The sequence below is a fragment of the Limanda limanda genome, chromosome 11 (genome assembly GCF_963576545.1).
Source record: "Limanda limanda chromosome 11, fLimLim1.1, whole genome shotgun sequence".
In the NCBI taxonomy this organism is placed as follows: Eukaryota; Metazoa; Chordata; class Actinopteri; order Pleuronectiformes; family Pleuronectidae; genus Limanda; species Limanda limanda.
Window position 1 is genome coordinate 13,123,238 of NC_083646.1, and position 131,759 is coordinate 13,254,996.

General features: G+C 42.8%; 8 protein-coding genes across 11 annotated transcripts; 3 read left to right on the forward strand and 5 right to left on the reverse strand.

Annotated features, from left to right (window-relative positions):
* Nucleotides 1-4,787: 4,787 nt before the first annotated feature.
* Nucleotides 4,788-8,070, reverse strand: ino80c (INO80 complex subunit C). Its single transcript, XM_061081335.1, has 5 exons — nt 7,794-8,070; nt 6,550-6,666; nt 6,344-6,455; nt 5,758-5,825; nt 4,788-5,660 (listed from the first exon to the last, which is right to left on the reverse strand). The coding sequence occupies exons 1-5, from the start codon at nt 7,971-7,973 to the stop codon at nt 5,529-5,531; spliced, it is 609 nt and encodes a 202-aa protein (XP_060937318.1). The 5' UTR covers nt 7,974-8,070; the 3' UTR covers nt 4,788-5,528.
* A 6,133-nt stretch (nt 8,071-14,203) lies between these two features.
* On the forward strand, nt 14,204-51,979 carry galnt1 (UDP-N-acetyl-alpha-D-galactosamine:polypeptide N-acetylgalactosaminyltransferase 1). 2 transcript variants are annotated; one of them, XM_061081575.1, is made up of 14 exons: nt 14,204-14,365; nt 29,360-29,472; nt 36,161-36,300; nt 36,392-36,560; nt 41,987-42,153; nt 43,986-44,113; nt 44,216-44,295; nt 44,684-44,854; nt 47,201-47,318; nt 47,638-47,818; nt 48,344-48,483; nt 48,693-48,791; nt 48,947-49,081; nt 49,960-51,979. In XM_061081575.1, the coding sequence occupies exons 3-14, from the start codon at nt 36,162-36,164 to the stop codon at nt 50,104-50,106; spliced, it is 1,674 nt and encodes a 557-aa protein (XP_060937558.1). In that variant the 5' UTR covers nt 14,204-14,365; nt 29,360-29,472; nt 36,161; the 3' UTR covers nt 50,107-51,979. The 2 variants fall into 2 exon arrangements, with proteins under 2 accessions (XP_060937558.1, XP_060937559.1); XM_061081576.1 differs by lacking the exon at nt 14,204-14,365 and adding an exon at nt 15,345-15,367.
* A 4,554-nt stretch (nt 51,980-56,533) lies between these two features.
* On the reverse strand, nt 56,534-70,610 carry tmem245 (transmembrane protein 245). 3 transcript variants are annotated; one of them, XM_061081331.1, is made up of 18 exons: nt 70,003-70,610; nt 68,360-68,477; nt 67,632-67,727; nt 67,044-67,151; nt 66,393-66,593; nt 66,113-66,282; nt 65,212-65,235; nt 62,716-62,820; nt 62,548-62,630; nt 62,372-62,462; nt 62,165-62,263; nt 61,068-61,199; nt 60,765-60,887; nt 60,314-60,459; nt 60,097-60,197; nt 59,821-59,995; nt 58,322-58,516; nt 56,534-58,232 (listed from the first exon to the last, which is right to left on the reverse strand). In XM_061081331.1, the coding sequence occupies exons 1-18, from the start codon at nt 70,600-70,602 to the stop codon at nt 58,148-58,150; spliced, it is 2,652 nt and encodes an 883-aa protein (XP_060937314.1). In that variant the 5' UTR covers nt 70,603-70,610; the 3' UTR covers nt 56,534-58,147. The 3 variants fall into 3 exon arrangements, with proteins under 3 accessions (XP_060937314.1, XP_060937313.1, XP_060937315.1); XM_061081330.1 differs by having other exon boundaries at nt 66,393-66,596; XM_061081332.1 differs by lacking the exon at nt 65,212-65,235 and having other exon boundaries at nt 66,393-66,596.
* A 2,749-nt stretch (nt 70,611-73,359) lies between these two features.
* LOC133014769 (DOMON domain-containing protein FRRS1L) lies at nt 73,360-75,675 on the reverse strand. Its single transcript, XM_061082035.1, has 5 exons — nt 75,474-75,675; nt 74,883-74,967; nt 74,466-74,604; nt 73,610-73,856; nt 73,360-73,532 (listed from the first exon to the last, which is right to left on the reverse strand). The coding sequence occupies exons 1-5, from the start codon at nt 75,673-75,675 to the stop codon at nt 73,360-73,362; spliced, it is 846 nt and encodes a 281-aa protein (XP_060938018.1).
* An 11,799-nt stretch (nt 75,676-87,474) lies between these two features.
* Nucleotides 87,475-94,138, reverse strand: alg2 (ALG2 alpha-1,3/1,6-mannosyltransferase). Its single transcript, XM_061081533.1, has 5 exons — nt 94,056-94,138; nt 92,988-93,159; nt 92,735-92,872; nt 91,561-91,728; nt 87,475-90,736 (listed from the first exon to the last, which is right to left on the reverse strand). The coding sequence occupies exons 2-5, from the start codon at nt 93,156-93,158 to the stop codon at nt 89,954-89,956; spliced, it is 1,260 nt and encodes a 419-aa protein (XP_060937516.1). The 5' UTR covers nt 93,159; nt 94,056-94,138; the 3' UTR covers nt 87,475-89,953.
* LOC133014545 (phospholipase A and acyltransferase 4-like) lies at nt 87,608-88,966 on the forward strand. Its single transcript, XM_061081812.1, has 4 exons — nt 87,608-87,634; nt 87,997-88,135; nt 88,303-88,604; nt 88,874-88,966. The coding sequence occupies exons 1-4, from the start codon at nt 87,608-87,610 to the stop codon at nt 88,961-88,963; spliced, it is 558 nt and encodes a 185-aa protein (XP_060937795.1). The 3' UTR covers nt 88,964-88,966.
* A 341-nt stretch (nt 94,139-94,479) lies between the features above and the next one.
* sec61b (SEC61 translocon subunit beta) lies at nt 94,480-98,033 on the forward strand. Its single transcript, XM_061080953.1, has 4 exons — nt 94,480-94,616; nt 95,126-95,223; nt 96,283-96,387; nt 97,512-98,033. The coding sequence occupies exons 1-4, from the start codon at nt 94,614-94,616 to the stop codon at nt 97,597-97,599; spliced, it is 294 nt and encodes a 97-aa protein (XP_060936936.1). The 5' UTR covers nt 94,480-94,613; the 3' UTR covers nt 97,600-98,033.
* Nucleotides 98,034-110,555: 12,522 nt separating this feature from the next.
* LOC133014546 (uncharacterized) lies at nt 110,556-111,536 on the reverse strand. The gene is made up of 2 exons (XM_061081813.1): nt 111,058-111,536; nt 110,556-110,765 (listed from the first exon to the last, which is right to left on the reverse strand). Exons 1-2 carry the CDS (start codon nt 111,534-111,536, stop codon nt 110,651-110,653), a joined length of 594 nt encoding a protein of 197 aa, XP_060937796.1. The 3' UTR covers nt 110,556-110,650.
* Between the last annotated feature and the right edge of the window lie 20,223 nt (nt 111,537-131,759).

A 131,759-nucleotide genomic window follows, 5' to 3' on the forward strand; every position in this document is an offset into this window, starting at 1 on the left:
TGGAATCAGACATATTTGCATCCTCCCTGAGAGTTAGCTGGTTAGATTAACTAGGAGCTGGTTGGCTTAGCTTAGCATAAAGACTGGAAATGGGGGAAACGGCTAGCGGGATCTGATTGTAACAAAATCCACATACAGGCAAATTTAAAGCTATGTTATTAATGGTAAATGTTGGTTAAATCATCACAGAAGCTTGGGTTTTTAGGTGTAAGCTTGGGTTTTTAGGTGTAATGAACCAGACTATTTGTCATCTTTCTTGACTGTATTGAAATATTGAAAAGGAGGAGGTTAATGTTCTAATGTATTTATAATAAAATAATTTTAAGTCAATACAGATGAAAATTGAAAACCACATGAAATATTTAGAGTTTAGTTCCACAGCCAGATAAAACCATCGATTTTAAATAGAGATGGACGACATGACTGCTCCCCCAAAAGTGAAGCCAAAGCATCTTGATTGCCCCCTGGTGGCTGGTCTGCAGTATAGGTCATAAGTCCTGCCTCCACTACATGAGAGGATGGGACATGGACCAAACTGAAAGTGGTCAAACGATTTATTTCTCAAAGATGGTTTCTGTCGTTCTTATTTGTTCGAATGCTATTTTTTCCAGCAAGTTTTGTTTTAATTAGTTATATGATGCCATAGAAATAGGGTGATTGACAGCTAAGAGTGAAGTTTGATGGGTCGAGCGCATAGATAGACAGGACCCTGGGGCAAGATGGCAGCGTTTTTATTCATTGTCTTCATTCTGGGATAGTGGGGAGAAGTACATCGTCAATGGATAAAACCAGGATTGCATAAAAAACATAATAAATGAATACAAAGATACAAAAATTCAAATTCTAACAAAAAATGTGTATATTACAGCCTAATACAAATCATGAGACTTATCAAGCCTTCACTATACAACACAGTCATCAACCTTCAGACATTGTACAGAAGACTAATTATCAATGCATACATTGGAAATGATACGTGAGCATCGAACAGTGACGGCATGAGAGATGGAAGGATTGTGGAGCCTGTTACACCAGCCTGTAGCCCAATAAATCTCCACTCAGAGGGGAAAGGCTGTCTATGCTGTTACACTGAATCACAGTAAATGTAGTCTGAACAAATTCTAGCAAAGTGAATTCTAAAGTGGAAGTGGTTCTTGGTACAAGAGATCCATAAACACACTGCAGACGTTAAAATATTTATTTTACTGGCAGAGTCCACAGATGCAATTGGGAGACACGGAGTAAGGGTTCGCCGGGAGGGTCCCTCCCTCATCTCGAGGCGGAGCTGTCCCGGCTGCTGTTATGAAGTTGATTCAGATTATAGCTGCACTCCATCCCATCGCTAACACAGAGGTTATGTGAGGACTCTGGAGAGCTCTTCACCCTCTTGTCACAAATACCTGCACACTGGCTTTTGCTGCAAAAAGTGACTGTGACTGTCGTGACAGTTGGTTTCAGGAAGTTTTTCACACTTCAACTGTGCAAACAGCTCGTCACTGACGGATTCCGCAGGAACATTTGCCTGGAGATGCAAGTCTGTGAGCTCGGGTATAAATCTTTGTGGAAAAAAATCATTCTACATGTGTTTAACTCTGATCCCTGTCTGTGACTTGGTGTTCAGAGTTAAATAGAAGCTAGTGCAGATCTGACAACCACCATAAATATTGTGCCTCAGCTGCTGGAGCAAAATAATTTATGTGGTGAAGAAGCGTCTAACAGATCCAGACTGTTATATCTGTGTTAACGGGCAGTAAAGAAGTTCACTTCTCTAGTTCGGCTGTTCCAATAGGTCAAAAGCATAAATATGAAAGTTCCCCTGCTGGCTCAGCAGGCACTGGAGCTGCTCTATCGATCAGTTTACCAGAGCTGGTGGTGGAGTCCATTTCTCCGACCTGACATTTTGCACTAGCTCTCATTCTTCTCATATATTTTAAGGAGTAAGACATGTCGGATGAGTAATGCAAGACGGCTTCCATCAACAGCTTTTCCCCAACTTGTTGTGAGTGGAACAGCTTCTCCCTGGTTGCGATGGTTCACTGAGCCAAACGTGCATCAAGTGTGACCTGCGTGTCCCCCACATACTTCTGCAAAACTTGAATTTGTCCAATGACACTGGTGGAAAGTAATCCAAGGAAAAACCTGCATGCGCTGCACTGGGAAAGTGAGAAAAGCTCTATAATTACTGTCTGTAGGCATAATACAGCACACCACGCCACCTCCATCATCACCAAAATGTGACAGTGACAAAAACCCGAGGGCAGACAGCACCTAAATGAGCACTGAGATGACATTAGTTCACAGAGTGTGTCTCCCTGGTGGAGCAGAAAGTTGCCCGCAGAAGTTCAGCAAAGTATAAACATGAAAACAAAACCGACAGAGGAGCCACTCGCTGATTGGTGTTCTCACTCTCGGAAAACACATCCTGTGCGGTGCTGCAGGTGCCAAGACTTCCATCAAAGATAGATGAGTCATTTTACTCCCCCCCACAATCAATTTCTTAATGACGGTTATTATATGGTTGAGCTGTAGAGTAGCTAAATTACTTGCATCCATTTCCATGCCCACTTTAGAATTAGTAATGATTGTCATCAGCCTGCTTGAATCAGTGTGCTCATGGTTTTTTTATATTGTATCATGAATTTGACTGTCAGTGTGCACCGTCACTTTTGTGAATGTGTGTTTGTTCGGCTTCACTGCAACAGTAGCACTCATATTAATATTAATGCTGTCAATTATATTAATCGTCTGTGTTCTCTTGACTTGTTATGGCAGCCTTGTACTAGCTGGCAGTGTTTATCAAACAGCAGTAATGTGAGGACGGCAGTCAGACCTGTGACGGAGCAGATACAGACTCTCCTGCCTCAGTACAGGTGGATACAGCCTCGGCTTTGTTCAGAGATGGACTCGCATCTGTGATGTTACTGATTCACAGCAGGACACCGAACTCTCAGGGAGGTTGGATATCGGTGTGAGCAGAACTCTGGCGCACCCAGGTGGCAGTGAAATGTAACTGCAGAGACAGATGGAGCAGCAGGACGTGTGGGCTGCAGGTTTTCACTGCTCTTATGTGACTCTGTACGAACCCTAAACAAACAGATAAACTCACTTCTCTTTCTCTTTATTTTTCTCATTGCAGAGATTTCCAAAAAACTGTGCAAGCACCTACACATGCACGCACGCACACACAGACACACTACACTGGATGGTGTGCTTGTGTAGCAGAAAGCCCCGGCGCCGTTCATTAATCACTATGTTGAGGTTTTGATGCCACAGCAGGAATGGAAATTCTGCTGTGACTCTCATAGATATACTATACTGCCTCCATCAGCTTCACCAGAGTCCAGAGCTGAGAGAAGTTATATTCAGGCGTGAGTAAGAGAGGCCATTTGCACAAACGAGAATATTTGTGGAACTTGCCGCCCAGTGCAACAGTGTCAATCCGGAGGTCATATAAGGAATAACATGTATCAGGCCAAATGTAAACTATTAACAGCATTGTGCTAACACTGACACATCCTTTATCATCCTTTATTAATACCAATCACAGCTGTTCTACTGCTTGTATTTCAATTAACATCTCGCTCCAGTAGCTTCTTTGTTCCTCAAAATTACATATTTAAGAGGTTTGTTTTGAGAAACGTTCCCTGTGGTCTTCAAATGGCTGAAATGCAACTCTCCAAATACCTGTGAATATGTTTATATAACCCAGACCCTGCTCCCCAGCCCCCTCACAGCACCACCTGCAGTTGTGGAGCCTTTTCCAGCCACTCAGACCCGCCCACAAGATGACAGGATAGGTTTCTTAGGTTTGTGACATCACAAAACGTGACTGTTTGAGGGCCTGGTCAAACACACGTGAATATTTCATTGCGAATAAAACATCTGCTTCCTCTGGCGAAGCAAATCAGTGTGGCTTAGCTGTGGGTTCAACTTTGGTGAACTTTGACCTGAGATATTTGCTTTGCATTCACGTTAGTGTGACTGTGCACTTGAGGTGAAAATAGAAAGGCATGTTTAACATGTTTATAAACTTGATTTTCCCACGAGGGAGCCTCTAAAGATCAGAGGGATTGGTGCCAACACAGACTTTTGGGCAACGTGTATTCACAAAATATCAAGAATGAATGGAGCAATAGTGATTTGATTGATAAGTCTGTCTTACCATCTCAACAGGTAAGGACTCACAGCTCAGCACTTAGAGCAGTGGATTTTAAAAGGTTGCACACTTGTCGATCCCTCAGGAGACATGCAGGTGCCTTTATTCTCAGCATTTGCATAATAGGGACCATTCACATACGAAAGACATTGGGCCTCATTCATCAAATTTGTGAAAAATAGCATTAAATATACCATGGAAAGGATCCTGGACGCCTGCCACCAGTGATTAATGAGACGTCCTCACTCTACCAGTTGGAGAGCAAATCATACATCAAATACAGCAGTGGAATTAAAAACCATGTGGAACCAATTTTACATTAACATACACATGTAAAATTAGGCCTGCTTGGTGTATCTTATAAAAGGAGACCGGCTACATTTGCATAGCTTGCAAAATAGACAGGCTGCTGCATTAAACAGAAGGTCCAAGATAACGCTGAGCACCGTAGCAGATGTGGATGTCTTCGGTTAAGACTTTCATTATCAAGAGAAGTGTTTTATATCAGTATTCAACATGTGTGATTACAAAATGTCATAGAATCAAAATAGGAAGCGGAGAAGACATGTTAAGACAGAACTTTTTTCAGTTTTGATCTGGAAAAGAAACATAAAAAGGAAAAGAAACATACTGAAAAATCAAGTTGTCTTTAATATGAAACTTTATATACAAAAAATAAACTGAAATGAAAAAAAGGACAATGACTCTTCTCCAAACCAATCAGATTAATTTCCACTGAGAGTAGTCACATTGTTTGTGAAAGGGAGAAAACTCACCTACACCACTGGAAGCAGATATTCTAACACAAGGGGAAAACAGCATCCTCAAAAGTGACTTGTGAGGATGCTGAGTACCTGAGAAACAACAGTCTGCTCCACTATGAATGAGACGGTCCCAAACATGCTGCAGGGTTTGTAGAATCACTTAATTAAAAATATCCTGAACAGCGAGAAATACATATGAACAAATATGCAAAGGAATTGCCTACTGCTGTGTTTTCAATTAACTTAAAAAATAAGAATTAACTTTCTGTCCCTTTAAGGTTTTGTCCAGTTCACTGGACATTTTCTGATCGAGGGACATTATTACTTCCAGCAACAACCAACACTCAATTAGTTTTTTTCTTAATTGAAAAAAATCCACATTTGTTGTATGTGTTTTGTCACACAGAAACAATTATGACTCAAGCTGCTTTTCTCACGACAGCAGAGCAGATTTTGTTCAACTTGTGACTGTGAGACACTTTCCAGTGGATCTCTCAGAAGAGGGTTTCCCCTCTGTGAGCTCTCAGAGTCTGCCGGCCTCCCTGACAGCTGCCTCAAATGACAGAGTTCAGCTCTGGTTGGATTCGGGTTCAGGGCTCACTCTGCCGTCAGGGTACGATGCACGCTGCCTTTCGAAGGGCCAGGTAGCCTGTGACGGTGTCAGTGGGGAGGAGGCGGATGTACGAGAACTCCTCACAGGATGTGAAGCGTAGTTTTGTCTGTGGGTCTGCGTAGTTTGCCTAAGGAAAGACGTGACCTTTCAGTGTGTTGTTTATACACGACTTGGCTCAAATAATAATGCTCATTCTTAAATCACAGTTTTACCACTATACTCACAGGGAGTCCAGAGATGTCAGAGTACTTTTTGGCTGGCTTCAAGGAGGGAGGGGCATCTATGTTATAGTCTGTAAGTACAAAAGGATAATCCATTGAAATACTCTGTGTACAGACAAAAACACAATTATGAGCCAAGTCTCATATTTAAAAGTCCAGTATCTAGGATTTAAGAGTCAATTGGCAGAAATTGAATATAATTCTCATAATTAAGCTTTCAAGTGTCTAATCACCTGACACTGAGTATAATTGTTTTTTTTCACTGCCTTAGAATGAGCCCATTATGTCTACATTAGGAGCAGATTCTTCAATAGTTGTCAACCATGTAGCCCAGAACAACTGGCACTAGAGAGGGCCTTTCATGTTTTTATGTTAACTGTAATGTTAAAGCAGAGAGGGGACGCATGGGGTTGGTCGCAATATGCATGTTTACCACTAGATGCCACTCAAATCCAATACACAGAACCCGCAACTGACCAAAAGATGAATTTAAATCGAAATTTTAAAACAATCTTTAAAAAAAATGTCAACTTTGAAATTCTACCATACTATATAAACAACATGTAGAAGCTAAGATATAATCACTCACAGCTGGGATCATCGAGCTTCCAGGGTAAAGTCCGCTCTAAAGCCAGAATCTGTTTGAGATTCTTCCAGGTCCGATTCTTTTTGCCTGCTGCTGCTCCACCAATCCCCGAGTGCTGCCAAGATAGAGACAGAGAACAAGAGAACATAAACTGACTGAGAAGAAATAGAAGCAGGTAAACCTACACCAAGATGGACGTAGACACTGACCGTGAACGAGGGGTCTTTGAATGGAGGAGGCTTTACAGTGGGCTCCGTGGTCGGTGTCGGACCGCTGTCGACTGATGCCGCTGCCTTCACCTCCGCCACCGTCTCTACTACGGTTATCTGATGAAACATGAGACAGCAGCTCCTCACACATTTGATCTGACACTGCTCTTGATACATGTGTTTTGAAGGTAAACAAAGCCAGAGCTTGGCTGCACACAGTGTAACCTGAAACCTACAGATTCAATTAAATGTATATTGTATTACATGAATGGTGCTTTACAGTCACATTTTGGGATAAGAGAAGGTTATTTATAAGCATTTCAATATTGTTGTTTTACAGACGTGTGCAAAGCTCTTATCATAATTTACAAGAAAAATTTAAAAAAACAAGCACTAATGCAACAATTTTCACGTGCAAAAAAACAAGGTATTGCAGAGAATGCATCCAAAGTTAAGCTTCTCAATAGTAATACTGATGAAACAGACATGAAGCCTCTGAAACCCTGAATTAGACTCAGAAGTGTCTGGAGTCAGTGGGTGGTCGGCACTGTCCTAACTCTCCTTAGGGACCTGTCTACAAATTATCAAGTAATTATGACTCCCACAAAATATCTAAAAGATATAGAAAAGTCATATAGACATTTTTTTTGTTTGTATGTGCCTATCCTGGAATCTGGTTTAGATGTCTGCTAAATGTGTTTAATGTAAATGGTGTGTACTGTTGAGCCTTGTTTTTAAATATGTACTTTGTGTTTTCAAAGGTGTGTATTGTTGAGCTCAGTCAGAAGGAGAATTCTGACTCTTGTTTCTTGCCATATAAACAGGTCAACTATTGTTATAGCACACATTTAGGTTTCCAAACCATGCAACAATAAGTGCAATATAAGTGTTGAAACAAGTTTATATTTTGTCAATTGTTATGTAATACTCAATAGTTACACTGCAGTACACCATACTACAATAGTTATAGACTTATCACATTTTCCTTTTAGTATTACCCTCTCTGTATAGATTTCTGCAAACATTACAAATTGAAATATTACTTGACAAATTAAACAGATTTTAATTAAGTGAAATAAAATAAATGTCAAACTGACCCACAATTTAAAAGTGAGAACTATTGACTTATTGTTCCTTCTCTGATCTGCCTCGATGGTAACTACGACGTGTTTTAGAGGATAACACGAACATAATAAGGTTTAGTCTTTCCTCGGTTGTTTATTTGATGGTTGTGTGAGTTGTACCGGGGTCGGTGCGGTCGGTGTCACTATCAGCGGGGCTTTCTTCTTCTTGCTGCCGCTCCCGGGGGCCAGCGGAGCGGCAGAGACCGCCGGGCTGCCTGGACGTTTCTTCCCCCGGAGAGCGGCCGAGGAGGCGGCGGCTGCCGGCGGGGCTCTGACGGTTATGGGGATCTGAGAAGCCATATGTACCGATAACACATCAACACTGTGGATCTCCTCAACGTGAATCCAGTTTTCTCACTAAAACCCCTCAGACTTCAGCGTCCACCATCCGGATGTAAACAATACTTCAACCGGATGTGCAATCATTTCACTTCCGGATAAGAGAGCGTCAAAAATAATATTTTTAAAATTCTAAATCATCTCCATTATATTTTGATTATATTGATTTACAAAAATAAGCAAAAAAAACTAAAAATAATTTTAGTGCACTCATAAATGTATAATAGGACTATAATTTGTATATTATATATCTACATATAATATATGTATATATATATACAGCATCCTATTTTACATTTATAATATATATCATATATATGTATTCATATCATACTCCTATCATACATTTATGACTGCACTAAAACTCTTTTTAGATTTTTTTTTGTAAATCAACATCCGAGAAATTGTATTTTATAGTTGGTACTTTCAAGGGTTGAGCAATCCTGGTTATTAAATTTTTTTCAGGAAAATGAATTGGCTTTTTGTTATTATACATTTTTTTTGTTTTTAATTTACTTTAAAAAAAATTGTATTTACCTAGTGCGCAGAAGCGGACTGCGCATCTCCTGCGTATATATTATTGGGGTATAGTTATACTTTTTTGGTTTATGGCACGTTTCGGCCATTGAAAATGCATGGAAAGACAAATTAAGGGAACAATATTGTCCTTCGACCATCAGGTGTATAGTCTCTAATAAACATGTCAGTGATGTAATTCAATAACACTGTTATATGTTGCATACAACACACTTTCAGGGACACCAGATATTTTACTTAATTTCCTGGGAACCTAAACTAACCCTCACTGTCCTCTCTAAAGCAAGTGCAACCTGCAGGCTCAGGCATGTCAGTGGAGTGTTACTGCCACCTCGTGCTTCAGGAGAGGTTCTGCACCCAGTGACCTATGCAAACTACAAAAAGGAGGATCATATAATTGATAAACACTCAGTAAAGATAATTTCTTTTTTAGTTCCTCGTGGGACTTCGATGATAAAGCTGCTTCACAATACAGGATGGACCTTTTCTTCATACTCAGCAGTTGATTGTATCTTATTTCTGTATCCTACTGCCTTTCATTGATCTCCTTTATTAATTATGATCTAAAAAATTTTTTTCATGTAGCCAATTTCCTTTTTGACTCTTGTTCTTCTAATTTATGTTCCTCTTTATAGTTTTTATCCTAAATATACACTAAATATCACAATTAGGCCTGGGATTAATTGAAATTAAATTAAATTAAAAGAAAAAGTATTTTTCCAATCTCACCCATGGGATACAACACTTTTTCCAATAATTGATAATAAAAATTATAAAAATATGCTTCTTCTCAAAGAATCTGAAGTTCTATTTCATGATGGAGTTTCGCTCCCTGAAAACATTTCTGTCTGTGGCAGCACTATGACAGCCGTGTGGCCCCCTCAGTAGATCAGAAAGACATCGAGATGTTGAAGTGCAGAAGAGCTTCTTCAGATGACCTGCATTGTGATCCAGGAGCACGTCAGGTGTTTTAAATAATACATGTATTCTCCATTCAGAGTGCAATGATATTGGCGCATCATCCAACGGCTTGAAACCTGTTACTCTAAAGATTATAGGTCCAGTCTTGATTTAATTTGCACACATTTAAGATGTGAAGTATTTCTTCTGAATCTGAAAGTTGCTGTAGTCAAAAGAGGGAGAAGTTTGCTAGTTCTTAGTTTGTTATCCAGTAAGAGAAATCCCTTGATCCCTGCAGCCCCACAAATTGTGACATCCTGCAGCAGAACACTGTATGGCCAAATATTTACTGTTTAAATACAGTTATAACAGCAACTGAACTTGCTCGGACCTTGTGTGAATCAATGGATGTGAAAAAGCATCCCTGACAGGAATCTATAAAGTAGTTCAGGTGAAGTTGAACACGCTCTCCTGTCAGCGCACTGCAGGCTGAAGTGGCCTCCGGTTATCCGCTCTTTGATTAGAGTAGAATCCCAGGCCTTGGGAGGTACATGGTAATTCTCTTGTCTCTCAGTCACAGTGTTTCGCACAAACACCTTAAAGGAGAGCGCGCCTCTAGCATATCCATCAATCTGCACCGGCCCACCAGGGAGGGCCCTGTCAGCATCCACACATCTCCACACAACAAAGATGTACCACATTCAAATTCAACACGGTGCCCTCTGAGCTGCTCCTGCTGCTCCTGCTGCTGTGGAGACCTTGGTGAACCGAGGATGCCGGTGTTTTGTGTGTGTTTGAGAGCCACACGCACGCAGTCACTTTACAGCATCTTTACTGTCCTTGTCATGTCTGATAGTGACTAGAGGACCACACTTGCTGGGGGAAATGCTGATTCAGAGGAAGGTCTCTCCAAACGTCTCATTTATATTTCAGCACTGGCATACTGCCGCTTCCAGCTCCATGAATAAAGTATATCTAGAGACTGTGTGCGAGCTCAATTGCAAACAGATATGAATGTTTTATGGGTGAAGTTAAACTATGATCGGTAACTGTGAGGCACCGGACACGCACACCACCTTCCTTATGAACACATCCTCTACTGTACGAGGCCGACAGCCGGCTGGAACCAGTGACATCAAAGTAAGATATTTTCAACCACCTGTACTGCAGCTTATAGTCTAAACACATCTGACTGCTACAAACAGCTCATCTGTCAAACAAGGGGAAGCTGCTCTCAGCTGTCTGCCTTTCCACCATGAAGTGGATTTTCAACCTGACACACACATAGGGGTGTCATTTAAAAGTACATTATGTAAGCCAGTTGGTGGAGTCCTCTGCTCTAATGACTCTGGGGTAGGAGTCAAACCGAACATGTAAGCCCGGCACAGCCCCCAGCAACACTTTATTGATATTTGTCAGCAAACCATCGATTGGTGTTGGATATGTGTCAATGTTTGTGATGGGAATGGATATCTCACGTGTGCGGGTGCATGCATGTGCAAGGCCTAGTGTGAGGACCTTTTGAATTGATAGAAAGATTACTTGAATATATATAAGTGTGTGTGTGGTAAGAGAGAGATGCATGTGAGGGCTTTTGACATGTCAGTTGTAGTAGTCAAAGCATTTGCAAACTTTATACGTCAAATCAGAAAGAAAATCTATAGACAGATAACTGAGCGAACCTGGTGTCATTCACTTTAGCCTTACGCCACTGTTAAACAAATTTGTACAGTGATGCCTTGCTCAAGGGTGAATCAGTGGTGTATTGGCCTCCCTAAACTACCACTCAAAGTCCCAGGCCTGCTTCTCTATTCTACCAGCATGTTGCACAAAGGATATGGACTATTTATTTAAAAAGAATAACAGGGAGCAAACTGCTTTATCAAATCCAATCCTTCACAGCTTTAAAGTGGATTTGGTGCAGCTACAGTGGATTTTCTCCTCCAACGGTATAATTACAGATCGTAAGTAGAAAAAGTAATACATAAAAAAAGAAAGCCAAGGTTGTGAAAGCCTTTTGCAGATATATAATGACTAATACAAGAAGACAAGCTTGTCAGGGGAGAATGCAAATAGGCTGTGTGTGTATCACATATTTAATCTTTCACTGTGCTGTTTCTTGCTTCCTGAATACATTCAGCCTGACCTGACCTAGAAGTGCAGCTGTATTGCTATTCACATCTCATCAAGTCGGCACAGTGTGGTTGTTGTCTGTGCAGGTAGAACGTTGAGTCATAAAAATGATACACGGCTCCTGGCTGAATTCCTTATGTGCAACAGGAGTTTGGCAGTGACGCTGACACCAGCCAATTTGCATGTGCTTCTCTGAGAGAGTGGACGGACGCCGTATCGTGCACATCACATTTTGGCCTCAGTGAATCTTTCTCAGAGTTGCCCCCTGGACTGCACTGCCAATCAGAAACATAATTTACCTTCCCTGTGAATGAGTAGTCAATAAATTAGTATCAAGTGAAGAAAATGAACTCACTGAGTCGGGCAGCTACGCTCTGCCTGGCAGTGGCAATAGCCTGAGCACTCCCAAGTGCTTCTCTTATTCTGGTAATAAATCGTGATGAAAAAAAGGTTATGCCCGCAGTGAAGACATTTAAACACTCCCCTGATGGAACAGGTAATAGTGAGCAATACTGTTGACATCTTGTTTATAGCCTCTTGTAACCGAGTCTCCCATTTGCCGTAAACAGTTTGCCTTTTGCTCGTGGTAGACAATTTTCTTTGCCACTCTCGTTCTCTACTTTTTTGTCTTTTTCCTCTCTGTTTTTAGCATTATATGACAAGTCCTTAAGTGGATCTGAGGTCATTCAGGATGGATGGTATGTTTGAAAGTGGTGGCTAATAAAAACAGGCACAAGTTATGGCCCTCTGTCAAACTGACCTAACCAGTTTATTGAGCATGGCACAGGTATATTTCACAGTAAATTAAACTCGGCGAGGATCAGCCGTTTTTCCTCTTTGACAGATAACAAGCAAACGTTTTGTTTTTAAATAACGTTTTGCAGGTAACTGTCTCATCATTTGGAATTGCATCAATTGACCTGATAAGCATCTGGGAAAACAAAGCAGCTTGAATGAATACAGTCTGATAAGTTCAGGAAACAGATTGCTGGATCACTAATAATAGAAAAAGAGGACAGGGATGTTGAATACAGGAGCCAGATTTCATATCCTGTTTTTGAAGGCAGTGAAATACTCTAAACTTGAGTCTGAATGCCTTCAAACTTAAAAAAAAGAAGCCTTTATTTGCATGGCTTGCTCAAAAACAGAGGCATGCAAACAATTAAGTGTGATACCACTTGATAAAAGCGACAGCAGTACTAGAGGGCAAGTTTTTATGACGATTGGCCTCAATAATGTCTGCGTTTTTTATTATTTAATTATTTTGTGAGTTGAAATTCTGGTTTTCTGCAGGAAGAGCAGTCACTTCCCTGAGGTTCAAAATGTTGCTGTTTGGTTAAACCAGGATAAGGGTTTTTCCCATGGAGTTACTCACTAAAACCTCACACCTCTGATGGTACGGATCTTGACTTTGATATAAATGGATGAGTATATCATTATTTCTGTTGATACTCCCTCCATCTCTATCATACAGTTTATTTTGTGTAAAAACTTGACACACCTCCCCATTCATATTGGACACTGTCTTTTCTCATGGATGTTGTAAATAATTATGTCATTTTATTAACGTGACATCTATTGATCTCTAGCTTGCGGCTTTCTGTAGTTTGTGTGTTTTTGGTAGTTTTTCCTCACTCTTGCTGAGGGTTAAGGGCGGATGATGACATACCAAATTGACAAATTGTGAATATGGGCTATACTAAATACATTTGGACTGATAATTGATTGGTCTTAAATGAAAACACTGCTCTGTTACCGATGGAGTTTAACAACATAAGCTTTTCCCCTTTCATTTTGAACAGCTTATTCTACATAATCTTCTCTAAGCTAAAGTACAGAGGGTGCTTATTAATATTCCTGTCTTGTGAATGTGAGGCAGCAGCAGCGTCCCTGAGGGTTAATATACTGCTGCAGTGTAAAAGATTTACCCTCTGGTGAATTATAATGTGTGATGTATAATTATCGTTCTAATGCAAAGACTGTCTGACTGTTTGCCCTTTGACTTTGATGAATTCTTCTTTATTATGACTCAGTCCTCGGTCTGATTCGAGTTAAATTACGAGGCCATATTAATAATAATAATGTACCTATGCAGTTAATCTCTACAAGGCTGCATTATTCTAATTTATAGGGCTTTAATGTCAAATCCATGCATTTATTATTCAGTATTTCGTATATATATATATTGAGATCTGTGGCTCCTCCCTTAGTCATTTGGTCCAAACCTCTGGTCCAGACTAATTCCTGCACAGTGCACACATTTGAATGCAGCTGTGGCACTTCTTTGGTCAAACAGGATGGGATCTGTGGTAGTATTTCTTCCGGGTTGGTGGAGAGGGAGGGATGAGCGGTGATGCTGCCCGGGTTCTCTCCTCTCCTCCTCTCCCTCAGTGGGTGAGACCGACCCAGGCAGAGGTAGCACGTCCGTCCGTAGAGAGGGGGAGCTCGCACCGCATAGCGCCGCCGTCTGAACCCGCACTCACAGCCTCGCTTCCCTCCCCAATGGATGTCTCCCCGGCCGCCGACTTTTTAACACGGTGGTCGCCTTCACCCTGAGAAACACCCCGGCTATTCCCCCCCCCCCCCCCCACCGCCCGAGGTTTGTCTCGTCGACGCGGGGAGAGAGAGGACCACACAGCTCCCTCCTCCCTCCACCATCACCGTTAGCCGGCTAAGCTAGCTAGCCCAGCTAACTTAGCTGCGAGACTTTGTAACGGCGGCTGCTTTTCCTGCCCCGTCGTCTCTTCTCTTCGGAGGCGGACCGAGGAGCCCCGTCACCCCGGGTAAGCGAGCAAAGCTGGTGCGGGTTGCCATTGTGTTGTCGTTGTGTTCTTTTTGTCGCCACCCGCCGCGGGCTTGTTTCTGGCCGGCGGAGCGGGGAGGTTGTCTAGCGGCAGCGGAGCGGGCTCTTGTTGACAGAAGCAGCCAAGCAACCGAGATGTGATGCGACTCACCGCTAAAACACACAAATGGTCACTTTACGTGCTCGGTAATGGGTCAACATGGGTTATATATATAGTCCATGGTCAACACCAGCTCCTCCGCACAGGGTCAGAAACGTGCTTTCAGAAATAAAACACACATCTCATCGATAGCGAGGCTCACAAATACTTTTACACTCAGGAAAATGTCGATGTGTGGAGAATGGGGCCACTGCCAGAAGAATATGATCTCACACTTGCCGCATATGCCTGCAGCCAGTTTCCCTGACAGTTCAAATGGCGTGTGCATGTGCGTGTGCGTGTGTGTGGAGACAGTTATCACACACAGCCTGCATCCGTGCACGGTATCATGCAGCAGCAAATGCTTTAAATGGACCGTCGTGGTGGACGTGCACAGTGGAGGGACGCTCTTCCTCCTCTGTGTGTGTCACCTGGACATTTCAGAGCTCCAGTGTTGCATCACAGCCTGGAAAGATGAGCTGTGCATTCGGAATTTAACCCCTGCACGCTGCTGGTTGTGTCCCCTGTGTCCTAATAGAGGTCAGGTGATTCTGCTTAGCATGATGCCTGTGAAGACTCCCAGTCATCCACATCCTGGTTTTCACAGAAAAGTGGAATCATGTGAATCTGGACTAGATACTTGCAGGCGTTATCCACGATGAGAGGACTTGGATTTGCCTTTATACAAATAGAGAGAGAAAAAGCAAGGGACCTCAATCGATCTGTTCCCTTTGCTTTTTGGGCTTCAGATTTAGAGGCACCTCCTCTTCCTCCCATGTTAAACTGAGGGTAATCACATTTCCTGTAATTCAGTCACCTGGTTGAAGCATGTGCAGGATAACGGTGTGTGAGTATCTGTGTGTGAGTCTATCTGTGTGTGAGTCTATCTGTGTGTGAGTCTATCTGTGTGTGAGTCTATCTGTGTGTGAGGATATGTGTGTGAGCAGACGAGACTCACTGAGTGAGTGACAGAGGAGAGAATGCATGAGCGAGTGAGCATTAACAATGCTGTAATTATCTGGCGAGATAAGAAAATGGATTCACTATCAATCCTGCGAGAAGCAGCAGCTGTGGAGCAGAGCAGATGAAGAAGTGGGATTGACAGAGAACCGCTTAAATTAATCTGTCATGTTCCTCAAAGGGGGAGAAAAGGGAAGCATGTTTTATTAATCCCTGGTGAGTGTGTGTGTGCTGTTGATTGTGAACGTGCAGATGGAGAATATGCTGCGTCGCTGGAGGGAAGCTGCTGTACCTTTTTGCTACCTGTAGCATCGGCTCCTGGTGCCTGAACATGAACGGTTTCCTGGGTTGTTGTAAGTGTCATGTTTCGGACTTCGCCTGAGAGCTGTGTATCTGAACTCAGTGCTGTGCTAGGGTTTGAATGTCTCGAACCGAAAGGAAATGAATCATGTTCCTCATTTCAAGGCCGTGGAGGCTGCGTGATGCGTTTCCTGCCCTGTGTGTGTTAACTGTGTGTTCAGGCCTCAGCAGATGTGCCTGCTTTTGTGTACGTGTCCTATTTCTTTTTGTCACGGCTTATTACCGATTTTTTTGCAAATAGGGAACATTTTGGCCTTGTGAGGATCATTATATCAGAGATTAGTATTTGGATTATGATCAAATCCGATGAATGTCATTTGAAGTGAATGGCATCAACCATATCCATCAACATGTATGAAATAGAAATGTGGGTAGTGTAGGTGCATCCCTGTGGCTTTAGCTTATATGGAAGTAATGAGCCGTATGCTTCCTCTATGTAATGGTAATACAGGTGGTTAATGGTAATGGAATGTTTTGGAATATTTTTTGTTTGATCTTTTCTAAAATCCCAGTCAAATGTGTGCAAATGCAACCTAGATGCTTTACCGTTACATGTTTTTAATTGTGATCATAAATTAGATATGTCCCCAGCCCCATAATTAATTTTCACATCTGTAAAAATGAAAGTGAAAATATCCACTGCATGTGTGTATTAGTATTTGTGCTTGTCTGTGTTTGTCATTGAGGGTGGCTGCAGTGCATGTATTGCTCTCCGAGCTGGTCGGGAACAATAGCTCTATTCTGGCCCATGTCTCCGGAGAGAGGCAGCAGCGTTCGGCGTTCCCGGCACTCTGTGTGCCAGCGAGGCTTGGTTTGGGATTGGGTTTCCACAGCCACCTGGAGCTCAGAGCACAGGAATGCCATTGTTCCTCCTTCCAGACTATGGCCGGATCAGATACACATGCAAACACACACATCATGCACACAAACAGGCGCATGCATAAACACACGATTAGTGCACAATATGCATGAGGAGCTTATACCCGCTTTCCTGACCCTAAAAAGTTCAGTCACCCTGTTTTGCTATGTTGTCACTGCTTACGTAAATAGACAGTGTAGCATCAGGTTGGTGCACCCTCAGGCGATATCCTTGTCCGAGTTGTTTGGTTTTTCTTTTTAGCTTCAAAGCACAGTAAATAGCTGAATTTACTGTAGTTCCACGCTTTGTTATGTTGTTCATCTCAGCTGATGATCAGCAACCTGCCTGAGCGTTAACAAGCATGTGAAGGGAGTGAGAAGTTGTCATAACTGCTGAGACAAATTGGTCAATTAATCAGTTAATTCACTGACGGAAAAATAATTAACTGCAAATTTGAGAAGCACTTAATCATTTTAGTGCTTTGTAAAGCAAATTCGGCAAACTGAGTTTAGGTTGTAGGTCAGACAAAACAAGCAATTGGACAATGTCACCTTGGACTCTAGCATTCAATTAACTTATTAATCAAAAAATCATTAATTGATAATAAAACTATCTGTTTTCAAAGCACAATCAACCAAACATGAAGACCTGTGACCTCAAATGTCATTTTAAACTCTGTGAAATGGATGCATATTACTCTACTATACACTAGAGAGAGATTACACCTCTGCCATATCTGTTCATGCCAGTGAAATAACAGTTTGACTTTGTTCACTCCGGTGTTTGTCTTTTTAATGAAATCTGCCTTTCACACGGAAGCAAAGATCAGACTTAGTACAGTGTTTCACCTCTGCAAGATGTGAGATAGAGTGAGGGAGCGATAGGGAAAGAGAAGAGACAGAAAGGTCAATTTTACTAGCTAGCAGTTAAAAGTTAGATAGATTTTTATGACCTATTGACATTCACTGCAACTGCTGCTGTACGACACATGCGCACCACCAGATTCCCCCGACTGCATACTGGGATAAATCCAGATGAGCTGCTGCATTAGACCCCCCCCCTCAACACATACACACACACACACCCACATACATCTATACACACAGAGGCACACAGCACCCTCTACCCTGGCAGAAATACTGGACTTATCTGCTTTGCATCAATTTGTGTTGATATCTGGACTGTTAGACTTTGTTGGACTCAAACCATTGACTCTATATTACTTTTATTTATTGGCCTCATTTATAATTAATTGAAATTTAAAAAAGCTTGGGTTTGTTGCAGCCTAGTTTTATCGTAGATCTAACAGATAATAACTCCGGATGTTGTAGCAATTTTAGCAGGATCAGATAGCTGTGACCTAAATGGTTGATCTTCAGACAAAGTGAGAGAATCAGAAAACAGAGAGAGATGAAAGAGAGGGGGAGATAGCAAAAGCAGTATTTAGAAGTTTTCCCCCTCTCAGAGTCTTAGTCATTTAGGGTTTGTAGTCAAGCAGTTCCAGTTGTTAGTGTGTTTGTGTTTGTGTGTTTGTGTGTGTGTGTGTGTGTGTGTGTGTGTGTGTGTGTGTGTGTGTGTGTGTGTGTGTGTGTGTGTGTGTGTGTGTGTGTGTGTGTGTGTGTGTGTGTGTGTGTGTGTGTGTGTGTGTGTGTGTGTGTGTGTGTGTGTGTGCATGCATGTGTGTTTCTTCTTGCTTTCCAACGGGTCACATTAGGGATAGAGTTGCATAGAAGTGGGTCAGTCAGTGCCACCAGGGAGTCTTGCCAGCTCCCTGCTCCCTCCAGGGCTGGAAGCAACCAAAGGCCAACACAAACACATAAACCTGGGCTGTGTGCATATTTTCAGTATATTTGTATAGATTGTTTGTGAGTATTTACTATTCCTGTGTGTGCTTATACACAGGTGATGTGTAAAGAGTATGATTTTCTCTTTTGTGGTCTGTCATTTATTGATACAATATGTTTACTTAACTGTACTTTGACTCCTCGTAAACAGATTTACTGGAAACCGATATACTGTAAATCTAAAGGAATAAGAGCCACATTTCTCAGGATGTTTAGACTGCTCACAGTGCCTCTACAGATGATTCAGAGCCTCTAGCCCCCAATGTGTCTCAGCTGGATATACAGAGTGTTTCTGCTCACTGAATGATAAGGAAATCAGATTTAGCAACAGTATTCAGCAACAGTCGGGTCAGGGTTGTGCTAATAAATGATCATCCTGGTGATCGACGATAGTCAGAGCTACCCCCGATACCCCAATGTCCAAACAATAATGTATTAAAGTATTATTATGCAGTGTAGCATCAGATCAGTATTACATTTAATTTATCCCGCTATAGTCTCACATATGCATCTCCTTGATATATCCAACATTTGCTGGTTATATGTAACAGTAATCCAGTGATACACATGTACACACACACACACACACACACACACACACACACACACACACACACACACACACACACACACACACACACACACACACACACACACACACACACACACACACACACACACACACTGAACTCTGACTGCACTGGTTGTTGTGTGTAGGTTTCCTGCTGTTAGGCTACTGAAATGGAGCAGGGATCACAGACACTCAGAAGGGACATGTTGTGTTCTTTCTTCTTTGCCTGCCTGCTCTTCAGGTTTTGTGCCTGGAGATCAAACCTTTGGCCCCCATTGTGAGAGAGAGAGAGAGATCAACACTATTGGGATAAATTTAGAATGATTTCTTCGGAATTGTTGTTCAACCACATCTGATTGTTTGTAATTGTTTTGACCCTTGAAGGGGAGGTGGTAAGCTGATCATCCCAGAGAGGGGGAGGACACAGTGTTGTTTTACTTGACCAGTGACCCAATGAATTGCTTTGAGGATGACCAATTAATTGGGATCGGGGGAGCCAATGGCCCGTCACGTGGTGATCACTGGTTGTGTGGTCGGGTCCATTCATGAAGTAAAAGCAATGTCATTATGGTGTACCTTAAAAAAATCATATTTAAATTCAAGTTAACTTAAGGACAGTATGTGCATGGTTTTTACTCCTGACAATTGAAACTGTTCAAGACTTATTAAAATGGCTCTAATGGCTTTAATTTGTCTTGCCATGATAACAAGCAAATCCCATTCCCAACAATTATTTTACACCTGGACAGGTCAATACAAGTTTCTTAGCTTGAACAAAACCCAATTAGATCTGAAATTTGAACTGACTTGAAATTGCATGTCTATAAGTATTTGGTGTACTTGACTCCAAGCTATTGTAATACATGGTTTACTTCATAAACAGATGCTCTAAGAGTCACCTTGAACACCTGAATACAGCTCCCCTAGTATCATTGTGTAACTCTATACAGTGTTAAGCTTCACTCCAACGATTATCTGTGCTGCTCATGCATCACTATGTTGCTCACAGCATCTGTCTGTGTCTGAGATATGACCCGACAGGAAAAGACATAGTTTCCATGGTGACAGCCGTGCTCCTTGCCCACCCCACCCCCTCCCAACCACCATAGGAGGAAGTGGAATATGTCCAATTTCTGCTGACTCATGGAGAAACAATTGTGTGACACACACTTAAACACAGATGTTTCTCCTCACTCTGGCCTGATTGTTTTTGTGGTCTTTTTTAATGTGTTCCACTCTGTTTGTTTGTGAGCGTACGCTGGCTTCTCCATCCAGCTGCTGCACCTGTTTGTTTTGTGAAAATTTAATGTCATGGGAATTTTCTTTGCTGCTGGTTTCTAAAGAAGAATACTTTATGCAGTTCCTTTCAGTTAAAGGCAGGATACTTCAACACTACTATATTTTAGCTTTAAAAGGCGTCATGACTGCTATGTTTACACCTGTCGTCCACACGAGTTTGGAAACTCTACTGGTCCCATTTTAGATTAAAAGTCTGCATTTGCTTCATGATTGGTACTTATAGTTGCAACTGTCACGACTTTGTATGAAGCCAACTGCAGAGAAGAGAACCTGCTTCCAGTGAATGCTCTAGTAATATTATTATTATAGTAATGTTTTCTTTTAGGATAGATGGGAAAAGTTACTGATTCAGTCCTTGTGTGGACAGAGATCGTTTTCGAATGCAGCTCTAAAACAAAAACGTATTGTTATGAATGTAGTCTCAACCTTACTCTTCTGGAGCAGCAGGCAGTGTTGGTTTATTACTTTCATTTTTGCGTGTAAGGTGATTGTGGCTTGTCAAGTGAAGTGGTCAAGTGGTCAAGAAAAGTTGCTGAGAAAAAGAAGTCAGTTATCCTCATGTTCCAAATAAAAAACACCTTTCCAACACAATAACTTTTGTTTAAATATATTTCAGAATAGAGCCTTTATACATTTACCTTTTAAACTCCTTAGAAATTGTGTGTGTTCGTGTCATCTCTATTTAACAATCAATGTGCACAACTAGTCTTCTAAAGTTTGAGATATATTTATATATATTGTCACAATCAATAGTGTTTATTTTCAGCTCTCTCCCCTCTGTGTTATTTACACCAGTGAATACATTCCGTTGCTCTGGCAGATGTGTGATGTGTTACAGAGCAACCCATCTGCCCCAGGCTCAGCCCGAGTGCTGAAGGTGCAGCAGACACACACTCGTCCACCTCTGGCTCTTATCTGCAACCAGGCAGCTTCTCTGAGTGTCTGAGCATGTTTCTGCTTCTTTGTTTGTGTGACTCCTTGAGTGCAGTTGTTAGTCCCCAGTCACACTGATAAACATATCAAGGATTACTACTAGCTGATGGACTGCAGAACAACAGACCCCATTGTGTGTGTGTGTGTGTGTGTGTGTGTGTGTGTGTGTGTGTGTGTGTGTGTGTGTGTGTGTGTGTGTGTGTGTGTGTGTGTGTGTGTGTGTGTGTGTGTGTGTGTGTGTGTGTGTGTGTGTGTGTGTGCGTGTGCTAAGCCATTAGAAATTGCATTTCTATGAGCCACAAATGTCAGGTGCACTGGGTTTATGGAATGAGTGTGTGTGTTGTATGTGCTGCAGTGTAATCTACCAGAATTTGGAATGTGGGTCAGTGTGGCTGCAGCTCTGCAGGGAGAGACAACATCAGGATACTGACCTCTGTACTTACTGTAGGTGGACTTAAAAAAGACTTCACAACAATGCAAAAGGAAACGGGCCAGCCTGTGCTTTGGTTATTTTAGTCATGCATACCTTTTTGTCGGCACGCTTAGATAGATGTGGTCAACATATCAAACAAGGGCATCTCAAACAGTGTGGACCTTGTTTTATTACAATATGATATTTGGAGCCACGGTGATAGAAATAGAGACGGAAAAAATGTGTGACTTCTCAATAAAGCTAGATTGGAAAGAGGATGGCCAGATTAGTCATGAGGGTGGCTCATAGTGGATTTCACCTACAGTCATTAAGATTAAGTTATTGCTGAACATTTGTTTTTGTGTGTGTGTATGAAGGCTATCAACGTTTTTGACGGAGCCGCTTAAATTAAATATTGACCGTGTTAGCTTTGTTAGAATGTGTGTGTGAGTGTATGTATGCATGTATGTGGGTGTGCTTGTCATTGCATCATTAAATTTTACATTGTTGTGTGTGTGTAAGTTGAGTCGTATGTGTATATTTAGATTTGCCCGGTGATTGATTGGGCATTTTGCGGCAGCCAATAGGCTATTGAGTGTCCATTATTTTGATATATGATCCCACAGACCAAACCACTTGTTCTGGACCAGAAGTGTTAAATAACAGGTTTAATGAGGAGCGAGGCTGCTAACACGCAGGTTACATGATGCTGCTGACCGTCTCGGGAAGGACAGCTGGATAGAGCAGATGTCTTGATTTGTTGGGAAAGCATTTTTATGGCACTGTGTTAGCAGTGAAAAGAAAAGTGTCTCTCTCCTGTGAAAGGAGGCTGAAGCAGTGGATACTTTACTCTCCTGCAGTGACTCAGCACACTTAGGTTTCCAGGTATATGATTATGGGTTCTCTAGATGTTTCCTTCTCATGAATTAGACCGTTTTATCTCTGGAGACGATTGAAGGTGTGTTACATTAATGGCTCTCTTAAGTCTTCCACTGCATTACATAGTAGTTGCGTATATCAGGTTGCAAGAAAGACACAATGATGAAATTCTTGCAATTACTTGAAAACAGGAAAGTGACAAACTCGTGTATATGAAATGGCCTGCATCTAGAAAACCTGCAATTCATAGCTTTCTCTACATTATGAGTATTTTACATTTCTTAGTAAGGCAGGGATTACCAAACATTACCAGACATACACATATAGTTAAGCTTGTTGTTAACTGTAGTTCATTAGTTCAAAACCTGTCTGTTTAGAATGGGCTCTTTAACAGAAAGCTGTTAAGCAAAGAAGCCAAAACTTGAGAATCAGTTGTCAAGCTGGGAACATGCTGTTGTGAATGTGTTGATATTGTGAACGACATCGTCCCTTATGATGATGAGTCCCAGCCGCCTCAACAGTATGTGAAGTGTGGAGCTGATAAGATGAACAGTTCTTGAGATATGTGACCCACAGACAGACAGGCAGACAGACAGGGATTTCTGGAATCTCCAATATAGTGTTTCAATACACCCGTGTCTTTAAGAGGCAGTGGTTATGGACCAACTCAAAAACAATATGCAAAAAAGATCAAATTGAAAGAATCCTGGCATCTCTTTCAGGATCTGGAATGCTCCCAACAAGCTCCATTTAACAAATGCATTTTTTTGCCACTGCCTTGCAGCTTTTTACAACGAAAATCAAACTGCATAACAATTTCTCAGAAAAGCTACTGCATAGTTAGTGAATTCTTGCTGCAGGGGTCACAGAAGAACAGTGTAAAATAATTTTTGAACTGATTGAGGACCAGGTAAGTGATGAATCGCAGTAAAAAGGAAACGCTGCATAAACACTGTATACATGTTGGAAAGTTTCCAGCTGCTAATGAATACACAGTCACATTCCGTCCACAAGTCCAATTTTACTCCAAGAGATAAACCTCTGTCTTTAAAATGCCAATATAATCACTGTTGGCTGTAAATGTTAACAAGCTCTTCTTTTATTCACATAAGAAATGTTTTCCCCTCTTCAGCAGATTGTTTTTAATCTATAAAACATAATGCAGTCGCTTGTCACAGTTGGTTTTATTGACTGAAAAAAGCTGTGGTTTTTCCCTGTAGTAATGCTACAGTGAAGAAGTTCTTCTTCTTCTTCTTCTTCTTCTTCTTCTTCTTCTTCTTCTTCTTCTTCTTCTTCTTCTTCTTCTTCTTCTTCTTCTTCTTCTTCTTCTTCTTCTTCTTCTTCTTCTTCTTCTTCTTCTTCTTCTTCTTCTTCTTCTTCTTCTTCTTCTTATCATTATCATCTCTTTTAAGCTGTGGTCTTTAATCAATGTCATTGTTTTCATTTTACTCCTCTTTCATCTTGTTTTCTTCTATTAACTTTTTGAATGAGTTCTTAAGATGGTTTCTAGAAATAGTCTCCTCTGTAATTTACAATCCTTTGTTCTGTGTGTATTTTAAAGCTGCGTTTTGTTAAGGGCTCCATGGAAAATTAACCTCACAGTCGTTAATGTTATTGCTGTGCGTGCAGCTTAAAACGGCCTCAGTTGTAAACGCAGAACGTGTTGAATCTACATTTTTGCCGCTTTACCACAAGAGAAGGAGATTACATGCTGAGTAGAATTGCTAGGAAGTCTGCCCTGGATTGGGAATGTTGCCGAGAGCGTTTGAGCACACAGCTGGGGGCATGCACGCACTTCAGCTTTATCCTGTTAACACTGCTGCTGGCCAGAGCAGGGACAGCAGGGAGATACAGAATCAAGAACCAAACTGTAACTCTCCAAATGACACCAGGACACATGGGCATAGATGGGACAGTTTTGAGCTTTATCTTTTCTGTGTCAGGACGCAGAACAGGGAAGGTAGTGAGAATGTGTGTCTCCGTGTGTCTATTGTCATCACTATCATTCCGTTAACGTTGGTCAAGCGGCCTGCTCTTCTGTTTCCTGTCCTCCACAGTCTCCATAAACAGGAAGCCAATCTCTCTTTTTCTCTCTGTGACTCTCCTTTTATCTGTCCTTCTCTGCCTGTTCTTTGGTCCCCCTGTCTTCCTCTTCCTACCCTGCCTCCCTCTGTGAGTACATACAATATATCTGGAAAGTGACAGGCTCCCAGAGCACGGCCTTATTGTGGAAAGCAAAACAGGCTGTTGTGGAAAGCTGTTTCATCCCTGATAAGTGTGACATCAGTGATGTCTCGGGAGATTTTGGACCGGCTGCTTCTTACCTATTCTCTCCTTGCTATTCCTGGCATTCCTGTTTTTCCTCCCTGGGCTTCCCCCTGGAAAGCTGTCAGAAATGGTGAACTATGCCTGCTGTTGCCTGTGACACTGTTATTGTCATCTTCTGTTGCCTTTCCTCTAGTCTCTATTTAGCCTGAATTTAGAGTTTGTTGCGTGCTTGAGGTGCTCCAGGCCCCTCCGGGCCTTCCTTTCCCACACCATTGGAGACATGAGTTCTTTGACAGAGCAGGAGATCGAATGGATAAAAGGTGGAGGGGAGGTGCAGTGAGCACCGATTTGGCACAGCACTGTTTGTTGTTGCTCAGGCCAAAGATGTCATCTTGGAGTCCTTCTGGTACGACATACGCTACAAACAGAGTCACATAACACAAACAGAAACATTGGCTAGGAACCAAAACACACACACACCACACACATGCTCATAGAAAGCTATCATGTGGTAAGAAAAGATACCTTTTTTCCTGTCTTTCCTAATTTTGGCTCTCTAGTTTCTTTCCTTGGCGGTCTTGAGAGAGAGTGTGGAACAGTTTGGTTTAATGCTTGGCAATGGCTGGTTGGTCACAGTGTGTTCACTCTGAGCTTGGGGAATTCTAAAGGACTGATTTGACTGTCTGTTAGTTTTAGCTCAGCCCACACCACTTTCTAAATTGTCCAGAACAAAGGTTGTTTGAGAGCTCCTCAACCTTGTTTGGCTCTGGTCCTGCGTTGAAGCCTCAGAGTCATGTGGGTGCAGAATCGCTCGAACCACACGATCGATGTGTTAAGTGATTTCTACTTGCCGAAATAGGACTTGTGCTTGCTAGCAGAAATATCTCCAGTTGTCTATCCATGAGCTCATCCTCCCCTCTTCATTTGTTAGTCTGGCTCTATCCTTGGTCTTATTTATGACAGGAATTACCTTGACTCAGACCGAATGGAAAGAAGCCTGTGTGGGAGACCAGAGAGTGAGACTTGGTGAAGTAATAACAGGGAGTGTTCATTAGGGTCACAGATTCAGGCAAGAGCAGGGTGGAATGGTTAGGACCCAGCCTTTTGGCTGCCGAGCTGCATTCTCTGTGTTCATTCTCAGCTGGTCACAGCTGGAACAAAGAGAGGGAGGGAGGGATGACAAAGACCTTTCAAAGGAGAAAACTCTCTCCTTTCTCTCAATACTAATATTCCTTTCTGTCAAAACAGTAGAGATGTTCAGATAATATTTTTCCCTTCCCAGTAGTGACTCTGTTTCCCGGACTTCGCATATCGGCCCATACCGAATACCAATTTGAGTCAAATTCACATGTCCAAAGTGCACTGATTTCTTGACTGTACTTCCTTGGGCGCCCAGCAACACACACACATTTCAAGTAGATAGAATTAATGTTTTTGAGACAGGACAATCAAATACCCTGTACATACTATAATACAGACAAATTCCTCACATTATAGTAACTGCCTCACTGCATAGCACTGTGTTTCCCTGTGAGTGTGGATGTTCACACAGACTTTAAAAAATGTTATGCATCAGCACAAGTTGAGTTTTACCATGTCCTGCCTTTAGAGATTTTTTTTTAAATAAGCTTTACTTCTGCAGATGAATGGAGCAGCACAGCAAACTATATTTAAAGTGGATGAGTCATGTCTTGCTAATATTTGATCCCCTTAAGAAGGTTGGAATTGGCTCAGATACCTGATTCTTACAGAGAATGGGTGTTTTGGGATTGAAGACGAGACGACTATTTTATAATAGATGTTAGCAGCTCTCGCATCAACACAGATCCTCTCAGAGCAGATTAATATCTCTGCTCTTTGGAAGCTTGTGTCAGTGTAGTGTTGGTCTGTGTCATATCATGTTCACGGGCACAGCTCACTGTCTGGACAGGTCCACCGCTGCTCACTTGCTCTGCATTACACACCTGACTAAGTGTCTATCTGTAACCCTCACCGCTGAGACCTCTCATCTGGTACATGAAGCGAGTACATCTTTGTGTTGAAGGCCGGTTTACTTGAGTGTGTGAAATCAGGTTCGTCTTAGGGCAGCAGTGGCTATTGTAGCACGTTTTAGTGTTTTTAAAAGTATGAGGCCAGGGTTTTACATTTTTACAAGAAAACACTTAATGGCGATGTTTAGGAAAAGCTGAGGTAGCTGCACATGTTGGAAAACCTCCCGATTTTGCTGCACTGCTGGACAAGAGCCCGGCTTAACACAGGCAGTCTCTCGTGATAACATTTTCTAATTCAAATTTTACTTCAATAGCCTAATAATTCAGTTCCGTATTCTTAAACCATGAAGTTCATTGTTTAGTCTCTCATGCTCCTTGTTGCTGCTCTCTGTCTTTTCCTCCTGATCATACAGCACTCGCGCATGGACTAGAGCATGAAATGGGCAGAGGAAGAGGTTTGCTCTGCCGACAGCGACAGAGATGGGTTGTTATTTGCACTGCAGTGTTGTGTGTGGTTCTGTAGATTTATTTTGTGATTGTCAGGGGAAGCTGTCGAGTATTTATAGAAGCTCTTGCTCCTCCTGCCTCCAATTTGCAGATGGATTACATTCCACTCAAACATTGTGGAGTTGTGCGAAAGATGCAGGTTCAGAAAAGGGGGAAGTGAAGAGAGATGGTTTACAATATCATGTATTCACATGCAAACAGGCAGACAGAGAGCAAGTAAACCAGGGAGGAGATGAGGAATGATTAGGAATGATGACTCACTGAGGAGGAGACAGACAGACAGACACCTTTGGTGGCCAGGACCTTTCACATATTCAAGCAAACCTGCACTGCAGTACAGCCTCCTTACAGTCAGTAATGCATGAGTGTGTGGGCTGGCAGAAAGAGATTTATGGTATGGCTCCTCTTGTAATACAAACTATTAAAACACACACACACACACACACACACACACACACACACACACACACACACACACACACACACACACACACACACACACACACCTACACCTGTATAGTGGCTAGAAATATGAAGTCCCAGTGGAGCAGAATGATGACTTGGCTTTAAAGTAGGCCAAGGACCAGATTGAAGGACAGACACTCACACACACAATCACACTCAAACACACTCACACACTCTCACACTAACACACACACACACACACACACACACTGAGTCATATTCACTCTCATCTTCATTCTCTGCGGATTTTTCAAAAATAGCAGATTAATCCAGTGAAATGAACAGTTCTGAGAATCCGTCAGTTGTCCGTCCCCATTTTCCCTCCCCCTTCATCCCTCTTGTCTTTTCTCTCCCTCTCTTTTTATGCTGCTCCAAGGCTGGCAGAGCGCTTTAGGCTATGTTTAACCTCTGGGTGGGTGTGGAAGGAGGGAGCACGATGGATTTATAACACAATACCCAGAGATGCAGAGTTATGCCAACAATTTTGTAGATGACTGACAGCATTTGAAAGTCTAACCCTTTACAGACATATTTGATGATGCACTTCCACTTATACCGGGAAGCGTTGGTGCTGCTGGAAAAATGCCTGGTGACATTGTGACTCTGATTGTGTGATTATGTGAGAGAGATGAGTGTTATTATTGTGCGTGCAGAGTCAGGAAGTGTGTTTGAGGTCGTTGAGTGACAGTCTCGCTCTTGCCTTCCTGTGGTTGCAATGTGGTTTTGCTTCCCCAAGGTGCAATCAGAATGCCTGCTGTCTCTTTTCCAGGCTTATTGGAAAAAAACACAGTCCCCACTCCTCGTTCTGTAGCTGGAATGTATAAGCGGTAAAATAAAATGGAAAACATAAATTAATTACAGTACTCAAGATTTTCATTTAATTATTGTCCTGCAACACCAAATTACACAATCATATTACCCACATGGTCCCTCAAAAAACAAAACAGCATTCATGAGATTTCCGATGACCTTATATATAAATTTTTTTCAGGAGGAATGTAAACAATGATGAATTGTCTGGCCAGAAAATATTAACATTAAATACACTCTCTATCCACCATTAAGTGCAGCAGCTCGATGCTAGATATCATGGTCTCCAATCTCCTGTTGCTGCGTGAGCCAACCTAATTTTCCTGCTATGGGACATCAGTAGGAAAGTAAGCTGGATAGAGGAGCAGCCTCTATTTCAAAATTTCAAATTGACTTACCCTCACTCTTATTCTGGCTCTCTTCCCTTTCTTTCTGGGCCGATCACTACACCTGTACTGATTTTTGAAGATGATGAGTGTAGTTCTGTCATAAGAACGTCTGTAGTAATTAATAATAGCAATTCAGGCTGCTACTGGCTGCTATCTTCTTGCCCCACTGTCACCATGGTAACAATTCCTAACTGATATCACACTTTCAGATCACATCAAAGTTTTTACTTATCTTTGCAACTGCTCAGATGTTTACAGTTGGTCTGTGTCTTATCTTGTCTCTTCAAGGAGCATGTTTGAGTGAGGAGCAAAGGAGGAAGTGGGATCTCTGAAGCTCCGCCCCCTCTGCTGGTGGAGCACCCTGCACATCTGACCAGAGACCCCTTTAGTCACTCGGAGAGGTATGTATGCAGGGAGGCTGGGGCTTTATGAAATGAACAACAGAACAATGATCTGACTCAGTTGTCCCTCTCATGCTTCACTATCAGTAGCTCATTGATGCATCACTTCCAGCTAATGTGCAAAATCCAGTCAGAGGTTGAGCTGAGGTAATATGATGCTTCAGCAGTTTGTTGAATCAAAGAAATATCTCCCGAGGACATTGTAGCAAATCAACTTCTTGATGAGATGTCAAGCTTGCACCGGCTTGTCTTTGTGCAGTCAGGCATTAAAGATTACTCAATAAGTGCAGTTGTGCGACTGTGTTAATCAAGCATGTTCTTTAAGATTTCCTAACTTCCTAAAGGTATGTGGGGGAAGAGATTTGTGCAGTTCATTGGTGAGAGAAGATGAAACAACACTGCCAGGGCATGAAGTTTGATAACCACCACTGCAAAACATGATTCCTTATGGGAAGTGGGGCAGTTACTGTAACAGAAAGAGTTGTATAACTGAAAATAAGTTCTGTAAATGATAAAAATAAATCGCCAGATTTGTCAGTCCATTGAGATTTGTGAATTTGTAGACAAATCTGTGAACACGCACAAAGATATTAATCTGCTGAAAAATCCTAAGTCCTCCATTCTGTAGATTTGCATGGTTGAGATCAATTCATGGCTGTTTGAGAGGGTGAATTAAATATGAGAGAAAAAGTGGGATTATGAATTGTTAAAAGAGCAATTACAGCACACTTGCATCACACAGACCTAACAAAATGGGGGGCTGAGGTTTGAATGTTATTATGTCTGATATAATTTATTTATTTGTATACATGTGATGTGTGCTCTTTGGTGTAGCGTAGCCAGACAGCTGTGCTGTGTCCGTCTGTCAGGGGAACACCCTCTGTGACAGTGATATTTATTGATTTTGGCCGAAAATGCCCTAGTGATTGGAGATTGAAGTGTTTAATTCCACTTTGTGCCTGTGCCAAGCTTTGCATTGGTAATCAATTCTGGCTGGGACTTTTACGCTGCCATAGGCAATTCTACCTGTGTTGTTGTTTCCTTTTTTATTCTCAGTTTTTTAACTTTCTCTCTCTTTCTGACTAAAAAGGATATTACTTTTTGCAGCAAAAGGGAGCACAAATGTATTTTTAGTCAATACCAGAGTTTTGAAACAATTACCAATATCAGACTTAAAGGGTTAAAATTTATGATATATAATCAACCAAAGATCATCTTATTTTATACATGAAAACCCTTTTAAATGCATCACTTACATGTTTATATACATATCAGTTATTTAGTAAAAATTCTGCCTGTAACACTTCAAATAGAATTTTGACAAAACTATCAATTGAAGATATATCTGTAAACCTCACCTTACAGTTAGAGGAAATGTTACATTAATAATCACCACCCACTTACAGACCCTGAACATGTTTTGATGACTTTGTTCACCGTATTTGATCAGGTAATATCCGATTTTGACACAGTCAAAGAATAATAAACTGTCTACAACCTTGTTGTACTTCAGTTTTTAAATCCTTACACACTGAGGAGCAGCTCTTTTAATAACAGTCATAACACTGGGTGGCTGTGGACGAGGTTGTGCCTGTATCTGGTTTTAAAGTCGTTCTACAGAATTCACTGACTTCAGCAGCAGAGCTGAAAGTATATTACAGCCGACAGAAACATGTCCGTCACTCTTTTCAGTTTCCTTTACAGTTAGTTGTTTGTAGTGAGAACATTTTGCGACATATCCTGTGTTGCTTTCTTCACAATCACAGCTTAGAAGGAAGAAAAAGGGAGTAACATTGACTTGACGAAAAATGATAAACCATCGGGGTGAGCCACCAAGAATTTGGTGGCTCACCACCTTGGTTTGTGAGCAATTTATGAAACTCATAATGAACAACTCTCCCAAGTTTCATTGAAAGTGTTTCTATATTAATTGTTTTATACCTCATGGAGTTGTAATAACTTTAGTAATGTTTGCAGAGCTGATCTTTTTTTCATGCAAAAATACACACCTGTGCTGTTAAACACTGTGGGAAACATTGGATGTTTATATTTATATTCTGTATATTTTATGAACATGTATGCATACAGAATATATATATATATATATATATATATATATATATATATATATATGTGCATATATTCACACTCTGCCTCGCGCTATGAATAATAGTAGCTCTTCCTCTGTTTTTCTCGTCTCGCTCTTCTTCCTCTATGGGACCAGTCTATGTTTTGCTGTCAAGGTTATGACCTGGAAATTAAGTGATCTCAGCCATTTATGCCAGGAGCGGCTGTGTACCTCAGCTACTCCACAGAGAGCAATGGAGATGGGATGTCAGGCCACGCTGTTCTGTTTCACTCCTAATATTAGCCTGAGCGTTGTCCTGCTCTAGTTGAGGAAGGTATTTTTCGACTGTGGAGAAAATCACCCTCCTATCAGTGTTGTCTTGAAAACTGTTAAGCTTATCAAGCTTATCAAGCATATCGTGACCCAATGACACTCCACACACTTGAATAGCATCATCTCTTCTTTTCCCAACTGAGGATGCATCACTCAAAAATGAACATAAATATTTACATTTTTTTTTTTGAAGGAGAAAGTAGTTAAAATGAAAACCATCTTGTTTTGTAGAGTAAAGAAAAAACGCTGCTACACAGAGAGTAAACAAATAAATAAACTATCTTAGTTTATTACATGAATTAGCAGCGCAAACTTTCTCTGGATTAATGACACACAAATGAGTCCCCCTCTCATTGGCTCTCTCTCATATAAATACAATGTCCCTCTCCTCTTTAATTTTATTTTATAGATATGAACATAACGTCCCCAGAAGGGAGGCTCCTCGCCCCCAGTCATAAATTGTGAAGCTCCGGATCCTCACGCTCTCACAGAGTTTTCCAAGTGGTTTGTGAGAAACCCTGGTTGTGCAATCTCTAAAGGAGGATTAAGACTGTGGAGAAGAGGAGAGGAGGGGATATGAAGAGGGACACAGAGAAGGATGTGAAGGGGGAAATTGTGTTCTTGTAGGGAAGTAGTGATGGCAACCGCTCTTGAAAGGAGACGACATCACCAGGAGACGAGCAGGGGAGTGGGGGTGGGGTGGTGTGGAGAGAAAGAGCAAGATGCCCGGGATGGAGATATAAAAGAAAGATGGAGGGAACGTGATATGTTAATGGATTAGGGAGAGAGCGTTGAGATGCAGGGATGGAGAACTGTGTCTGTTTTATGTCATAGGGAGCCAGGCTGTTTAAAAGAGACTTCAAAGAGACTAGCGCCCAACATAAACTAAACCGACACACACACTCGCAAGGGCCCGAGGCGGCCGTGAGCACAGAGGAGACCTGAGGTGTCCTCTGCCATGCCTGATTAGAAATATAGTGAGCAGTGAGGAATGGCTGAAAGACAGGAATCGAAAAGTGTGTGCGTATGTGTGTGTCTAGTCTATGTATATCCGTATCTTCTCTGCCGCTGCTCGGAGCGCGGCTGTCTAATTCTTTTACATTTGCTGTGATCAAATACCATTCAGGGAAACCAGTTGACATCCCTCTGACAGTATTTTGAAACAACTTTGTGAGCAAGATGATATGTGTGCATTTCTTTCTGACAGAGCGCTTCCTTGTCTGTGTAGCTCCGTGTCTCAGTGCGCTGTTATATGTTTGGCATATGTGCCTAGCTCTGTCTGCAGCAGGAACAGTGAAAAGGGAGAGATATACAAGCTTTTTGCTGGTTTATTGGATTGTGTCGTGTTACTGTGTAGAGGTCAGACGAGGGTGGTACAATCCTGCAGTGGTCAGAGAAACAGAGAGGAGATTGGAGCGCAAGGGCGGGATATCAGGCATCCCACTGGCCCTGGAATTTCAAGAATTTTGGAGAAGAGTGATCCAAACGGCGAGATGAGAATTTGATGAATTCGTAGAGGATATCCAGGAGGATCTCTGAATTTACCTTACAGGAATATACAGGAATGGGTTTTGTGTTGTGTTTATGTGGTTTTATATTGGGTTTCAGCTGTTTCTGAATTCATCAAAGTAAGTAGATGTATTAAACAACTAGAGGGGGGAGCTTTGAAGACAAACCGTAACACAGACTACAGCATGGCAAGAAAGACGTTTTATCTCATTCAGCCATTACCCATGTGCTCCTTCTACACACACTGCAGTTGGAGTAACACCTGTGTGTGCGAACATAAGCACAGTCGGTGGTGTGAACATGCTGTGATGGTAACACTCAAGATGAAGACATCGGAACAGAACCAAGCAAGCCATTTTCCTGTCCTCACACAAACCCACAGACACTTGTACACACACCGTTATGAATATATAGGTGTCGTTATGAATATGTAGGTGTTAGTGCAGCTAACCTTTAGTAGTCTAGTGATTAATGTTACTAGAACGCAAATAATAACTTTACTATGAGGGGAAAAGAGTAAATTTGAGAAAAACATGATTATAACCCAACAATATTTCAGTTACTGCAGTATTCTACAAATATGGTAATTATTTAGACAGAGCGGGGGCTTATTGGGAGGGGGGGGCTCTTAAACAGACAGTATTTCAGACAGAGGCTGAAAAGAGCAGCTGTAGCGATGGACAGTTTGTGAACAGTGATGTGTTTCCTGAACCTTAAAGCATGTTAATTTAAGTAACAACCCAAATTAACAATGTGAACCGGAATATGAGCATAGCATGTGTCAGGTATGTGTCTTATTTTCATCCACAGTTTCCCTTAACTTATTTTTGCCCACATATTCTTAACGGGGACTAATAATGTATTAAAATCATATAAAGTTGTCAATTTCTTGTATGTTTTAGTGTATTTAAGATTGTTTAGGATATACTGCCCATGAGGGTGAGGGCCAGCAAAGCTAGGTGCTTATACACTTTAAAACGCCACTCTCAAGTGATCTGGCAAACATTGTTTTCCATGTAGATGCCAGTTCACTAAGAATGTTGTAATTTAAATGTCACGTTCTAAATTTGATTCAATCCGCTGCTCACTGAGTGCCAGGGTGGGGATTTTTAATATGTATGCACATGCATACACCCTTGTTGCTCAACGCTGCAGTTAAATTTATGTGATTAAATTATTTTCTTCTCCAGGGTATAAGAGTTCATATTATCACATTGATAAACTAGTGGTTTCTCTGCACCAGTTTCTCTATGTCAGCCTCAGGGGAAGATTTTTCCAAGGTTACAAAACTCAAACTGCATGACAAGCTTGAGTAGAGCAATGAAAGTATCCAGTTGGGATCAGCTTTGCATTTGCATCAGGATATTTTTATGGAAACCGCAGCAGTTGTTGAGACAGTGTGATGATATTGCTATTGGCTGGTTTCTGGCAGCGTTCACCTCTTATCACAAGTAGTTATTATAAGTAGCATGATAAGTCTATTAGTACTTATTTTATTGGGTATGTCTGACGAGGTAGTGTAACTGCATCAACATGTCGGTTGATGAGGATTTCGTGCTGTGCTGCAGAGTGGATACAGTCCATAGCTTTCACTTGGTAGCACTGTAAACTACTGCTTTGTCAGGACATTGAAACTATTTGGCTCTGCAGGCACAAAAGTCCTTAGAAAGGACAAACTTACAGAGAGCAGACAGATCTTCACTTTTCTGCTGTACCAGGCACATTATGCTACCAGAATCCTATCAGGTGGAATTTAGAAACGCTGCTCTGCAGTTCTCCATCCTCCGTGGCTGCTAAGTAAAGCTAAACTAAGCTAAGCTAGCTATGCACAAGCACCTTTTTTGCCTCCCAGGGGCCATGAGAGAAATCACTGTGGCCAAATAAATGTTCTCCCTTCTGCTGCTGCAACCTGAGGGATCATTGAGGCAAAGATTCAGCTAAAGAGAGGAGAGATGGCGCTGGAGGAGAGAGGGAAAGGGGAGCAGAGGAATTTTAATGTGGCTGTGTCTGTCTCTCGCTGCCTGCCAAAAGAAAAAGCAATTACTATCACAGCTCCTCTCTCTGCTGTGTGTGTTTGTGTGTGCGTGTGCGTGTGTGTGTGTGTGTGCGTTTGAGCTTACCTGCGGGGGGTGGGGGTGTGTGTTTGTGACTGCACTTTGGCACATAGGGATTTGTATGTTAAATGTGCAAAGGGTAGTTTGGCTTGTACACTACAGGGTATTTGATAACTCTAATGCAGTCTGTTTCTGCCTTGTATCTTCACATGACAATTGAAAGCAACTATCAAGCAATGCTTTGATACAATAAAACAATCAGTCCAAAACCCAAATGTCAGTACTCAATGTGCTTTAAATGATGTCAGACACTAACCTTATTGAGTAACTCTTACAAACACCCTAATAGATTTACTCTTTTCTTCTGGAGGGATGCTAGATGGAAATGCAGCAATGCAAAGTGTCCATTTTGTGTCTCCCTACTCAGTGTGGAGGTGACCGTTTGGAGAAGTGCTGATAAACAGCTGACAGATAAGAGCCAAGAGTCAGGCAGACAGGCAGGGGGAAGGACAGATGGAGGTGTTGTGAAGATACTCAGGCACAGAGCTTTGGGACGAGCGGAGGTAGAGGCAGGACGGGGGGGGTGTATGAAAAGAAACAGAGAGTGATCTCTGCAGGGCTTTTTGGAAAAGGCTGTGATTGTGTGCGCAGCTCAGTTCTAGCCATCACTTCTCACCTAAGCCAGAGCTCTAATGTTTTTGTCATCCTCTCATTACATTTTTAGGATGCGGAGGTTTGCCTACTGTAAGGTGGTTTTGGCCACCTCTCTGGTGTGGGTGATGCTGGACATGTTCATTCTGCTCTACTTCAGCGAGTGCAACAAGTGCGACGACAAGAAGGAGAGGGGACTGCCTGGGAGAGACCGTGAGTGAATACTAACGCACACACACACACACACAAACACACACATCCAGCATCTTCTCTATTCAAATCTGTCTGTGTGCATCTATTATAGACACTCTCACCAGGCCGCGAGATGGGCCCGGTGAAGGTGGGAAGCCTGTGGTAATCCCTAAGGACAACCAGGAGAAGATGAAGGAGATGTTTAAGATTAACCAGTTCAACCTCATGGCCTCGGAGATGATTGCCCTCAATCGCTCACTGCCTGACGTCCGCCTGGAAGGGTGAGCAGCCTCCCCGCAGCTCATCATCTGCTCTATCACTTTCTCTTGCTTTTCAAATTAGGTTCTCCTAAAAATGGATTTCAGTAGCACTGATGGTTGAGATACTCTCTCCAGTTGTAATTTGTCCTGCCGCAGTTTCATAATGAACCAGATTTTTTTCACGTCTCATTATAACATAAGAGATCTCAAACTTGGTGTTTTTCTCTCTTGCTGCATTGTATAACTGTGTGGAGTTTGCATGTCATCTTCTTTTTGATTGTCATCTCAAAATGATGGCTCGCTTAGACAGACTGCCGTTCGTTTACCACTGTATATTGTGGTACGATATTTGTGGTAGTGTGTCCCTTAAGAGTTGCCGTATGGCTTCTGTAAGGCAGGGGTTGATGGTGGCGTCCTCCTTGTGACACGTGTTTGGATAAATGAAAGAAGTCGTCGCTGCTTTTCATGAGATCACATCTCTATACTCTATGTTCTGTTTATTATTTAATTACTAAACATGCCAATTTTAGCGAAGCCAAGACTCGGTTAAATCACTGGTTAGTGATCGCAGGGACCAGCTGTGTAAACAATGTTTGCCAAGACTAACTGAGTAAGTGTTGCCAGTTCCTGTGGAGATGGTTGGTCATGTTGTCCCTGTGACCAGCAGGCCAATCACAACTAGGTAGAGTGAGAGGCTTCTTATCGAATAATGTTATACTGTTCGCTCATGGGGGAGCAGCTCCAGTTGGTCGACTCTGTGGACTCACTGAGCTCAAGCAAACGGCTCAACCAGAGGATTTTGACGTAAAGCTTTGATCCCATAAAATCCATCGGCTGTTTTAGGAAACAACCTGAATATGAAAGGAATGTAATTATTTAAATCAGTTGGTAAACATGGTAACCCGGCTTCCTCAGGGATTTTCCCCAACTGTCAAAATGCATTATATGCTGTATCCTTGTGTCCTCCAGTTGTTTATTTAAGTCGCCATTGTGTAGAAAGTGAGATTCCCCTGTCTATAATTATAATGCAGGTTTAGGTGGGTGGTATATACATACTGTATATAAATGCTGTCAAAGTATCAAAAACACTCAATTCACAGAGGAATAAACCAGCTGTCAGATGTTTTGGATTTTAATGTCACACACAGTCACAAAACAGCAATTCTGTCGTCGAGCGAGCAGACTACATAAGAGAAAAATTTTGAGGAAACTGTATAATCGTGGAATGTCAGGAAGCCGATTTATCACTGCACAGCCGTCCCAAGGAGAAGTATTAGAGACCAGTGGCAAAGGTGCATTATTATTGAAATATCAGAGCTTTTTACTCATCTGAGAGAAGTGTGACATGAGAAACTATGATGAGATGCTTTTGACTTTTTAGGTTAAATTCACAGATATATTTCCATATGGATGAATCTGTATCAAAAGCAACCGGAAATTATAAAACATGGGGCATTTTTAAGTGAATTTAAGAATGAGCGTGAACCCATAGTAGGATTAGAACATAAACACATTAGACGTGTGTTTCCACAACTGTCTAATGATTGATTTACCTGCTGGTAGGTTTGACTTCAAGTCAATAGATCTAGATTCATTCAATTAAAAAAATGTAAAAAGACAGTGTGACAAGCCACTTCAAAGTTATTTTTTTTTTCTCCTGGTCTAAACCAAATGAGACAAACTGAAGTGGAAACCCTCATCCTCTTCATATTGACTGTTCTGAGTGTCAATATTTTGTTTTGCTGTGACAGACTTAAAACCTGCTCAGGATTAGTGTATATTATGGAATTGGGACTCAACAAGCTGGTACATTTATATATGGTGACCTCATGCTGCAGTAGTGACAATGCCGCCTTTCTGCCTGCGCATCACATCAAAATGTATTTTTCTCCATAACCAACAGCCCATTTGTTCACCCAGAAGTTTCAACAGGAAATACATGACATTAAGGAAGTAATGACACCATATGAGACACTGGGGATAACGGCACACACATTGCCCAAGTTAACTGCCCCACAGTTTTATGAAGATGTAAAGAAAATCAAAACCATATTCAACATTTAATTTAAAGGATAGTAATGAGATATTATTATTTTACTTGAGTATTAGTTTTTGTGTAATTCCGAGGTCCTTCTTGTCTATAATGAGGATTTTCTTTTTAGTTTAATGTGTGTCAGTAGCAGTGGCTGTAGGTTGTTAAGTCTTCAGACAGGGAGGCAGACAGGGCAACAGACAGACATGCATCTGCCCAGCAGCCTGTAAGATATGTCAAGGTTAGCTTGAGCAGGTGGAAACCAGCTCAGCCTTCCGTTCCCCTTTGCTCCTTTTTTCACTTCACTAGCAGAACATGCACAGATCAGTAATGAAGGTTTTCAGTGAGACGGACGGAAAGACTGACTGACAGAAGCAAGACTGACAGGCAGGAGCACATGCACACCAGACCGGCAGGAGAGAAAGAGGACATTGATCCGTGAAATGGGTTTTAGTCTTTGAGCGAGGGTTGATTACTAGGTGTGTTTTCACTCTGCCTTCTCTCTGTCTATGTGCTTTTCCAATTAGGAGATAAGGCCTAGTCAATATCAAGCAAGGGAATGTCCCTGTGTGTGTGTAGGTACGCGCACATGTGTGCATGTGTGTTTATTTGTGTGCCTGTGTGTGTGGATCGGCAGGCTTTTAGAGAAACTCCCAACAAATTCATCATAGTAAAGCAGTTCACCATTAGCTGAAACTTACTAATGGTTTGTTTTCATTATTTAAAGCAGTGCAGCGATGAGAGGACTGGTCGTTCTGACATTACTGTCAAGTGTGTGTGTGTGGGGGCGGGCTCTGTGGAATATGAAAACCTTTTCCATGATCACATCTTCTTAGTTTTCTTTCCTGACTGAGAAAACATATATGTACGTGTAATGTTTGTGTGTGTGTAATGTTGTTTGACTGACACTGCTTTAAAAACAACCAGTCCGCCCACCCCTCCTAACTCTCCTCCCAATCCAGTGGCTGGAGACACAGCCTGTAGCTCATTACTCTGCTTAGCTGTTGCCAAATGTAGCCGCACCACCCCAGTCTGTTTAAATACCCAGAATTCACGACACACACCGACACAAGCGTGCGTGTGTCAACACGTTGATTTGGTTGAAACACATCATTCTTGTTTCCCCATCAGCTTCGCAGCAAAGATCCAGCGAGTCTTGTTAGTCATTGAGACAGAGGGGAGAGACATAATTACCTGACGTCCATAAAATTGGGTGTTGCTGTTTTTACAGTGATTCATCCCGTGCGCTCGTCAACTTCCCCTCCTTCTAGAGGTTATGAGCCTGCATGCCGCTGCCTGAGAATGACTGTGTGTGTTATTTAACATGCTCCAGAGGCGGCTGCATGATGGACTATCTTCTTGACCTCCTCTCCCCTGTCGCCTTCAGACACTCAGGGAGGGAGGGAGCTGTGGGACGGAGAAAGAGAGAGATCATGTTCCATTCCGCTATTGTGAGTTGAGTCTGTCAGAGGGAGGAAGTCACAGGCTACACTCAGTTTTGTCATCAGCAGATAGCAGTTTGAGCTGCTCACTGAGGTTCTTTGAGAAAACACTTTCACTGAAAGGCAGGGAAATGTCAGACAGCTCTCATGGAGGTATCGTGTCAGGCAGCAGTGTTTCTTCAACCCCAGCATTGTCTCCGTATCTGTATCTGGGCGCTCTCTTTTTTTGAATTGGATGGTAACATTAACATTCTTGTGGATTTCATTGTGTCCGTCTTTTGTGCCATCTGTTGTGCAAATCAATCCATCTGTAATATCTCTAATACTATTAATGATGGAGAAAGGCTTTCAAAGCTTTTTCTCAGACAATTAATTGTTCATTTGGATTAGTGAGATGATTATGAAAGACTCACATGCCACGAGGAAAGGTGGCTATGATGTGACAAACTCCTTAAAGCCTTTGCAAAATGTCAAGGGCAAAGTGACACAGCGGTTATTTAGTCTTTATACAGTATATTATTCCAGTGTATTATGTAAATCTACACTAATCACTGCAGAATCTACTAAAGTCTGAATAACTCTAAATTGAAATCATCTGAAATGTATTCAGTGTGTGTAGGTCACTGGCTCTTGACCTTATTCTGAACAAGACGTAACTCTGATGACTGTATTTACGTGGGATGTTAATATATTATTCCATTGATATTCCCATTTACATTTTACAGATCATAGTCTCATGAGTTATGTCATACTGTCATACTATTTGTTTAAACTCAAACCCGGGGCATGGTTCGTCAAGCAGTTTGTAAGTGTTGTATGTCGATGTCACAAAATGCTGCAAAAACTTAAATATGATATAATGAGATTAAGATGAACACATGACTACATTGAATAACTAAGGGTTTCAAATACTCTATATCTTGATTTTATTATTGCTTATTATAACCTTATTCAGTGTAAAGTCATCTGAAAATACTGTTTACATAACAGTGTCTTGTTCTCAAATGATGCAAACTAGTTAGTATGATCATTTAAAACGTACTCATTCTCTAACCTGTTCTCCTCCGTGAGACCTTTGCATCCCTCTCTGTCTCTCAGTTAGAGTTTGGTGTGTGTGCTCCACTGCTTCATGACAATGACTCACAATCTCATTAGCATCTCTAATCAACTGTCATCGCACTGACCCACTGTTTCTGTGCGAGTCTCTGTCTAAATTTGGAGATACATGCTCAGCTGCTCACTCGTCACTCACCCTCAGTTGTCTTGTCTGTTTGCAGTCGATAAAAATGTGTCTTTTCACAATTGTAATTAACGCGACAGTTACGCTTCTTCTAATGAATGCAGTTGAGTTGATGTTCAAGTCCCTGTTGTTCAGCTCTCTGCTGTGGAGACTCACTTGAGCTGCAGCTCTGCCTGTAGCAGTCTCTTACAATCACACAGAGGCTTGATTGTGATGTCTTTACCAGAGTGTTTTTCCTCTTCTTCTCCTCTGTTGGCTCAGGTCTGTCTGGGTTCCGACAACTTCACTTATTGCACATGTGGTTGATGCAATTCACAAATATCCTCTTGTTGTTCTTTGTTATATTTTGTCAGTATTGCAATAATATATAGCTACATTACTTTTATTTGTATTGGTCTATATTGAAAAGCTTTCAGTATAGCCAGACTGATATATCAATTGGCCGAAATCAAAGATGTATAGTAATGGCTTTTATACTTGCAGATATGAGGTGATATGTAAAATTTTATTTTAAAGAATAAACAATGCAGATCCTTTTTATATGTATTAATTTATAATCAAGTGTAATTACTTTTCTTCGTCAAAAAGGGTTAGGAATCATTTCAATTTTTTTCCAGTCATAGCATATTTCCCAAGTATAGGTATCGGCATTGACCCCCTCCCCCCCTGAAATCCATTTCAGTCAGGGTCTAGATTTCAGGTTTTTCCTCATTAAACGTGTTCTTGTTTGTAGGTGCAAGAACAAGTTATATCCCGATAATCTTCCACGTACCAGCGTGGTGATTGTATTTCACAATGAGGCGTGGAGCACGCTGCTGCGAACCGTCCACTCCGTCATCGACCGCTCTCCGCACACACTGCTAGAGGAGATTGTCCTGGTGGACGATGCCAGTGAGAGGGGTATGTACACACACAAACACACACACACACACACACACACACACACACACACACACACACACACACACACACACACACACACACACACACACACACACACACACACACACAAACACACATAATTCCTTCAGTGCCTCTTGTTTGAGGCTTAACCTATTTTTTTAGAGAACTACTATATGATTTGACTTTGTGTATGAGTGAGTGTGTGTGTGTGTGTGTATGTGTGTATGCAAGTCTGTGTGCTTGTGCCCATCAGCCAGTCAGCATATACTGTATGTGCTGTGTGAGCCACTCTATCCTGTGCAATGCTTATAATCCCTGTTTGGGGGAGATTAGGTCTTTAATTTGCCAGCCGCAAGGATTACACTCTGTTATTACCCTCAATCCCCCCCCAGCCGCCACCACACAGCACCATTACACCCAATGGGACCTCAGGTTTGATGGTAGTGTAGGCGTGTAGGGAGGAGAGCTCTCTGCACGTAGATGGGATCTTGGCATACAAGCTGAGGCACCTGCACAAAAACACAACCACACATTTACGTTTGATCTGTGCTTGTACACAATAGGTTGGAGGGGGTGTTTGTAATCCAGCCTCTGCTGTTTGTTTCTATCTGTCTTGTGTGCAGGGTTTGTGTATTCAGGGTTTTTTGCTGGGTTTCTTGGGTGGAAGGGATATGCATTGTTGCATCATTATGGACTATCTTCATTGCAATATTCATAACTAGATTGGTACACATACCTCTGCTAAGACCCAGCAGTCCCCTTATGTAACAACATCAAAATTTACTAGATCCAGATTTTTTATTGGCTATTTACCAAGTTACACACACTCATAATTATCAGTTCCCTTAACCTGCCTTACTTCCCATCAAGATCCATGAATTATTCTCAGAGAAATTAATGAAAATGTTGAATAACGTCCTATCTCTCAATGTAAAAAAATCCTGGACCCCGGATCTGGATCCACACCAAAATTTAATGGGTTCTTCTCTGACCCATACTGCAACCAAGTTTCCTGGTAATCAGTTGCGTAATCCTGCTAACTAACAGACAAACAAACACTGATGGAAACATAATAAATATGCTCACTGACAAAGTGAACAACATGTCCTGTGGTCTGTCACATTTTTGTGAGTGATCACACTGTGGCCCATACAAAACAACATTGATAAAATAAGACTCATAGTTAATGGATTAGTTCTGCAGTTTCCTCATCCAGCCATAACCATCAGACAATGAAACAGCGTTTGGCCGCTGACCAAAATCATTGTTCGGCTGGACGTCTATAGACAGGTCAATGTCCAGAGGCTACTGAGTGACTGCAGCTTGTCGATTCCTCTCGTGCTCATTTTGAAAGAATCGCTGTAGACCATATACTGTTTGTAAAGCTGGACAGCGTGCGTCCACTTCCTCCCACACTATCCAGAAATGAAATCAAAATATCCGGTATAAGAATGCAGCCATCTTGCACATTTGGATTCTGAGTCTGTGCTTAGCAACAGTGAGATGGAGCCACGCTAGTGAGTTCACAAACACTCACAAGTCTTACAACGTTAATGCTACAAAAGACTCAAAATGCAACACTGAAACTTGCTTGCATTCAAAAGTATTATCTGTTGTAATGAATGAAGTGTAACTGTTGAGTCCTGAAATAATTAAGTAAAAAATACACTATCTCATATTAGGACCAATATGCCCTCCAGAGGAGAGGAGAACGCTCAGCATTGTTCTGTCTGTTCATTTGATGTAGGATCTTTGCCTAAGATATATAATATATGTGTTTCTGAAAACTTTGCTATTCATTCATATACGTGTTAATTTGTATGTTTCAGATTTCCTCAAGCGACCATTGGAACAGTATGTCAGAAGACTTGAAGTCCCTGTCAGAGTGGTGAGGATGGATCAGCGCTCTGGACTTATCCGTGCTCGTCTCAAAGGAGCGTCCCTCTCCACTGGCCAGGTGTGTGCATGCACAAACATGACATCCACTACCCAGGGACCTGTTCTCCATATGGTGTGTGCACTGCTGGGTTTGTCTGACGCCTTCTCTCCATGTGTCTAGGTTATAACCTTTCTGGATGCTCATTGTGAATGCACCTTGGGGTGGCTGGAGCCTCTGCTCGCCCGTATCAAGCAAGACAAGTAAGACACACACAAACACACGGGAGATCTACACACCACTGGCAAGCATTAAAACAAAATCAATAAACTATTGTTGAGCCTGTAGGGGGCTTGTCGGTGTGTTTATTTGATGCTTAATTACTTGTTGTCCGATTACTGCTTCCTTCAAGCTGGTGCTCAAAAACACACACACACAAAACATAAGGTTTGAGAAGGTGTGATGGCTGAAGGTTACATCACAGCACATATTGTTGTTGTAGTAGATTTGGTCCCGGAGGTGCCACACCTTGTAGATGACCACTTAGTCGTAATTGATGACCACTCAACAGGCGGAAGCAGTTGTGTTTGCGTGTGGGTGGGGTCTGGGTTGTGTGTGTTTGTATGTCTGATGTGTTTCTGTTTGCTGTAGGAGAACGGTGGTGTGTCCCATCATCGACGTGATCAGCGACGACACGTTCGAGTACATGGCCGGTTCCGACATGACGTACGGAGGCTTCAACTGGAAGCTCAACTTCCGCTGGTACCCTGTGCCCCAGAGAGAGATGGACCGCCGCAAAGGAGACCGCACACTGCCTGTCAGGTTGGTGACACAGTTGGACGAGCCGCCCAGTGACACATAGGGGTTTTACTTGCAGTATATGCGTGTCCTCCAGCTGAAGGGCAGCTGTTGAACCAGCCCTCTGACCTCTGCTGGGTCGAGCAAAAAGAGAATTTGGCTGCAGGGATGAGGCCTGAATCATGTCAGTGTCATAACCATGCACACATGATCGTACTCATTTGATGTCATTAAGCTATTTGAAATAACATCTGCTTGTAAGTTCAGCGTCGCTGACAGGCATTCACCATTAACGTGCGCAGCAGAATCGTACTTCACCATTACATTTTCATCAGAATGATAAAGTGCTCTGAGGACAAGATGACTGACAAAATACAGTGAACTTTCCTCTGTTGTTCGAGTCAAGATGATTAAGTGAGATTTTGTGTAATTCTTTTCCATGCACCATTTCTCATGGTCAGGCATTTATAAGTAAAACCAAGAGTTTATTTCTGCTTGTCTATCATCTCTTCTTCCTGCCCTTGTTTCTAAAAACGCTTAGCGCTAATATTCAAGGTCACACACATAATACATCTTATGTAACACGCTTCACGGCCCTGCCTGACCAAATTTTTTCCTAAGGATGACTTGTGGGCAGCCTTAAAAACTAAAAGTTTGTTGTTTTGGTTGAAGAAATTAAGAAGTATTTTACACTTAAGACACAATTTACATAAACACTGTCCTGTCGGGCAGCAGTTCCATGTTACTGGGAAACACTTACAAGCTATTGCACATTAACAACAGAGACTTCAGAGGGAAGCACATCCTGTTTGCTTTCAATCATGCACCAATATAGTTAATATAACATCTTATAATGTGCCACTGGTAAATCAGTAGACTACACTGGTGTTATTTCAACTTGTCAAATTTGTGTTACTTATTAATTTTGCTGTTAAAAACGTATTAAAGGGACTGTTCTTCATTGGGAAGTGCATAGGAAGCTACAGAACTGTCACACACTGAGAGGCCTCGAAGAGTGATGGTGCAGGAGGAAACTTCAACAGCTCAACTGGTTATTATGGACTCGTCTACCTTGTAATTTGTAGAACTGTGGAAAAGTGTGAGGTCACTTTGAAAGACTCTCCTCATGGCATGACAGAAAAACACAACTACCCAAGGTCTAAGGAAAATCCCCCAAACATATTAATTGACCTTGTGACCCTCTTCAGACCTGGTATCAGCATCTGTTTCCTGTGATCCTATCACAAGTACGTCACACCTGGCTTTAAAGTGTGTCTCTACACGTGTCTCCAGTGAACAGGGATCCCGTTTCTCTTCCCTAGTCTATATGCAAATAAACACAGAAATCAATTCTGTTCACAGAGACCAAATGATCGGGTCTGAGTACGTCTGAGGTGTGTTCACACCTGTACTTAAAGAGATGTCCACTTGCCATCAGATCGATACCAGTTTAAATTTGGCCTTTGTCAGCTACAAACCTGAGAGAACTTACCAGAAGCATCACCTGGGAACAGAAAGACCTGGATCCGCTCGTTTCTCCAGATCCGCTCCAAAAATTGAATCAGTTCCTTCTTGGGTCAAACGGCTTTGAAAACAAAACATCATTAGCAAATGTAAAAAACACATGCAAGTCTACCATAAAGAAGAACTATATCTTTATGGATATCTTCTGTCCCTTTCTTTATTTGATGTAACAGAGTTTGTGCTTATTTAAATTTCACAGTCTGCTTTTTAAGCTATAAACTGTGTTTTAAGAGCTAAAAGCTTCCTGTTTATATAGATGTCTTTAATTAGAGATTGTTACTGTGACACGACATATCATTGGTCCACTGTAAATGCTTTTTTTGCTTTATTATTATTACGTGCTTCAGTTGTGTCAAAAGAGTGATTTAATTAGAAGTTGAGTTCAAGCTTTGATATGTTACGGTGCAAAGAAAATATTTTATTTTTCTCCACTTCTCCATTTCTTATTATTTCTGACTTTCCGCTAAATACTGCAAACAAACCCCGACCTCGCTTGCTCTCAGGATGTGTTTCATCTGTGTCTTTGTTTGTATGCACGGTATCATGTTGATATGTGAACTTAGTTGTTAAATGAAAGTAAAGTCAGGCAGCAGGGAAAACAAAACAAATCGGTTTACGAGGCAGAGATAAAAGAAGGACATAAACACTGACACGGCCATCACAACCACAGAGCAGAAGAGGACTAAATGGGGAAAAAGCAAAGAGCAGGGCGTGTGAGCGGCGAAATTTAAAACTCCGATGGGATCTGTTGGTACAGTGTGACCTTTAGAAAACAAGCCACATGTGAATTAAGTGGCACTGACTCACCTCAATCTTGGTTTACACTGCTCTCCTGTGTCTCCTCAGGACTCCCACCATGGCAGGCGGCTTGTTCTCCATAGACCGGGACTATTTCCAGGAGATCGGCACGTATGACGCAGGCATGGACATCTGGGGTGGAGAGAACCTGGAAATCTCTTTCAGAGTGAGTGAACACACCCGCAGCCAATGGACATGACGGTATTCTTCCATTCACTGGCAGGCGTCCAGGAGTGTCTGCTCAGAGTCCCAAACACACACATTACACTTTAGTTTGACTGCTCGCTGACTTAATTGTTGACTCGACTAATTCTTTGTCAGGCGTCATCCTGACTGGCTCTCAGTCAGTCTTATTCAGGCTGTCACAACACGGACACGACCAATCTGTGTCTTCCATCTCCCAGCAGAGCTCACTGATCAGCCCATTCAGTGATCAGGCCTCTCAGTGTGCGTTCAGTAAACTATACGTGTGTTGTGCTTCACAGATCTGGCAGTGCGGTGGGACTCTAGAAATTGTCACATGCTCTCATGTGGGTCACGTGTTCCGAAAGGCGACGCCCTACACGTTTCCCGGGGGAACGGGACAGATCATCAACAAAAACAACCGGCGCCTGGCAGAAGTGTGGATGGATGAATTTAAAAACTTCTTCTATATCATCTCCCCTGGTGAGTTGGGCTGTGTGTGTGTGTTGGTGTGTTGTGTGTGTATGTGCTCATGTGTGGAGGTTAATCTCTGTGGCAGGTGTGATCTATCCATTAACCCAGTGACAGTGTGATATTGCCGTTGCGACCCAGCAGTGCAGGACAGGGGGCGGCGAGTAATTTCACGCTACGAAGCAGCTATTAACTCGCACAATCACTCACTCACACATACAGAATACAGAATATTTTTAGATGCGTTAGTAACACTCTCACAAACTCGGTTTAACGCATCTGTTGTGTAAATAGGCTGGTTTAGGGTTAGGGTGTTTTCCCTGAATCTAGGTTTTCATTGGAATCATAAGTCATGAAATCACTTTGTTAAGTAGCGCAGCCGCTTCTGCAAAAGATATTGTGATTTTGTGTGTCACATAATAATGTGGCCTTTACCAAGGACACTCTTTAGATAAGCCTTAAATGGAAACATGTATTTAATAGCCATTAAACAACAAACTAGGACCTGACCTTTGTGTTTGTTGTGTGTCCGTCCAGGTGTGACCAAAGTGGACTACGGTGACATCACATCTCGCAGTGCTCTGAGACAAAAGCTCCAATGTAAACCATTCAGCTGGTACCTGGAGAACGTCTACCCCGACTCCCAGATCCCCAGACACTACTACTCCCTGGGAGAGGTACACACGCACACACACACACACACACACACACACACACACACACACACACAACACACACATACACTCGAGACCTTTTCATTTATTGTAATACAGACAGTTATAGATTGATCTTCGACAAGTCTGAAATCCAATAGAAAAGTATATGAATAACTGTGAATTACATGTTTTAGTTCAGGTTACTCACTGTGGTTGTGTATTTGGTTCAGATCCGAAACGTGGAGACCAACCAGTGCCTGGACAACATGGCCCGCAAGGAGAACGAGAAGGTCGGCATTTTCAACTGCCACGGCATGGGAGGCAACCAGGTAAAGAAAACAACACAAAGAAACAACAACTGACACAAAATAAGAACTGAACCAATGTTTATGTTAACAGTAAAGTCAGTCCAGGAAATAATCATGAAAGAGAAGTGCTTGTGAAACTGATTTGTATTAAAAGCTGTAATCTGTTGAATATGCAGGTGTTTTCCTACACGGCCAATAAGGAGATCAGGACTGACGACTTGTGTTTAGATGTGTCCAAGCTCAACGGACCCGTCATGATGCTTAAGTGTCACCACCTCAAAGGCAACCAGCTCTGGGAGTACGACCCTGCGGTGAGTGGAAGGAAACAAGAAAATGTGCATGGAATGCATGTTGGGAAATGATGATAAATGATGTGGATTGACTGGTGTAGTAAATCTACGTGTACACAGATGGTTTCCATGCAGGTCTTAGAAGTTAAAGAAAAATACATTCAATTATCACCAGAAAAAGTTGTTTATTCCCAAGACTCGTCATTTAGGTTTTTCTGTTCAAAATTAGTAGAAATAAAATGACGTTTACACAGAAAATAAATGAACTACGCTGGGTGAGGAGGCAGAGGCTGCTGGTGGAGCTGCTGGTGGAGCTGCTGGGTTCATCTGGTTGTGCATTTTATCTTCTGTGTTGCTTCTCATTAGCATTGTATTGACGGCTAGCGGGACACATTAACTCAGTTCGATGATCTTGTCTGCAACACGCCCACCATCGAGCATGAACACAAAGCAACTAAGTAACAAGGTCGTCTTGCAATTGGATCAGAAAATCCCTGATATTTGTAACAGTTTGTAATTGTTATTTATATTAAACAAAAAGGAATACTAATGGATTCCCTGTTTTTAACTGTCTCTAATGAGCCCTGTGTATTCCCAGTACACAAACTTTATGACAACACATATTTCAGACCAGCTGTCAGTTCAGTCAGTATTTATCGTCTTCACTTAGAGGGTAATATATTCTCGGTGACACATTACCCAGCCCAACCACAGCACGTCTCACACTGAGAGCCAAAACCAAATGGTGTCAAAAAACACAGCCGGGAAAAAAATACATGGGAATTCTGATAGAAAATAAGAGTAAGATCCTTGTGTATTTTTAGATTGTAGATTTCTATGAATGCTTGTGTGATGTGCTTCCCCTCTCACACACGTGCTCTGTGTTTCCTTCTGTGCAGAAGCTGACTCTGATCCACGTCAACAGTAACCAGTGTCTGGACAAGGCCAGCGAGGAGGACAGCCAGGTGCCCAGCGTCAAAGACTGCACACACACACGCTCCCAACAGTGGCTGCTCCGCAACGTCACACTACCAGAGGTCTTCTGACCACAAACACACAACCCACAGCAGCCCGGAATAAGCGACGAGGGGAATGGACGTGTTTATTAAAGCGTGGGCACCGGTAGAGGAAAGACTTCCCACGAGGGGACGCTGGAGGGGAGGAGGACGGATTAGATGGTACTACCTCTGCCAGAGATCAGAGGGAGGAGTGTGTTCGACCCTCCTCCAAACGGGGAAGAGAGGAAAAAGACTCCTTTTACGTTTTTATTTTGTTGATTTTTTTTAAAAAGAGATTTTAACCAGAGAGACTCACTATGGGACTGCCTGGTGGAGTGGAGGCTCTGCACCCACGGCTTCCCTGGACACAGCAGTCCACCCCTCAACTCATCACTTACGGTTTACTGACTGCCTCTTATGAGCGAGTGTATGCACTTAGATGTGTGTCTGCCTGCACAGGTGTGTGTTCTCTGAGATGAATGTATGCTTTCGAGAATTCCTGAATTCCTTGTTCATTACTTTTCTTTTTCTTTTTTAATTTAACTTTGTATTGGATTTTTGAAAATGAACTCTGGTGAACTCATATGAAGAAGAGTGCATGTGGACGTGAGCGTGCGTGTGTATGTGTGAGACTGTCGTGTGCAAGTGTCAGAGCCCCTCCTACAGACCTGCAGCAGTGTATGTCTCCCTCTCGTGTTACTCCTCGGCATTTCATCCTAAAGACTGACGCCTCCTCGCTGAGGGATTTTCTGAGGAACTGCAAATTTAAAAAAAGGAAAACAAAAAAAAAAGGACAAACACGAGGACCCTACGTCTGCCACCTGCAGCGATCTAGTGATATAGAAAAAAAGATGTTTGTGATATCTTGAGATTTCTATGTCCCGTTTTTACATGGCTGTGTCTGTTTCGACGGTCAGAGCAGTAACCCTAGTCTGTCTGTCCGTCTCTGTTGTCTTTAACAGTGTTGAACATAGAGCTACCAGGCACATACACACAGAGGACTCTGCATACCTAACTGATGTTCACTGCCTAATGTAGAGTGAAACATAGGAAACTCTCCCATAAGGCACTAGTCTCACACACACACACACACAGTAAACATATAGGAAAAAAGGCTTCAATAGCCTGAAACTATAATCCATTTTGGCATATCTTCTTCTCAATGACCTCTTGTAAAAAAAAAACTACACTCCAAGGGCTTCTTCCCTCCAGCGGAGTGTGGATGGCTGCGTCAGTGCGGGTTTCATAACTAATCAGTCCATCAGCTCCCTGTTCTCCAGGACAAGCCGCTCTCAGAGTCCTCACTGCTGAACGACCAAGAGCCCGTAGCATAGGCTGACAGCAGATCAGCGTGCTTCTGTCGTACAAAAAGCTTGCTTCACAGAGCCGAGCCTCGGTTCTCTCCTGAGGACATATCTACCGTAGGAAATGAAGCCTGGGACGCAGCGAGAGTATCAACACACGTCGCTAAAACTTAATCAGGGACAGAATAATAACATTGTAGAGAGCCGAACGGAGTGAAAGTGTTTAACTGTGGATCACAAAGAGCACAGCGGCAGCAGCAGCAGCAGATGACACATATCTTAATCCATAACTACATATCTCTCTTTACAAGCTCACCCGCAGTATTCCACTGTTCATATCTCTGTGAGGAGCCAAACAGGCTCCACAGTTTCATCAGTGCATCGTGTTTTCTTTAAACTTCCATCTGTATCGCTCCTGTGAGTCAGAGCAGGAGACTTCTTAAAGGTTTTAACCATTTCAGCTTCCTCCAGTGGAGGAAGAGTTTACACACCGGACACGTCACTGGTTCATCTTTGTTGTGGACACGGTCGTGAGGAGGGTGTCGACAGATTTCTTTTTTTCTTTCATGTCAAAGCGAGTGAAGATGTGAACGGTTTCTGATTGTGACACCGGGGGGGAGGGGGTGTATCAGATGTTCTGATTTTCAGGGGTCGGGGGGGGGGATTTGCAGCTGACTGACATGTCCAGGCTTCCACACTGAGCTGATCCAAATGTAGAAAATAAAGGTGAAAAAGTTTACAGTACGATACGAGTAGCATGTTGATTTCTCCCATTGTCTGTTCACATGTTGATAAAACACAGAAACAAACACAGGTCCCCGAACATCACTCTCATGAAGGGACATGAACATGTTAACAAAACATTTAGTTCAGTTCCATTTTAATTTAAGCTTTAGTCTAATATTTAGTACAATATCAACTCCATTCTGCTAATACTCTTTCTTTCATAACCGGTGTATGATTGAGTACGGGCTCGGGCCTGTTAGTGCTTCAATGTAGCCCTAGTTTAATTTGACATTTAAGCTTGATAATCTAATATATATATATATATATATTGACACGGCTGATGAGTAGATGTGTTTCATATTTATTCTAAACTTTAAAGTCAGGTTGGTGGCTTTTTTAAGAATTCTGTTAAAAAAGCCAAGACGAAGAGCCGTCCTCAGGATCCTGAACTGTGACCAGTGCTGCATGTTGAGAGGGAAAAGCAAATGAATCTGTTTTATCTTCTCAGTGAGAATCACATCACAGCAGCGGAGGTGAGTCTGAGCACAAACCAGAAGTGTTCTCTGCCTCTTTAATCCTTCACTCGGAGCAGTGTGCAGGTAACGGAGTCGGGGCGGCGGCGGAATGACCACATGTTTTGTAGAGCGTGGATTATTCCAACTCCTCCGCTTGATCTGTTGAATAATTCATTTGTCGGAATTAGGCCCGACGAGAGCCATCAGGAGGACACATTAGACAACAGTGCTTTGCATGCAGATTCCGTAATGTTACATTTTGATGTATTTGTTTTCAGAAAGCGTCTCCTGTCCAGTAAATGAGGTTTTATACTTACACAGCTGCAGACGACCAGTGAATCCAGCTGAAATAATACAAAAAAGAAGACGTATCAGACTCTGTGTTGCTGAGATGATGGGATGTTAATATGCAGAGTGTGAACCTCATCCTCTTCCTCTCTCTGGTCCTGAGTGAAGATGAATCTGCTGTGTGGATTCTGAGAAAGTCTCCTTCAGGGGCGGCTCCTGGTACAAGAGACATAGGCGGTTGCCTAGGGTGAAAAATGCCAAGAGGGCGGCATAAGAGACTGAATTATCATGACGTGACACATGCAATGTATTGTTTTTTTATATTTAATTACTTTAAATTGACATAGTGTAATATATTTTGCAATTAATAGGTGATTGAAATCCTGCCAATTTTAAGAGTTCAGTCATGCTGTTGGGTGTCGGAGGTCGGCCATGGCGAGTTGACTGGCATATGCCGTTCAACTTGAGGCCGCTGGTTGCACAAAAAGAGAAAAACAAACCTTGACAACAACAACCTCACAACAGTTCCTCATAGCAGCATGATGCATACAAAGAGAAGTATAAAAACCTACTCATTTTGCGGCATAGTAGGGACATTTGCTGATGTCACCATCCGTGGCTCCGTGGACAGGCAAGCCAGCATCTAAAACATCCTCCTGGATCGGCTCCCTGTGTGAACAGGCACGCTGTGGTGACAGACTGCGGTTAGAGTCAAAGATAAATCAAAAAAAGATTCCATTATCAGGTACACAATTCAGAAAGCACTGCAAAGTAGAGGAGGAGAAGAAAGAACAATATAGAGGTAAGAATCACCCCGATTGTGGACATCATTAATGTTTATTTTTGTCAACATGACATGATATGCTATCAGTACAGCAGATTTCAGACTCTTTATATTTTTTGTTATATATTTTTATTGTTTTTTATAGCTTACAATTTTGTCTGCATGTGTGTGCATCTGTATACAGTCCAAAAGTTATTGTGGATGCATGACAGTTTGCGTGTGTATGTTGGGGGGCGCCAATTTGAAATCTCGCCTTGGGTGCCAACATTGCCAGGGCCGGCCCTGGTCTCCTTCAAGGAGATGCCTCCCTCCGAGTGGAATGAATGACTCTGCCGTTAAGGAGATTTAAAGCTGTGTGATTTCAGGAAGACTTCACTCTGGTTTATGTGCTGCAGACTTCACAAGAATCATGTGGAGCTTTTGATATGAAGAAATGGATCAAAGCCCAATTGGGCCGCGGCCCCGAGGGGAAACTCCGAGAAGAGACAGAATTCCGAAGCGTGTTCAGAGGAACAAAGTGAATTCATCTACTCATGAATGTGTCCGTCAAATTGATTTGTTTTACTGTCATATTGATCTCTTCTGTGGAATCAACTTCATATTTTTAATTTGCCAGACACATTAATCTAAACTCCTCTTTGATTCGTTGGAGGCGGCCTTTTGTTGTTACTCTAAACACATTCATGTTTTCTCTTAGCGACTGAGGGAATAAATTGTGAATTCTGTCATATATAGATTATAAGAATACTCAGTTACTTTATCTTATGAGTTTTAGCTGATTATCTACTATTGACCATATTATAGTGTGAGACTAAGACTAAAATGGGATTTTATTAGTTTAATCCAATAAATAACCAATAAATAATTTACTGATTTATTACTATTTTGAGAAAAGGTTTATTTTAACATTATTAATTTAATACTTATCTGTCAGACTGGTTCCTCTCTTACACTGATCTGTACTTTTAGAAACCAAACTGCTCATTTGACCTTCAGCCTCCATGTGGTGCAAACACCTTAAACTCTGCGGCCCTCCTCATGTAATTATGACTTCCATTTCTCATAATTGTGAACTAATGTCTCATCATTACATGACAAAGATCTTGTTAGTTTATGGTAATTATTAATCATCACTGCATGAGAGGCAGAGGTGTTGTCGCGCCTCCTTTATTTCCTCCTTTGTTTCGAACTGACAAGTCTTCGCAAATATCTCTTTATATTTTTTAGAAAATGAATTGTGCTGCTGTTTTCTCATACTAACAAGATCCTTTTAGTAATTATGATGAAAACAACAACATCCTTTTCCTTTGTGATTGTGACGCACGTGTGGAATGTGTAATTTAAAATTATCAGTGTGTAAATTTATGGGAAAGTACAGTTTTAGGTCAGAGGATCATATTTTTTGGGCTTCTTTAAAAAGTACAAATACACGCTCCAGACGTATTTCAATATAAAGGCCAATTCTAGGAGGAAGAAAACAACAATTAACTCATAGGCAAGACATTAAGGCTACATTTACTAATATATGTCCACACAGACGTTTTAGACTTTATATTTGTATATCAGTAACCTTACTGGAACAGTCTGCATGATGGCCTCAGTGGCTTTAAATCTGTTGATATTTTCAAATAAATCAAATAGGTGTTTTACCTGATTGCCGTTTTATCGTGATTGTCGTAACCTGCTAATTATATTCAACTTTATTATTTTCAATGGGCGTGGCAAAATGGCTCAACGTTGGCTCAAATGCATGTGCTTGGGCCTGCTTTGCAGACCTAGACATTTTAGTGTTTTTTTTATTTATAATTCGTTTTTTTGTTTTTAATTTAATTTATTTTGTTTTATTTTATTTACCTCCTGCGCAGAAGTGAACTGCGCAGGATTCATTTAATTTACTTTAATTTAACTTAATTTAATTTTCATTTACTTTTCTTTTATTGTTTCATTAGTTATTTATTCACATCTTGTCCTTCCTGTGGTGGGATGCTGTGTGGACTGTCTGTTCGTTGACTGAAGAGGAAACAGGAAGCCTGGTTCCAGCAGCAGGAGTCTCACAGTGGATTTCCATGGATCTGATGTTTATTCTGTCCATCTGTCCTGAGCCTCGCTGACACATTGACAATCTGTAAAGTCTTCACAGAACAGACGACACCATCTGAGTCAGCTCACACAAACACAGTGGGAGCCTGGAACTTTCATTCATGCAGGGAAACGAAGAGCCTGATTCACATTCACACAGTTCAACATTGTTGCTTCTATGAGCTGCTCATATAGCCTCAGTCTGCGATGCAGGCCGCTGAGCTGTTTCTCTGTAGGGGTTGATATTCAAATTCAACCATTTTCTTTCCTTCAGGCAGAACTGATGCAATGATCTCAGATAAACTTTTATTAGTTTGGTGGAAAAACCAACCAGTCAACGTTTGGTTGATTTTTTTCCTCGTTTTGTTTTCCCTTTATGACATTGAGCAAACTCTCAAATCTGCAGTTAAACCTGTTTAGTGTTTGCATGAACTCACTGACGTTGCAACCAAGATAAAAACGTTTTTTTGTTGAGAACTGAACTGAAAAATAGTCAATAAATTGATCAATAAAAATGAATTTGCATCTTTGATAATCTGTTATAGCTCTACTCTAAATATCTGAATTGATATAATAAAATGTTAATATTTTTTACTTGAGGTAGACAATTTATATATCACTGTAAATTCAATATTTTAGAAGTCTGGTTTTTGAAAATGTCTCCTAAGAAATTGAAATGAGCCTTTTTCAACATTTACTAAATTGTTATCAACCAAACATTTTAATTATTGTAGTTAATTAAATTAATCGAAAAAAGAATGAAAATGCTACAAAGCCACTGCAGATAAAATGAAAGTGTTTATTGGGTCAGTGCATATCCAGTAATTATAAATCACAGCAACGGCACCAAATGAAACCAACAGTATGAACCCCCCCACTGTCGGGTAAATAACACAGCAGCCATGACCCATGTGTCACATTACATTCGTTTAATAAAGCTTCAAGTGATGTAAACTACGTCACGCTCTCCGCTCACATCAGACCTCGGACTACAGGTGACGTGTGAGGTGGAGGAGAACAGGAGAACAGGAGAAATGACTAGGGGGGGGACTGAGGGATGGGAGGTGTGGGAGGTTTGACCTACAAATGACATCATGGCATGGGGATAGGAAGTCACAGTCATAGCAAACCTTAAAAAGTGCTGAAGAAAACTCTCAAACATCAACATCCTCAGTGTAAACATCATTCTATACTGACTGATCAGCTGAGTGTGTGGAAAATGGGAGTTTGTTCCCATGTAGTGTGTGAGAAAGTGTTAGGGCCACGTCGGAAAAAAAATCTGAGATTTCCAGGAATAAAGTCGCAATTTTACAAGAATAAAGTTGTTATTTATTAAAGAGGAAATGTTTGGTCAACTGAGAGTTAATCATTGGATTAATATGCGAGAAACTCAGATGTTTCATAGTTTCACTTTAAAATTGTTTTAAGACTTTGGATCCAGAGGAAGTGAAACTGCTTATTTCCTAAAAAGGTTCCCATTCTTTATTGTCATAAAATTACTACTTTTTCTCATAATTCTATGAAATTATTCTGGTAATATTATATTAATGTATTCTCAAATACTGTAGTGTTTTCTTTAACGTGGCCCTAATACTCCGATGTATATGTGCACTCAGTCTAAAAAAACGCAACCTTAAGCTTGGAATAAATTGCTGAACTTGGGTCGTCTAACCTGAACCGCTGAGGAAAACATCATCAGTCTAAACCTGTAACCGTTAGAGGAACATCGCAGTCACCTGTGCGATGTTTTAACCGTCCAGATACTTTTAACAGTGTAACAAAGCCTGGTCCAGGAGGGTTTGTTAAAGCAGAGTTTGAGTGAGTGTTGCAGACTCACAGCTTCTTTCACTAAGACATCGAACGCTCATCAACTCGTTCTCTGGAGCGAGGGATGAGGTCGGCGTGATGAGAAGGGTTCATGACCCGCCTTCCCTTCAAACTCTCCTTGACCCTCCATGAGGACAGAGGTAGGGAGAACAGAAGCTGCACGACCACGCGCTGCAGCTGCAAACAGAACCGGCCACACGCGGTGGAACCAGGGGCCTCGGAGATTAAATAAATCATCTTCAAATTCATTAACTACATGAAATCTCACGCCATTTCTCAATATTAGAAAATAAATTTAGGCACTAAGTCCTGAAGATGACGTGATTTGCATCAACGTCATCTCCACCATTCGTCGGTCCATGTTTGGGATCAGGTGTTCGCTCACATTAGTTATTTAAGGGTTTTAAGTGAGAGCGGCACACACAGAGACTGGTCTGAGGAGCAGACGACATCATGGGAGATCAACCATTACACCGCCATCTCTTCTTCAGTCGGGGCTGACGCCTGTAGAGCCGGGCAGCTTAGGGAAGAGCTTCAGGGTGGGGGCAGCACTTCCCCCTGAGGAATCAGCCAATCGGCGTTCCGCAGGGACACGCCTTCTTACTCTCACGGGTCGCCTTCAGGATGGATGGCGTGGATTCATTGAACATCCTGAAAGTTACAAGCAAGAGGACAGTGACGTCACGAAGATCTAATCAGCTTTCTTTTAGTGTCTCAGGTATTTCAGGTGCTGTGTTTACCTGAGGGGGGGCAGAGGCCACGCCCCCTGCAGCGGCGTGGTCACCGCAGAGCTGGGGCTCATCAACATGGCGCTGTAGATGTTGGCGGCCACCACCAGGATGCAGAGGAGGATGGGCCCGATGATGGCGCCCTCCAGACCCAGGTAGTACGCCCCACCTGCCACCGCCAGACCTGTCAGATACGGATGTCCACCCCTGAGACACGGAGGAAAAGAGATGGTGGAAACGGCTCATTAAAGGTTTGATCCAGATGTTTTTTCTAATTCATCTGGATTTAATAGTGACAGAGCGTGTGTTGATTAATAAATGTCTCTGTGATCATTCCTAGTGTCCACTGGCTGTGAAGTGAGTCTTAAGTGTCAGTATTATCAGGTCTGTGATAGTGGTGGGGGAAAAAATCTATTCTGTTCAGTATCGCAATATTTTGCGCCCGCAATTATATTGATACTGTAGTACAAAGTATTGCAATAAAAAAAAAAAAATTATTCATAATTCATTAAATATTTATTTACAATTATATATGTAACAGCCCCTGGCTGGCAAAGCATGACGAGGAGAGTTTCAGAGTTTAAAAGATACCTAGTGTGTATGCGGAAAGGATGTTCTCCACTGCAGGAGATATAGTAACGGCCCAGAGGAGCACTTTAACATCTGAGCATGTTGACCAACTCCTTTTTCTGAAAAAAAATGCCAATATTCCCAAATGAATTTAACATTTTGGGTCATGACCTTGCAGGTCTCAATTTGATTGAAGCTCTAGGTTACTCTTATTTATATGATTATTCTCAGGTTTATGTTACTCTATTATGCCTGCTTGATGTGACTGTATTGTATTGTATTTAAATAATTGTAAGTTATGTGCTGGGAGCTAAGCGTTCATGTGAGAGGTCTCCTATTCAGAAAATAATTACAAAGGTCCTGTGTTCTGAATGTTCAAGGACAAAGTTTATGCACTACCCTTTCTTAGTTTTTGCACTTCAGTTAATGTGTAGAAGACAATGTTATTCACAGAATTAAATGTGACATTTGAAGTGAGTTGAGCAGTCTTATTTTCCTCATTTTTTGTAATGCCTTTGAATAATATGGGGGACATGAATCGCAATATATCGCAGAATCGAATCGCAATACTTGCAGTATCGCAATATATCGCAGAATTGCAATACTATTGAATCGTGGCCCAAATATCGCAATACTATTGAATCGTCACATTTTTGCCAATTCCCACCCCTAGTCTGTGTGGTTTCCATGAGCTGCATCTCCACAAGCCAACAGTGTATGAAAGTGGCTGAGGAAAAAGGAGACCCTGTTTATAGATTTCACTAACAGAGTTTCCTCTTGTAGCTGTGTCAGGATACTGGTCTCTGATGTAACAACAGTTACAGGGATGCTGAACTTTGTCGGCTAAATGTTGCAATGCTCTAAGTGGAGGCTCCAATAACACTCACACAAGCTGGTAACAACGGTGTCACACACACACACAGACACAGACACACACATACCCGGAGATATCGGAGTAGATTGCTGTATCTACAAAGTATGTGGGGAGCAGATGGCAGATCAGCAGCAGCACGGCCTTGACGCCTTCGCCCTGCACCAGCCACAAGTCGCACACCGCCGGCACCGCCGCCCAGTACGTCCCCAGGAATGGCATCGCACCCAGGGTGGCGGCCAGAGCTTCAGGGCGGGAGAGAAGGGATTCAGAGAGGGGGGGGAAATAGTTGGCTTACAGCTTAGCAGGAAGACATGTGGTGCAAACAATGAACAAGCTGACTCACCAGAAGGAATAAAGACGATGTTGATGCCAAAGATGGTGTGAGTGAGCCACGTGTAGAGGCCGTAGAAGCCGGCCATTTTCAAAGAGGCATCAAACACTCCTCTTCATCCCAAACACAAACACACGACACAGGTCAAACATAATGCTTGAGATATATATTAATAGATTCTGTATCGTTTGCCAAACAACACTTAAGATGATTGTGTGCATGTGACTACCTGATGGCCTCTTCCACAGACTGGCCAATGATATTCGAGGAGGGTCCGGGCTGGGAGAGAGGGGTCAGGCTGATCACCCATTTGACTGGTTTGTAATATTCACCACTGGAGCTCAGCAGGTAGAAGAGAGTGGTGAGGAAGATCACCTGCATACACACAGGAAACAACACAAACATGACGCAATAGAACAAACAGGCAAAAAGAAACAAGTTGACTGCAAACAAAATGCAAAAATGGAAAGCTGCCTGAAAACATCAGTTGTAATAACCTGCTATTCTTCTGCAACACCTCTAAAGAGACAGCTAATGTGAACAGTTTTCCTCCAACTGGAACTTCTGGTTTCACTGGTGTCACCGCACCAGGTAAACAGGGATGAGCGCGGAAATGTTAAATAATGTTCCCAGTGAACCAATGAGAATTTGAATAGTCTACAGCAGTCAGTGTTTCGTACCAGACTCAGGGCAAAGTTGAGCAGAGCCGTGCCGCTGTGGAACAAGACGGTGAAGAGGGTGGTTGTCGTGGAGATGAGGAGACCAAGGTTCCTGCTCATCACCACCCACAGAGACTCCAGGATCTGCGGAGCAACAAGGCAACACGCCATCGTCAGGAAGAATGTACCAACTCAAAAATATCACTTTGGATGCGAGGTAAACAAAGAGTGTAGCAGCCACTTGGACTGTAGCCCTTTGCAAAAGTTTATTCAAATGTGCATGCAAATCCTCGACCTCATACAGAAGATCACAGCCGTACTTACCGACAGCAGAGTCTCAATGTTCTCCTGCAGGAACGAGGCAACGTCCTTCCAGTCCATCAGCTCCATTAACCAGCTGTTCTGTCTGTGAATCATCTTATTAATACCTCGGGGGCGTCCAGTCTGGGTCACGTTCTGGAAAGTGTTTGGGAATATTTAATTACTGCAGTGAATTTAAAGTAGTGGTGGGGGAAAAAATCGATTCTGTTCAGTATCGCGATATTTTGCGCCCGCGATACTATCCATACTGTAGCACAGAGTATTGCAATTTTTTTTTTAATTTTTTTACAATTATATATGTAACAGCCCCTGGCTTGCAAAGCATGACGAGGAGAGTTTCAGAGTTTAAAAGATACCTGAGCATTCCAGGCACCATAGTCTGCTGAAAGGATGTTCTCCTCTGCAGGAGATATAGTAATGGCCTAGAGGAGCACTTTAACATCTGAGCATGTTGACCAACTCCTTTTTCTGAACAAAAAGGCCAATATTCCCAAATGAATTTAACATTTTGTGTCATGACCTTGCAGCCAACTGGACTGGACTCTAGTAGTACACATTTGTTTATTTTTCTCAATTTGATTGAAGCTCTAGGTTACTCTTATTTATATGATTATTCTCAGGTTTATGTTAATCTATTATGTCTGCTTTATGTTACTGTATTGTATTTAAATAATTGTAAGTTATGTGCTGGGAGCTCAGCGTTCATGTGAGAGGTCTCCTATTCAGAAAATAATTACAAAGGTCCTGTGTCCTGAATGTTCAAGGACAAAGTTTTTGCATTACCCTTTCTTAGTTTTTGCACTTCAGTTAATGTGTAGAAGACAATGTTGTTCACAGAATTAAATGTGACATTTGAAGTGAGTTGAGCAGTCTTATTTTCCTCATTTTTTGTAATGCCTTTGAATAATATGGGGGACATGAATCGCAATATATCGCAGAATCGAATCGCAATACTTGCAGTATCGCAGAATCGCAATACTATTGAATCTTGGCCCAAATATCGCAATACTATTGAATCGTCATATTTTTGCCAATTCCCACCCCTAATTAAAAGATCATTTTTCTTTACATCGTCGACACCTCCACCGTCTGAATATTACCTTCACAAACCAGGAGTGGTACAATCGGTCCCAAAGCTCCAGAACCTGTTTCTCGATCACCGCTGTGTGGTTCACTTTGTCTCCCAACATCTTATGAAGCTGCACGCAGGAAAAAAAACAAAGAGTTATTGCACAGTTGGCTCTCAACATATTTCTATTAACATGTTCCTCATTTCTAAATTGAGATAAAACAGGGATTATCCAAACCTTCAGTGTTATCCACTCTCTCCCGTGTTGATGCACGTTAGTAGCAGCTGAATTCAAAGCCTTGTGGACCACACGGGCCTCTGGAAGCCAACTACAGGAGAACAGAGGAATGAAAAATGATCAGCCTGAGAGAAATTATGTTTCCAAATGTTAAAAAGACATGAAGAAAGTCCTACTTGGCCCATTCCGGATGGTTGGAAACAGTCTCGTTGATGAGGTTACCGGTTACGTCGATGATGTGAACGCTCTCATGATGTACCTAAGAAAAAAATAAAGTTTCTTTGTCATTGTGGACCATGTCACCCAGAGTAAAACAAAGTCATTCCTCAGAACAAAAGTAATACCATAGCTGTAAGCAGGAGACCCATGAGCAGCGTCCCTGTGACAAGGATGAAGATGATGAAGATGCTGATGATTTTATCCAGAGATCGCTCCAGGCCCACGATCATCTGCACAGAGAGGAGGGAGGAGACACAAAGACAGGGAGAAAGAAAGAAGAGGAGGGGAGAAAGAGGAGAGGTGGTGGAGGAGACGCAAAGTCAGTGCTGCTCTGAAGGAGTTGAAAACATACAGTGATCAGACACATGGAGAAACCTGCGTCCTTTTCCATGTGAAGAGGCCATTTTGGATCTAAACGCTACTCCCTTCAGCCCTGAGGACAAGAGGGAAGTTGACTGAGTGGAGCAACAGTCAGGATCTCTGCACACACACATTCACACGTTTCTGCACATCAGCACGGAAACATGCCGGAGATACACCCGGGCCGTGGGCTGCTGTTGGTTTGAGTGTATTTTATTTTGAAAGTGTTGTGATAACATCCACGAATTCTTTGTGTTTGTATTCTGTTTTGAGTTGTTGTTCTCAACTCAGGTTTCTCGATGCTCCAAAACTGTATCGATGGCGAAGTTACTGGAGTTATTCTGTTAGTGGGCGACTTCTCATCAGACTGGGCCCTGATGGTTTGTGACGCGACATGTCAGTAAAAAGTTCCACTGAGCTGCAGCTGCACGATGAGAATCAAACCTAAAGCTTAGAATAATGTCATCTCATGAGTGAAGTTCGTTTCACCATCTGTAGGAATGTAGCTTTACTTCAATGAGAACCATTATACTGGACTCACCGACTGACTTCAATTAAAGGAGCAAAAACATGGAAACATCCCATAAACATAACTTTAATTTGAAAAATTTAATGGAGACAATTAAGCAAGTGAATTTTAATTTAAGTAGTAATCGTGGTCTGATTTGGAAAAGTTCTTACAATCACCGCTGTTTAAGGCAACATGAGAGATCACTAATTAATGGGAGGACGACAAAATAAAAATAACAAACTATTTATTAACTTTCCTCTGAAATCCAGGACACGTGAACAGACTGACCAGTGCACGTTGTGAGTCCCTCTTTGTCGGTTCCCTAAACCTACATCATTTTATTCTATAAAGAAACCTGAGGACACGTTAAGTCATCTCCGCCCGTGGCTGCTTTAATTTTGTGCTGAACCCACAACACTCAGCTTGTACATGTGAGAAGGTCAAATGCCTGAATTAACCGCACAGCCATGGAACACTGATGTTCTTCTATGACACCATATCATGACAACTTTCTACCACGTCCAACCCGAGTTCAAAATCTAAATATAACTGAACCTTTTCAGCATCAGACTAACATTCGTCTATATTACTCTTTAGGTTCATATCCTGAAAAGACCAAAACCAACCAATGTGATGATAAATAATTTACTCATGTTGTCGAACCCACTAGTGGAGTAAATGTTTAAAAACCAGCTTGACACTGTGACAAAAGATGGATCGAAAGAATAAATAAATAAATAAACTACAGAGCCTGTGTTCATGGTTATGAAGTAACATATAACCCCGGATGTGTTTTTAATAGTTTTACACAACAATATTAAGGCTCAGTTACACAAAATGGTTAATAGTGAGAAAAAATATGGTTTTAGTCTTATCAGGAGATTTGTTGCTTATGAGAAAAATTGAATATTTCTGCCTTAACGTTAAAGCTCATTCTTTGTCCCTGGAAGCAGACACAGAGACTTTGCACAGACTCTTTACACGCACTGTTCATCAGAACAGGCTCTCCATGTTTCCATGAACAATGGAGAGAGTAAAAAGGTGTTCATGCCGCTCCACTGCCTGGTATTCTGTTACTAATATCTTGTGTCCTGTCTTTAGTGATGTCTGATGTTGCTAGGAGGTTTCAGAGACTAAGAAACCCATTGTACTGTGTGCCAGACTATTCCCTGCACACATGACTCAATAAAATGACCTGAATTTAGATTCGGGCCCCAGATGGCATGACCACAAAGATTAGTGAAGCTTGGCCTGATTATTTAGCACGGGGTTTCCATCAATTTGTCCAAAAGGGTAACCATATCTTTCCGAGGGTGTTTTTCTGGGACACCAGTGTTCCTCTGCATCTCCATTTAAAAACTTGGACTTCAAATCTTTAGCTCGGGCTACGTCAGCCTCCTCTACATGCAGCTCAGACACACTCAAGCCAATCCTGCCAGTTAGATTAAAGCATGGAAGGTACAGACGGGGCAGAGGGACCATCAGCCCCCCCGGCTGTAGCTTCACAAACAAACAAAAGCAAGAAGCAGGGGAAGCAGCAACACAGATATATAGACAGGATGAGAGGTTGATGACAGTGAATGGGTAAAGCGCCAGTCGAAGCTACTACAATGTGTGTTCACGCCTCCACACACACCCACTCACACTGGATACGCAGTGGCTATTTTTTTTTTCTATCCCGTCTCTCACTTCAAACACTCTTTCTGTCAGTCTCTCTTTCTGTCAACACGCTGCCCCTCAGAATCATTACCTGCTTGTTAAGCCAATGCCAGAGCTTGGGAGGAGACAAAGAGACATTGGGAAGATTATTATTGGAAAAAACAGGAAGATCTGTGCAGTAAGTCATCACATGTACCCGTGCAACAAGAACACCACTTCGGTTTGGGCTCAGGCAGTGAGGGATCAAGAGAGTGGCAGGCGGGATTTATCTACTGACCATACAGTGAGTGTGAGATACAGAATAACTGTGATTACAAACAACTACATCCCAGAACAGTGAGAACAGAGACTACAAATGTAGTCAGTGTGGTCCTGAGCTATGCTTCACGCTGAGATCCAATTCTAGTCCAGAGTTGCTGAGAAATAATCAGTTTAGTGTGGACCCAGAAAAAGGGGAGGATCCACACCTATCTCATCAAAGATTTCCAGTGGAGGAATTTGTGGTTCATTATGGAAAGTAATTGGTATATTTATATACCAATTACTTGGATATCTTGGATCTCTTGGTTTTAAATGCAGTGTAATAAAGGGACAGTTGGGCCTTGGAGGAGGAATGCACTCTACTGAGAGCCATTCAAGTTGATTAATACTACCCAATCTTCACCAGCTACTCAGAAACTGGTTCTGTCTGCACTGTGGTGCTGGTGCATTTATCAGAGCTTTATCTGTGGAAACAGCTGTAAGATGGTGCGGAGAGAAATGACGCTGAGGAGAGCAGTGAGTCCAAATAACAAAGACAAGGACCTGAAAACCAGAGCTATTAACGAAAAAGATTCTAAAAATGCACGTGAGCTGAGGGGAACTGAAGAGGCCGGTGACAGTGTTACCTGGAACCCTCCGTGTGCCGTTAAGAGGACGAGTGAAATCATAGATGGAGGAAATAGGAGCAGCAGCTGAACCCCAGCCACCTGTAGATCAGTCTGAGGCGTTACCTTCGTGTCAATGCGGAGCAGGAACTGGGCGAGGCCTTTGACTGGTCCCGGCAGCAGGGCCTCCTCCCGCTCACGTCCGAACTTCTCCACCACCTTCCACCACGAGGCAAGAGTCCGCTCTGCAAAGCCCTTGAGGCCAAAGTGGACGACCAGCTTCTTCAGCACCCACACTGCAGAATCAATGCAACACGAGCTTCAGTATGATTCACACGGAAGCATGTCAAAGAATGTGGTTTGTATACATATATGTATTGTGTGTGTGTGTGTGTGTGTGTGTTACCAGCCACAGGGATAGGCAGCAGTTTTAGGATCCAGAGGTTGAGCCAGATCTGAACCAGAACTATGGCCCAGCCCAGTAGAATGAAGTAGATATCGCTTTTTTTGTGGGAGCTTTTCTCTCTCTGGAAAAGGCCAGCTGGTAATGAGCGGGGGCCCCTGGGGAACCCCGGGGTGGGGGGCTGGGGGGCCACAGATTGCACACCTTCTTGGGTGAGATGAGAGGGGGGGCATATAAGAGCAAGAGAAAAAAAGAACTAAGCAACGAGGTGGATGTTGGTTAGTTGTAGGTGTTAACCACCAACACTAGTGGTGCAACCGAAGCAGAAGTGCTTTGAGCTGCATTTCCTGGAATAGGTTTCTAGAGGTTGACTGTGGAGAATAAGTAAAGATTCTGTTTCTCCACTAAATTACACAGTAAATACATTGTTTTCAAAATTAAGTTATGGCTTCATTAATGAATACTTCAGTACATTAAAACGATATATACACACTCTCCCACTCTGCTTTATCTATCACCACTATTACTCCATATCAGGGTAGTTTTAGAGAACCTAAAGCTGAGAAGTTTGGAACCACTGCTGTTTAAATTTAAAATCTCCGGAACTGCTCGAACAGAGACACATTCAGAAGTGATGGACAGAAATGATCTTACCTGTGACAGAGTTTTCACCGGGCTCAGTTTTGGGTTGAAGGTTGCTACAGGAGATCGCCATGTAGAAGGTGTTAGCAGCAAATGACAACACCTGGCCCGACAGCTCACCTGAGCAGAGGGAGAGAGACGGAGAGCAACAGTAACTCACACAGGAAGAGGCTGCAAGAGACAATACATTCTAAATATTGTCATTACAGGAGGTTCACTTTTCTACTGTGGAGTAAGAAGCAGATGACTAGGGAGCCGGTGGTTTTTGATCTGTCATTTATACGCTTATTCCACCCATTCGTGTTTGGAAGAAATAGTTTTGAGAGATGTGCATATTTGTGCTCTTGCTGAGACTTGCATAAGACGGCTGACACCACTCTCATATCTGTGGAGTCAATATGAAATTACAGCCAGCAGACAGTTAGCTTAGCATAAAGACTGGAAACAGGGAAAGGGTTAGCGTGACTCTATCCAAATTTAATTAAACCAACCAGCAACTCTTTTCCTATAATAAAAACATTTACCTGAATGTATGGCTCTTCGTGTGTGTGTTTGTGCGTTTGTGCATGTGTGTGTGTGTCTGTGTGTATAAATTGTTACCTCTGCCAGGGACAGGTGGTTTCTCTTGGGAGCCTACGATGAGCATTACGACCACCACCACAAACATGGGCACTCTCCACGAGCCGGTGAGAGACACTGAAAACAGAAGAAATGTTGAGAAAGTCTCCTCGGTATGGTGGAGAAACTTGATGTTCTTGAACTGCTTTAAGTTTCACGTACAGTACTGGTTATAACTGTGTTACAAACGTATACATTTGCTGGTTTGTCTTATTGGACCAAATGAAGCATTTTTCCAAACACTCTCTGCCATAACATGTGGGCTCAAATAGGAAACAAACTTTATTGAGATAGTATCGATCATTTTAACAAACAGTCCTGTGCTTGTTCTTTCCTTGAGTACAACGTCTTCTCAATAGCTCCCAGTCACTTTTAACATTTAATGCCCACGGGTCGACACGCCTTGTATGTGCTAAAAATACTTGACTTCCTCATCTTACTATGTTACTCTGCCTGTGCTGTGTATGTTGAACTTGTGGACCTGTAGAGACAGCTTCCTTATCTCAGCTAGAAAAAAACAACCCTGCTCACATGTGAAAGAACACACTGTTTCTCTGCAGCTTGCTCTGAGCTAACTGCTGCACTCAGGCAGGCACAAATATTGAAGTAATCCTCCCAGGGGGGGAAAGACAGAGTTTGCATTAAAGTGTGAAATGAAAACGAACACGTCTGAGCAGGCTCTGCAGGCTTCCTCTCTTCTCTAAACTCACCAATGTAGAAGAGCAGGATGGCCCAGACAGGAAGAGCCAGGACCCTCAGGTAGTGCTCGGTCCGAGGACTCCACTTGAAGCAAACCGTGGAAAAGTAGCCAAGCACCACAGTGCACACCTGGGACACAGGAGAAAACAACAGACAATCGTGGTGTGTTGCTGAACAGATATGTTGCTTTCAGAATCCATGACTCCAAGCAACATTTAATTACAGGCTAAGACTCTGAGGTGTAACTATAGTTTGGAATTCAAGTTATTTTTAAGCAAAAAGGCAACAGTTCATGTCAGAACAGAGCATTTTTCTTAGTTTTAAGTTATGAGATTTTTTCTCAGAGATGTGCAAGAGCTTGTTTTGTCCAAGAAACTATTTTTTTTTTTTTTTTACAATGTTCTGGCATTTTACAACCAATGTATCAAATAATCAAGAAACTGCAAATGAATCATCCTGACAGGTTTAGTCTAATATAATGAATAAGAATACAACTCGGGGGTGTAGCGATTATAAAACAAAGATCTTATGACCTCACAAATGTAACAAACTAACCATAACACTATACCACATGTAAATCACAAATGTATATCCCTAGTTTAAGTCAGGACAAGCTGTATATTTTGAAAATGTGACACATTACTCCTGATTTAGTGTCTCCCAACAGAAAAGTTGAAATTGAGTCTGAACTGTAGATTTGTAGAATCCTTTGCTGGTAGTTTCAACCCTGAAACTTCTTCAGGGATAAAAGAGCTCCCTCTGAGAAGCTTTATGCCAGAGTTTGGTTTTAAAATGACAACACTATGATACTAAAAAAAGTTTGATAGGAGAGTTTTCTTTTAATTTACCTAATTTAACGTGACTTTGCATCATGACTTATTCTATCAATATCAAGAAAATGTTCCCATAATACTGTCAACTAGATTGACAATACATTTGACTGTATCAAGGTTTTAAAAGTGTGTGCAAGAGCGGTTCAGTCAGAGCTGACCTCACCCATCCAGCACCACCCTGACACAGACTGTCCTCACTGGGTCTGTCCAGTTGTGTCTGTCCACTTGTGTTTGTCAACTTGTGTCTGTACAGTTGTGTCTGTCCACTTGTGTCTGTCCACTTGTGTTTGTCAACTTGTGTCTGTACAGTTGTGTCTGTACAGTTGTGTATGTCCACTTGTGTCAGTCCACTTGTGTCTGTCCACTTGTGTCTGTCCACTTGTGTCTGTCCACTTGTGTCTGTCCACTTGTGTCTGTCCACTTGTGTCTGTCCACTTGTGTCTGTCCACTTGTGTCTGTACAGTTGTGTCAGTCCACTTGTGTCTGTCCACTTGTGTCTGTCCACTTGTGTCTGTACAGTTGTGTATGTCCACTTGTGTCAGTCCACTTGTGTCTGTCCACTTGTGTCTGTACAGTTGTGTCTGTCCACTTGTGTCTCTCCAGTTGTGTCTGTCCACTTGTGTTTGTCAACTTCTGTCAGTCCACTTGTGTCTGTACAGTTGTGTATGTCCACTTGTGTCAGTCCACTTGTGTCTGTACAGTTGTGTATGTCCACTTGTGTCTGTACAGTTGTGTATGTCCACTTGTGTCAGTCCAGTTGTGTATGTCCAGTTGTGTATGTCCAGTTGTGTATGTCCAGTTGTGTCTGTCCACTCACTCACCCACACAGTGTGGAAGCAGTCCAGCGCGGCCCCGATGATCCCACACACGTGCCCGAGGATCACCTGCATCCCGATGACGCTCCAGAACAGGTAGAGGAAGTAGAGCAGCGGCGCCCCGGCTCCGATCACCAGCAGCACCGTGAGCCGCTCCAGCACCAGCCGGCCCATCGCCTCCACCCCGTAGTTCACGCACCACACCGGGACCAGCAGGGTTCCCAGCACCACGGGGGTCCCGCTGTCCTGCAGGCCGCTGAGCCAGGAGCGGCCGAGCCGGGCCAGGGAGTGCTTGAAGGGGTGGAGGAAGGTGCCGCAGAGCACGGCCCACAGCAGCGGGCGGAGGAAGGCCTCCAGGATGAAGTAGACCAGCACCGCGGCGCCGCAGCAGATAGCCACGAAGATCATGGCCCCCGTGTTGTAGAAGGCCTGCTTGATGTTCTTGTCGAACTTCAGGGAGGACGGGTGGCTCAGCAGCTGGCTCACCATCCCGACGGCTGGCTGGAAGCTCTCGGAGAAAGAAACGAAGTGAGTCCGCCCGGGGTGCGAGCTCTCCGGGGGAGAGGCGGCGGCTGGGTCCGGTGCCGACTCGTCCTCGTCTGCCATGTTAACGACCCCGCCTCGGTGGGTCCGTGCGGGCGACGTGCCGCGGGAGGGGGCAAAACATGTGACGTAACAGTGACGCTGCGCAGGGACAACGGGCTGCAGACAACATGGCCGACCTCAACAGGAGAAACAGGAAACCACGGCACTTCTGCAGCGGAAGTGGCTCTTCTCCTGTTTTATTCCTACAGGATTTTGTTATATTTGTTAAAGAGATAGTTCACCGAAAAATGAAAATTCACTCATTATCTACTCACAACAATATAGCGGTGGGTGAAGTGTTTGAGTCCATAAAACACTTTTGGAGTTTCAGAGCTGCAGCTAAATCCAATAAAATTCAAGTAAATGGTTTTTCAAATTTAAAAAAACTACACACAAAACATAAAATGTCTCCATAGTGCTCCTGAGGCATCATCCAAGTGTCCGTTAGCCCCAATCTTCAAATTGGACTCAAAACAAGGTCATTTATACTTTGTTTTTACCCTAAATGTTTGCTGTTATCCTCCTGAAGGCCGATTTATACTCGGCTTTTTACGCAGAAAAATTGGCTGACGCACGCAAGCCGCAACACGCCCTCCGCAAGTACGCGAGGGGCGTGTTGCGGCTTGCATGCGTCAGCCAATTTTTCTAACTATACGACAAAGCGACGCGAGCCTCACGCAGCCCGCAAGGCTTGTGATTGGTCTGCTTACTACATCCCGTCCGGAGTCGCATTTCCGGTTTCATGCCCGGAAACTGCGTAAACCACGGAAGATTTAGAAGAACGAATATGGACCAAAATAGAAGAGCACTTGGCAGAAAAGATCCGAAACCATGTCCACTAGTATAACCCGTCACTAACCGGCGGATTTGTCCGCCAGAAAAAGGCTCTGAGCAGCCGCCGTGGCGATGTCAATAAACGTGTGCCACAAACGAAGAAGAGCCGACTTCAACAAAAAACATTACTCCGCCTAGTGGTCTGGCGGTGAATTGCGTTGCAACACGCGCAACTGTGGGGGAACTATAAACCAAAACGAGTCCGTAGAAGCTGCGTGCGTGCGTGCGTGCGTAAAAAACTACTATAATTCGGCCTTAATAGACAACATTTATGCTAAAATCATGGAGTCAAATTTGAATGTCGGGGCTTCCACACACTATGATGACACCACAGGAGAAGTATGGAGGCATTTCATGTTTGTGTCTGTTGTTTTTTTACGTTTAAGGAAGTGGTCATCATTTACTTCAACTGTATTGGATTTGGCTGCAACGCTGTTTCCCCCCTGAAACTCCAAAAGAGTTTTGTGGACTCAAACACTTCTCCCACCTCCCCATCAGCATAGTGGTGAGGAGATAATGAGGGAATTTATATTTTTTGGGTGAATCCCTTTAAATTATATCATCAAAATAAACAAACACGGTCCTTGTTTTTACTTTCACTCATGTGTTTAACATAAATTAAATGTGTAACTTTAAATCAATTATGTGTATTTTTTCTCTTTCATGCTTTGGTGGCTCATTGTTTAAGCTGTAAAAAAACAAAACAATGTGAGACAATATATCTTCAATACAATCAGACCAATTAGAAACATATATTCACATAATATAGAAGCTCATGCTTACAGATCTTATTTGACACATTTAAGTTATGAGCTATAGTCACTGGTCATAAATCTGGAAGACTTTTTTCCATACCTGATTTCCAACTAAATTCAAAATTACTAAGACTAATATCATCAAAATATTGGGCACATGACCTCAGTTGTAATTCTATTAAAATATATCATTTTTTTCACTGTTTGACCCATTTTTCAGCCGGCAGTTCCAACACAGCAATATCTGTATTTTTTTTATAATGTTATTTTACATTCTTAATTTTGTAACAATAATAAACAAATATAGCAGATTGTTTCATTAAGAGGCATCTCAACATATTCAGTCATTTTATTACAGATCAAAAGGCTACAGTAACAGGGGGAAATAAGTCCATGTCCAAGCAAAATGTTCTTAGATCCTCAGTTTGCTCCTGTTCAGTGATGTTGTTGCTCACCTTGGAGATAGTAACCAAACTCGTGTAGCAGTCTCTCTCTGTTTGTGCGACACAGTCACAGTGCAACAGCCCTGATAATCAAACAGCCACTGTTGAGGTAAAGGTGGGGGAAAAGTTCTTAAAGGGAAATTATAAGTCAAGATGAGTCAAACGAAAATAATTGTTTAAAAGTTCATGAAAATATTTTTTTATTGTAAACGCATACAGTAGGCAGAACTTGGATATTTAAACTCTTATTTTCATTTTAAACATGAGTGAGGGGACAGGACAGGTTTGTATATCAGCTGTGAGTTGGTTGGTTTCTTTTGTCCTTAGGCAGACTCACACTGTCTTATTCTTCTCATCACCAGTGAACATTGGCTTTTTGAAATTATTCCTAGATTTCCCAGTACATGCTGTATTTTTGAATACTTGTGAATGTGTACCCATTGTACTTTTTTAACACTTGGTAGTTACGATAAATACTTAAAGTAGTTGACCTATTTAAACAAAAAAACTACTCTGTTATCAGACCTCTTGTAGTGACCCCAGTACATAACACTTATACAATATAGGTTTAATAATTTGTCTGGATCCTCTGGGTGAGTTCAGAGTAATGGATATACAGTATATTCTCTATGTGTTTAAAATGTCTAACACTTTGTGCAAAGTGCACACTTGAATGTGGCATCTAAAAAATGTCGACTTGTTTTTATTGCTGCTTCATCTCCTCTTCTGTGGTCTGCTGTGCTTCATTATGGTGTCCCCATCAGTAGGTAGAAGGTGAGAGCTACGATGAGCAGTAAGCAGAGGGGAGAGTTGAAGGTCTGGTACGCTGTGGAAGGCATGAAGATGTCCTCGTACTTATAGATACTGATCATGTGGTCGCTGACGGGCGGGCTGTCGATGTCATGCCTCGTGATGGAACCTATCGGGAAAGGTAAGACAGTGTAAGATGACAAACAAACATAAAAAGGTTTGACTTTAAGCTGATGCTTGACTCACCTTGAATGGCGGGACCCCATGCGAACAGGTAATACCACGACAGGTGTAAGTCCACCAGTGTCTCCTCTCTGGGGACATACAGCGGCCGTTTGAAACGGCAGGTCACCCGATTGCTATCGAAAACTCCCTCCTCATCTCTGGCCGGGTTCCTCTTGATCTCCTTCGCCCACTGGCCGACGTTATAGAAGTGATGAATCCGCACACGACCGTTGTCATCATGGACGCAGCCCATGACATCGTCTCCACCCTGAGGATAAAGAAAGGAATTAACAAGGTTGGATGACCTTTACCGCAAAATGTTTCCTCACCATATTAACTAAACACTAACAATGGTCACTTGACTGGTTGTCAAACTCATCTTTAACGGATTTTTAATTTTTACAAATATATTCTATGGTGTTAAACATGAACTCAAAGCAGTTCAGCCCATGATTATATTTTCATGTGAATAATTGTATTTTAGAGGGAAAAACTAAATGATATTAGAGGAAATACAGTCAGAAAACTCAAAATATTGAAAATGAATGGAGACATTTGCTTAAATATGTGCCTTCCTTTAAATGTCTTATCATACAATATATACACAGCTTCTCATTATGGAAACTTTTGGAATAAAAGCCCACATTCTTACTCTTCCTGTTGTTAGTATTTGAACTGACTGTAAGATATTAAAAAGTTGCATAATTCTCAACATGTCCATGTTTGATTAGGGATTATTGATTGTACATTTCAAAGAACCTTGTCTGACAGCATCTAAGGTCAATTATGTGAAGCAAACACAACAAAATGTGTATTAGCCCGACCTAGAGACAGGAATAACAGGAACAGCAGTCAGAGAGGTTGTGTGGCTGCTCACCATTTTCTTGTCAGAGGAAAAACCCACGGCCACCCAGCCGTCTGTGTCTGCACTCATTTCATACTCCACGTCTGTGCCAATGCGACGGTAGCTCAGAAAGTAGTCACACGATTCTGCATCACACCCTGGCTTCCCATACCTGGACAAAGACAAAGACAGACAGTTGTTATCTCACTCACATTGAAATATCACACAGTCAAACATTTGGCTCACAATATTCAGAATATCCATGTAGAACCAAAGTAAAGCTCTATTCAGGTTTTAGAGAACAAGCACAGTGGAAAGTTTCCATGTTTAGCAGCAGATCTCTGAAGTCAGGCCACAGAATGTAGTATAAAGCAGTTCTGGGAAATACAGCTGCAAAAGAGCTCTGTGTCCAGAATGAAGGAGCTGGTAAAAGATGTTTCTGTCTCTGACCTGATGCAGCCTTTGGTGACTCCACAGTCAACGACTTTGATCTTGGCAAAGGGATCCACTGGTGGAGCGGTGGGGAACGGATAACCTGCAAAATCAGCAACAAAAACACATCTGATGCCTGTTTTCAAATAGGTAAGCTAGAAGAAGACTATCAGTACAGATGTTTTGGCTTCACTTCTTCAATGTGCTATTTGAGGGTTAAGACTTGGTTTTAGGGTTAGCAGGGTAAGCAGCTAGGGAATTTCATTTTATATTGTCAATGAGTGTCCTCACTGAATACAAACGTGTGTTTGTGTGTGTGTGTGGTTGAGAGAGGGAGAGAGAGAGAGAGAGAGAGAGAGAGAGAGAGAGAGAGAGGTGTGTACGAACAGCAGGGAGCTGGCCTCGGTGCTGAAAGGCTGAAAGGCCTCTTACACAGGAGACAGGTCGAATCCAAGACATGAGAAAAAGAGCACATGTTAATTTTCTTCTTGTATTCTCTGTTGATTTCTCTCTATCCTGTGTTATCGACATTGGTCCGCATGTAAATGACATGTAAACAAATACCCCATTGGCTGGGAGTCATCAGTAAACTGAAATGTAACTACTCACCGTCATCGGACAGATATCTGGACTCCAGGAAATCGGAGGCAAAGGTGCTGTACGAGTCCTTGTGCTCCTGGTGCCCCGGCTCTCCGTGCTCCCCGAGGCCGGCCCTGAGAGCTCCCTCGTCGGTGGGGCTCGGTGCGACCCCCCACCATCCGCCCTGGATCAGCAGCACCAGCAGCTGCACGAGCCTCCGCAGGAAAACCATGGCCAATGATCTAAATATGAAACAGCCACATGCAACTACTGAACCGAGCTGATATCAAACCAGATCCTCATTTCTGTTTCCATCCCTGTTTCTCCGCAGGTCTCCATCGCAGCTTCACTGAAATCATCTCCGCATCATAATTGGCTGCTCGGCTGTTTATTCTCGCGGATGTAGGGGGGGTTCAACGTGTGATTATCAGGCTAATCCAGCCCCTAATTACCCAGACTGTTAACCTAACCATCTAATTCGGATACACGACTATAATCTTTTTTTAAATCTGAGTCTAGCTGCTGCTCCTGCTCGGTAATCTGAGATATTAGTCGGTGGAAGTATTGGCTGGATGAATGGTTTCGCCCGGTTTCTCCCTCCTCAGTCAGTCACAGTAACGACCAATGAGGAGCCGAGACGTGCTGATATAAGGATCGATCAATTGGGGATTATGGTTTATAAACGCTGCTGATAAAAAGGAATTTTTTAAACAATTGCCACATAATCTCTCACAGATTTGAACACTTGGGTGTGATGATGTAAAACAAAACCAATAACTTGCTGAAATAACCTGATTGACTGAATTTGGATAGACTAAAAACCAATATATATATTTATATTTAGTTGAAATAAAATTATTGCCAGGGACACAGCCAGGATTTGAGTCCCTGTTACACTAAGAATTCAAAATGCAAACAACTATAATTATGGATTAGCAATTGGATGTTCAGGTTTTGTTTTATTAACTGCATTTCTGTAAATGTTATTTTATAATATTAAGGTTTAAGTGGTTTTCTTTCCCACACTGTCAGGCTTGAATTTCTGCTGGAGCATTCTTTTATTTATCTTTGTGGATAAAGTTGATACATTTAAATTTGTGGGATCTAAGTCAACAAATGGAATAGGCATGTTTTATTAATGTTGGACTCCCCAAAATAAAAACAGACATTCTGAAGTGGTAATAAATCTGGCAAATGTTTTTCACAACAAATAATTTGTGTATTTTTGTGCTGAACCTAATGTAGATTCTGTTTTAAAATTTACAAAGGTTTGTGCAGCCCTATAAGAACTCCCTGAACACATTATTAATTTAATACTGTGCAGCTTTGCTTTAATTTGTGATTAAATGTCCCCACCAGTCGTGTCCCAGATGCTTTTAGAACACTGCAGCACATGTGTTCCTGAAGTACTGGTGAATTTTTAATCCCTAAGTAGATATATATATAATTCTGTACATGATTTAAATTAATAAAAATGCATTGTTTCAAATGACAACTGGGGACTCAACTCGTAACTAATCATTATCTGACTATCCCTGCTTACATCCTGCAACTGCCTGTACACAGTCCTGCCACTGGATGGTGATATAACTCCACAGTTTCAACTTCATATCCAGATCTGCCTGGGAAGGCTCTTCCCAGACCAGCTACCTGTCTCACTTTTATTCTATTATATCCCAGGAAACACCCAAACTCTTGACACAGTGTAGTAACTGTCACTTTATTTGTCAGTTGACAGTTTCAACAAAAAAATTCACAAGAGCTACCTTTATATTTTTGAGGATTTCAGTCACCTCAGTGTTTATTTAGGAATAACACTCTGCCCCTTACAGACTTATTAAAGCCTTTGACTCACCAGAGAGAAAACAACAGAACGCTTCAAAGAAATTTTAAATTTCATAATGATGGCAGTGATGAATGTAATACATTATATTGAACAGGTTTACAACATATTCAATGTATTAGCACACATTTATTTATTAGTTTAATTTAATTGCAGACTAACAGCAGACTTTGGTTAAGTTAATACAAAATTTAAATATATATAAAAAAACATAGTTTATAAAAACTCTATAACTGGTTACTTTCATATTTTTTAGTTTGGTCAGTTATGTGCAGCTTCATATTTTTACCAGGTTCAGAAGTTGAAGAGGTGATAAATAAAGCAGGGAACGTTGCTGTTGGCATCTGTGTCCTGTAGGTGATGCTGGTGTTTCACTGTGTGAAGGAAACTTATATTGAGTGACAATAAAGATGAACTAAAATACATATCTCACATTAACACACATACTCAAACACAAAGCTTGTAAATAGTTTTAAAAAACAAAACAGGAAATCTGATGATAACCAGCAAGTAATTTTGAGGACAAAATAATGACACCTTTATAATTATAAACCTTGAGTTGTCCTGCATGCTCTAACACGCCTGTGTGCGTGTTAAGCTCACGTTGGAAAGCATGCAGTTCTAAAGAACAACCCCTCATGCATTTAAAATGTGTGTGTTTTTTCTATCATGTCTGTGCACATACGTGTTTGCACATACAAGAGTGTGTGACCTTTAACCCCCCCTCAATTCATACCACTCCTCTCTGCAGACACAAATCAACCTGATCAATCGCTCCTCTTATTCTCAATCCGCCCAATTATCCCTCGTTTATCCTCGTATTATTTCCACTTCCACTCCAGCCCTCTCGATCCCTCTCTCTCCCCTTCCCAATTACCATTCCATGTAGGGAGCAATGCTTGCTGGGTAATGAGGGACTCTGGGCGTACCAATCTTATCTTAATAGCCTTAAAGGGCCTAACACAAACACCCAGTCGGTTTCGCACACTCACACCGTCCGCACACATCCGTCCACGCGTGTCCTGCCATAGAGAGAGAGACAGGAGGAGACGGAGAGCGAGAATGAGACAGGAGAGAGGAAAGGGGATGGTGGGAGAGGAGCAGTGAGGAGAGGGTGAGGCTCGCCTTGGGGTGGGGGGTATGGGGGTTTGAGGGAGGGAGGGGGGTTAGTCTGGTAAATGTCAGTGGTGTGTCTCCTGGGCCTGAGAGACGAGTTAGTGACAGGAGAACAATGGCCGCTGGATCCATTCAGAAACACAGCTGCTATGAGTGCATGCCTGGATCTGTCGTCTGCTTAGCCATCAACCAGCAGTTGCAAAGGTGGAGCACACACACACACACACACACACACACACACACACACACACACACACACACACACACACACACACACACACACAAACACTAATAGGAAAAATGCATACCTGCAACACAGCCAGCCATACACAATTGTGCATCCGGACAGGCTAGGCAAGGTAAGCGCAGGATGCTGGGAATCAGTAGTGATGTGGAAGGCGTAGTCAGTAGGTAACAGCCCCTCCAGACTCATGTGGCCAATTGAACATACATGGAAGTTGTGCTCACTCATATCTGCCTCTGCTACCTGCTTAAACAATAAAGGTAAGGATTTCCTATAATGTCGTTACTATTTACAAATCCAATGAGGGGGACCAAAACCAACAGTGACATGATCTGACAACGTTTTTAGTCCGAAAATGATTAAGAGCATTGATTACATATTTAAGAGTGACACATTTAGGTAGGAAGATGTTATGACCTCATTGCTGTTCGATGGAATGGTGGAGAATGAGCCAAGGAAGCACAAGTTAATGTTTGGAGTGAAGGAATGTTCTTTTTTCCCTTTTTTTCAAAAGAGATCATGTGAGTGCTAATATCTATGAACAGGTGACATTTGGTTCAGACCTGGATAATGAGCTGGATGGATCTGATTTCAATACGTTTGCAATTTGTGATCAAGTGGCCAATCAGCCTTTTTGATTGCCCTTCTAGTTGATACTGTTTATTGTTGACAATAATAATAACCAAAATCTGCCTACTCTTTTATATATATTTGTACTTCACTTAAAAATATTTAACAGCTCCTTATCTCTCCTGTTCCACTCAGTGGCTCATGTATTACAGTGTATCTGTAGCAGAGGTATCATTTGATCCCTTCAGAGAGCTGCAGCAGTAAACTCCCCGTGGCTTCTTTTTTTTTTATTCTGGCATCTAAACTCTACGTTGGAAACCTCCCACCTCATTCTCTGCTGGACAGTAGAGCAGATCACTTATCGACTCAGCCCCACTCATAGCGTCAAGCTATTACCTCTGTCTCTAACTCTCCCACTCGCGCAAACAGTCATAAAGCAGGTCCGTGATCTCGCTGCAGGCCCCTCCACCCCCAGGGCCTCATTTAGGAGATGTCAGAAATCACTTTACTCACAGACGAAAGTAAGAACTATTGACATGTTCTACTGGCTGCAGAGCGAGTGCACCTCCGCCCCTTCCCCTCCCTTGCTTCCCACTCACAGACTAAAAAGACACACACTATTATTATACTTATTTCGTAATTTTCTGTGACTGTGGGAAATGAACAAAAGCATGTCTGTCTTTGTCATATTTGCATACCTGGTTTGGTTTGTGCAGTTTGTCTGTTGGGGTCTCTGTGTGTACCAAAGGCTGAGAGGTTCCATTGTGCTAATGAAATGTTTGCAATAGAGATCAGAAGGCACAGATGAGACATCGATCAGCACTCATTAAACACCCCAAACTGGGATCACACACACAAACACAGGGACACACATTCAAATGCACACACTCAGCTACATGCACAGGTACAGCTGACAAACAGAAATATGTATTTAAGCTCGGGAATGTATTTGATCTCATTCCAGCTTTGCACACAGTGGCATCCGTCCCCTGCCGTGGGAATGACTCTCAAAGCTCGTATTGACAGCTGACTTATAATGCTTGTTGTCAGTAGACTTATCCATTAAGCTGTGACACCGCTCTCTCTCTCTCTGTCTCCATATAGACACGCCGACTGGTCAGGGCCTTAAGCAGTGATTATGGTGTTGGGCAGTGGGAGCTAGGGGCTGCACCGTCATTAGTCTGGTTAATCAGAGCCTTGCTCCAGGTTAAGCTGCGCAGCCTCAAGAGACAGGCTGATGAGCTGAGAACCGTGCCCAGCCTACAGTTCTCGGGTCTGGGCTCCAGCGGCTCCCCTGGCCCCAGCCTGCTCCAGCCAGTAATCTATAACTCTCCCCTGGAGCATGGCATGGAGGCTCAGCCTCCTGGACAACACTGACACACGATGCATGATAATGAGACACACAGAATGACTCACTGTCACACACACACCTGTTCGCACATAGCCACACTTCCCACTGATGCAGAGTTAGCAGTCATCACTGACTTTTTCTGCTCGTCTTCCAAGAGTATTATGCTCAATAAGACTCCAAAAACAAGCGAGTCCCTGTGAGTCGCAGTGACCTTGACTTAATGACCGTTCTCGTTCAACATCTAAATGCTTAACTACTCCTGTCCATGGAGCCCGATAACAGCCAGCTCAGCAGAATGAGTGTATAATGACCACAGGGACCAGTGGAACCATCCAGACACACACACCCATACACAAACAAATTCCGAGGGGGATACAAGGGGCCTCAGCTCAGCAGGGACCCTCCAGAGATGTGTATCTGAACCAGGCCTACCATTGGCCAGCCTTCTCTAACCCAGCATCCCCTGTGAGCTCATTAGCCCCAATCATAACCACTTCTCTATGTCTACTCTACACACTCCATCCATCGCAAACCTGCCACACACAAATTACACCCTCCATCAGGATCGGATGGATAGCGTGTGTCTGTGACCGTAGGAGTGCATGTGTGTTTAAAGGACAAGGAAGGTCGGAGAGCCCTGTGAGCCCTGTGAGCCCCCCCGACATTTCCCAGTGGACTTTGCAGACCCTAGTGGAGCAGAGTGGAGTGTGCAGGAGGCGGCAGGAGAGGAGACAACTGGAGGTGAAAAGTCGGCAGAAGGAGGTTAAGAGCTGTGTTTTCAGGTGATGGAGTGGACGACCAGGTTTTCAGGCCCCTGCACTGCTCTTTTGTTCCGTGTGACCCATATGGGCGGAGAGGGAGAGGGGGGAGGAGCGGGAGGCAGAGAGAGATGAAGAAAGAGGCTTTTCATTTAAAAAATGAGTGCATGCTGCAGACACTGGACGGACCCCAGAGAACCACTGAATGGGATGAGACAACAAAGAGCCCCATCATCAGTTTAGTGAATGGATCTGTCCATCCATCCCTTTTATCTCCCTCCGCTTGTTGTTTTTTTCACCGTCTCCTCCTCTCTTAATCAGCCTCTCATTGTGCCATTAGCTGAACCTGTAGTCTTAATCAGAGGCTTGGCACAGTCATCATCGCTATCCGCTGCCCTTCTCACCCGCCCACACACGCGTGCACACACGCTAAATAAACACATTTTAATGTGACACCAATCATGTTATCTACTCAATGAGCCCCCGTCCTTCTCCCCCCCCTTCATGTAGCCCACAACCCAAACGCAACACATGGGACGCCCGTCTCTCCCGTCCGTCAGTCAGCGCCAACACTGATGGTCTTAATATGTGTGTGTCTGTGTGTGTGTGAGTGTGGTCTTGGCAAGTATCCCAAGGGGAGGGAGAATTACTTCAACGCAGTAACCTGAATCACCACCTATCTAAAATCTTTGCATAAATACTGTAAACACACACACACACACACACATATTTAGACCATCAGTGTGTTGTGTTGTCGCTGACGGACAGGAGAGACGGGCGTCACACTTTTTCTCTCTCTCATTTAGTTTCTCTCTCTCTCTCTCTCTCTCTCTCTCTCTCTCTCTCTCTCTCTCATGCATGTCAGCGAGTGTGTATTGATAATGTCCATTAGCATATTTATGATCATTGCCAGCCTCGTATTGTTTGCTCGCTCCATTAATCTTCATCTGGTGCCTCTCGACTGACAGCTCAATCTAACAGGGCATCACTGGGCACTGGGCGCACAGACACACACACACACACACACAAACACACACACACACACACACACACACACACACACACACACACACACACAAACAAGAATGCATAGTACATGAAGTACATAAAGCGTGTTTGCATCAACAATCAAGCGGCATTGTCCCACATGTGCACACACACACACGTGTTCAGGCAGTCAGCTTGATTGACATCACCCCTGTGAGTGTAATCACCGGAGGTTATCCAACCCAGCTGTGCAGGGGTCTGCTCAGCTTCTCCTGCACAGCGCTGCGGTGTCGTACCCGCAGGCGAGTGTGAGCTCCCTCTGGGCCAGAGGTGGGTGATGGTGCCCCAGGATCAGTGTGTACCAGCCTCACTCTGTACATCTGCCTTCTTACACACACACACAAGAACAGCCCTAAAATGTTATGTATCTTGAGCCCAGCCCCCTTGTCATTAAAGACCCCATAAGCAAATACAATTTAATATGCAGCAGGTAAAAGTACTGCAGAAACACACACAGGGAGTAACTGTGGTGTGTGTGTATCAATTAGGACGTGATGACAACATGTATTTGTGCATATAGACAAGTGAGCACTCCTGTAATGTTCGCACAAATGTTAATGTGTTTGTTTAAAGCCAGTGTGAGTGACTCACAGCTGATTACTGGATGAATGAGTGCTGGAAGCTGGCCAAGTTCAATGGGAGGTCTGTTCTCCTGTTGCCTCTTCCTCCTGCTTCCCTCTCCTCCCTCCTCCTCCCTCCTCCTCCTCCTCCTCCTCCTGCAACACCCTGCTGCTCCAGGAAGAGCAACCAGGGAGCCAGGATATCTGTGTGTGTTTGTGTGTTCAAAGTAACGCTTGTCACACAGAGATGAGCGTTGTGTCATCCAAACCGGGTTTGGAAAGTAGGAGACACAGTTTGTCCCTGTCTAAGTAAAGAAGAAACGTTTGTTGAGTCTGTAGGGTCTGTACACAATCATAAATCATAAACTGACATTTTTAGATTTAGTTTGGGATGGGTTATTACCCAATAACCTAAAGCTTGCATATGAACTAACAAAAATTATGACTGTGAGGTTAAAATACAGACTTTTGAACGACCCAAATGTCACTTACCTCTCCCATGGAGCACAACAACAGAGAGGGAAGCGGTGAGGGGGGAGACACACCTTCATCAGGAGGGGTCTTGCAAAAAGTGGTCACAGGAGTACAGAAACCTTCTCAGACATTCCACATATTTTCTATGGAGGCCTAAACCTGTCAAATAATAACTGATTTTGTGTAATAATAACATTAGATATTATAATTGCATATTGGACTCTGTTACACATATTGCTGCTGTTTAATTGGCCTTGTTACACTAGCCTGACAAGTCGTTATAGTCATTCAGGAGAGCAAGGTCATCTCTGTGGAGGTTGGAGTTGGAGGGTTGAGATCGGAGGCTCCACACGTCCCTGCTGTTGTCCGCGCTTTATCTGTACCAGCAGTTTTTTGCCAGATCATATTTTTTCCCATCTAGTGTCCATCCAACTGGCTGTGCTACATAGAAAAAGATTTGTACCAGGTCTGATGTGGTTTTAAACATCGCCCCAGACATCATGTTCATTATTAAGGAGGGTTGGGGGTACGCTGGGAAGTGGATTTACAATCCTACACCAACGTGCCAGATTTGTGCTTTCTCCTGTTAATGCTAATGCAACCAGATGTTTTTGCTGCAAATGAGAGCAGCAGTAAAGCATCTTGGCCAGGTAACTTTGACAGAATCCAATAATGTGTGTCGTCTGAACATTAAACATCCGAGGCAAATTGATTAATGGAAACTTAGGTGATTATTTAATCTCATCAATAAGTTACGTATTCTTTCATCGGAGCAGAGTGCAACCTCCTACTTTCAATTTTATTTACCGTTATCATGTATTGTTTCTTATCTGATTGCACCCGATCAACGCTGCTGGACATTTTCTCATAACTTAACAAGACTTTTTATTGATAAACCCAGTGTGATTTAAATGACGTCTGCTGAGTGAAATCTATGGTCTCGTTTATCTTTAAGCTATAAGATGGTTTGAACCAGAAAACACGTAGAGTAGGAAGAGTCGTAATACTTCTCTTTCCTGCGCCATAAAGCTATTTTTATAGAGGCTATCTATAATATTCCACTATCAGAGATTATACAAGTTTTATTGTGATCTCCCACAAGAGATGAGTTTTATGCAGCTTTAGTAAATCATTCCTTCTCTCTGTGAAACCAGCTCCAACGACTGTTTTGCCTGTGTGAGGGTGAGAGTTGTGCAGTGTTAACATTTATGAGGTGTAAGCTCATATATTTGAATAGTTTATGGAAGCAGTAAAGTGAGAAATACATAATTTGCTAACATGTACCATGTAAAACTGCTCTTAAAGATGGGCTGTGAATACAAATGCAGATTTCGTATTGTTTGAGCATATTCTACCGTTCATGAGCAGGAAAGCTCTTTCTCCTCCATGTTCTCTCCATCACAGTACAGAATATAGACTGTATTTATCATACAACTGCATATTGTTCCTCATTTGATTATTTGTGTACTACTGCTACACAACAGATTCTTCTAAATCTGTCTTTGCAATATTCATACTACATATTTATTATATATTTTGTTTATATACACTTTATATTTATTTATTTATTGAGTGTGTTCTCTATTAATAACTTCCTTCTTATTTTTATTTTAACCAATCAAGTAACTGGTCTATCAATGGAAATCAGAGGGCAATAAGAATTTTATCGTACAGAGACAATAAAGGTTTGAATCTTGAATCTCAAATGAAATATTATACTGTGTAAAAATACAAAATAAAATGTGGTTGTAATGTTTTTTATACATTGAAGCCCTGGAATAACACCCAAATTTGTATTCTTTTTTCTATTTTTAGAAGATAGGTTGATAGTTTATCATAAAAAGCAAATGGGCTGATGAATGTAATTAATTTTTTGGGACAAATTATCAGTAACCTCTTAGTATATTAGAGTAATTAAAATGTTTTACTATATTTATTTATTTGAATGTTTGTGTTTTCTTGCCCTCCAGCTTCTGCTGGTAAATGTTATTGAAAAATGTTTGAGAGGAATGGTTTATTCCTGTTTGGAAGAATAATCTCACAAATAGATAAATAAATGCTTATATGTATAAAAGTATTTATATTCTATGTAAACAGTCTTACATCTTCATCACCCAGTTCAATACATTTAAACCAGTATAAAAAAAGACTATAACACCATCCATTTCTTGTGTTTACATTTCATGTACATTTCTGTTTTCAGGGCAATGAGTCCATGACCTGGTTACCGTTACAGCAGAGTTCAGATTGATGTATTAACGCCGTGTTCCTCTCATCATCAGCTCCATTTAGCCCATGATTAACTCCCAATCACAAGTAGTGATTAAAAGTGCGAGTAAAAATATTCCATACATATTTAATATTCCACTAACAAGGGAACCAGCTCCCAAACTGCCAACAAAATAGATATACACCCATAACACACACACACACACACACACACTCCCACATACATCTCCGCTCTCCTCGCCTGAAAACACACACCTAAACATTCCAAGGCTATCTCCCCCCACACCCCTGTGCTGGCTACGTGGAATTAGAAAACCAACCCTGCGGTCTCATTAATTAATTAAACACCATGTGCCAGTGGCACCTGGGTACCGGTTATCACTGCCACTCAGACACACCGTGATCTCAATAACCACCACACCACAGGGCACGGAGAGGGAGAGAGAGGGTGGAGGGTGGAGGGGCTGGAAGGAGACACAACTTTGAGGTAAAGAGAGAAGAGACTTCACACATCATCCGTCTGGGCAGTTAGTAAAGTGGGACACATTCACATGGAGCTAATACTGATGAGTGTTTACTGCTGTGTTTTTGTGTTTGTGCGTCTCTGCCCCCCCTTCACAATTTCCTCGGGGCCTTTTTATCATTTGGCTGAGCAGGGACCCTAAATCACTGCAGGAAAGCCCCCCTCATCATCGACTCTTAATGTGTCTGCATGTGGAACACACACACAAACACACACACACACACAGATCTGCTTTTATTCTTGCTCTGTTAGCATTTTATATTCTTAAAATTTTCTATAAATAAGAAGCGTGGTTAATATCGGAGTTTCCATTCTTTAATCTTACTTTACAGCGTAACACTGTAATGTGTACCATGGATAGGACTTTCATTTTCTTGTCTAATTTGCGTTCAGTGTCATATTTTTAAAATTTATCCGACAGTGTTTCACAAAGGTTTCAAATAAAAAAATAAAAGCTCAGTTATAACTGCCAACCACAAATACCCGTGTAATTCATAATACGAATTAGAAAATTAAACTAACTGGGTTCTTAATTTTAAAACAAAGGCATTTTCCTGGGAAGGAAACAATTAATTTGGCTCAGTTCTACTTCATGAACTGCAATAACTCACTTACATATTGTCTTCAAACATGTTTTATGCAAAAACCTATCAAACAGTTTTATTCTATGTCTTAAGTTGTGTTCAGAGGTTTGTTCCTTACTTTTTTACGGGCAGATTAAGCTGTTTCATAAAAACTACTTTAAAGTAGCTGTCAAGTATTTTACTCTCAATCTTGTGTCGGGATAAATAGATCAGTAATTAATCGATGTCCATTATTGAGTTTGCCGATCGGTAACAGATCAAACAACCAACAACAGAGCAAATGTCACAGCTGTAAATAAACAGAACTGAGATTTTCTAGCCTGAACAGATACTGAATATTAAAAATTCAAAAAAATATCAATAACACATAGATATATAAATTGACAAATCTCTGTGATGTTCCAAACACTAGACCTGACTATCTATTTGAAATCAAACCAAGGCCATCTGCTCTAATTGGACCTATTGGGAGAAATAATTTGAAGCTCTGAAAAACAAGTGGCGTTACTGTCGGTTCCTTTGCATTTCAGCTTTTGGAATTGACTCTGAAGAAATGTCTGAATCAATATGAGATGTGGGAATTGAAAAGTCTGAGCAGGTGAGCTACAGTTTTTAAACAAACTGAGCCAAATGGCAGATAAAAACACATTTCAGAAAACTTGATTTGTCTGAGTGTCAGTTTGAGATAAATAGGTTAAGTATTAATCAGAAACATTCACAGTCAAGGCCATCAGTGACTAATAAAGGCATTTTAATCATTACACAACCTGGCCACAGTGTCCTCACAATCTGAAAATGCACTTGAGTCAGTTTGGTCTTTTGACTTCGGCAGACAGAAACAATAGATGCGCTGGGAAACTGGAACATGTTTTCCAAAAAGACATGGCGACAGGTGAGTGTTAATTAATACATCTAGTCTAATTTATATTATTAGTCCAGTGGTACCTCCCTACATTCCTGAAATGTGTTTATTTATGTGTAATTATGTTATTACAAACATGATATTATATATGCAAGAATATACCTTTATTACATACTGAGTCTATCTATTATAAGACCTATATTAATTATGCAGCTTTGCATTGTTTGCTGAATATTGTCCCCGTCAGAGAGTTCTTCAAAAGACACTAAAATAAAGAGATTTATTTCATTTTCCTGATTGTCATCATTAGTAGCATTTTATTCTCATTTGAATCCAACACGTAAAAAATAAATAAAAAGTGCCTAAAAAACAGTGAACTGCTCTGACGTCAGCCTGTTTCTCTTCAGGTGGATCAGAGTGTGTCCACGGCCGATTTCGGGGACTTGATTGAGTTTGTGAACCCACTGCTGGGTTTGTCTCTTTGGGGGGTTTACGTTGGTGAAGGCTGGGTTATCCATTTTGGAGTGGGAGGTAAGAAATTCAAATGTGACATTGTTTTTAAACTGTTATTTCTTCAGTAGATATTTTCTATGCCATTCACTCCAATTAAATTAACTTTTTTTTTAAATGGTATTCTGCCAACTTAAAAACACCAGGTTTATAAACCGACGGTCCTCCTTTTCATTTTTCCCTTCAAGACGAGAACATGACACAAAAAGCCTGCCGCAGCTTCCTTCAGCAGATGGTTTCAAAGTCGAGCGCTGACCGTGTTCTGAAGAAGACCAGAGTCTGCACGCAGCGCGTTGCAGATATCAAACTGCCTCCAGGAACTCGAATCAGCGTCAACAACAACAAACACAACCTGGTTCCGTCAACACAGGAGATGATGAGGCATCGCTCTGACACTTTTCTGCTGCAGGAGTTCAAATACGACCTGATGAACTTCAACAGTGAGCATTTCGCCACATTCCTCCGGTACGGCCACGCTGTGTGCAACCAGGTGAGTTCAGTGACGTGGAAATATTACTTTTGCAACCAGTCAAACTGGAATTCTTTGAAGAGCTGCAATGATTAAAAGACTTAAAAAAAAACTAAATCAAATGTTATAACGGTGTAACTCTTTGGTTAACTGATTAATCATCACTGTATTTTTTCAATTAAAAATAAACGGACATTTGACAGTTCCAGTTTTTCAAATCTGAGAATTTTCTGTATTTCATGAAAATAATCATTGGGTGCATCCTAATTTAATTATTTTTACTTTTTTAGATTCCCTTTAAGACCAAGAATGAGGCGCATGTGGACACAACTCAAACTCTGCAAATGATAATGCAGCAAAGGATGGAGACAAAAACTTGAGATATGTGCATCTGCCGCATCAACTTTGTTCATGAGCCAAATAAAATTTTTTAAATCCTTCACTGCTACTTTGAGAATGTTTCATTGAACAGCCAGAGGAACAAATGAATCTGTGCGCTGCATTAACAATGTTTCTGTCTCTATGCTCGACCGCAAAATCCTTAGCAAACTCTATTGAAGGCCAAAAAAACTTACCAACAAAGCAAAGCCCATAAAAGTCACAAAACTATTTGTCCTCTTGTTTATTAAGACTTCAGGAATGTCAATAAGAGCATTTCTATACAGTAGGAGGGCTGAGGAGGCCAGCGCGCAGACACAATGACCTTCTGCTATTCTCCTTGTTGATAATGACCCAGACACAGGCACACCGCCCATCAGCCAGACCTCTAATAAAGCCAGACACACTCTGTCATTTTCTAATAACATCCACACTGCAGCAGGAGTCATGGACAGGCCAGCATCTAGTGAATGCAAGAGGGGAACTAGGCTCTGGGTGGACAGGAAGTAGCGGAAAGCATCCTGTTTATCGATCTGGGACTGTGTGCTGCCTGATGGCACATTGCTGTAACTGCATTCCTCTTCTTCATCAGCATCCCCCAAACACACAAAGACAAAGGCTACTGTAGAAAGGCAAGAAACAACATACACAGTGCAAAAACATTTCAGTCTAACAATCAATCCTCTTGGTACACTCATTTGCTAGGCTCTTGGTTGCCACGCGGCTACACATACACAGTTATACTCACACACACACACACGTAAACACACTTTCAGGGGTGGTATTTTTCCAGAGATACGGTTGGTAAACCTTGTTACTCTTTTCTTAATTAGTATAGAGATTCCATCCTTCTTTCCCTCGCAGCAACCCCTCCAAGGGAATGCTGATTAATTGTCCTCTAATACCCCCTCACCTCCCTGCACATATACACATACATTCTCTGTTAGAAAACATCCGTTTCAACTCAGACGACTCCTGTGGTCCGAGGTGCACTATAGCGCTGGTTCTCTCCTGCGTCTCCTCCGACCTTCACCTCCCTGGCTCAGCCTGAGAATGTACCCATACAGCTGGTCAGAGAAGGCCTGCAGAGAGAACTTATCTTGCACCCTCCTCCTCCCAGCTTGTCCCATGGCCCTGCGGAGCTGCGGCTCCCTGACGAGCTTCTCCATGGCCTGAGAGAAGGCTTCGGCGGTGGGCTCGCACAAGAAGCCCGTCTCCCCGTCTGCCACACTCTCCAGGGGACCCCCAGAGTTCACGGCGATAACAGGGCAGCAGCAGTACATGGCCTCCACGGGCACGATCCCAAAATGCTCTCTGCTCGGCGTGTAGAGCACGGCGGCGCTGCCCCGGAGCAGTGCCACCTTCAGGGAATCAGAGGGGGAACGCAGGAAAGTGACACAGTCCTTTAAGTGGAGCTGCTCTGCCAGCTCTTTCAGCTCAGTGTAATGTTGAACATTCTCAGTAACTCGCTCATCGTAGCCGCCCGCGACCACCAGGTGAACGGTTGCTCTCTGGCTTGGAGCGAGGCTGCTCCACAGGAAGGCCAGAGCCTCCAGAGCCAGGCCTAGATTCTTCTTTCTCTCGTATCTGTTCAGAGAGAGGAACAGGCAGGTGGTGGCCGCGGGGAACAGCCCCTCCAGGCCCTGTACTTCATCGGAGGGCAGGTCAAAGGTACGTGTGTTGAGGGAAGGATAGAGGATGTCTGGCTGGACGTTGCTCAGACTACGAAAGGTCTCTCTGAAGATGCCTGCAGTGAACTTGCTGTTTACCAGAATCTAAGAGAAAATACAGAGAGATTAGTTCATAAGGATTGCACATATATCACAGGTCTCCCTATAAGTTGGATAGCAGCCTGAGGTCTGTGATTGGCTGTAAGTCTAGACTCAAATTGAAATGTCATTTAATTTCTATCAGGGCCATGATTTTTTAAACAGCCTGCCTGTGGAGATCAAGCTGTATCAAACTTTAAATAATCACCTTGATGTATTCAATAGTACATCTTGTAATTTTATACAAGAGTGCAGGGAAGTCAGGGAAGTAATTCTGAGAAGATCAAATATTGTCTTTTTTAAAATAATTTGTGTGTATTTCTGGCCAATTAATCAAAAGTGTGTATGAACTGCAGCAACCAGAGTTAATAAAGTTAGACAAAAATCAAAGACATAATTTTGAAACAATCAAACAGTCAAACCAAAGTCGATTTTTTTTCCCAGAAGGCAATTTGCTTTTGAAATATTTTGTATATTGATTATATATTGATGGTTATCTTCACTGTATTGCCTGATCCATGACATGTCCAGAAATATATATAAAAATATATACAGTTCATTAAATACACATCCTGCTACAGTCAAAAATCAGAGATCAAATTTCAAACAAATTTGAAAAAACAGTCTTATTCTTATATTTTTAACCTGTTCTAATGTTTTGATATATTGTATTTGTTTGCTTTTGCTTAACTGCTTGATAAACATTCCTTATCACCTTTTTAAAAGAGGATTTTCATGCATCTGAATGATATTTAAAACAGTCTTGTCCTGTAACCACACCCTCACATTGTCTTGTATGAGCCTGCCTCCCAACCTCAGCCATTACGTACCATGTCAGCCATTCCCGTGGTGCGTTCCTCCAGCCAGTCGATGGGAGCCCGGTAAAGCTTCTTTAGAAATGACCTCCTCGGGGTCAGCAGCAGGTCGGGGAAGTGACAGTAAAACAAAACCTTCTTCCTGTGACGGGAAAGTCTCAACACTGGGATGCACACCGACACCTGAGGTGGAATGAAAGTTGATAATATCAAAAATAGTGTTTTCCCAGAAATTAATTTTGTTTTGTCTCCATATTTAGAAAACAACATTATTGTTGTATTCAGTAATTTTTTGAATACAACTATAATGTAATTTACTACATATGGAGACAGAAGAGAAATACAAATGTAAAATGATTGCTTAACATTTTTTATCTAGTATATTGTCAATGACAAAATACACAATGTAAACGCTAAACAACACAAGAGAGAATTTTTTTTTTTTTTTATGAACAGACTTAACATAACTCACCAAAGAACAGACAAAAACAGACAAAAAACAATAAACACAAAAACCAACACAACACTTAAAATCCCTATTCGCGTGACATGTTTTGGCTAATTTGACCTTCTTAGAGAGTGATGGCTATCCAGCCGATCTGTATACAATAGGTTGTCTTTGTATTTACTGTATGTTTAAGAGGGTGGTGCCTTTAGGTATTTGATGTAAAATGCTTAACATATATATCTCCAGTATATTGTCAATAACAAAATACACAATGTAAAAGCTAAACAATACAAGAGAGAATTTTTTTTTTTTTTATGAACAGACTTAACATAACTCCCCAAAGAACAGACAAAAACAGACAAAAACAATAAACACAAAAACCAACACAACACTTAAAATCCCTATTTGCGTGACGTGTTTTGGCTAATTTTACCTTCTTAGAGAGTGATGGCTATCTAGCCGATCTGTATACAATAGGTTGTCTTTGTATTTACTGTGTGTTTAAGAGGGTGGTGCCTTTAGGTGTTTTATGTTAAATCCAAAACAGTTAAAAAAAACAAGCAAGGGAGTGTCCACTTCAGGACAGGGTGTAGTAAGAAGGCGAGACACTAAGAGACAGACCCGGGTGCAACACAAAGGAAGCTCCTGTCTGAGCAGCAGAGTCAGTTGGGAGAGAAGTGTCAGAAGAACTCAATAAGTGAAAATCAAACACATAGATAGATGCTGTTTGTCTAAACTCACCTGATCACAGAAGATGACATCATACTCCACCCCACTGAGGAAGACCAGGTAGAAGGCTACATAGATCATCCTCAGGTAGGCACATAGGGCATGGAGGTAACCAAACACACTGGTGGGAAGCCAGTCACCCACACACACCTGTTAGAGGAGGAGCAGAAACAAGGAAATCATAGGCAACCGTTTCTGTGTTTTATATTTGCCATTGTTGTGAATCTTTGAGGGAGACGATTAGGCAGCAGGCGTGTTTACGCACCACAGGCAGGTCCCGGTCCAGGGTTTCAGAGAAGCAGTGTGTTGGATCATAATGGGCCGTCCAGATCTGAACTCTACATCCTTTAGTCTTCAGGGCGACAGCTGCATCCACCACCAGTCGCTCTGCTCCCCCGATACCCAGGTCGGGATGGAGGAACACAACCCGCACCATCCTGCACAACGGATCAAATCAATACATTATCCAAAAAATACTATGCTGGTTGAGGGACAAGGTTTGAAATTCATGTGGAGTGACAGATAAGCAGATATGAGAATCAGCAGGAGGCGCAGTGTGATTAATTAAATAAAAACGTATAGCGCTGTTGGTACTTAAAGGTTCACAGTGTGAAATTTAGGTGACAAACTGAATATTAAATAATCTCAGTGATGATTTCACTAGTGTGTTTTATTTAAATTGTATAAATTGTTTTCTTTACTCTAGAGTGAGCCCTTTAAATTTAAATACTTTATATTTACATCAGGAGCGGGTCATGTTTTTAACGGTAGCCCAGACTGGACACACATAACACCCTTGGTGTTTTATGACAGTTGAAGGCTACCACAGGTTCGCTCTCATGTTTGGAGAGGGGGGTCTTCCGCTGACACATGACACTTCACCACTAACTTCTACACATTGATGCACCAAGAGACATGTGAAGACAGACAACTTTCTGAGCTGCACTGATGGAAAACTTAGAGATGGAGAGATTTTGCGTATTTTCTGTAACTTTTACATTTGACAACACTTCACGTCAGGGCTGTTAATGAGATAGTAAACATCCATCTACTGTCTGCTAACCCCGTGACCAACATCTCCCATAGAACTGTGCCACGCACCACCCAGAGGAGAAGCTCTGGCACTGAACTACAGGTCAATACACACATGAGACTTTAGATTAGGTTTGATCATATGTAACACACGTATCTTTGCACATAGATAAGATCATGGATAGCAACTAGCCTGTAGCTAATGGAAGTATAACAGCTTTTAGATGAACAACTTGCTGGACAGTTGACTTGACTAATTATAAACGACCACAACAACATTACAATATAAACACACGTTTACCTTCGCTTCTACCTTGTCCAAGCTTCGAAACTGTGCTGACGTTTATCTACTGCTCGCAGCAGTCACTACTACCGGCTTGAAACTGTGTCGGTCAGGCGCCATGTTGGATCAAATCAGCCCTTGAGTTCAGGCTACCTGTGCTTCCCGTTAGAACCACAATGGCGTCCTTTTCCTCGACTTAACGGGGACACGTCTCCTTTAAAGTCAGAGCGGGTCACTCGTTTGCCTTTGAATTAAAGTCAAAGTAAATGTCTATATTTAATAAAAAATGATAAATATATTTCTTTAAAGTCAATTTAGTGGCCTTCTCATGAAGAAACGCCCTGAAGTCATTGTCTGTATCTTTATTTTTCGTGTTGGAAGCGGTCAGCCCGCTCAGGCTTCTGTTCGGTCAGCCCCGCTGGTCCCGTGTTTCGCAGTCGTGTCCTTTTCTGACGATCGTCATCGCTGTGGACTCTCTTCTTAAGTTTTCACCCGTCAACTCTCAGACTGCGGCTCAACTGACCTGGACATCGGCTGGAAGAAGGACTCGGAACTCATCTTCATCACTAAATCAAAATGGTACGACTCTCGCCTCACATCAGACTATCACCTCCGTCACAGCTCAACTGTTTCCCCGCAGTCATTCGGACCCGAAACAGCGTTTTGCTACCCGTTAGCTTGATAGCTAACGTTAGCTCAACAATTGTAGACGTGGCTAATTCCCCTACATCTTAAACAGTCACAACACACACATGTTCCTCTAGTGCAGCTCTCAGTTTACCACCGTAACATGTGTGTGTGTGTGTGATCACATGTGGTGGGGACTGTGAGTTAACTCCAGATGATGAAACCAAGGAATAGTGTGGACTCTCAGTCAGGGCCCTTTGCTATCAGTCTCTAACATGATATATTGTACAGTTGTCAATCAAATGTGAATTAGATATCCATGAGCCATTAAAGTGTCTTTAAGCTACAGGTTCGATTTCACATTCTGTGTTTACATGTGTGTGTTAGTGCCAGATATCTGGTGTAACTGAGTTGTATCTGATTCATGTGATTTATAAATCTGGTGATTCTCTCTCCTGCAGCCTGGACCAGCAGTAAGTGCAACCAATGTGGGGGCTTCGAGCCGCTCCCCCAGCAAGACGGTGGCCCCCCGCGCCGCAGGCTCCACAGTCCGACAGAGGTATAAACACACGTACACTTATTATCTGACCTCCACACTTATGCCTGTTAACGCTGCAGTCATCCACACACACACAGATATGCAGTGGGTAAACTTTCCACCACACAAATGTATGACAAATTAATCAAAAATAGTTCCTCACAGTCCATGAGAGGTCTACAGATGGTCAGAGAAATCTGTAAAGTGTCTGAATCTGACCATATTTCCTATGATCCATATATGCTCCGGTGGAGGGTTTTGGACATATCAGCCACCACTGTTCTTCAAGCATCACAATCACCTAGGGAATCTATTATTTCAGTAGAGTTCTTAGAGACACCTATAGCTGCTTTGCACTTATACTTTCTTCTTTTGTAACCCTCATATAACTGTGTATTACACCTCACTGACCGTCACTGTACAGTTAACGCTATTAATGGCCACTTCACGTCAAACATTGATGCATCACTTGTGTCTAGGCCTGAAAACACTCTCCATAATTATTTTCCACCCTGCTGATGTCATCGTACTGTAAAGAGTGATTGATACATTTCAGATAGTACGGCTGCCCTCTGTAGATTGGAGCAGCAGATAGATGTTGTGCTGCGGGACTTAATCAGTGTGTAATCAGGGGCTCAATGTTAACCTCCCTCATTATTTCCCTCTACAATCACCATCTTCATTACCTCATTAACCTCAGTTTAATCTCATCACAGAGTGGAGTACCCATGAATCACCCCAATATTTCATCACTAACTACTGTAGTTGGAGTGAGTCTCTGAATACAGTTCAAATGGCAAACAGGTTGTTTTTTTCTAAATGACTCGCTCAGAATGAATGGTCTCGTGATTCCTATTAGTTTCTCTAGAGGATTGATTTTAAAAGAGTAAAAAAAGAGGAGGAATTTTAAGATGTTTTGGCTTCTAGTCTTATTGTCTTGTTATTATTTCATAAGGAAATATAAAATGTATTGTCCTTTGAAGCCCTTAATATTTATTTTATCGATGTCTGTGTTACCATGGTTACTTTACTGCATCAACATATTGTTGACGTGTTGTGTTATATCTGTCTGTTCAATAGGAAAGCTACCAGCAGTGGTGCACGCAGCGGTGCCAGGACCACAGGATCGGCAGGCACTGGTGGCATGTGGCGCTTCTACACAGAAGACTCACCCGGCCTCAAAGTGTAAGTGCAGTTGATAAAAATGGTTGCTGGTACACACACACACACACACACACACACACACACACACACACACACACACACACACACATAGACTTCACAACTTTCACATGCAAAAATTTAGCCTTTGATATTTTGACACGTTTCCCACCAATATCCTCTCTAATTCTCAGGATGTCTGATACGATACATGCGCCATCATTAATGTTGTTTATGTTCATCCGGTTTAATGGCAGGTAATTGGTAAGACGTGCCGCCGTTGTAAAACAACTCATTTCCGCGCTTTGGATCCGCTTCATTTTAAGTGTGCATCCACATACACGCAATTATGTTTGTGTAGGAAGAGCACATATTCCTCTCGCCCTCATAAACTTTTATTCCGCTGCATCCTCGTCCCGAATATTAGAGAAGGCATCCTGTCTCGTGGCCGGGTTGATCGATGGTGCCGCGGTGGTTATCGAGTGCGTCTCTCCAGCAGTCGAACGAGGGCAGACTCTCCATACAGTGCTGCGTATCGAGTGCATGTTTGTTTCTGCGTTAGACGCCAGCCTCAAAGCTTCATTAAAGGATCCACTCTGAAAGGTCAACTCAATTACAGCCTTCTGACAGGGGACAGGATTGGGCGGGGAGGGGGGTGCGGAGGAAATGGTTGGCATGGAAATGCTGCTACTTAGCGATGTGCCCCCTCTACTACCAGCTCCCCACCCCTCCCCCCAGCTCACTCCCACCCTCCTTGAGAGATGAGAGTCCCTCCATGTTTCCCGAAGCTCATCAATAAAATCCGCCACTCCACCGAGACTCTCCCTCTGGTCGGGGGTCACCGCAAATTATGGGATTTTCGGTGTCTTGTGTTTGCTGTGAAAAAGGAGGAAAGTGAGGGTCAAGCTCCCAGATTCTCACATTTGTATAAGTACAGAGGGAAAGCGGAGGGTCGAGGCCTGTTTTCGTGATCCGAGTGTGTGTTTGTGTGTATATATTTATAATGATTCTGGTTGTTCTTTAAAAAGCTGCGTAGTTATTGTTGTCCCCACTTCCAACAGTCGTGCTTTCCCCAAGGGAGAATACAAATGTGCATGTGTGTGTGTTTGTCAATCTGGGTGTTAATCAGTGTCTCTTTGTTGTGACAGTGGCCCGGTGCCAGTGCTGGTGATGAGTCTGCTCTTCATCGCTTCAGTCTTCATGCTGCACATCTGGGGGAAGTACACCCGCTCTTAAACTCCACCTGATGACCTCTGACCCTGCGATTGGCTTCTTAACACATTGGAACTGGACCAAACAAGAAATGAACAACAACTTTACGCCCATAGTTCCCCTCCTCATCATCTTTGCAACACACAGACACACAAAATGGATTAATATGCAACTGTTAGATCTGATGTTGGTAATCACCTTGTTTTTTTGTGTCCACCTGTGTTTTAAACATCTGATCACATAACTGGGGGTAAACATTCTAGCCCGCCTCAACATTCTGACGTCTGTGTGTTTGTGTCTGTGGCTTTCTGTCCAAGCAGCAGCAGATCTGCTGCATGAAGGTTCATGGCCGTGCTCAAAGACACTACTCTGTTCAGGCCCACAGCAAACATTTCTCTTGATAGCCTGACTTGAATTTTTGTTAACCTGCATTTGTACAATAAAAAAAGGAAAACAAATCTGTGTGTCTAAATTTGACTTTTCTGTGAACCTTGATTTAACATTAAGTCGAGTGTTGTCTTTAGAGAAAAAACTTTTCTTGGAAAATTCTTGAAAAGTTCTTCAGTTGCAGGTGAGGCAGTGATCTTGCTTTAAACTTTCAGTGAACTATTGTGCTATTTCCAAAGGGCACTTCCACTTAGGATGAACCCTAAATTGCCCCTGAAGCCCCGGCTGACATTGTATAAATGGTGTGTGATAGAAAAAGCACTGGATATTGAAGCTCTGTGAATGGGTGAATTTGAATCGTACTAAAAACGTTAAGTCGGTAAGGAGAAGCATTTACCAGTCCATTTACCATTTGCAACCTTTTGTTTAAACAAAATTTGCATAGAACATGTCACTGCTTCAAGACGCATCAGGAATTTTGGAGAGTTGAATTTCAGAATCATCAACTGCTCAGACAGTCGCTTTAAACAAACTACTTGCAAGTCATCTCACTGAAGATCTTGGCAGGGCCTCACTTATTTATCCCATCAATCTTGTTCATTTGTTCAACCTAAACTGGCACCGACTTGTATACCCGTGTAATCTACCTTAATTGTCATACTAAACATGTCATCCTAGTGCTCTGCCTGTCTGCCTTTACACGACTACACATCTCACAAACTTTACAGGCAGGAAAGCCCAGACTTGTCTCTGAACCTGCTGCTTTTTAAGTGAAGAATGACTGGATGAGAGTTTTAACCTCCCAGTAAACCTGCTTCAATGGAGGTTCAAAGACAGTGGTCTCCAGTACTGTACGCTCCAGAGTATGACAATCAAAGACCAGTTAAATTAGTCTTTGAAAAGTAGTAACGTAAGTCTCCATAATGCCTGAGGACGAAGAGGAAGGAAGACATGCTAGTGTCTGATTGCGTGACAAGTTTAAATGTCAAGTATATTATCTTTTTCTCTTATCTAGCCGACGGTCCATGGAAATCTTCAGCCAGAACAATCAGATGATGTTAGAAAGCATGTATGTGCACATATCCAACACACAATAATAATTTTTTAAAATATTCTCTGAAACACATTCCATCAAGACGAAGTTATAGTGCGCTGCTAGAGGAATATTATTCAGAGTTTTCTTGTTAATCTAAAGCGGATTTGAATATTGTGAGTATTTGTGAGTCCTGCTTTCATTATGAGTTTTGCTCTGGTGTCTTTCTTTCTTCTCCTGAGGGGGGCGCTGCAGACTATTCTCTGACCATCACTGGCTGCGCTCAGGATCGGTCTCATGCTCATGTTCCCTGTGGTGATTCCTTACCTAGTCGTATGCTATGGGACTGAACATTTTTCTAAAACCACACTCGCCACCACAACACGATCATGTGATTGAGTTATGTGATAATCGTGTGCTTCTCATCTGGAGAAAATTATTTATTGACGAAAAACACTAGAGATAATAGAGCTGAGCAGAACAAAATCAAGGGATGACAAAAAGCTTTAAACGTTCACTTCAAGTTAAAATGTGTGTTGACTTTAGAAGAACAATTCAAAACATGATGTTCTGTGTAGTGACGGCTGCTGAGAGCTGGATGTTGTGGAGTTATAGAGGCAGGTCAGGCCCAACCTGCATCACCAGGTATCTGTTTTGAATAGGAAACCACCAGCAGGCACGGAGTGTGAGTGTGTGTGTGTGCGTGTGTGTGTGTGTGTGTGTGTGTGTGTGTGTGTGTGTGTGTGTGTGTGTGTGTGTGTGTGTGTGTGTGTGTGTGTGCGTGCGTGCGTGCGTGCGTACATGAGAGAGCAAGAGGAAGATCTTGTGCGTTAAACATAGCATTCAGATCTTGTTCATTAATTTATTCTGTTGCTATGGCTCTGCTTTCCCACTGGCTTCCAGTGTTCGTGGCAGACTCAGGCGCTACTGCCACATCACTCTCCCTCTTGTCCCTGTCCTACCTACACACACACACACACACACACACACAGACACACACACATACACTCTGAGACCCTCACAAACTTCATGACCCAATTCACGGTGGCACAACACGGCACCGAGCCAGAATAATTCAACATAAGAATTAAATATGAAGGAGCCGTGGCGACACTGTCCCTCAGTGTACAGGAGTCGAACAGGCCCTGGCAGCATGTGGAGCACTGTGATGCACACACACACACACACACACACACACACACACACACACACACACACTGCTGCAACCTGTAGTTCCAAACTCCTCTTGACACCATCCATACAAGTCAATTCAGCGTTTCATCAAGGGCTGGAAAAATAAGTTTGAAATGTTCATGTCCTAATGCTGGGACCAGAGTTCTCAGTCATTGTGTTTTGGGCAGACGGACAGACAGAGGCCTCAATGACACGGTTCAGTTGATCACTTTGAGTTTGACTGGTTTGCATTTGTTTGTTTTCAGATCGGCTACGTGGAAACGTTTGAATTGTCGGTTTCTGTGTCCTTCATGCAGCCCCGAGACGGCCGATGTGAAACTCCTGATTTATAGTTAGTTTTAAAAGTTGCACTTCTTTCTGAAGATGACAGTTTGCAGAAGTGTCAGTCTCTAGAAGCTAAATCAAATTAGTTCATCTGACTTATAAAAGTAAGACCTTTGGATTCTTTCTTTGAAAAGACACAGTAAATTGGGTGTGTTTCCTTTTAACTCTGCATCGGTGACGAAGAGAAAAATGGGCAGAAAAACACAACATGAAAAGGTTATAACATTAAAGAACACAGGAGGAATAGTTCATTTATTCAGCTGCGACTCAACTTCGGAGTTCGTCACGTCAACTAGTTGGTTTGTGAACAGTTCTCAGGAAAACACTGCTCGTCTTTGTTCAAAGTGGAATTTATAAGTGAGTGATTTATTCCCCCTGTAGAGGAGATTATTAGATAAACTGTGTCTGGATACATATTTACTGCTTATATTTTATTATCACCATTAAAGTTATGTTACGAGACAAGCAAAGTCTATGTTTCCTTTGATATTCACATGCAAGTTAACGTTTGTCTGGTGGGAAGAAAAAGACAGGAGTGAGAGAGACAAGAGGAGAGAGAGCAAGAAGAGAAGAACTTCCTCTGTCTCTTTTTCACCATATCCGGTTAACAAACCACTTACTTTTAGAAGGGATGGCCCCTCACTTAGAGAGAGGTGAGCAAACACACACACACACACACGCACTCACACACACACACTCACACACACACACACACACACACACACACACACACACACACACACACACACACACACACACACACATACACCACACGTACACTTTGTAAATAGGTCACATGTATTCTGTTCTATATGACACATGTTGCTCTGTGGTTTATCATGGAAAGTCAGTCTCTCTCTCTCTCTCTCTCTCTCTCTCTCTCTCTCTCTCTCTCTCTCTCTCTCTCTCTCTGTGAATGGCATTGTCACTCACTCCTGCATCCACCACACTCGTGTTTATGCCTGCAGCCACCAGGATATCAGGTGCAGCAGAGGGCCTGTGATCTGAAACTCTTATTTTTTCTGTCAAAGAATTCTCCGGCCTCAGACGAGTGTGTCTGGCAGCCAGTCTTGCATGCACGAATGTCGAGTATGTGTGTGTGTGTGTGTTTGAACAGATCACATGGTCGGTAAAGCGTGGAATGAATGGACAGACGAGCTGAATCGATCCTCGCTCACTGACCAAGTGCATCCCGAGGGATGTCCCGAAAAGTAAGAGCTGGTGGAACAGCCAACTTTGACCAGATCTGTAATGTGAAATGGTATAATTCCTGTGACCCAGCCAATCAGTTTATTCATGTATGTATTCCAGTATTGCTCACGTATAATAAGTATTGGTAATAGTCAAATAAGTGTTCTGCTCCTTTCTTTTAGTAAAAGTAGCAATAAAACAGTAGACTACCAGAATGGCACTCAGTAGAGCACCAAGGCCCAATAGTCGCTTTAGATAAACACGCTGCACCAATTTTCAAACACTCATAGATATTAAATACGCCTGATTTGTTTCATGAAAATGTATTAATTATTACCGGGGAAAACTGTGAACATGTTGAAAAACTTGAACAAACCTGATGTACTGACTCACACAAACATGCCCTCCTTCCACTAAGTTTTGGGGGAATCCTGTCAGTTGATTTTGTGAAAACCGTGTTGACAAATAGTTTGACGGAATATTCAGTAATTTAGAAGAGAATGTAGATATAGGATTTTTACATAACAATATGTTTTATTTCCTTTATTTTGAAATGTACATATATTTCTGAAATTACATGATGATGTAAACTACTTTAATATGTGACTTTTATATTGATAGAAGAGCCTGAAGATTCTACCAAAGTAAAGTAATTAAATACATTGAGTTCCTCGTCTGAGGTATAGCAAGTTATTGCTTTCCATCTTTATATCTGTGTTTACATGCACGTGCATGTTGATCATAAGACCAGAGATCAGGCAGTGATTAGTCAGTGTCTTGGCAGGCGAGTGGTGTGTCCTTCTTCAAGTCCAGCGATCAGGAGCTCCAGCTGCTCTGCTGGGAGGTGAGAGCTTGTTCACTGTAAAATAATCTGACCTCATATTCTGCCATCCAGATCACATGGTCGCTGTCATATGTCCTGTATGTGGGACAGGAGGGTCAGAGGGAGCTGGACAAGACAGATAATTTGTGGGTGAGTGTGTGTGTGTGTGTATGTGTGTGTATGTGTGTGTGTGTGTGTGTGTGTGTGTGTGTGTGTGTGTGTGCCAGCTGGAGGCTCCCTGGTCTTTCTGGGCGTGGATCCTCTTTCAGAGAGAAATAAGAAGCGTAAGAGTCGAAGCCAAAGCTGAGTCTGCATCTATCAGTACCTCATCTCTCTCTCTCTCTCTCTCTCTCTCTCTCTCTCTCTCTCTCTCTCTAATCCTCACCTCGTGCTTTATGCATGAAAGATGAAGAGCGTGAAGCCCATTTACTTAAGAGGTGTAACTGTTAGATGAAATAGAAGTCTGAGTAACAGCTGACATTGTTATTCACTTATATCTCATCAGCCCACTATGTGGCAACAGAGTAATTAAGTACTCAACAGTTAGGAATACAGAGGTTCCAAATCGGACTGTAAAATCTGTAAAAATAGTCTGATATTTAATGTATGTCGATAACAGAACACACACAGTGACACAATGTGGCCATAGTACTATTATCCAAACCTGTATTGTCATTTCTAAGCAATAATACAGAAATACAAGTGGCTCCACTGATGGAGATCTCAGTATCTCTTGACTTCAGCATTTATGCTTTTTATGGGTATTTAAATAGGAAGTGGAAACTCAAGTTGGCCATATAGTTCCTAACAGCCTGTAAAAAACATATTTAAAATGAGAGAGAATAGAATTCAGACTTTGACGTGAAATGATGTTCTCACAAATATATGCAAAGTATTTTAAAAACCTTTTAAGACATTATTAAATCTATTATCAAATCTAACATAGAGTCAAGTTAAATGTATGAAAACAAAAATGAAATAAAGAGAGAAAAGAAAAATGTGCTGATGACTAAATCTGATTAGACACGAAATGTTTCAAAAATAGACAGATCTCGAAGGAGGATGTAGCTCCAACGGTTAATGTTGAAAGCAAAAAATAGTGAAAAAGGAAAGCAAACAAACAGTGAGTTGAAAGAAAGAGATCAGAAAGAAGAGATAGGAAAGAAGAAACTATGAATAACTACAGGTAGATGGAAAGAAGTGGAGACCGTCAGTGGTTGGAGAAAACCAGAAGAAGATTTAGCAGATAACAGAACGGAACAATGTGTGGCGGCTCACGTACAATCCAACCTAAAAGAAACAGTCTTGTTTTTTCATTTGACACGCACTGGGCGAAGGGATCTGTCTAAAAACATTAATTGTGTCAAACCACAGACCAACAGAAACACGAAAGTATGTCAAATAATCTGTAAAAGCCAAACCTCGGCGTGAGTAGACGCCACAGCACGAGCACATGAGGGGATTGGTGACGAGGAGAATCACAGGATGGAGGCCGCGTTGGTCCCAGTGACCTTTTCCCACACACATCCCCTCCCATCAGCGCACATCAGGCCTGGTGATGCCCCCGTGTGACTGCCGCAGGCATGCAGGGCCAACTGGGCTGTGATGTCACAGGTATGTGTCCCCCCTCCTCCCCTCCACCACCACCTCCAAACTCCCCCTCGCTCACTATCACCCTGGCGAAGGAGATCAGACTGGACCCTCAGGGACACGCTGGCCACTGCTGGATTTATATAAAAGGGGGGGGGACGGGGTGGGAGGGTTGAGAGGGGAGGAGGTGGTTAGGGTTTCTAATGCTTTCTAATATTAAAGACACTTGGCCCCGTGTGAGCAAGGGTGTGTGTGTGTGTATTTGTAAGCGTGTTGTCTGAGTGTATTTTTAGGTGAATGTAGTTTCCACTCCTTGTGCAGCTCTGCAGTTCAGCAGCAGCAGAACGAGGTGAGGCAGAGGGAGGGTCACACAGTGCGGGGATCACCTGGCTCTCATAATCAATTCCTCATTACAACTAACTGATGTTGTTGTTGTAGTTTGAAAGACATCGTTGGAATTCTTTCAGTTTATCACCTCTGCCAAGGAGGTTATGTTTTCACCCCAGGCTCTTGGTTGGTTTGTATGAAAACTACAGGACAGATTTCCATGGAACTTAATGAGAGGATATATAAAAGTCAGGAAAGAACCCATTCAATCGTTTCAATATTTACTAAATCCCTTGCAGATTTTTTTAATAATAAGATAAACCCAAATGCATATATTTATAAAATTCTGAAACATATTCATACTTTTCTTGGCTCATTCATTCATGCCATAAACCTAAATACCAAATACCTTCTAAATCGTAGAAAAAAAAACTGTATCTGGGATTAATATATTGGATGAGTAAAGGTAAAATAAGGCCAAACATCATTAAAATATGTTGACAGCTCATTGACGGTGTTTGTGTAATAACTACATTCGCGTGAAATGGGTGTGGCAGAGATGCGAGTTGTTTTATTAATGAATGCCAAATGAGTCACTGGTGCCAACTTATTTAATCTCCCCGTCTCTGTGCACCGTGCCAACCCGCTGGTGGACGACAGGTGTGGCAGCTTTGTGGTTTTTTATTCCACAAGCTTTCCACACACGAGCAGCCGAGCTGATGAATGAGGACGGCCGTCAAATACAATGAGAGCAGCTCCCTCTGACATGTCTGATGGACAGACAAGGAACATGACGCTTTTAATATAAACTAACAAATGTAACCGCTGGCTGCTGAATGAAGTTATGAATGATTTTACGTCATCTCCCACGGCTGCTGCTGAATTCTTCCCCAAAGGCCCCAGAAGAGGAGTCCCAGTGTTTCCTCTTGATTTCAACCGGAAATACATAGTTTGATTTTTTGGTCACTTGGGTGCAGTGGAATCAAGTGTTGCATAAAGTGCTGACATGAGGTGAATCTCTGAGAAAAGAATGTTCCCTGTTAAGAAACATCAGAGAGACAAATAACAATGTGAGTGCGTCCTTCTGGATCATATGAGCATATGAACCTTTTACATTTTATATAATATTTTGATATGTTATAAAAAATAAAAAAAAAATATGGAAGGTTAATGAGTTAAAAGCCAAATCAGTTTATCTTCTCTCTCGACAGTGGCGTATTCATCCTGATTGTGTTTATGGGGCTCATACATGTACCCACACATTAATTTAATCATACACAATCAAATTACCTGTGACCATTTTGAAAACATTTGAAAACATGTTGTTTAGCCGCCTTATCACAGTGTCAGCTTCTATCGTCTCTCCTTATATATTTGCATATAGTGGCTGCCTGATTTGCACATAGGATGTTTCCTTCTGAGGCATGTTCATTCCACAGGGCAAGTTATTGCATGTGTGCGTGTGCATTTGTGCAGCAGGTGAAGCTGCATGATGCAATCTTCCGAGTGCAGGGAGGGAAAGGGTTCCCGGAGCCGTGGACGTCATTTCTCATACAATGCATATTCCCAGCATCAAACACAAAGCGCGGCCCACATAGATCTGCTCGTGGACGAATCTCATGATTTTACAGCGGATGAGTGTGTTTTAAAATATCATAGAGGTCCTTCTATGAGCGTCTCAAGGGTTTCGTGTGAGCCGGGAATCAGATTTCAACCTATGAAGGCAACCGGCAGCTGTCTATCCCGTCGGACAATATTTATATTCATGAAAAATTAAAGGGAAAACAGTAAGTTTGGTGTTTTGAAGATGGCAGTGGAGCCTTTCACTTAATAGATGTTTCATTGGGGGGTGGTCTGGTGACTGTGAAGGCCATAGCATATGAATCACGTTGTTTTCACACTCATAAATCAATTCAGTGACCCTTCCAGCTCTATGTATGGCACTGGAGCCTTGTCCTCCTTGTTTCTCAATTCATTTTTCAACTTTTCCCCTTTGATTTGTCACCTCCTTGTCTTTTCTCCTTGACACGGAGTCAACACTCCTGTGACCTCTCACCACGTGTGTGCTTGGCCGTGACCTAACAAGCAGCAGGTGCAGGATTGACACACTGCCATGACTTTCACGTGCTGCTGTCGGGGTTAAGTTAGTATTTCTCTCTGCATACGAGAATCAAGAATTTGCATATATGTTCCTTGAGCACATTCTGTACCAGTGTAACTTTCTCTCTATGTGGCCGACCTGCTGCAGGTCTGAGCAGGGAATCCCTTCTCATAATGCTCAGCTGTAAATCATTATAAGTGTAGTTTTGGGGTTGGGGGCTTATGTACATTTTTGCAAGACTTGGGTTGCATGTGTGTGACCATACACATGTCCCCCCGGGAGATAGAGAGGATAATAACATAATGACAAGCCAGTCCTGCAGTCATAATTCTCTGGAGGCCTCAGGGTAAGGTGTGAGTTTGTGGGTAGGTGGTGTCAGGCTTAAGAAATCACTGGAGCTTGATTTTCTTTTTCATCCTCTTCAGTGTTTACCTAACTTCTATTAACCCCTTGGCTTCCTCATCGCTTCCATCAACGCAAGTGAAAGTACTTTTGCAATCCTGCAAAATACAAAATAGTACTTGAGCACACACACAGAATAGTGTGACAAAATTCTTCATTGGAGAAAAACCAGATAGGATGAACACAAAGTCTTCCAACTTCACTTTGCCTCATGCCCTGTTTATATAAATCTCTGTACATAAAATCCACAATAAAAAGGGACGATGTATTGTAGAACTGTAGGACTCACTTATAAGGAAGAACTCTGAAGTAGCTCCAGAGCATGAACACAGGCCAGAGAACAGTCCACTCCAACAGGCACGTTTACAACTAGAAACACTGGCCTAGTTGACTTAAAGGACCCATCGTATGCCCATTTTACCACAGTTGATATGGTTCTTTGGGGTCTTAATGAAATGTCTGTAACATATTTTGGTCAAAATACCACGAGGATCATTTAAAACAGCACCCCTTTTACCCTGTCTAAAACAGCCCTCCTCAGATTGACCTGTTTTTAGTACCCCGCCCCCCTCTCCACCCTCTACCCTCCTCCCTCCTTCACGAGATACAACCGCCCAGATTTTTAGCTATCCATTACCTCTGTAGAAATATGGCTCCTGGAGACGAAGATACAATCTTGCAACCATATTGTTTTGAACCAGAGTCAGGTGGGCCGAAGCCTGGCTGCAAGAGCCCCAGCTAACGCTCGCGAGCTAACGCTAGCCGGGGAGCCGGGCTGGTGTAGCCCGGGGGGGCGGCTAGCGTTAGCTTGTCAGCTCGCGAGCTAACGCTAGCCGGAAGGCCGGGGAGCCGGGCTCTCTCTAACTCCACGGAGCCGTTGAGATGATGGGCGGGGGGTGGTCCAAGGCCAATTAGCGAGACTATGACGTATTTTCGGGTCGCAATCCCATTCGACGCCATCTAGTGTATCTTTTCTGACATAGAGGAACCACAATAAATCGCAGGAGTTGTTTTTTTCCAGAGTTTTTGGGACGGTAGACATGACAAATACCCACATTGACGTGTAGAAGCACTACAAAAGTGGAATTTTCATAATATGGGCCCTTTAAAGGAAACGAGATACAAAATATTCAATGTGTAGAAAATTGTCCGTATGATTGAAATACTATTTAATATTAGATTTGTTACTGATGGATGAACGTTTTCCTATACAGAAGTAGCTGGTCGAGGAAGTTTAAGCTCTAAACTTAAAAGTTAGTAAGTGTAGTGTAATCAGTAAAAAGTAAATGTGAAGTACCAGAAACTTAAGATAGTAAAGTACAAAAAAAAAAAAGTACTTTTAAAATAATACCTAAGCACACGACTTAGGTTGATATATTGAGTTACTTTCCACCGACGCTTCACATCCGTTCACCTCACCTGCTCTGGACTCTGGACTCTGGGCTCCGGCCCCCCCCCCCCCCACCGACGTTCACCAGTTGCTCACATGAATAAATGGATGAAAAGAAAAAACAGGTAAAACAAAATCCAAGATACAATCTGCAGGGGGAGAAAAATGCAGACTTGCAGATTCTTCACACAGACATTTGTCACGGTGAATGACTGATGAGCAGGGACAGACGGTAAACACGAGTAAACATGACAGTGGCTGCGTGTGTGTGTGTGTGTAAGCTATGAGCGCTGGACTTTAGCTGTTTCTCTATGCATTATTAAGAAGCTGAGAAATACAAGGAAACACAGGAGCTTGTCTTGTTTAGCAGGCAACTTGTTATTCTTTCATGATGGCGTTTCATATTGATGACCCTTTGTGAGTCAGTGATTTGCAGCCAAATAGGAAACAAATCCAACTTCCTGTTTCAGGAACTTAACAATGACCTTCAAGATACTTTAATTTTAAATGTTTACACAGTTAGTCAGAGGTTTACAAGGCTACAAACAAACACATCTTTATTTATATATCTTCTTCTCTGTAAAGCACATTGTAACCTTGTTAAGAAAAATGCGCCTATACAAATAAAGTTTTATTATTATTATATATGCACGTGCAAGCATGTGTTTGAGCGTGTGGGGGGGCTCTGAGGAGTGGCGGATCCAGGTTGTCTTCAGATGTCACGTTTAATATCGTCGCGCGGCCACTGGAGCTCTATTATTCATGAGATCAATGCTGAGATTCAACCAGGCCTGATGCAGGACAGCCTGTCCCCCTCAGGCATTTCCCCTCCATACTTCCACCCCCCCGTCCTCCCCTCCTCCATGTTTCTCAGCAGATTATCTTCCCCCTCACCGTACTTCTTCGTCTGCAGAGGTTGAGTTGTGTGAGTTGTGAACATGAAAACCCAGAGTGTTCACCTCAAGGGATGACAGCCATGTGAGAGACAGCAAGGCAGACACCAGTGCCTGTGACACCTTGACTAAGAGGACTGTAGAACCAGAGGCATAACAGCTGAGGAGGGAGGAGGGAAAGAGTAAGAAAAGAGAAGGAAACAAGGTGATAGAGTGATAGGCGGGTGAGTGCCAGATGGCCAACAATGCGAGTGTGAGGTTGTGCGAGTGTGCTTCGCCTCTTCTTCGGCAGTGACTGAAATATCTCTCCTCTGGATACTTCACCGTTTCCTACATCAAACACATGTATAGTGAGCTTTAATTTGAGCTTTTTGACATTTAGGAATCACTCACAGTTAAAGTGTTATCTTGTGTATTCAAAACTGAACTGATACCTTCCCAACCCGAATTATACAGAATAAAAGGACCCAATACATCAATGAATATAGAGCAATCCACTACTTTATTATTGTTGACGCAATTTTAACATTTACATTTGATTGTCTTAGTGCCATTAGATACCTTGCACGGGTATTACGCTCAGAAACAGAACAACCCAACCGAAATGTTTGGGCCCTTCCTGAACTATAGAGCCTGGTGTCCTGATGTAACGTCTGAAGTATGAATCTGAGCTGGTGTTCTGTGTTTGTCTGTTTCTAGCTTTGGAATGTTTTATGGTCTAATATGTTAGTAAGCACAGTAAGTCTTCCTCATGTGGAGGAAAGAATGAGAGGGAATAAAACAGTCAATCCTGACCCATTCCACAAATCCTCCAACACTCAACATGAACTGTTCCACCCACCCACTCACCCATACACACATACACACACTGTGGGAGCCCGGCCTTGCAAGAGGAGAACAGTGGGTATGCAAACTGGAAACAGAGCAGTCAGACACAGGGGTGTGTGGTAAATCGAAATTAGGCGTTTATTTACAACTGATAGGGAAAAGGGAGGAGGGCGCATAAAGATAAATCAAATAGCTTTGCCGGTCTGGCAGTTGGGGTCTGGGGCTCCAGCGGGCTCTTCCTGATGGCAACGAGAGAGAAAGACAGCAGTTAATCCTCTTCATCTGACAAACAGGCAGGCCGTTGGCCTCTTACCCTGAGACTCCTTTTGAAAGCGTCTGGTTCCTACTCCCTCAGTGGCTCAAGAGACTCTGGTCCCATTTCCTCTGGTTTTTAAAGGGCTCCTGATTGCCTCTTGACTCAGTCCACCTGTGAGAGACAACAAGAGACACCTGGGAGGGGAGGAGCTCTCCAGGAGGATCCCCTGGGGTAATACCGCCCCTCCAACACCACGCCTCTGGATTGCCTCTGCCTGGCTGTCCTCAGCCATGTGTGGCACGGCTGACAGGCTGGGCCATCACATACCCCCCCCCCTCAGCTCCGATCCACGGTGGGGAGCGGCCGACCACAGGCAGTCGTCCCTTCTCGACATGGCATCAGCGTTCCCATGCAGCTTTCCGGCTCTGTGTTCCACTGTAAACTTAAAGTCCTGTAGGTGTAGAAACCAACGGGTTATTCTGGCATTCCTATCTTTGTTGAAGGCCATCCATTTCAGTGGGGCGTGGTCAGTGACCAATGTAAACTCTCGACCCAGTAGGTGATATCTTAGTTTGTCTATGGCCCATTTAACAGCTAGACATTCCTTTTCTATTGTTGCATAATTCTTCTCATGGGGAAGCAGTTTGCGGCTTACAAAGGTTATGGGGTATTCACTTCCATCATGTACTTGGGACAGGACTGCACCAAGGCCTACCTCTGACGCATCTGTTTGAAGTACAAACCTCTTGCCGAAGTCGGGGGTGTGTAGCATGGTTTCGCTGCAGAGGGCTTTCTTCAAGGCATGGAAGGCCAGCTGTGTCTGTTCCGTCCACTTCACCCGGTTGGATGCACTTTTGTTTGTCAGTTCATGTAAGGGGGCCGCTAAAGAGGCAAAGTTAGGGATGAATTGTCTGTAATACCCCAATAACCCTAGAAAGGTTCTCACCTGACGTTTTGTCTGGGGTTGGGGCCAGGTTGTTATGGCATCCACCTTCTTTACCTGGGGTTTCACATTTCCTCGTCCGACAGTGTACCCAAGGTAATTCGCCTCCTCCAGGGCGAGGCAGCACTTTGCAGGGTTGGCTGTCAGTCCCGCCTCTCGTAAGGCCTGGAGAACAGCTGCTAGGTGCTGCAGATGGTTCTCCCATGACGTGCTGTGGATTACAATGTCGTCCAGATACGCCGCAGCATAGGCCTGGTGTGGCCGGAGCACTTTATCCATGAGCCTCTGGAACGTTGCCGGGGCTCCATGAAGACCAAACGGGAGGACTCGATAGTGGAAGGCGCCGTCTGGCGTTGAGAAAGCTGTCTTCTCCCTTGCTTGTGGGGTGAGTGGAACCTGCCAATATCCTTTGGTTAAATCTAGCGTGGAGATGAACCGGGCAGGTCCTAACCTCTCGACCAGCTCATCTACCCGGGGCATAGGGTAGGTGTCAAACAGAGAAATCTCATTTAACTTTCTATAGTCATTGCAGAACCTAATGCTGCCATCCGGCTTCCCAACAAGGACTATCGGACTGGACCAGGCACTGTGTGACTCCTCCACCACCCCAAGGTCAAGCATTTTCCTCACCTCCTTTCTGATGGCCTCCCGTCTGGCCTCTGGGATTCGGTATGGTCGTAGCCTTACTATCTTTCCCGGCTCTGTTCTGATGTCATGGGCGATGGCTGTTGTTCGACCCGGGGCCTCGGAGAAGACATCTCTGTTTCTATCGAGCAGTTCTCGGAGATCTTGTCCTTGCCTGGATGACAGCTGGTCACTCATGTTCACTGGCGGGAGGACCTGGGGAGGCAGGTTAGCTAGCAGGACATTAGAGGGGACAGGGAGAGGCTCATGCCATGGCTTCAGCAAATTTACATGGTAAAGTTGTTTGGCTTTCCTACGGCCTGTCTGCCGTACACGATAATTCACAGGCCCCACCCGTTCCAGTATTTCATAAGGCCCTTGCCACTTGGCTAAAAACTTGCAATCATTTGTTGGAAGTAAAACCATTACCTTGTCTCCAGGTTTGAACTCTCTCACCTGGGCTCCCCGGTTGTATACCTTTGCTTGTTGCGCTTGGGCTTGCTGCATGTGCTCCCGGACTAATGGCCAGACTTGGGTCATTCGGTGGTGCATTTGCTCCACGTGCTCCACGATGCTGCGCTGGGTGGACGGCTGCTGCTCCCAGGCTTCCTTGGCAACATCCAGCAAACCCCGGGGTCTCCGACCGTACAGAAGCTCAAACGGTGAGAAACCAGTCGAACCCTGGGGTACTTCCCGTATAGAGAACAGAATATATGGCAGGAGTTGGTCCCAGTTCTTCCCATCAACATCGATCACCTTGCGCAGCATGTGTTTTAGAGTTTTGTTAAACCTCTCTACAAGTCCATCTGTCTGAGGGTGATAGACGGAGGTTCTGATTTGTCTCACCTTTAGACTTTGGCACAGACATTTCATCACTTTGGACATAAAGCAGGACCCTTGGTCTGTAAGGATCCCATCCGGCAGGCCCACTCTACTGAAGAGCAGAAACATCTCTCTGGCGACCACCTTCCCCGTAGCAGACCGTAGAGGAATGGCCTCCGGGTAACGGGTTGCGTAGTCCAGTATAACTAGAATATAGCGGTGGCCACGGCTAGACTTCGGTAAGGGCCCAACTATGTCCATGGCAATCCTGCTAAAGGGGGTTTCAATAATTGGGAGGGGTATCAGAGGGTTTCGGTACTCTACCTTTGGGGAGTTGATTTGACACTCGGCACAATGTCTGCAGTACTCCTCCACGGCCCTTTTGACTCCCGGCCAGTAGAAACGGCTGAGAACACGTTCATACGTCTTCTCCCTCCCCAAATGTGCCCCTAGTAAGTGGGAGTGGGCTAGGTACAACACTTTGGAAGCATACTCTTTGGGGATAAGCAACTGTTCACAGATATCAGAGTTCTTTTTGGTTACTCGGTATAACAGCTTATTCTTGATCATGAAATGTGGAAAAGACACTTGACTCACCCCAGCCTGCTTTTGACCCTCCATTACTTGGACGTCTCTCCAGGCTTGGGTTAGGTTGGGATCCTGCAGCTGGGCCAAGCCGAATTGTCCTGGCCTGAGTCCTCCCTCCATTTCAACTTCCGGGAATTGAGAGAAAACCTCGTCTGATTGTATGTCTTCCAGGGGCTCCATCTCCGCTGCCCGTTCGGGGTCTGTTGCTGTGGTCTGGGTGTGGACGGCTTCCTCCCTGTCGTCATTAGTAGTTTCTGCTGGGCTGCCATCGGGGGATACTGCTGCCCAGGCGGGGCGAGCTACGGAAGACTTTCTCTTCTTCTCCGGTCGTCTTCTGGTTTGCCATTTTGGGTCCCTTGCCTCCGCGGGCCAGTAGCGGGAGAAGAGGGGGCTGTCCCGGCCGAAAAGCACAGGCACCGGCAGTTGCTCGACTACCCCAACCTGCAGAGTGAATCGTCCTCGAGGAGTGATTACTTGGATTTTGGAGGTTGGATACTTCCGGGTATCCCCATGGATGCAGGACACGGCCATCTCTTCACCCCAGGGGGCACTGGCGAATTGTGGTCGAACGAGAGAAACCATACTTCCGGAGTCCAAGAGGGCCTCTGTGTCTCTCCCTGCAATCTTCACCGGAAACCTTGGGGCTGGTGCTCCCTCGTGGGCCCAACAGGTAGTGAGGTGGTGGCAGTAGAGACCCTTGTTGTCGGTAGACCCAGCTGTCGGCATCGGCTCATCCCGATCCGGACACTCTCTGGCTAGGTGTCCCTCTCTGCCACAGGAAAAACATCGTGGGATTGGAGGAGGCCACTGGGTTCGTCTCGCAGCTGGTCCGGTCCAGCCAGGGGGCGTTCGGGCTGGTGGGGAACTGACAGCTTTGCCTACCATCTCTCTCTCTGTCTTGGCTTTATAATTGTTTGGCTTGTTTTCTGACCGCATCAGATTAGCCATCACTCGGTGATTTTCTATTAAGGCTATTAATGTGTTCACATTGGGAGGCCCCTGCTGGGCGACATACCTCTTGATGTCATTTGGCAAGCCTCTTGTACACCGGTCAATCACCACTCTGTCCACTATGGGCGGCCCTTCTGCTTCTTCCAGCCAGCTCCTGGTGTGACGGACTAGCCCCATCACCTGTGCCCGGACGGGGAGAGCAGGGTCGTAGCTCCAGTCATGCACTCGCTGTGCTTTGGCGGGGAGGCTAAGTCCATATTGGCCTAGGATGGCAGTCTTTACCTTATCATAACTCACAGCCTCTGCAGCTGAAAGATCTCGACAGGCTTTCTGAGCTTCGCCGGTCAGGAAAGGCATAAGGATGTTCGCCCATTCTGCTTTTGGCCATTTCTCTCTCGTTGCTGTCCTTTCAAACAGCGTAAGATAGGTCTCGACGTCATCATCTTGCGTCAGTTTAGTCAGCACCTCTCTTGGTTTCCGCTCTTCCGTTTTTCCTGTTGCTCTACACAGCTCTACCACAGCTGTCTGCAGAGTGGCTTGGGAGTCCAGAATGGCTCTCAGGATCTCTTCCATGGTTGACCTTCTCTTCCGATCAGACGTGCTCTATTCCAACTCTGTATACCCACTGATAGCGAAGACTCAGATTGCCCGCATCCTCCACCATATGTGGGAGCCCGGCCTTGCAAGAGGAGAACAGTGGGTATGCAAACTGGAAACAGAGCAGTCAGACACAGGGGTGTGTGGTAAATCGAAATTAGGCGTTTATTTACAACTGATAGGGAAAAGGGAGGAGGGCGCATAAAGATAAATCAAATAGCTTTGCCGGTCTGGCAGTTGGGGTCTGGGGCTCCAGCGGGCTCTTCCTGATGGCAACGAGAGAGAAAGACAGCAGTTAATCCTCTTCATCTGACAAACAGGCAGGCCGTTGGCCTCTTACCCTGAGACTCCTTTTGAAAGCGTCTGGTTCCTACTCCCTCAGTGGCTCAAGAGACTCTGGTCCCATTTCCTCTGGTTTTTAAAGGGCTCCTGATTGCCTCTTGACTCAGTCCACCTGTGAGAGACAACAAGAGACACCTGGGAGGGGAGGAGCTCTCCAGGAGGATCCCCTGGGGTAATACCGCCCCTCCAACACCACGCCTCTGGATTGCCTCTGCCTGGCTGTCCTCAGCCATGTGTGGCACGGCTGACAGGCTGGGCCATCACAACACACACACACACACACAGTGAGAGACAGACACACACAGGCATTTGTATTCTTCCATGTGGAAAACTAGGCTGCTGTGGGAAGTGGGGGCAACATCTATGCAACAAACTGTGCCGGTTTTAAAGCACAGCAACCAGAATAGTTACAACACACTAATACACACTTAAATCATGAACCAAGACTCAGCGTCTCACTTTCACTCACTACTCATACCACTGCATGTGTGAAGGTGACCCTAACTGTTCTACTTTGAATATAGTGATTACCAATAACACTATAATGATGTATCAGTTCTAGGTTCAGGATGTGTAATACCAGAAACTGAGGCAGTTGAATGGAAATTGAATATGGAAATATATTTTTAAAATTTGACTTTTTGCTGTAACATATCAAAACGTCTCCATGATTCACATAAGTTTTTCAGATGATGGTCACATGCACAACACACATTTTCATTCCCTTAGTTTAAGAAATAAATGTTTTAATTTGACAAAACATGCAGAACTTCAAAGTACATCGGTGTCGAATGTCTCATTAAATATTCTGATAATCTCAACTCTCAGTGACGGCTTTCAAAACTTGATGCTGTGGATATATTTCAGTCAATACACAAAAAGTATTGAGGTCAGACATTCAGCTCTGTTCATGCAGCATCTCAGCTGTGACTGTATGTTGTAAGGGCCGAAAAAATGTTTGTCATGTGTGCTTTTAGAAATAGAGATAAAAATAGGCTGCAAATAACTTTGTAATGTTTCACAGAAATATATAAATTTAAGGGGGCTAATCCCAAATCCAGATCGCTGACTTCCTGTGTGTACCACCAGTGTTTCATAGCAACTTGTAAATATGTTGAAGTCCAGTACCCATAATGCTTCACCCCTGAGAACTACAACTCAGAGGCCCTGGGAACTACAACCTCCACAGGGAGACAACAACGTGTCTGCGTGTGTCATTTGTCTTGGCTGTGACGTCTCTGCGGCCGTGCGTAGATGCTGGTCAAAGCAGCCTGTGCGTGGCCGCCCGGACAGTGATGTCAGCGCACATGGCTGCGGCCACGGTCGGCAAAGCTGGGTTGAGGTTTGGGACCGTGCGGAGCGGCTGCAGCTGGAAGTGAATCCCGAGGGAGAGCTGGGAAAGTGGCCACAAGCTCCCCCCAAGAGGACTCAGTGGGACACAGAGAGAGGAGCAGCGTGTTATTAGCGGATGTATTGTACTGCTGCTCTGGGTCTGTGAGCCACGTTGTTCTGGGAAGTCACGAAAATCCAAAGTGTTGCGCACAGAAAGCAGCGGTGATGCTCTCACACCGCCGACCATGGTTGTTACAATGCAACCCAACACACACGTGGAAAACTACCATAGAGTTGTCTCCTATGGTTGTGGCGGCCAGCTGGGGGATGAATCTACTACCACTGGCTCTATGAAGGCTGAGTCAGGACATATACGTCTGTGTGTGGGTGTTTCTGTGTGTGTTTGGGGACAGTGGAGAGATGATGGCAAAGCAAAGTGGTGTACACACACTCACATGCTTGTCTCCTGACACGTGTGAGGATAAACACCGATCTCCTTGACTGACGTTAACACCCTGTTGAGTAAACACACACCCGAACTCACACCAGCACAGAGACGTACGACAGCATCCTGCACACTCAGACCCCGACAGGCTCCGCGGCTCCATCTACAGCCGTCTGGTTGGTGGCACTAGGCCCAACAAACGGCACCAGTTCAAGGTTCAGAGCGGCCTCGCTACAGCTCGTCCACACACACACACACACACACACACACACACACACACAGCTACTCAACACAACAGCACGTACCTTTATTATGGTTTAACGGCCTCAGATCGTCAACACAGCTCACTGTCATGCCCCACAGGCAAAGAAACAGAGAGACACAGGTCACACACACACATATTGCTCCGTCCCGGACTTGATCTCACACCCAAAGCCAAGAGTTGATAATTAAGAAAATTATGAAGTGCTTTGTTGTTAAAGACTAACTGGTTTCCCCTAAGGCTGAAATGAGCTCTTAGTCCCAGACCACCACCAGTCCAGTCCTGTGTGTAATATTCAACAGCATGTGTAGCACGTTCATCCACAGTGAGGAGGGTGTGGACGACACACTGCAGCTTCACTGTTTGACCACAAACCATGTAACCAACTAATACTCCAAAGACAGTACTTGCCTTCAGGTTCCGGGGTCTGGTAAAAGTGTACAAGGGAGGATCTTGCTTCATTTAAATTCTGGTTATTTAATTAAACTGAGCTTTACTACACCACACACTAACAGTATAAAATACAATGATTACACAGATCAGCCACATCATTAAGACAGGTCACAGGTTTTAATGCTGTGGTCGACTGGAGCAGAGTTCGCCACAGGGCCTCTGATACACTTCATACAGTCTCTCAAATCTCTGTCAATGTAATAATTCTGTATGGACGTGTACATGCAAATCTGAACGTCATATGAATATTTTATCTGTAATTTAACCTAATTACCTTGTCTATGATGCTGTGTGTGTGTGCGTGCGTGAGTGTGTGTGTGTGTGTGTCTGGTGTGTGTGTGTGTGTGTGTGTGTGTGTGTGTGTGTGTGTTGCACATCTGGCAAGGATTTTCAATAGCTTTTTCCTCTCTGTTCCTTTTCAGCAAGCAACAAGCATGTGTGTGTTTTTTTAAGTGAGAGATCTTTTTTTATTCTTAATCAATTTGCCAACATATCTAAACCATTTTTTTATATTTTGTAAAGTGACAATATTATCCAATGAGAAATAAATGTGTATAACACAATAAAATGTGCCAAGACTAAAGAGGTAAAAAACAGTCCTGACACAGTAATCACATTAAAATCCGACAGATATCAATCTTTAAAAAATTGTATAGCTATCATTGTAAACAAAGACCTTCTATTCATTGTTAGTATTTTACGTAAGATAAGATAAGATGATTCTTTATTAGTCCCACAAGGGGGAAATTTGCCGTGAAAAATGTTTAAAAAAGTAATCAACAAGTGAACATGTAATAAATGAACCCTATATAAAATAGAAGTAATATATACAATGTAAACTAATCACTCTAGATAAAAAGAGCCTTTAGGCTAACGTTATCTATTTCATTGAATCTACACAGTTTATATTAGCCTCCTTTGTTCTCTCTGATACACAACATTGTCTCATTGTTAAGTGCTGTGAGCTGCGGGCAGGGAGATTATGCTGAGTGTAAAAACAGCGTATTGAGGCAAGAAAAATATTTGACTTCAAGAAACAAAATGTTCAATATTCTCACATGAAGGGCACAATGGGATTTTGTAATGTGCGGAGGACACATTTTAATTTTAGAATCCCCCTCGGGTCAGAGGCCTCTGAAAACATGAAGTGCAGGACGTCAGAGAAAGAAGTGTCTCAGGGCGCAGTGTGAAGTTGTTGCGTGTGCTCTTAAAAAAAATTCACTGAATATTGTTTTTGTGAGCAAATGTGATCAAATGCGTAATTCGGCTTCTCAGATAAATGTGTTTGTGTAATGTGTTTGTGTTGGTGAGGTTTGTTCACTTGGAGACAGAGACGCAGTGAAACAGTCCAGAGGGGGCAGTCATGATACTGTGAATGATTCAATGATTCCTCTCCTGTACCACAAACCCGAGGATCAGATGTGTGTCTGTATGAGTTCATGTTGGTGTGTGCAAATACTAAATGCTACATTTTAATGAATATAATCCTTAAGTAAGGACAAACTACCAAAAAAGTAACTGGGAAAAAAACTTAGAAACCTCAGAAAGAGCCACAGGTGAGGGATCCCTCTCCCAGGACGCACAGAAGAGCAATAGAAGTCAGGTTGATGAGAAGAAAGATGAAGGGAGCAGTGATGGCTGCTAATTGAAATGAAGGAGTTGTTTATCAGTAATGTTACGGTATGTGAGTAGGCATATTGTACATCAAGCAGTTGTAATCATAGTGCATGATCAGCTGCCACCACGATCACGATCGAGCCCCAGGATAATATTATAATATTATAAAATGTGATGCACTGTTATGGAATAAGTCTCCAGCTAGAATTAAAGCTCCTTCTCCACTGCAATGGTAAGATGGTCCTTAAAACTAAAATGTCACAATAACTAAGGTGAATTTTGTGGTTTTCCATGTAATACTTCAAAACTTTTATTTTTAATGCAACATTTTTACTGTAGAGGTGATACAGAGGAAAGTCACCAGCAGAGCTCTGTGAATGAGAAGCTAACCTCTCTGCACATACAACAGTCCTTGTTTGTTAACCAGACTGAGGTTGCACACTTTTTGACACACAAAATCTACTTTCACACATACACTGCGATGAACTTCTCAAGACATTTCAGGGCAAGCAGTATATACACGCGATGGATGCTTTAACGGAAATGCTGCTGTGATTGAACTGCAGTCAGAAAATCTTGACTTCCAGGTCCCAGCCAATCAAGTTGTCAAGAGCAGTCATTATCTAATCAAATACAGATCTTGCCTGGCATCAAATATCCAAAAAGGCCTGTAGAGAGGTGGCACAGGCAGAGGCATGACCTGTGTGTTCGTTTGGTTGTGGAGTTTATTACCCATTTACTCCCCTCTATCATGTATGTTCTCAGTCACCCTGAGAAACCTCACAGGCAATTTCTGACAGGAACTCTAGAGGATATCTGCAGAACTGGGCCTGCACTTTCTCCGAAGTTTGCCTTTAACATTCGAAAAACACAGCAGGAGATTCTCCTCTCAGACGCAGGCAGGGGCCGGATGTAACGTCACATGTTTTTGTCTCCAGCACGTCGACACCATCGTTGGACCTCATCGCTGAAAGCTCTTTTCACATCTTCGTCTGTGTCTTCTATGTGTACGGCACTGCTTTTTCATCCTGAGATAATTTTTTTCTTTCCTTTTTCATGTTTACGTCTGTTGCGCGTCACAAACGTCTTCATCACACCCTGTTGCTTGAGGTGAATCCTGCAGAAGGTCCCCTGCTGAGTTTTCACTGCTCCATCAAACTTTCTGCAGAGATTTAAAAAGGTTGCTGCAGAAAGTCCAGAGACTCTCACTCGGACATTTGCATTCTCCGGAGAATGTCCAGAGGTTTTCTGGAGTGCGGTGTAGGTCTGAAGGTAAATATAAAAACAATTAAACAGACTTTATCCTGATACTTCTTTGAACATAGTCTGAGTAATGTTTAAATGGCTGAAACCTGCTGACACTAACAATGTAATGACGACGAGGTCAGTTTATTGTAACTGCGGTGGTTCTTAAGTCAAGAATCTAACTCTTCCTCACCCACTGGTCAGGTGTTCATGCTTGTGTTCATGCATGCACGCACACAACCACAGCTCGGAATTCTTAGCCACATTTAAACCCCTCCAATTATCTTGCCTGTTTGTCCTGTCCTGTCTGACAGGGAAGTCGAGCCGTGACAGAAACAGGGTTTAGCCCCTCGTCTCCGCTTTCATCTCGAGAATATACTGATCTATGGTAGACAAGGAAAGCAAAAAAGGCCGGAAGCCCTGAGAGCAGTGAAAAGCAAACGCCCTGAGTGTGTGTGTGAGTGTGATGGATGGAAGGTGGCTGGAGCGAGGTGAGCCTTGGGGTTTGCACAGGAACCTCGCTGAAGGATGAGGCGTGTTCCCTTTGGCAGCGCGGCCCAGCGTGAGTCCACCAGTGCCATCTGATGCCTGTGTGTGTGACGCTGCAACAGTGTGTGGCAGACACTGAGAAAAGATCTGGCAGCTATAAATAGGCTGCGTGTTAAAGAGGCACGTTGTAAATATAGTGCCCTGGTGTAGTGTCACTTTACACCTCCCACCCCACCCTCCCGTCTCCCTCTCGGCCTCAGCTCCACCTTCCACCGGACTCTTTTTAACGGGTCCATTATACCAGAGTGCGTCATGAGCGCTGGAAAGAAAAAGACTTGAAAACACAGGAAGAAAGGGAGAGAGAAAGAAAGGAAAGACGGGGGCTGGCAGCGGTGTAGTTATGGGACAGATTACGCTCAAGTGTGTGTGTGTGTGTGTGTGTGTGTGTGTGTGTGTGTTCGTGGGTGTGTGTGTGTGTGTGTGTGATGTAATGTAACTAAGGCCAGGCCTCCCCCGAGTGTGTCTGCAGGCCTGAGAAGCCTGGAAAAGAGGGAAGAAAATTTATAGGGATGTGATCTTCTCCTCTCCTCTTCATCTCCTTTATCCATATGTTCTCCTCTCCTCTCTTTCCTTCTCTCGTCCCCTTTTCGTGTCATCCATTGCTATTCTGCTTTCCTCCTTCCTTTCTTCTCCTGTTCTCTCACCGTCTCTCGTTACCTCTCCTCTTACCTGTCGTCTCTTCTCATTTATTCCCCACTCTCCTCATTTCCGCTTCTCACTTCTCTTATTTTCTTCTTCACACAGTTTCCCCTCATTTCCACCACTTCTCTCTCCTTGCCTCTCCTCCGTTGTTTTCTCTTCTCTTTCGGTCTTTTTTCTTTCTTTTCCACAAACCTGTAGAAAAAGTGCTTTGGTGGGTGTGGTGGTCTGTGAGTAGGCAAACTCTATTCACTGTGTCCCCTGTTAACACTGTGCTTGTGTGCGTGCGTTTGTGTGTGTCTGTGTGTGTGTGTGTGTTGGTGGTTAATTTCTCCTATCGCAAATAAAATCCTTCCTCCACATCAAACAGTGACGTCCCTTGACATTCAAATGTCCAGTAAGCCAACATCGGGGGAACAATGTGTGTGTGTGTGTGTGTGTGTGTGTGTGTGTGTGTGTGTGTGTGTGTGTTGCACATCTGGCAAGGATTTTCAATAGCTTATTCCACTCTGGTCTTTTTCAGCTTGAACAAGTGATTTCTTTACAAGAGTCAGATACTCCTTCTCTCTCTCTCTAACTCTCTCTAACTCTCTCTCTCTCTCTCTCTCTCTCTTTCTCTCTCTCTCTCTCTCGCTCTCTCTCTCTCTCACACACACACACTCTCACACACACACACCGTGGCACAACAGGCACTGGTCATGTTCCCAAGGTCCTGTTCTCAGAGCAGTCTGACTGGAGGCCTTTGTCTGAGCTCACTTTAAAAATAAAACTGGAGCAGGGTTACCACACACACAAACACACATACACATGCACGCGCACACACACACACACACACACACACACACACACACACACCCTCTCTCACTCTTTGTGCATGAACTATGCTTGACCTGAGGTGGAAAAGAAGCCCACTGCCAACTCATGATGCTGTTTAAGTGAAGTTTGGATGTGTGTGTGTGTGTGTGTGTGTGTGTGTGTGTGTTTGCACATATATGCACTCCCATACTGTATTCACGTGTGTATTATTCCACTCAGGCTCCTCCTGACAGCATAATTATGGGCTTGTGTAACACCCATGTGTATAGGAGCACACACACACACACACACACACACACACACACTGACACACACACACACACACACACACACACTTATGTATGTGTCTCGAACATGATCACACCACCTGTCATTTTACTGCTGCGAACAGAAACACGATCCTCAACAAATTACAGGACCAGGATTAAACTCATCATACTCTTCCTAAGTCGAGGAGACTTTCTGTTCTTGTGGTGTTACTCACTGTACAAAACGCCCTGTACAGTACTGCAGGACAAGGACATGCATAAGGCCGGGGTTAATTTGCCATTGCAACGGCCCATTTGGCCTCTTTGACCGAGGGGCCCCCTAAAGCTAATTATTTATTGTAATGATTTTTCATAGGTTTTGTGGATGTCTCTGTGTCGGATGGAGATGCGACAGCCCAGAACTATAAAAGAGCACTGTGACACTGTCATGTGACACAGGTATGGTCACATGACACTGGACTTGGTATAGATGTTGTTGTCATTTAAAAGGTAAAGAAATAATAAATGCAATAAATGGTGGGATTTATTACTATAAATCCACATATGCTTCTGAATAATGTGTAGTTTTCTTTTACATTGAGCTCTACTTAGTCTAGTTTATTTTTTCATATTATTCTATGACATTGCTGGTATTGCTGTGCTGACCTCTAACCTTCTCACTTTGTATTGTATTATTGCAACTGTATTGCCCGTTACTATTTTTTACAAAAACTGCACATTTTCAAACGAGTAGGTCCAGCTAATATAAGTTGCCTGAACCTATTGTCATGAGTTGATAAATTGTAATTCAATTAGTTCAAATGTTATGTATGTTTTTTCTGAAATTGGAAGTACGACAAACTAAAAACACATATTTAAGTCAATGAAAAAAAGCTGCCTATCTTTAACTCAATGTTCAAAAGAGGACCTACTCCCCAAAGGCTTCAGTTCAGAAAGCGATAGCCTGCTGTTAAAATAAAATACATCTATTAGTTTGTTTTCTAAATGCGAAAAACAAGGCAGGATTCATGGTGTTTCTCAATCCTCAGCACAGAGAACAGAGTGCTGCATGGTGAGGATTAGAGATCCATATTAATGCTGATGGCGGTGGTACAAAGAAATGTTGCTAAAGAACTTATTGAATAAATAAACATGCTTTAGATCCTTTAAAACTTAATAATGGAGGTTTTAAAAGCAGCTTTTCGTCCATCAACACCAGGACACCTTCTGGCAAATTTCCACCCAAAGTACGTAAATTATCCTGAAAGCACCACAAGTTGTTCCATCTCCATCATGGATGCCCACACTGGGATTCAAACCCTTCACTGTGCCGTATTTTACCAACCGAGAAACACAAGTACAAATAACTCATGACGCACTTCATTAGCTTTGTCGACTGACTGTAAGATCCCTTCACTTCTCTCTGAGCCTCTACTCCAAAAGCAAAAAAACTCTGCCACATACGAATCACTGCCACCCTGAAGATTTCAAGAGTGTGTGTTGCAGGAAAGCACAGATGATACCCAACGAGAGCTCTCACAGTGGATTAGCAGAGCTTTGCCACAACAAGGCCCCAGAGTTCCACATCGATGCTAATGGAAGTGCTGAGGTAAAAGGAGAACCTATTAGTTAAACAGAACATTGACAGAAGAATCCTTTCAATTACTCACATGTTTTGTTTTCCAATTTTTAGCACATGCTCATGTTTATTTTTCAATGTTTTTAATAAATACATTGTCCTTTTTCAAAGTTTTATATCCCTTAAAAATGTTCTCTCTCATTAATTTAATACCAGGAGGAAATATCAACACATAAATAGCTTTGTAAGCATTTACAAGGCTCTCCAGCTCCCTCCCGTTGACTTAAAAATATCCGTCCACTGGTTTCACAGTTACAGTATGCGTGACCACTGGCCTGTCGCCACATCACAAGGCGAGCCCTTCAAAACGCTGAGACACACAGCAAGAGGCCAAAGAACAACGAGGACATTCGGGGGGGAGACACCTGCGGAATCAGGCGCCTCTACGTCACAGAGTGTGATGGAAACTGATCCACTAATATCAGCCATGTGCCTATTAGTAGCCTGCACAAATACACTGCTGTCTATTAATACTGTAACCTGGCACACACATGCGCTGCTCTATAAACGCACCCTCACGCGGTGGCTGTCACACAAACCTGATCTGGTTTCAGCCACACAAACCTTCCCGGCACCATGTTATACAAGTGAGCACACTGGCCCCTAGATTCACACTCACACCCACATACACGGGTTAGCCGTGGCTCTTAGTCGCGTCCCGTTCAGCAGACACATGAAAGGACACCCTGGAGAGGGGTCCTTTTCACAGTAATGGTGCCCAGCAGCACTTAGCGCGGACCCACTGGCTCTCTCACTCTGTAGCGAAGGTGATGAGGGTTCTCAATTCCACAGCAGCCCACTCCTCTCTTCCCCGCCGAGTGGGGGGAAGAAGAGTCTTTCATGGACACAGCACTCCACCGGCTGCACACTCACACACACTCCAGAGCACTCACCTGTCATCCACTGTGGAGTGCCAGATCTCCAATTTGAGTGAACGAGCAAGTGGGAATTGGCGATGAGTGTGAAATATTCAGAGGGTTCACACTCGGAACACAGAAAATCAGCTGCTACAACAGAGAGAGCACTCGGAGTGCTCAACATACACATAGAGATGGGTGACAAATAAACGGTCAAGAGCAACATAAAGTGTTAGTTTGTAAGGGTTAGGGTTATCACAATGATTCCTCCCATGCAGACCGACAACTGCGGAGAGCCAATGGCAAGACAAGGCTGCACATCTTTATGCCTCAGAGAAAAAGCTAAAAAGGTCAAGGAGGCAAATCTTAGTCAAAGAAGTTTGAGGTAAGGGTTGGTTAGGTTTAAGATTGAAGTCAGATTGGGTTCTGGTTAGGTAATGAGGTCAATTTGGTTGAGGTTAGGGCTTAGGTTTCAATTAGTGTTAGGTTACAGTTAGGCATTAAAGTTGAGTGGTACAAGTTTGGGTCCGGCCTTGTCCTTCGACTGGTCAGTTGAAGTGGGTCAGTCAATGGCTCTCCGGCCACATATCACCCACAAACCAAATCATTTCTAAGATGCCCAAGATTGTAGATCCAGTTGTTTGGATTTTAATCTGACATTTATTCCTGTAATTGAAGTACAGTCTTAGCTCAGCTTTTAGATGAGAGGTTTTTGCCCCGAAGCCTCACCTTCTAGAGGATCAGATCCAGATTAACCTTCTGACTTCTAAGTTCCAGAACAATACGATTAGGTTTAGGCATCTATGTTGACTGGTTATGGTTAGGACAATTGGTTGGTCAAGGCATTATGACCTTGAGCAGGAATGGTTAGGGTTAGCGTTAGGGTTAGCAGTTTCATTGCTCCTGTCTGAATTTGTGTTCAGAAAGAGGGTTAGGGTTAGGGTTAGGGTGAAACAAGTTGAACCTGGATCACCTGTTGCTTCAATGAAACTTGACTTCATATAGCCATGAGTTGCTCTGAAACATCTAATAGATGAAAACAACTTAGACTACTTTGCAATGCAATTTGTTTTTGTCAGTGTTTTCTCATATTTTTAGAAACCACTGTTTAGTGTAATAGCAGCTGATACAAGCCACCAAACTCATGCATCTTCCACTCAAACAGCTCCTTTTATTTATTTTATGTTTGCTCACTGGTACCTGAAGCAACACATCCCCATTAACACATCCATGTGTGTTTCTTCAACACAGTGTTGTTTTTCAGTTTGAAAAGCCGATAAAAAATGTGTCCAAACTCTCCCGGAGGCTGGGTTGAGAATTTTTCTATTTTCTGTATTTTGGGATTTTTTTGAGGTTTATTGATTAATGGTTTGGGCCAGTCCCCTTAGTTCCAGTTAAGCAAAGTATTAATTCTACAACATACAATGATACTTGTGTGCTTGCAGCTTTGTGGCAACTTTTTCCTGTTTGACAAAGCCCCTCTACAAAATGCCAAGGCTCTTAAGAAATGGAACATCGGCTCCTGCAGCCAGGTTTCAAAATCTGAGAGGCTGAAACCAGAAGAAGGGAGGTTGTCATGAAGCTTAGCAAAGGTTCAGTAAGGAAGAGTCTTCTTGTGCATGCCTCCTCAGTCACATGCACATCACATGCTATTCCTAAGGAGTGACCCACCTCCACCTTTGCACCACCTCAGCTGTGGAAATCTCCCCTCAGTGTCCAGGCATCGGGTGGAAAGTCTCCTTCAAATCCAATACACCTCATTTATACTACTGCTTCTATGGTGTTCTACTTCCTGCTGGGGTCAAAGCACCAAGGTCTGTTCCTTTGTTCACAATACATTTATGCCTTGTTCACACTAGTGTGGATAGTATGATAATCAAACGTTTTCCTCTCTTTGGGCCTCCTGTCCACAAGCATTTAAAGTCACTAGAGAGTTCTCATCTGGATGGAAATATTTTTTAAATTATTAAGAATTTCAAAAATTACTGGGGAGAAAATATCTGTTCAAAAGAAATATCTAAAGTAGTGTAGACAAGGCCTTTGATTATTAATTCAGTTTTAAAATGGGGAAACCAATAATCACGTGCTGTCTTAATGTTTGGGAGTCCACTTACTTTTGGCCATGTATTCTACCCACTGCCCCCATTGAATGGAGCACGTAGGCTCTTTGCCAGCTGACTCTGTGTTGTCTAAACACAGAGGAGCGTAGACCCTATCTTTACCCTTACACTGGAAAAATGAACCTGAGATCCTGTGGGTCCGACACAGGCCGACATGAGAGCTGTGGTGAAAGCCCAGCTCTCGTCTCCGTAGGATGAATTTGAGTTAAGTGAGACAATGTGTTTCAACAGCTTATCTATATTTTATCTTTATAACTCTCATCTCTCTTGAAAAAAACTGGTGTATGTTGCATAATCGTGTGTGTGTGTATGTGTGTGTGTGTGTGTGTGTGTGTGTGCCACCTCAGCATCACCGATGGAATAAATCACTTGTGGTTTCGGAACAGCAGGGATTACAACAGCATTCTCTAATGCTCAGTCATGATGTAAATTCAGGCCTTCCAAGTGGACTAGTCGGACTGTGTGTGTGTGTGTCTGTGTGTGTGTCTGTGTGTTTGTGTGTGTGTGTGTGTTTCTTGGCTGAGGATCTAGACAGGATGAGCATCATACTAAGCCTTTAGGAATCAGGAAGATAGTTCCCGGGATGCCTGGAATTCCTTCCGGAAACCTTGATGTCTGACATCGAGGGTGAATTAGAGTCCAGCTTGTGTGTGTGTATGTGTGTGTGTAAGTGTGTTTGTGTGTGTGTGTGTGTGTGTGTGTGTGTGTGTGTGTGTGTGTGTGTGTGTTTGTGTGTTTGAAGTAAGAGGATAAAAGTGACAACTATAGCTTGTATCTCCTTTTCTCTCCCTTCCTTTTGAGGCCCGAGCCGACTGTATCTACTCACAAGACTAGAATTATGGGACACTTATTAGGAGAAGCCTATTATGGTATGAGGACACAACACGTCTCACTCCATAGACAGAGACTACACACATGCATGTGATAGGAATCAGGCTGTTCCACTGTTATCAGAACAGAATGTGATGATGCCGCAGATTCCTCAGATACCAATGTGGTCAGGTTTATTCCTCACTATAAACCACTGCTGCAGACATTTACCTAATAGTCTCCCCGAGTGCAATAAAACAAAATCTATGATTCTCCATTACGCTCATGAAGTCATGTAGAGGAAAAAAGAAACAGGTTCACAGATTAAAGGAATGCAGTGAAGAGACCAGCAGAGGGTCAGAAAAGTGTATTTTTTGTCCTTTTAACCATCACAGTTATTAGTTAGAGCCCAAGAATATTCAACCACACTACAAAACCATGCTTTAAAGGATCAATCCGCCTGTTATTTCCATAGCTGTGGTCTTTTCTAATAATTCGCCTTTGTTTTTCCTCCAGATAAGACTTCTCGTGTTTCTTGAACATCTTAAAACAATATGATCATTATCCTATACCTCAGCAACTAAGAAGGTTCTCCAGTTGTCTTGTACCTACATTAAGTTGGATGACTTTCAGAAGACTAACAATATAAAGTGCAAAGGTGATGCAACAGAGATCAAAATGGTCTTTCAGTGCCTACATGTCACTGTATATAAAGATGGATGATGTGTCTCCACTTCCTCCCGATATTCAGAAATGAAGCCAAAATATCCTGCATAGCAACATCACCACCAGAGTCTGCACAGTAGTGTTTGGGGGATTGAGCTGCTGTAGCAAGATCCTTCCAAAACAAGCGTTTTATCATCAGTTTCAGATGTCAATCATGACTTTTAACAAGTTTCTTTTTTCAAAAAACTAATGAAAACCAAACTTACCAGAAAAAACACTGAACAAACACCAGTAGGATATAATGAAGGTAACCATCTCTGGGGAAAAAGTTATTCAATCTTTACTTTGACTTTTTAGTTTGGTCCATATTCTATCCACAAACATGGAGGAGACGGTTTACCTATACTGCAGCCAGCCTCCAGGTGGCGATCAAGATGCTTCACCTTCACTGTTGGCATGTGTCCATAAAGTCTATTGTTTCGATCAAGCTCCAAATACACTTGATTCTACATTTCTCATTAATTAATTCCTTTTTTTAAATCAACACACCTCCCACATCTGTCGAACTACTTAGTGCCAGTTTCTTAAAAACAATTGTGGTATTTTAGACGTCTGAGCTGAGATAGCTAATGTGATGTCATCATCAGTGTTATTTTCTTAGACGTTACAAACCTCCTGCAGAGACGTGGAAGACATTACATAACTGTTTTCATAGTTTGGACGACTGACAAGACATGTAAGCTGATCTCGATGCATAAAATCAATGACGTGTCCCTTTAACCTGGGAGCACCTTCTTATTGTTACTGTTGGAAATGATGTTTCAAACTATGAAAATAACTAGATATCCTTTAACGTACAGTTTGGATCGAGTGTTGCCTCAGTTTCATCATCAGATCATCAGTGAGTATCTGTCCTCATAATGTGATTTATATCACAGCAGCAGAGACAATGGACGAGGATCAGGTTCACCAGGCTGGCACATCACGTATTTATATCACACAGAGGCAGGCAACACCTTGAGTAATGTCAGTGTGGTTAAGATCGAGTGAATGACACACACACACACACACACACACACACACACACACACACACACACACACACACACACACACACACACACACACACACACACACACACACACACACACACACACACACACACACACACACTTAATTCCCTTCCTATCTACACCTTTACTGCATTTAGCAAACAAACCACTCATTTGTCCACTTCTGATTCGATGTAATTCATAATAAACCACATATTCACACTTGTTTCCCACTGCTGGAAACTTGCAGCACAAGAGAAAATTGTCCTTGTTCTTTTTTTGTCATTTTCTCCTACTGCTCGCTTAAGGGTGCCAAATTCTTTTCCTTTTATAATCAGAAGAAACCGTCAGCAAATCTGCCTTTTCTCACAACCCGAATGCTTGAGAAATAGTCGCTCAGTCACCAGTTCCCAAAACTCACCTACAGTGGCCCATGGGGGACAATAGATGCATTCAAAAGATGAATAGTTGGCAGCAGACTGAAAACACGAGAAGAGGTTGAAAGGATACTCTTAAATTGCTTAGCCATAAATTCACAGTCACATTAAGAACATTCAGGGTCATCCTGCCTGAAGCCCCGGTGGATTTTTGTTGTCACGTCACTGACAAAGGACAGAAACATCTGACCAAGTGCTCTCTCTATTTCAATGAGTTCACATTTTGACAATGTGTCTTTTCTTCAACATGTTCTATAAAGCCCTTTTTCCATTCGTCAAAAAAAACCTCACCTACATCTGGCTTTTGTCGGTCAAGCAACTCTGCAGTGGACTTGGGTTTTTATCAGTTACAGTTTGATCCGCAGTGATTGAAACATGCTAAAGTCAATCACCTTTTAAAAAACCTGTGTATAAACGCCAATTTGGGTGTAAAAGAGCAACAAGACATGATCATTACTTCAATAGAACTTTAAAGAACTTGATGGATTCAAGTCTTCGTAAGACTTGCGCTGGTATCAAGGTCATTTTCAGTTTCTCCAAATAAACGGGCGGTCACTTGTGACGAATGCAATCAAAATGAACAACTGATCAGCCATTGTGTGTGTGTGTGTGTGTGTGTGTGTGTGTGTGTGTGTGTGTGTGTGTCTGCTATCTGTCACTTGGAGGCTCCCAGCACTATTATAACGAGCATACGGTTGGCGTCACACACAGCTCATATTAACCCTTTGGCTCTTTCTGCCTCTGTGAGATTGTGTGTTTGAATCTTCTTATCTCTGTCTTCCAAAACGTTACACACTCATTTCTGTGTACACATGCAAGCTTCCTCATCCACAGCAAAGCAACGGCTCCTCTAAGTGTTTTACTCATGTTTTAATGTCTAATTATGTGCAGTGAGTCAGGGAGAGAATGAGAAGTCTTTGGCTCAGAGCTATAACTCGAGTGCCGCCTCTCTCTCTCCTCATCTAGCCTCATGATCCATCTTTATCAACCCTGCACCCTCCGGTCGCTGGCCAAAAGTTCTGCCGTCAGTGCCCTGCAGAGAAGTCGGCTATACACCCTCGCATTCCACACAGCCGCTCAATAAGGACCATTCATGGCCCATGCTATAGAAGTGACAGGCGGTCGCAGAACAGAACACTGTGGTTACATGTGTTTATTCCAGTGTGAGGCTGAGCCAGAGGTGAGCGAGGAACATCTCCATCTAATTTCACAGAGAAACTCACAGTAGCAGAAATTCTCACAGACACAATGAGATGCTTCAACCGCGGCTTCAGTCTCTGAAGGGTTTCAGTCCCACATGTCCCTCCCTGCTCCGATCCCTCTACAAGATCCATGAGTTGCTCTGGCAGATATCTAACCTGGCAAGCATATGTATGTCTGTGTGTGTGTGT

Excerpts from the sequence above, each read along its gene's own strand:
- alg2 (XM_061081533.1), bottom strand. The coding sequence starts at position 93,158 with ATGGTGCGGGTTGTGTTCCTCCATCCCGACCTGGGTATCGGGGGAGCA. Across the intron at positions 92,873-92,987 it reads TGGACCGGGACCTGCCTGTG|GTGTGTGTGGGTGACTGGCT; the intron begins GTGCGTAAACAC and ends CTCCTCTAACAG. Across the intron at positions 91,729-92,734 it reads ATGTCATCTTCTGTGATCAG|GTGTCGGTGTGCATCCCAGT; the intron begins GTGAGTTTAGAC and ends ATTCCACCTCAG.
- tmem245 (XM_061081330.1), bottom strand. The coding sequence starts at position 70,602 with ATGGCAGACGAGGACGAGTCGGCACCGGACCCAGCCGCCGCCTCTCCC. Across the intron at positions 62,631-62,715 it reads GTCTCCTGCTTACAGCTATG|GTACATCATGAGAGCGTTCA; the intron begins GTATTACTTTTG and ends TTTTTTTCTTAG. Across the intron at positions 62,264-62,371 it reads GAGAGTGGATAACACTGAAG|CTTCATAAGATGTTGGGAGA; the intron begins GTTTGGATAATC and ends TCCTGCGTGCAG.
- sec61b (XM_061080953.1), top strand. Across the intron at positions 95,224-96,282 it reads GGCTCCACAGTCCGACAGAG|GAAAGCTACCAGCAGTGGTG; the intron begins GTATAAACACAC and ends TCTGTTCAATAG. Across the intron at positions 96,388-97,511 it reads GACTCACCCGGCCTCAAAGT|TGGCCCGGTGCCAGTGCTGG; the intron begins GTAAGTGCAGTT and ends TTGTTGTGACAG.
- ino80c (XM_061081335.1), bottom strand. The coding sequence starts at position 7,973 with ATGGCTTCTCAGATCCCCATAACCGTCAGAGCCCCGCCGGCAGCCGCC. Across the intron at positions 6,667-7,793 it reads CACCGACCGCACCGACCCCG|ATAACCGTAGTAGAGACGGT; the intron begins GTACAACTCACA and ends ATGTTTCATCAG. Across the intron at positions 6,456-6,549 it reads TCAAAGACCCCTCGTTCACG|CACTCGGGGATTGGTGGAGC; the intron begins GTCAGTGTCTAC and ends CTATCTTGGCAG.
- LOC133014545 (XM_061081812.1), top strand. The coding sequence starts at position 87,608 with ATGTTTTCCAAAAAGACATGGCGACAG. Across the intron at positions 87,635-87,996 it reads CCAAAAAGACATGGCGACAG|CCTGTTTCTCTTCAGGTGGA; the intron begins GTGAGTGTTAAT and ends CTCTGACGTCAG. Across the intron at positions 88,136-88,302 it reads TATCCATTTTGGAGTGGGAG|ACGAGAACATGACACAAAAA; the intron begins GTAAGAAATTCA and ends TTTCCCTTCAAG.
- LOC133014769 (XM_061082035.1), bottom strand. The coding sequence starts at position 75,675 with ATGGTTTTCCTGCGGAGGCTCGTGCAGCTGCTGGTGCTGCTGATCCAG. Across the intron at positions 74,968-75,473 it reads CAGATATCTGTCCGATGACG|GTTATCCGTTCCCCACCGCT; the intron begins GTGAGTAGTTAC and ends CTGATTTTGCAG. Across the intron at positions 73,857-74,465 it reads TTTCCTCTGACAAGAAAATG|GGTGGAGACGATGTCATGGG; the intron begins GTGAGCAGCCAC and ends CTTTATCCTCAG.
- LOC133014546 (XM_061081813.1), bottom strand. The coding sequence starts at position 111,536 with ATGGATAAAGTGCTCCGGCCACACCAGGCCTATGCTGCGGCGTATCTG. Across the intron at positions 110,766-111,057 it reads ACCCCCGACTTCGGCAAGAG|GACTTTAAGTTTACAGTGGA; the intron begins GTTTGTACTTCA and ends CTACACCTACAG.
- galnt1 (XM_061081575.1), top strand. The coding sequence starts at position 36,162 with ATGCGGAGGTTTGCCTACTGTAAGGTGGTTTTGGCCACCTCTCTGGTG. Across the intron at positions 44,114-44,215 it reads CGTCCCTCTCCACTGGCCAG|GTTATAACCTTTCTGGATGC; the intron begins GTGTGTGCATGC and ends CCATGTGTCTAG. Across the intron at positions 48,792-48,946 it reads ACGGCATGGGAGGCAACCAG|GTGTTTTCCTACACGGCCAA; the intron begins GTAAAGAAAACA and ends TTGAATATGCAG.